At 45.8% G+C, this 114577-nt stretch overlaps 5 protein-coding genes across 10 annotated transcripts; 3 read left to right on the top strand and 2 right to left on the bottom strand.

Annotated features, from left to right (window-relative positions):
• Positions 1-2162: 2162 nt before the first annotated feature.
• On the bottom strand, positions 2163-50621 carry creb5b (cAMP responsive element binding protein 5b). 4 transcript variants are annotated; one of them, XM_076970730.1, is made up of 12 exons: positions 50490-50621; positions 44821-44898; positions 44078-44171; positions 42178-42299; positions 39999-40156; positions 27583-27709; positions 26242-26352; positions 11224-11538; positions 9570-9797; positions 7264-7372; positions 6273-6355; positions 5914-6050 (listed from the first exon to the last, which is right to left on the bottom strand). In XM_076970730.1, exons 2-11 carry the CDS (start codon positions 44872-44874, stop codon positions 6318-6320), a joined length of 1356 nt encoding a protein of 451 aa, XP_076826845.1. In that variant the 5' UTR covers positions 44875-44898; positions 50490-50621; the 3' UTR covers positions 5914-6050; positions 6273-6317. The 4 variants fall into 4 exon arrangements, with proteins under 4 accessions (XP_076826843.1, XP_076826844.1, XP_076826845.1 ...); XM_076970728.1 differs by lacking the exon at positions 6273-6355 and having other exon boundaries at positions 2163-6050; XM_076970729.1 differs by lacking the exons at positions 6273-6355; positions 50490-50621 and adding an exon at positions 50306-50477 and having other exon boundaries at positions 2163-6050.
• A 5982-nt stretch (positions 50622-56603) lies between these two features.
• jazf1b (JAZF zinc finger 1b) lies at positions 56604-69036 on the top strand. Of its 2 annotated transcripts, none has more exons than XM_076970726.1 (5): positions 56604-56865; positions 64018-64090; positions 65287-65483; positions 65987-66156; positions 66662-69036. In XM_076970726.1, exons 1-5 carry the CDS (start codon positions 56751-56753, stop codon positions 66836-66838), a joined length of 732 nt encoding a protein of 243 aa, XP_076826841.1. In that variant the 5' UTR covers positions 56604-56750; the 3' UTR covers positions 66839-69036. The 2 variants fall into 2 exon arrangements, with proteins under 2 accessions (XP_076826841.1, XP_076826842.1); XM_076970727.1 differs by lacking the exon at positions 56604-56865 and adding an exon at positions 62860-63253.
• Positions 69037-69256: 220 nt separating this feature from the next.
• tax1bp1b (Tax1 (human T-cell leukemia virus type I) binding protein 1b) lies at positions 69257-90402 on the bottom strand. 2 transcript variants are annotated; one of them, XM_076970723.1, is made up of 18 exons: positions 90313-90402; positions 87393-87583; positions 81084-81186; positions 80471-80661; positions 80103-80261; positions 78318-78466; positions 77995-78085; positions 76832-77017; positions 76331-76582; positions 76090-76245; positions 75610-75679; positions 75160-75278; positions 74943-75068; positions 72734-72820; positions 71758-71959; positions 71496-71647; positions 70835-70911; positions 69257-70485 (listed from the first exon to the last, which is right to left on the bottom strand). In XM_076970723.1, exons 2-18 carry the CDS (start codon positions 87567-87569, stop codon positions 70284-70286), a joined length of 2499 nt encoding a protein of 832 aa, XP_076826838.1. In that variant the 5' UTR covers positions 87570-87583; positions 90313-90402; the 3' UTR covers positions 69257-70283. The 2 variants fall into 2 exon arrangements, with proteins under 2 accessions (XP_076826838.1, XP_076826839.1); XM_076970724.1 differs by having other exon boundaries at positions 71758-71932.
• A 1798-nt stretch (positions 90403-92200) lies between these two features.
• On the top strand, positions 92201-98360 carry hibadhb (3-hydroxyisobutyrate dehydrogenase b). Its single transcript, XM_076970725.1, has 8 exons — positions 92201-92349; positions 92856-93013; positions 93114-93223; positions 93481-93602; positions 96692-96825; positions 96935-97011; positions 97220-97376; positions 97567-98360. Exons 1-8 carry the CDS (start codon positions 92280-92282, stop codon positions 97723-97725), a joined length of 987 nt encoding a protein of 328 aa, XP_076826840.1. The 5' UTR covers positions 92201-92279; the 3' UTR covers positions 97726-98360.
• Positions 98361-108396: 10036 nt separating this feature from the next.
• On the top strand, positions 108397-110821 carry hoxa13b (homeobox A13b). Its single transcript, XM_076971216.1, has 2 exons — positions 108397-109096; positions 109707-110821. Exons 1-2 carry the CDS (start codon positions 108454-108456, stop codon positions 109946-109948), a joined length of 885 nt encoding a protein of 294 aa, XP_076827331.1. The 5' UTR covers positions 108397-108453; the 3' UTR covers positions 109949-110821.
• Positions 110822-114577: the final 3756 nt, after the last annotated feature.

Raw genomic sequence — 114577 nt, 5'->3', positions numbered from 1 at the left:
CATACATTAGTGAAACTATCAAGGCTGCCAGAAAGCAGGTGCTCTTAGGTTCTCATATAGCTGTCCGCTTGATCTCTTTGGTTTCCTTATAGCTGTCTGTCTGATCTCTGAATCTCTTTATAGCTCTCAGTTTGATCTCTTTGATTCTCTTTATTGCTGTCTGTCTGATCTCTTCCTGCAAGGATCAGAGCGAAAGGTTTGAGTTTCTGTAATTGGTCTTCTGTACCATTATCCCTAACACGCTAATGCAACAGATGTTTTCTGTACAGTTTTCCAGTGCCAGCACAGACACTTGTCAAAATATGAATCCTCCTGCTGTAATGGGTGTGGTCCTGGAACCAGGTGGCTCTGTGGATGGTGCGAGAGTTGATAAAATTAATATTCCCGTTTAACGGGAATACCTTAAAGCTTATCCACACCGCCACTGGGAATATTGGATATGTTCCCCACACTCGCGAAGAACCGTGGATGTCCTCAGGGTTCCCGTTATATCAATTCATGATAAGCTCCCTACCATTTACTGAATTACTTTCTATGACAATGATTTACAGTGCCTGCTCTTACATATATCCAATCAACATTCCCAATCATCACATCCCGCTCATCAACTGATTGACAAGTTTCAAACAGTTGTGTTCCAGCAGCATAACCACAAAAATACATTGTTCATCTTTAATTAGTATAAGATGTGAGAAGAAGGGTTCAAGTCTATGTGAAGAAGAAATTAGCCTACTTGGTATTACCAGTCCAACTGACATCCCTTACCTGCTGAAAGTAGGAACATTCCCTGTGCGTCCTACAGAGGTCAGTGTTGCAAAGTAAAAGATTTCTGATGTATACCAAGTATCCCAGCTTGTTCTCATTGGGGGTCAGTTATGTTTTTAGCAGTTTCTCAATCTCAGCATTAGTTTTTTTTATTTTTATTTTACAGCCCAATAAAACATTTGTATATTTATCTCCTTTAATTAAAAGGATTTTAGGAATGTACAGAACTAGAATGTTTAATCTAAGTCAGGTTAATCATGTTCAGTTCATGAATTTGTCTAAACGTACTTTTAAAGCCTTGGAAAAAAAACATCCATTTGTTTTCCTTTAGGTATGTTTCATATTAAATCTGATGTAGACTGAGTACTGCCATAAAGTTTTCCAAACAAACAAATAAATCAATGTTGGCTGAATGACAGACCAAATGTTTTGAAACAATACACTTTATTGTAATTTTTTCCAATCGGCTTAGACAGAAATATGTTAAGTAACATGAACAAAAATAAAGTTTAAGTGCTTCTTAATTTGTCTTTGCTTAAATTCAAAGGCATCAAAATATCCTCCGTAACTAATCAGATACGATTGTTCTGTAGGAGTGCAAAAGTGTAACTGTGGAGACGGTTTTCTCCAGTATACCTAGTCTTTCCTGACTATGTAATGCTGGCAAAGTTTGAAAGATCTATATTCTGTTTCATGGTAGATTTCCGTCCAATTATTCAGTCCTGACTATCACTGTTTTATTTATTATTCTTGGTCTGTAGTGCAGCTATTTATACATGTATGCATAACATAACCACAAATGTGTTCTTACATCATATATTTCTCCATATAGGTCTAGACAACACTGTGAACTGTTTCCCATTAATATTTATATAGAAACCTTTTCAACACATATATTTATGCACTGAACAGAAATACTGGTGGTGAAATACTATTTAATGTTATTTCAATATTTTTTAATGAAGTTAATGTAGATTTTGTTTGTTTCTGGTCTATTTCTGAATAGAGGAATCAGAGGTTCACAAGTCTGTAATTGTGAGCTGAAATGTAAAGTGACTCAAGGAAATTATTTTGCTAATATTTTTTGACTAAAATATGTAAAATATAGGTCATATTTTATTTTTGAAATTTAAAGTACATAAGACCTATATCGAAGGGTTCAAAGACATCTGGCTAAATGCAGCAGTGTTGTTTTTAAATGTTTTAATCTTCTGAGAAGCACAGGTGCTTCCTCACTCGTATTCCTCACTGAATGAAGTTACTGAATAATTCACAGTGTAGTTATGTAGAGGTGAACAAACACTGCAGCTGCAGTAATTTGTAACGTTTAATGATAAACATTCTGATTCATTTTTTAAGACTCTCCTCCAGGAAAGCTCAGCAGACACACCTTGTTACTGAACAAGTGCTTTATTTCCACACTGTAATACAGCTGCTGTGATCTCACATCTGTACATATGCATACACAAACAAATGAGCACTCACAAACATTCAAGGCATTAATAAACATATATAAAATGTACAAAGTTACGCAAGCATGTTTGAATTCATGATGTGTAATAAAATCATGAAGATTTAAGCACAGAAATGGGCAGACACACATTTGAGGACTGCAAGTGCTATGTGAACATTATTTACAAACATGTACCAAACATTTACTCCTTTCAAAAAGAAAGGTGGTTGCATTACATGAGCAAGATTACAGAAATGAATGAGAATCTATACAATATTTATACTTTTGTTTCAAATGATACTTTGATACTTTTAATAATGTGTACTCAGTCCACCACCTCACAAAAATACACATGTGCACAAGCATCCTTGCACACAGTTATACCTCCATTGACTCAGACTGATAATACAAAAAAAGGAACTTATCCACCTATTTAAAATAGAACCAGCATTCACGCTGTCAAATCAACGAGTTAAGGTTACCATACGTTAATTTCTTCTGAGAGCACGTTCACCAATCATTCCAGTTGAGTGTGTTTTGCTCTCTGCTGAAGTGCCCTTAGAGGACATTAACCTGATCTGCTATCATTTGAAATGAAGAGACAAAGAACATGAAATATTGCAGGACTTTTGACGGTTGTTTTGAGAGGCCCAACCAATGCTGAATATAGCCAACAACAACTACATGGTTCTCCTCAGTGACTCATTTACATCTTTTTTTTCCCCAAAGTGTCCATTCTCTGGTTAAAGCTGCAATATGCAGGGCTTAACATATGTGAAGACTGAGAATTCTGCTCAAACATCACACCTACTTTTAGACTGGAGCATAAGTGGCCAGATTTTCTGGCTAGCTTTGCCATCCAGAAACGACAGTGGAGTTGAAACTCACACTGACATGAAACCCATGTACTGTCATCAGGTTCCCATTTAAATGTAACAGACCATAGTAATGGAAAGAAAAAAACAAACAAACAAAAAAATATATTTTTCTTTTTTTTTTTTTTTAAGCTGTACGTAGCGAGTGCTGGTTTAAGTTACGCTGTTCATTGGTTAGATTAAGGGAGGCTACTGCAGCTGACCAAACGCACATGAGTGAATGAGGTCTTACAACTTAATAGAAAATGTCATTGTTCTATTTCACTATTTCCTACTGCCACTGGCTACCTTCACAGTGTGAAAAACTGGTTACCTACAAAGTTTCTCAGATAGAAAGAGAGACATCTGAGAAGTGTTTAAAGCTATAAGAGTCTATCCCGAGATATGAGGCTGACATTTGAGCAGAAAGCTGCACTTTCCCCTTTAATTCCAGTAGGCTGAGCCTTTATGGGACTCCTTTATTTGGGGTTGGTGGTGGGGTTTACAAAAAGCTCTGGTGACATGGTCTCCAGAGGGCGACAGTGGCTATCTCTCGCTGGTGTGGGAACAGAATCATCGCTGAGTCTTCAATATGGCTATTCCACCCTCCGCATCACTTGCGGAGGTCAAAGTGCATAGACAGCTCCATGGTTTTCTCCTCTCAATGTGGAGGTTGTTCAGCACACTCCTGCTCCAGGCACAGCGCTGTGTGATAGGGAATCAATAGGTTCCATTTAGGAGGGCCGAGAAGTCCTCAACGATCTGTGAAATACACGAAACAGTTCGGAGCTTAGCTGCTGGAAGAAAGGCCCTTTCCTGTAGGGGCAGAGGGGATGGTGGGGACATTTTAGCGTGTCTGTCCGCCTTAAACGCGCACAAATGAGCTTCACTCCAGCTTGGCCATGGGTGCTAGGGAAAACTCGAAGAAGGTCAAGGTGCTCTCATCACAGGCCTCCGCGGTCTGAAGCAATAAGCAAATGTCCATTAACACCCAAAAGAATCCCTGACAAAACCTCGATATAACCAAGCAGTTACTCTAAACCTTTACAAAAAAAGCCAAGAATGTCACAAAAGCTTCATCACTACAACCTGATTTGAAAATAAATGCAATAATGTATTTAAGGTTTAACAATGACTGACATTCTTCTGCATAACAAGTAAGACACAGAATAGTTCAGGCACATTGTGAGATTTGGAAAGCATAGTTTAGATCAGTACCTATTCAGAAATAGTCCAATGCTACATTCCCTTAGTTGCAGACAACCGAACTAAACTACTACATCATAAGTCAAAGTTAAAGGGAGACAGCTAATCAATGCGAGCTCATTACGGGTTAAGCCCTACTCAGACACTTAAAGACACAGTGACCAGCTTCAGGTCTGTGACTATGCAATCCTGAGGTAAAGAGGTCCTTTGCACAAACATCCCAAATAAAGACACTAAGGGCAAAAAAAAATATTTCACATTGGAATGTCTTTACAGGAAGAACAAGCTGCTAGCAATATGAAGATCTCTAGCGCAGCAGCATTTTTCCAGGACTTCCCACAGACCCCTACAGAACATGCTATAGACTCAAACGCTCTATAGACGTCTGCGGAGGTTTGGCTTGTTCCATGTCAGGCAGAGCTGCTCATACGATTTCCTGCACTATTGACCTGGATCCTAATCTTGACGTCAACTTCACCATCTCTTGGGTCATATACACTGTACGATCTTTTTCTCAAAAGGAGACCCCAAGAGTTCAGATGAAATTTGAAAATGAAAATGACATTTGGCTTTCAGAAACATTTGCAGCCATTCTCCAGTTGCTACTATGTACACGGGCCACGCTAGATACTGGTGCAGTACCACGAATGGGCAGCTCAGAGACAAATTTTTTTTTCTGGCCATACTTATAGCTGTAAACAGACTTCCTAGTCTTTAACAATATGCTTCAACCAGAATGATGACCAAATGGCTCTAGATGAATAATGTCTTGGTGACATTAGTCCAAGTTTCAGCATTTGGGTGTAGCAGTTTATGAGATTCACCCACTCTGCACATGACCAGAAACCTGACGCATGTTCAACAAAGTTCAAAACATTCCAACACTACTTCATATTACTGACTAATCACATCAGAGGAACCCTGACTTTCAGTACCATTGAGCCATGCTGGTTTTACATGTTACTTGTCATAGCTGAAAAAGAGCCAAACAACAGCTTAGCAGGAAACATAGGAAGATCAGGGTGAGATGAGGAATTACGTGTGGGAAATGTAAAGATGATTACACCGTTGAACATACGTCAGAGAGAAGTATATTGCTTCCAATTAGCATCATTCATACATAATGAATGAAAAATTAAACAACCGACTAGACTGAACATCGGAAGAGGAACAGAAGCATTGTGACCGATCTGTCGTAGAAAAGAAATCAAAGAGTTAACCTTGTTCCGCCATTACAGTCCAGAGCAAAGAAGCGCACATCGTAGCTCCAATCTGACTGTGTTGCATAAATGGGAAGGCAGTAGTATCTGACAAAGAGCCAGTCAATCAGTAAAACAAAGACGCAGGAGCTTCGGAGCCCTCTCTTTCTTCGTGAAACCGTGGCAACCCTTCGACTCTGTACCTAACGAGCGAAACATGCAGTGCCGCCCAGACGTGCGCCGGATCGATGCGAAAAAGGCCTTTCAGCTCGTTCCCAACGACGCCAAACAAACACTAACAAACACTAAACGCAATGTGGAATTTGCATGGGCGAAATGCGTGTGTGCGAGAGGGCTGTCGCAGGGGTGCAGAGCGGCGCGTCTGTCCTCGGAGCTTGGGGCGCTGCTGTCGGAGTGTTTGGGGGCTCGTCCGGGATGAGGCGAGTGTCTAGTGGATGGGGTTGATGTCTGCGTGGTGATTGGGAGCCGTGCTGGACGTGGTGATGGTGTTGTGCTGGATGACTTGCTGCTGGGTCACAGGGGTGGGGCTTCCTGCCGGACTGCTCTCCGGACCTGAGGAGCAGGAGGGTAGATCGGTTGATGCTGGTTCAGAACCACGGGTTCAAGCCCAAACATCTAAGCTCCCCAAAATAAGCATAAACTTAAATATTTTAACCTAGAAAAGAAATTAAGATGGACTAATGTGGACTAATGTGAAGCAATTCATTTAACACATATATGTGTGTCATGTGCATTACCAGGCAACCAACCCGGTAAAGTGACCTGTACTAGCACCTGTTGTGATGCCCCTTCTGCCCCTCCTGTCATCTCTTCCTTCTCTCAACTCAATGCTTCATTGGCCTCACAAGCATTGCATGCTACACTTAAAGAATGAAAATGTTTTCAGGTTATTGCACTTACAGAATGTACCTGTAAAACAGGTGTGCTTAATATGGGCACTAATCGTAGGTGTAAGGCAGGAGGTGATTCTAATAGTGGCTGGTAAACACATTTCGATTAACATTCAAATCATTAGTAACACTAGATAATAATCAATATGCCAAGAACTTTGCATTCTGAATACTTCCTGTCATTAACTCTAAACTGCCTTGTCATGTGTGAGCATTTCCCTGTTAATGTATTCTTGAATCTCAGTTTGCACCAGTCTACTTAAATGTACCAAAACTGTTTAAAAAACAAAACAAAGCATTTAAAATCTCCTAATGATAGGAGACACATCTCTAATACAGGAAATGGGAAATCAGATGCACATGACTTGTGGAACGCAAACATATAAGGATGGGTCTCGGTTTGAGGGAGATTTATCTCAAAGCCAAAGGCCAAACGTCACATCTGAGCAAAATCCTTTTGCCGTGCATGGGCCTTAAAAACAACCATAATTTCTTATTGTGTACAGGACTATCTGATTCCGGTAGCTGCAGCACAGAAAGCAGCCATAATGGAGTCTTTCAGTGATTGGGAAAATGAACGGGTTTGTCCTCTTAGAATGAGACCAGGGAGGAGCTGTCTGCATACATCTTGAAATGCCACAAGTATCCATATCAGTAGGTGTGGCCCTGCGGTGTGTGTGTATCTGTATCAAACATAGACTCAAATATAAACATCAGCCTTTATGCAGTGTCACCTCAGGCAGTGTGTCTGTGTGTATGTGTGTGTGTGTGTGTGTGTGTGTGTGTGTGTGTGTGTGTGTGTGTGTGTGTGTGTGTGTGTGTGTGTGTGTGTGTGTGTGAGAGAGAGAGAGAGAGAGAGAGAGAGCAGTACTCACTGAGGTAACCTTGCGACTCTTTTTGCATGGCCGTGATGGGACAGTCTTTGTGTGTGAGCAGGAGCTGTTTCAGCTGGGTGACCTCATTCTTCAACATGCTCACCTCATTCTGACAACAACAAGAACATCAAAGGCCACTTCAAGCACCCTTCAGAAAATTAGAAGGCAGCAAAGGGACAACAGTTTGCTGGCGTGTTAAATACAACCTTGTTACAGCACACTGCAAAAAGCTGATGATCTGTACACGGGTTGTTTACTGATACAGAGCTAAAAGGGCTTTATATCTCCAGACATTAGTGCCTATCAACATGCCCATTGCTTACAAGTTTAGCCAAAAAATTATATTACTCATTGTTGATTGCCTACTGTGGTTATAGAGTCTGGAATAACTATGTTTTAAAGTATTGTGCTTATTGCAGTACAGGGTGTCATAATGGTTCTGTCGATTCCATTACATTTACTCATGATGATTATAAAAGTTTTAGTTAGTACAGGCTAGGGAACAGACACCCTTCATAAAAGATGGCTGAGAGCAGTAGCGAACCGTGACCATAAAACCTGGGCCCGCTACCCACCCGAAATATTTTTGTTTTTCCTCTCCTAATAAACTGCAATAAAGAATAAAGAAAAAACCAAAAACCGAGATGACAGTAGCCTATAGCTTTAGAAGCGCAATAAACAATAACATTCGTACTAGATAACTTGTTAAGCAAAATAAGTTTCCAAACAAAATAAGGTTCACAGCTCCGTGGTTCTCGGAAGCGGAATATGTAAATATGTAAATGAGGACGTCAAAGGGATGAATCGAAACTAGATAGCGGCGGTAGGCTAACAGCTAGCGTTGCCACAGCGGGCGGAAATTATCATACAGTTAAGCCCGCCCACTAAGACGGCAGATTATGATTGGTCGATTTTACTGTCATTTGAAACTGGCATTGCGCTGAATTATAACTGCCAGGCCCTCTGTAAACGAACAGCGGGCATCACAGTCCTGATAGGGGGAGACACAGGCTCACTTAACCCCTCACCTTCCAACACAGATTGAATAGACACGGGTGAATAATTTATTTGCTTATATTTCTGTAATTGTTTAGATGTCGATTGTAAAACTGTAAGTAGATAAAATTAAATTGGATAATTATATATATATAATGTTTTAAGAATATTTTAGGCCCTCTGAGAGGGCGTAGAGGGCCCTGACAGTTCCCCACTGGCTGAGAGTCTCCTTTACAAAATCATAATAAGCATGCAAAATATGCATGTGGAGGCTGTGCAGTTAAAAACACACCCAGTAAACTCTAACAGCGATCATCTCGGGGTACTCATACTCCCTCCTACTATGAGTGGAGTGTTGTGGGGCACTCATACTCCCTCCTACTATGAGTGGAGTGTTGTGGGGCACTCATACTCCCTCATACTATGAGTGGAGTGTTGTGGGGCACTCATACTCCCTCCTACTATGAGTGGAGTGTTGTGGGGCACTCATACTCCCTCCTACTATGAGTGGAGTGTTGTGGGGCACTCGTACTCCCTCCTACTATGAGTGGGGTGTTGTTCACCAGAATCTAAGGTTCAAAGGACCTTATTCCAAGATCCTTTCACAGTTTCATGAATATTCCTTGGGATTAGGATTAGAACTGGAACCCTCTACAAATGTATGTAAATGTCAACAAATGTTTGCATTTACATACATTTATGCTGGCCAATGGCAGTGCAATTATCTACTAACTGTAACCTCTGTACAGTGTGGACTCCCATGGTGTTGTGTTTTACTGCCTTGCAACTCCACTCCAGCGCCTGGCCCTGGTTTCCCAGCAGGCCGGCGCCCTTTCCCCTCCCAGAGCCAGTTCTGTCTGAGCTCCATCTGCTACCTGTCTGCAGTGGCCTCAGCTGCCATCTCAGGAGAGTTTACAGGCTGTTGTAGCCTCTCCGCACTAAGACCTTGTGGAATATGAGAGCTTACGCCAAGTGGACCCTACACGACTTCACATGTGAAACTCGGGTTTCAAAACTTCAAATCGTATCAGAGGAATTGTTTGACTTTAGTTTGAATGGTTCAAAGAGTTCGTTGTGAGTTTTATTGCACTCTTTACCTCCAGCTCAATTTGTGGAAAAGACAGCGCTTACTGCTCCAATGGCTCCAGCCCATTCTTACTCCAAAGTTTCCTTTTATTTCTTTATTTCTTGTTTCTGCACACTGGAGTGAAGGAGGGATGGAGGGATGGGTCTTCCCGTCCGGCGGAGTGTGGGGCGTTGGGGGCGTGCGGAGGCGGGGCCGGGGGCGGGGCCGGGGGCGGGGCTCGTACCTGCAGCTGCATGTTGGTCTGCGTGAGCTCCTCGGCCTTCTTCTCCAGAGACATCACCCACACTTTCCTCTTCTGGCGGCAGCGGGTGGCAGCCGCGCGGTTCCGCTCCAGGAACTTGCGCCGCCGCTCGTCCGGGTCCTCGTCCACCACCCGCCTGCGGCGCCCCCCGCTGGTTGGCGGCGACTGGAGCGTCTGCGTGGGTTGCATCTGCTGGGCGGCCGGGGACAACTGGGATCAAAACAACGACAAACAAAATGGCGCTCAGTGGGCGTAGCTGCGTAAGGTCCTCAAGTCTGCCTTTGGCCGTCACCACGGCCCCGCCTCCTCTCGACCAGACGTCCTGGCCGCTGGCCAATCACCTGTCTAAAATCTCCACCTCAGGCCCGAAGCTCCGTGCTCCGTAGCCTCACGCTCATACCTCTCCAGCCTGTCTGGGAGGCTGCAGTAAAACAACACATGCTCTGTCCACGTGCCCCTGCAGCCCCATGATGGACGTGACTGTGTGTGAGAAACACCCCACCCTTCTAAAAGAGGTGTCGGGGCCCAGTTTTCCAACGCCCAGTCCCGCTCAGACTGGTGCTCGCAGACGTCCGGCAAAGCGGGCCTGCTACAAGCACCGTTCTGCCCACAAAAAAGCCCTTTGACGCGGACCTGGCAACGGCGGGTGCTTGCGGTCCTCAGATCGTCGCAGGCTGCGCTAGGGTGGTGGAAAACGCAGGGCCTCCGATGGGTGGTGTGGATACAGGGCCTCTTGTTTGGTTTAATAATTCACTGGAGGCAGAATTTCTGAATCACAAAGGCACATACTGACTAGAAAAATTCCACTGAGAGATCACTGCTGAGGTCAAGACCTGAAATTCTTTCTCTTTTTTTTACTATTAGACTTGGAAATACCAGAAATTCTGCATATCGGGGTACGGAAGTGGAACCCGGATGTTATTTTTCAGAATTGACACTATGTTCTAGTTTGCACATATCCAAAATCATGTCACTGCAGGCTTTTTGTTTTTAAAAAGAAATGTTTCCATGGTCTCCACCTAGTACTTGCTAATATAACCATGCATAAATGTGCAGCAGCAATAACCAAAGGTTTCAAAACCAAACCTCACCATGTACAAAACCTCACCAAACAAAACCTCGCCAAACAAAACCTCACCAAACAAAACCTCGCCAAACAAAACCTCATCAAACAAACCTCACCAAAACAAAATCTGACCACGTACAAAACTGTTAGCAGCTTTTGGCTGCCACTTCTCAGCGGCTTGTCATTGGATTAAAAAAAAGTGTTTTACTTGTAAAGCAATCTTGGGTTCCTCAGAGGCGCTAAATAAATATAAATATAATATAAATATAAATTCATTTATTCATTCATTCATGTTATCTTAGGGTATGACAGCTTTGATACAGCATGATCTAACGTAGCTCAGCTTTGTTTTATGAAATAGACCTTCTTCTCAGATCTCACTCTTCTTTCTCCAACTCGCAGTTCAAAACGCAGTTCAGTTCAGTGCAGCTCAAATCACGCCAGCTCAAATCAAATCACCTGACACTCAAACAGACAGTAACCAAACCCAGACCCCATTCCACCCAAGCTCATTCACCCCCTACCCACGTGAACCGACACAAACCCTCCCCTCCCCCCACTCCTGGTTACCTGGGAGGCAGCGGAATGTATAGGTGGGTGGGGTGACGTCTGGTGCCCGTGTGCAGGGTGAAGGTGGCCCGGGTGAGTGTTGGGGTGTCCGTGGCTCTGCGGGTGGTGGTGGGCGGTCTGGGAGTGGCTGTGGTGGTGGGCGTGGTGCGGGTAACCGTGGGGCGGCCCCTGCATGTGCTGGTGAGGGTGCGAGTGCAGGTGGTGGTGGCCGCCCTGCTCTTGCCGTGATGACATCATCTCCATCATGTGACCCATTGTGTTCATGTTTCCATTGGCGATGGGGCCCGGATGGTGAGCCAGTGCAGCTTTCAGTCTCTTTGGAGAAGAAGGAGAGAAAAGAGAGGTGTAACAATGGCTGGGGAGACACAGCAAGCGAGGGGTTAACACGATGGTTTTATTGTCTATCTTAGACAAGGACAAACAAACAAGCTCACGATGCAGCAAATAACATCTCTAACGGCCCTTGGAATGAGCAGGGTGGGCGTGGTCACTCTCTCAGGTGTAAGACGATGCGCACCTGTGGGCTTTAGTGAGAGTGCCTGATGGGAACAGGTGAAAGGAGATGTTGGAAATCAAAAGGCTCCAATGTAAAGCACTAAGAGGGTGCACCTGAGCTGCCGCACATAAAGTCATACTCATAAACTCAAACTCATCCTCATACGCAAAACCGGGAAGCCAAATAAAGCAATTTGGATGGCCCACTCGCTAATATTTACTCTCTGCGCTGTACTAATATATGCGCTCTTCGCTGCTGTTTACACCGCTCCTTACATGCGCGTAAACACACTCTTCCACCGTCTGTCGCCACACAGTGGGAGCCACGTCCCAGCAGGGCCCCGTCCCAACTGTCCCCCGTCCCAGCGGGGCCCCGTCCCAACTGTCCCCCATCCCGCAGGGCCCCGTCCCGCAGCGCTGTCCCGCCGCCTGTCCCTCGCACCCCCGTCCATCTCCTCCCCACCGCCGCGGACGTGTGGTCCACTTAAAGGGTTCGACCGGGCAGCCGGCCCTCGAGACGCTCACTCAAAGTGCCTGTGTTCAGGGCATGTTTACCCGCTGCCGCACTCTGGCCCGAGCTGTTTTTCTGGGCAGGCCCGTAAGACGGCTGAGGACTATTAGCAAGGAGCCCAGCCTCCCGCTGCCAAGACGCGGACGCTGGTGTGATCGGCCTGACAGCAAACAGAGGCAAAGGGAAGGAAAATAAAGAGCATCTATGTCTGCACACACTGCCCTGGTCTTTTAGGTTTGCGCTGGAAAAGTGGAAGTATTTTTAGAGTGTGTTGAGTCTACAGGCTGTGTGGTGTTTTCATTTAGGCTGCACAGGTAGAGCCATTTTCATAGGAAACTGATCTGAGGCGCGCTGAATTATAAAAACCCAACAGAGAAATAGGAATCTTAAGGAAAGAGGAAACAAACAAATATATCAAGTCTTTTATTTATAGTCATAGGTGCCAATAAAAGGTCCCTCAGAAAACCCCTCCCACTTCCATCAACGATGGCACTTCTTAAAAGGACCGCCAAAGAGAAAAAGACAACACAATTTCTTCATTTTTTAAGACACCGGCTTACGTCACACACCCCTCTTAGTAATCTCGTAGTATTCCTCCGCTGCCTACCTGTTCCGCCTTTCTCTCTCTCTGCCATTCTCCCTCCTTTTCTCTCTCTCTCTCCCTCCCACTCTCTTGCTGTCACTCCAGCTGCTGTCGGTCAGAGCCTGTGTCCATAACTGGGTGTCTGCAACAGGCAGCACACTGAGTCCTCCGGCCAAGAGCCACGTCCAGCTGGCCCACATCAGAACACAGCATCATTCGTCTGTCCATCCTCCCTTCCTCCCTTCCTCTCTGTGCTCCTCTCCTCCCTCTCACTCTCCAACTCCTCGATCACTCCCAATCTCTCACTCTCACTGGCCTCACCACTGCCTGCTCCGAGGAGGGGTGGATGTCAGGCAGAACCCTTTTTGAAAATGGCCGCCGTGCTCACGAAGGGTGGAATTTCATCTCCAGGGGTTGCAGCTCACTTTGGACAGGATACAAAAACACAACAGCACCGAATCAAAGTTTATACTGACCTGTAGGCTTTCAGACAGACCATGGTTGCTATTTACCAAAACAAACCCAAATCGAAACCCAAATGAATGATTCGTAGGGCTACTGATTACTGGCAAATGTTTCTCAGCCAGCCCAGGAAAGGCACCCTGCCCCTCTAGAGCTGTTTCCATTCCCACGCTTCTTAGAGCTGCCATCCACCATCTCCGCCTCCACGTGTTCCTCTCTAAGCTGCACCACCCACGCTTTTACCCTTGGCACCCACCCTTACTGATGCTTCACCACCAAACTCCACCAGCACTGCTGCAAGCCAAACATAGCATTCGCCATCGCCCCTCCCAACGCAAACTACACACTACACCCAGGACTCACAATTGTGAAAGAGCCCACAACAGCCTCTACCAGAGCACTTATAACCCACTTGAGGCAAAACACCTCACACCTTACCGTTCCCACTAACTAAACATTGCTAACCACACGGTCCACCATCTCTTGCCTCATCCCTTAAAAGTTCCAGATGGCCCATTCTCACCACTTCCCTTCACTAGCGACACCACTCGCAACAACCGTCAGTAAGTGGTGGCGGCACGACTCTCTCTGGCTTACTACCGCTGGCTTACCATGTGGTAACAGAGGTGACTGTACAAAAAACTGCAGACACCAGGCAACTGTACAACTTCTCGGCTGTGAAATGTAAGAACAGAAGTCTCCTTAGCCAGCCTTATAGTGAAGCCAATGTCTTTGATGAGGGTTCGGCCATCTTTCACTCTGTCTGTGTTGGTTTGTTTGGTCACCAAAGAGACCACCTTGAGATTTTTAAGGAATGCTGACTGATGATTCTTTGTTTACCATGTCCCTGATTTTGTAAGTTTGTTTACATCTCAAATATCCCAAGGATACTTGTTCTCTGCCGTACTAGAATTCCGAGCTGTGATAAACAGAACACATATTTGCACTTTTCTTAAGATGATTTTCTTGGACTAGGCCTGGAGCAAAGCAAATGGAATATTTCCTCCCACCACAAACTGCCCAAATGTAGTGAACAACCGCTAACCCACCAATTACGTCGCGTCTCGGCTGTTCGGTCGTTCATCCGAACAGTCGTGTCCGCCGTACAGCACAAGATGTCCCGCCACAGATCTTATTAAATGAATAGTCTTATTCTGGATGGAACCACAAGTCTGCCATTTAGCCTTGAAGAGAGTGGAAGCAATGTTGTGAACTGCACTACGGTTCAAAGCCTTGCACATATGGTCAAGTGGTCTATGGACACCATGACTGGAGCTAAGAGGCAGGACAGTTGAGGATGTCGGGGGGGGGGATCATTTCAAATCTTATTTTATGTGTTTGTAGGTGGGACCCAATACGATGGCAGAACCGAGCTGGAGTGTGTCAGAATCAGCAAAGCAAGGGACCATCGTTCATCCATCCACAAGCCAGACATATTGGGGTCACAGGGCATAAAAACACCTCTGACTGATTGGACCACCCGTCAATCAGCAGCGGCCTTGTAGCGATTGCACCGACGCAGCTGCGAGCCCGTCACTCCCTCCCCCATCCGCCATGCAGGCTTCCTGCAGTTCCCACGGGGTGGAATGCCACTGTGTGGGGCCCTGATGGGGCGACTAACATCCGGCTAGCACGGGCTAGAGCGCCGGTTACTCTCGGCTTGGCTCGAAGCCAGTTCATGAAGACGGGAGGGAGGCAGAGAGGAAGAGAGGGAAAGCGTCTCTTTTTTTTTTCCTCCATGGAAGAACTATCCATCCATCATTGGCAGGGAACCGAGAGTGCGGGTGCTATCAGCGCGCTAATGCAATCACCAATCACTCCAGCTTCGAGCCAGCCCCCCCAGGGGCTTGTCCGGGGGCAGGGGCGGTGTGAGTGTCTACCGCTCCATAGAGGGAGCCGGTCGGTGTGCAACAGCACACATTACACAAACACACACCTCTCCACTGCTTCACACTACAATACACACACACGTTCCTCTCCACAACACTTGTACAGAGCCCAAAACCCGACACAAAGACACACATCACGTATACACAAACGAGACGACTGCACCTTGAACTGCTCCTCAACCCAAAAGCCTCAGCAAAGTCGTGGGAACACAAAAACACAAGACCTGCTTACCAAAGTCGACGCTCAGGCAAGCTGCACCGTCAGGCTGCCGCGCATTTTACGAGTCGTTCCGGCAAATCAGAACCTCGCCAGACAACTTCTAATATACCCTGCAGGCACTACGCACGTCCAAAGCCCGCGTGACGTGAACCGAGAGCCCAGCTCAGCCCGCGCTGATGAGGTGTAAACAGACATTAAGGCAGCAGGAGCTGACTGGGCCGCACCTGCAGACCTGAAGCAGCAGCCGCATGAGCCGCTAATGACAGTTCGGCCTCGCCGTGTCACATAAGAGCCGCGGCTAAACACTCATTATCCCGCTGCAGACGGGGGCCACGCGGTGGTGCGGGACCTCGGTCTGCTCACGCGCTGGCCGCTCTGACGTCCTGCAGAGGTGTCCGGCCCTGGCCGTTGTTCCCAGAGAAAGGGAAGGTGGGAAACCCCTAATCCCATAATTCCATGGGCTGTGATTTCATATGTCACGCAATGACATAGATGGACTACTAGTGATTACAAAATCCAGGGCTGGATTTTAGACGTGAGGTCTAGAATTACAGACGTCTGTCGTTCAGGAACATGTAGTGAAATGTGACCCAGACGAATGATTGTCAGCCAAAGAAGTTGATACTGAATGTCAGAGACTCCGGGAATTAGAAGAGCAGACAAAGACATATAATTATTTTAATCATTTCAGATATGTTTTAAAATTATATAAACATACGTCCAACTGGTATGGATGCATCAGGCACCTTATGAGGCAAAAAGTAAACAAATCCTGCCATAAATACCTTCCTGCTCCATATTCCTGCAACATTCTCTCACTGCTCGGTGTACATATATCATTCACGTATGTCTTGGATGACCTGAGGCAAAACTAGTGTCTGCTTTCAACCATTTCAACCCTCACCTTTAACCCCTTGCCTCTGACCTTTCTCTCCGCCTAGGTCATCTCCCTCCCACAGCCGCAGCACAGGTGCGCGAGGGACCTTTAAACGCTCGCTGCGAGAGTGACCGCGGACCTGCGCCTCTGAAGTGATGTTGGAGTGTGCCTAGGGACACGACCTGCCAACAGGTTCAGGTTACGCTGGATGAAGGGATGACTTCATATCAGTAGAGGAGTGTAGAGAGAGAGAGAGAGAGAGAGAGAGAGAGAGAGAGAGAGAGAAAGAGAGAGAGAGAGAAAGAGAGAGAGACCCGCCCACTGCTGGGGGAATATATCAGACCAAATGAGGTCAGAGGGAAAGGGAGCCCCTGGGTAGAAGTGGAGCCGGGTACACTGTGTGTGTGTGTGTGAGTGGACATGTGTGTGTGTGTGTGTGTGTGTGTGTTTGTGTGTGTACGTGCGTGTGTGTGTACGCACGTATGTGTGTATGCGTGCGCGTGTGTGTATGTGTGTGTATGCGTGCGTGTGTTTATGTGTGTGTATGCGTGCTTGTGTGTGTGTGTATGTATGTGTATGCACGCACATGTGTGTGTATGTGTGTGTGTTTGTGTGTATGTGTGTGTGCGTGTGTGTGTATGTGTGTCTATGTGTATGCATGCGTGTGTGTATATATATGTGTATGTATGTGTATGCATGCGTGTGTGTGTATGTGTGTCTGTGCATGTGTGTGTGTGTATGTGTATATGCATGCACTTGTGTGTATGTGTGCACGTGTGTGTGTGTGTATATGCGCGCGCTTGTGTGTATGTGTGTGTGTGTATGTGTGTGTATGCGCGCTTATGTGTATGTGTGTGCACGTGTGTGTGTGTGTGTATGTGTGTGTGCACGCGTGTGTATGTGCATGCGTGTGTGTGTGTGTGTGCACGTGTGTGTGTATATGTGTGTGTGTGTGTTTGTGTGTGTGTGCACGTGTGTGTGTATATATGTGTGTGTGTGTGTTTGTGTGCTCGTATGTGTGTGTGGATGGTGGGTGGGTAAGAGGCGTTGGGAGACTCGCTGCCCCTCCAGCTCCTCTCTGAACCTCCACCCTTCCCCGTTCATGGTCTCTCCTCTCTGAACCTCCACCCTTCCCCTGGTATCTCTCCTCTCTGAACCTCCACCCTTCCCCTGGTATCTCTCCTCTCTGAACCTCCACCCTTCCCCTGGTGTCTCTCCTCTCTGAACCTCCACCCTTCCCCTGGTATCTCTCCTCTCTGAACCTCCACCCTTCCCCTGGTATCTCTCCTCTCTGAACCTCCACCCTTCCCCTGGTATCTCTCCTCTCTGAACCTCCACCCTTCCCCTGGTATCTCTCCTCTCTGAACCTCCACCCTTCCCCTGGTATCTCTCCTCTCTGAACCTCCACCCTTCCCCTGGTGTCTCTCCTCTCTGAACCTCCACCCTTCCCCTGGTGTCTCTCCTCTCTGATCCTCCACCCTTCCCCTGGTATCTCTCCTCTCTGAACCTCCACCCTTCCCCTGGTATCTCTCCTCTCTGATCCTCCACCCTTCCCCTGGTATCTCTCCTCTCTGAACCTCCACCCTTCCCCTGGTATCTCTCCTCTCTGAACCTCCACCCTTCCCCTGGTGTCTCTCCTCTCTGATCCTCCACCCTTCCCCTGGTATCTCTCCTCTCTGAACCTCCACCCTTCCCCTGGTGTCTCTCCTCTCTGAACCTCCACCCTTCCCTGTTCATGGTGTCTCTCCCTCTCTGAACCTCCACCCTTCCCCTGGTATCTCTCCCTCTGCGCTGCTCTCTCCTCTTCTATCATTGCTCCGCTCTGTCAGCTGCCCTTTACTGTTTCTGTGTTTGGTTTTTCCCCTCTCTCTTTCACTCTGGTCCTTCACCGTTTACTCACTGGGCTCTTTGGTGTTCTTATATGTAAACAGGATCTTTACATCATAAGAAGTACGTTTTCTGAATTTGGATTAAACAAATATCACAGTGGATGGGAAGGTGTTCAAATATTTACTCCTGTTATAAAATATATGGAGTAATATTACAAATATTAAATGAGCAATTCAAAGAAATTCTGGCTATGTTCTGTAAAGTCTTTCTGATTGTGCACTGCATGAGGCAAACTAGTGCTCATCAAACTATGGCTCGCTTGACTTAGGATAAGGAGAAGAATGTCCCTTAGCCACAAAAGGTTAAGAGGAACCATACATCTGGGCGCAAAACCAAGCACAAAAGCTCGAGAAAGCTCCTTGATATATATTCCGAACTAAAGGAGTTATGAGAACTGACCGCGTTTAAAACTCTGCAGGAGTTAGCTCAGCGCTAGTGAATATATGAATAGGGCTATTAGGCCGCTATCTGACTGAGACCTAAAGTATTTGATGCATGCCACATGTATATTTGAAGTGCTTTCCCATCGCAGCGAGGGGAAGGTTACGGAGGCATGCGGCATACGGCGATGTTTGAGTCACGCGGCCTCGTAACTGTTCCAGGCCCTGGAGGAGCGGACCGGGCTTTTGCACACACTCCTTCTCATTGCATCAGTCCCAGTTCCAACTTTCCTGGCGTGGTTCCTCACTCTCCGTGAGCTGCGGAGTACGAGACGCCCATCTTATTCCCTACTGGTCCTAAACGTCCGTGCGAGACACAGAGGCTCTTTCTCGGTCTCCACGTTTTCGGTGTGTGCCCACACCCCCATTAGCTCATTTAATGAGCTCCCCCCCCCCCCACCTCCCTCCACCACCACCTCCACCACCTCCACCACCCCACCACCCCTTTAGCCAATGCAAGATGGGGACCACTTAACTCATTTCTCCCTGAAAGCTCTCGTGGATGGAGAGACCCGGAAATCTGGTAGCAGCCGCAACTGCCTTTTTTCTGACCGTGAATGCTGTGTCCAATTCGATTTGCTGAGCAGCTAGAAAACAGGTGTGAAAGCGGCCATGTGCCTATAAGAACAGCCAGAGGTTACATTAATCACAGCTCTCAGGGTAAACATACTAAGATGCGGGATCCAGTCCAGCCTGATATAAATAAATTGTTTTCACTGGAGTACGAGAAATGGCCTTAGATCAGCACTCTTACCCTGAGAGGTTTGATTAACACAAGCTCGGGCTGACAGTGGATATACTGACCGAGCGAATGGGCACCTCCCTAAATACCACCGCATACATTTCTGTGACTGTGAGAAAGCTGCAAAGCAAACCAATCAAGACAGACCAAAGCGTAATACAACCATGAACACCGACTGATGTCAAAAGTCAAATTAGAAAGCAGACTGCAAGTCCACTCAACAAATCAAACTTTAATCAAGACCACATTGATCTTCTGCTCTTAGTTATACAGCCATGCCTGGATTTAGCAAGCGCTCTCTCTCTGTGACTATAGTAGCTCAGTGGATGGCACTTTCCAAGGAAGCAGCGCAAAACCATATTTCCTCAAAAGACGAAAGTGATGAAAACAGCCGGCCAGAGCCGGGGGGTGGCATGGCTGGTTGTGTGGGAGCTGTAATGTAGGCCTAATCAGGCTCAGTTAACAAAAGCACAACCGTGCAGCAATCCGGAGCCAAGCAGGTCTGCGCGGCTGTAATCAGGGCCGCTCTCACTACAGACACCAACATCCATCACTGTACGCTGCGAGAATGCACGTGCATGACACTGGAGAAGTTCGGGCCCTCGTTGTCCATCCGTATTAGTTACAAGTTAGGCCTTAAAAGAAACCTCTCGGTTGACTGCAGTGCGGATCGTGTAACTGTAAAAACAAGGCTGATTGTGCCTATGGTTGCCAGCTTTGCTGTGACAGCATAATTGGGAGATGTCGGACTTCAAAGCGAAGCAAAAGTCCAATCAGTGGTTATGTTTGTGACTGCGAAGGTCACATTTGGTACTGATCTGTGAACAGTTCGGTTCGAGTATGGTTTGATCTCTAGGTAAAGAATCGGAGCAAAGAATATTATCTTAGACCAATGGACAGCTTGCTTAAGCTCAACACATATTTTGCAGGTAAACCGACTGCAGCACCGCAGAGTGAGATTAGGTGATGAGTTAAATGAGTGAGATTAGGTGACGAGTTAAATCAGATGTACCATGCAGGCAAACATAAGAATGGTCCCATGCACAGGGTCTCCAGGACTGCAGGCTGATCTGATTCAAAAGGACGATTACAAATTAGCAAAACGCAATAGGAACCTCTCCCTGTGGGAACACGACAAAGTACAATAAACATTCATCAGGACAGCAACTGAACCAGTTTCTTAGACTCTAATACCAGCTAGTGGGTCTACCCACCCCCCAACAGACCCCACCTCCCCTCCACTGTTTCCCCCACAGATCCAACACTGCCCCCTACACAATCCCCACCTCACAATGCCTTGCAGGCTATACCTAAGGCAGGTACCCTAGTGGATGCCTCCACTGAGGCTCTGTGCGGCGTGTGGGAATGTGCCCGGTGCCGCACTAAGACAAACACAGGGCAGACGGCTCGGCCCCGCACCGCTCAGTACACAAACCTGTGGCCCTGCCTGAGGGTCCTGTGCTGTCAGCACAAGAAAAAAACCTCAAAAACTGGAAAATGGAGACTGAACACATACGGTTAACGTGACAGAGGACATACACATAACACTATAGAGACTGAACACAAACAGTTAACATGACAGAGGATATCCACACATTCAAAAAAAAGTGAAAAATCTGAAGTCCTTTTCCAGGTTTTAAGGTTCTTTCTGGACAGCATAACCTTTCTGGACAGAACCTTTAAACAAATTCAGTTGTTTTACTGTCAGTAAATAGTGTTATGTGTATGTCCTCTGTCATGTTAATTAACCGTATGTGTTTAGTCTCTATAGTGTTATGTGTCTCTAGTGTAATGTGTCTCTATAGTGTTATGTGTCTCTATAGTGTGATGTGTCTATATAGTGTTATGTGTCTCTATAGTGTTATGTGTATATATAATGTTATGTGTCTCTATAATGTTATGTGTCTCTATAGTGTGATGTGTCTATATAGTGTTATGTGTCTCTATAGTGTTATGTGTCTCTATTGTGTTATGTGTCTATATAATGTTATGTGTCTCTATAGTGTTATGTCTCTCTATAGTGTTATGTGTATGCTGCATGTTTCAGCTGCGCTACGGCTCATTCTCATATGACATCATCCTCTGACAATGCCTCCATTCATACAGATGTTGATTCCAAAACCTGGACGCCCCCACCCTCACCACCCTCCCTTAGGCCACACCTCCCTTAAGCCAAGCCTGCCTTAGGCCACACCTCCTACCCTGCCGCAGGTGCTCCAGGTGAAAGCACAGCTTCACATCTGGGAAGCCATGCGTTAGGAATCGGGCTCTTTGGACAGCAGCAGAACTGAACTCAAACGTACGAAAACACAGTTCTTCATCTGACACAGCAGATTACATCAGAACCCTGAATTCACGACTGCTCACTTACTATCCACTGTTTTTTGTACTATCCACAAAAAAAGCAACTAACACAGATATCTCGCGCGTTTCCAGGAACGCCCACGTGCTCGCGTCCGCGTCGGAACAGGTCTCGGGGGGCCAGCCCCCATCTTCCACGCATGAATGAGGGTGTGATTAGGTACGCTCAAAGCCCCAACTCTCTCATAAAGCCCTTACACCACTTTGATGGCAGTGTCCCTCGGTGAAATGTTTCTTTAAGAGCGCCACCCCCCACCCCCCACCCCAAGTAAAAAGGAGTACATTTACAGCATGCCAAGAATGATGTCAGCTAGCGCGCCATGTGCCAGCTATGCAGCCAGTGGAAGAATGGTGCACCAGCACATATGCATTGTTTACTGCATAAAAAAGCTCACCGCCTTAGACTGATGCCTAGTGACAAATTTATTGTCCCTAGTAACAACATAAACAATGCATAATTACCCCCCCATACACATACACACACACACACACACACACCGATAACAAACAACACATTTTCTCTGTGCTGTTGTTGAAATAACTGTCGAGACTGGCGTTCCAGCAAGCCCTTGTACATCTCTTTGCCTCGGGGTTTGAGAAACATCATGGAAAAATATCTGGTGCTCTTCGAAATTCATGATGCTGGATCAAGGAGCAGCTCAGCTACGTTCTTGGCACGCTGAGACGCTAGTGTAATCGCTAAAAGCTTCATGTTTGAACTGTGCTGATGGTATATCACCGTGGTGTTCAAATCAGAACCTCATATCCAAATCTGGTCCAGGATTTTGTAATCCCTGGTAGTTGATTAAATGATTCATGTAACTGGTTGGCCACTCTGTCATCACGCCTGGACTCCTGGATAAAAGTAAGGAGGAAAGCCTGCAGCACCTGGATTTGAATACCTCTGGTGGATCAGATAGATTATATGCTTTAAACGCCTTTTAAACTTTCACCTGCACAAGCCAGAAATACACGAATGACAGCAGTTATCCAGAACCAGTCAAGAGAGCCATGGCTGAGCTGATTGGCTGATCGAAGCAACCGCGGACGTTACAAGCGGAGCCTGTCGGAGCAGAGACGGTTTTGAACGGAGAAGCTGAGAAACTTGATCCGCCCGAGGCCTGGCGGGACATGGCTGGCTCACGTAGAGCTTTCTTTCTTCCCACTGGAAGGAGCGTGTTCGGGGCTTCCTTCTCCACGGAGTCATGAGGGCTCTCCACGCTCCGAACGTCCAGAGAGAGAGAGAGAGAGAACTCCCTGATCCATGAGGCATCTGGCACCGGCACTGGACACACACGGCAGTTGGACTACCGATAAAATCTTGTGTGCGTGTGTGTGTGTGTGTGTGTGTGTGTGTGTGTGTGTGTGTGTGCACGTCGCACTTTTTCTACAAGCACCAAAGCTCTACAAAGCAGAGATGCAGAGGATTGTTAGCTGGCCGTGTGCATGATGTCATGCTTGGAGCTGGGTAGAGTGTCTCCTACAGCACTTCCTCTCTGGACCGAGATGCCTTAAATACAAAACAATCTCCCCCACACACGTGCCTGCACACGTCCACCCATACAAACACACACCGTGCATGCAAAGGCACCTGTGAACACCGCAACATCTCAGTCACTGTTAGTATCAATTATATGGCTGACGTAACATTCTTGGTATAGCGGCTGTATGTTAACTTTTGTATGTGTTTGAGTGTATGTGTATATTTGTATAAGTGTGTGCATGGCCACACATGCACTTGTGAGCAGTGTGTGGAGGGCATGTGTGCGTGTGTGTGTGTGAGAGAGGGTGTGTGGCGTGTGTGAGATGCTCTGATATCTAGCCCATGGGGACAGCAGAAGCTCATGCAGTATTTAGGCCCGAGATCTTCAGTCCACCGCAAAATCAATTTGGCCTCATCAACCCTAGAGCAGAGCTCACTGTACAGCTCTACAACCAGCAAACACACGCACACACGTGCAAACACACACACACACACACACACACACACGCTCCCTCTATTTTTCACTCACTTTTCTCACTCTCTTCCATATTTATCTGTTCTTCCATTGATATACATTTTCTCCCTTTGAGAAATTCTATTCTTTTCCCCTCTCTATCACTCCGTTTCTCTCTCCCTCTCTCCCTCTCTCAATGTTCTGTCCCCCTCTCTCAGCGTCTCCCTCCATCCATATGTCCCCGGTGGCCCTGTCCGGGGTGTGGGGTTACAGTGGGGGAGATATTTCCCATTTGGAGTAAGTCAACATCTCTGTATAATGAGATTAAAGTGGGATCAGGGCTCGGTGCTGAGCTGGGCCGGGATACACGGGGCACACATGGCTCTGATCAGCACCAGGGTCATCCGATCGCACCCGCCACCATCATCCAACCCGGATGGGCGCGGAAACCGTGCTCATTAGAGAAGAAATGGATTTAAACGCAGGTCGAGAGAGCACCGGTGCCTGCTCCCCTATCCGCACTCTGAGAGCGGGGAAAAAAAGAGAGAGAGCCTATTGTGAATCGAAGTTCATGAACTCAGTGAAACCGCAAGTCAAGACAAAGCAGCCAAGTGCGATAACTAGAAGTTATTCTAGTCACACTTTAAAAGGCGCAAATGCACAAATTGTAAGTTCTGCGCAAAATCTCAGAAAAGCAGCCAGCTGCCGACGCTCCCAGCAGATGAGACGGGACAGGCCTGGGCGCAGATTAGCCCCGCTGCGACGGGGTAACACTGCCACTCAGTTTTAGAGTAAGATTAAGCTTAATCTCTGTCTGGAAGTCCGACTCTACACCATGCATATTGCGCGCATAGTTCACAACTAATCCACCATTAATGAATAGGTAGATTACCAATAGGACAAGTAAACAGACTGATAGCAGGCAATAAAACCAGCAACTGACTTTCCTGGATATTCCAGAAGGATCTGGTGGAGCATCCAGCGTTTAACCAGCATGGAAACGGTGCGGAGCCTTGAAGGTGGGGGGCGCGTCCCGCACGGCTCTCCTGCCTGTGTGTGCTGGGGGAAGAGAAGGACACTTCTAATTGAATTACAGTCGGAGGGGGAGCACTCAGGGGCCGGGCCTGGACCTCGGCCAAGGGAGATAAGACAGCGCATTAGACTAATATTATGTTCTCCCTGCCTGTTACCATGGGGACAAGTGAAGGGTTTAAAAAAATACAGAAGGTGATCAATCTTGAGAGAGAGAGAGAAAGAGAGAGAGAGCCGTACATTTCCTCGAACCCTAATACCTGCCCACACACACCCACGCACGCACACACACACACACGCACGCACACACACGCACACCGACAGCTCTAGTGACAGCTCTAGTTTGTTTTCTGTTCATATTGCTTTCCTCTATTTATTTTACACTATCTGTTATTTTCCAACCCCCAAATAGAACTTCTTTTTTTAATTATCTCTTTTCTCCACTGGATTTAATAATCCAGAATTTTTATAGGATTATTAAATAGGCTTAAAGTCCCCAGATTATAATCTAATCACCAAATCTGCCAAGTACAAAACAAAACGAACAAAAATTCTCTGATGGATGCAACAAGGGCAGTAAAAATGCTGAAATTTAAAGATTAATAAAGATACGGAGAGTAAAGCTGCTGGTTTTGTTCAAGAGAGAATAAGGCCCTGTGTAAAACTCCCTATAAATGCTGTCAGTTTAAATAGGCTGCACAAAGGTCCTAGAACACTCACAGTATCTTTAAGTGCACACTGAGCAGGTTAAGGAAACCCACTGTTTCTCATTGTGCAACTTGTACTAGTTCAATACACACGAATAAACGTCAAAGCTGAGAACTCCAGATTTATGTGGAAAAAGCCGTCTTGCATGTAAAAATGGCTGCATTGTTTAGAGAATTAACGTCCCTCTTCATTATGATGATAATGAATGGGACCTTTATATCTGTGGTTTTCCCTGTTATTGTGCCGTTAAAACCTCAGCTGCCTCGCTAGCTGCCTCGGAGGATAAAATACGGACGTGTGCTTACGTGAGCTGACGTGAGCTGACGGTACAGGCGCACGTGCTCAGCCTTTGCAATCGCCAGTAGACCATCAATATGTGTGAACCTGGTGAACACCACCTGAAGCTGATCCAGCACTTATACAGCACCGTAACGCTACGCTGTGCTTCAAAACAGCATCGCCACGCAGCCATTAGAGCCTTTTGAATGGAAGCTTTCTTAACGTTCAAAAATAATCCTGTAAGCTCTAAACAAACATATAGACGGAAACAAAATGATACTTTCCTCTCTGCTCTCCCTGACGGCTGTGCTGGAGATAAGATCAGAGCCAGTTGAACGAGTGCTAGCATGTTTCAGAATGCCGCGGGGGAGGGCCTCCGCTGGGGGGGGGGCTGGGGGGGGGGGGGGCTCCGCATGGCGGCCCATGCCAGACTACTTGGCTTGGCTGGATGCAATGCAACAGTGTTTGCAAGTGCATGCGGTCCCCCCGATACGGAGACCCAAGGACGACCCCAGTGAACCTCGGAAAGCTCAACGTGGTGTGTGTGTGTGTGTGTGTGTGTGTGCACCAATGCGTGTGTTGAGCGACTGACCAGCTTTGCCTCCGAGTGCATGGGCGGGACATGGGGGGAGGAGCACGAGCCGCTGTGGGCGGAGCCTTGCATGCCCATTATGTTGGACCCCATGGACATTTGTCTCTCCATCTGTGAGGGAAGAAACAAACAGCAAAGCAGACAAACATGAGCAGAGGTCCCAGCTGAGACGGGCTGTGACCCGTAACGCCTGCATGTGCTGACCTCCCGTCCGGCCGAGCCCGAAGAGTCCTAGTAGCACACGCTGCTGTCTGATGAACGGAGCTGCCACTAACAGCTTCTGCAGGACGGGTTTGAAAACAACGTGCCTGATGCCTGTATGTGTCCACCTGCATGTGCATGTGAGCCTGTTTGTGTGTGTGCGTGTGTGTGTGTGTGTGTGTGTGTGTGTGTGTGTGCATGTGTGTGTGTGTGTGTGTGTGTGTGTGTGTGTGTGTGTGTGTGTGTGTGTGTGTGTGTGTGTGTGTTGTGTTCCTGATTTCACACCATGCATCTCTGAGTGTAGATCAGTGGTCAAAGGGAAACTAACACAGGAAGCGTAACAGCTGAAAATAACACCTGGTGTTCTGTGTGAATATTTTAGAGGAGTTCAGAGTATTTGCATGCTAGTGTGTGGTTTATGTGTAAACGTTGATATGTGTGTGTGTGTGTGTGTGTGTGTGTGTGTGTGTGTGTGTGTGTGTGTGTGTGTGTGTGTGTGTGTGTCTGATAGGGTTTAAGCCCTAAACCTTTTTCACCCTCTAGTCCCTCCAGTCTAACTCCAGAGAACACACCTATCTTACAGGTGCCACTTCAACGTGTACAATTACGGACCCGTTTGCTGGCGTGGCCAGTCACTCACCGTCTAGCCCTTTCACCACTGCTCAGTGTCTGACCACAGGGCCACAGGGCCACAGGGCCACTGCTGGCTGCATATTGTTTATCACTGCAGGCTCGATAGTGGTGTCCACCGTCCAAAAATATCCAGCCAGCAGGAGGCCTGTGGTACAAGGTGGATTTAAGTGGTGGTGAGGGGGGAGTGGAGAGGCGGGCGGCCGCTGTGTGGAACACACGTCGATTAAAGAGCGCCCAAAATCGGGACAAAATCCACATATCGAGAGCAGAAGTGAGAAGGGTCTGTGTCTATCTGAAGTTAGCTGCCACCGTTAGCAAAAATGCTAACTGTGCTCTGAGGGAACAGAAAGAGTGAAGCGGAATGGAAAGACTGAAGAGTCCCGACTGTTTAGTCTGTCCCGCTAACGTGTCCCGCTAACATGTCCCACTAACATCCCAGCACTGTTCTTTTGACGTGTCGGATTTTGTTGTTTGTCTGTCTGTGTGTGTGTGCATGCGCGTACTAACAGGCATCAATACGGCGGAAGATCCCTGCATGGTGGGGTCAGGCAGCGCTCCGGGCATGGAGGCCGTGAGAGGCTGGCGCGGTCTGTTCCTCAAGTGCAGCAGTGACGACAGAGAACCAGGGACTGGCCTGAGACACACACACACACACACACACACACACACACACACACAAATAGATGTTTGTGACATGACACTACGAAATACATGCTCCTACATCTTTTTCATTAAGGACACTTCTGTTAACGTAAAGGGCCTTCGGATGTATTTTTACGGTAACCGCAGTTCCTTTTTTCTGTGGTTTTCATTTTTAAGAAGTCACAGGCTCATGTCAGAGGTCACCATCTCGCCGGGACCGCAGGCCGGCACTGCAGCTTCTGCCACTTTCACTTCCAGGTCATCGTCCTGGACCCTGCGTTCCTTATGTCTAAGGTCACGACCTTGTCGAACTCACCCGCCACTCGCTGAACTTCCAAGTGTGATGGAGGTTGGGCCCGTTTAGGGGCTTTAACAAGGTTCTATATTTAACAACATTTTAATTCGACATTTTTGAATTCTATCAAAAATATTCATGATCTCATCCCACATGTCTGCCTCATCTTGACAAGGGCGTTTCAACATGCGTGAGACCTTTTCAGAAAGTTCCCTCATTTCCTTACTGACTGGGCTTTCTGAAGCCTCTCACTCAGATACATTCTGGCTCAGTTCGTGCACACACACATGCAAATAATACAGTGAACACATTTATTGGAAGGATGAATGTAACCCGAGCCCCTCACCCCTGACCTCGTCGACCCGTGAGAAACATTCTGGTTGTTTTATTAGTCAAAACAAGCACTTTACCTTATGGTATCTACAAAAGTCCTCAGAAACGTTTTAGTATCTTGCTGTCTATGAGGGGATGTGTGTTCCCTCGTGTGTGCAGTCCAACACACATGCAGTCAGCAAAAATAAAGAAAAAAAGAAAACAGTTGACATACTGAACTAACAGGCAGTTTTCAATAGTACGAAATAATTTAAACGGCAGTGGGTACCTCAACGCAATATGCTGATGAGACACATTTCAGCTTGCTAAGGCCCAGCCGTCCTGTTTTAACTGTGATCCCACAGACATGTGGAGCATTATACTGTGACCCCTGGAATGTGAGCATCTATCTTCCACCCCACATGCTCTCTCACTCTCTCTCTCTTCCCCCTTTCTCTCTCTATCCCCCCCCCCCCCCCCCCCCACACACACACACACACACACACACACACACACACTCTCTTTGCCTGACTGGCAGACCATTTCACTTACTTGCCCACATCAATAAGTCTCTCAGAGCCAGGGTCCACACAGCCTGTACTTTAGAGTCAATCTCATCAAATCCTTCTGGCACATATTGCCCCATTTAATCTGTACTATACAGCGGAGGCACTCGGATGATGTCATTTAAACAACTGCCATCGATTATTTGGCTGGTAAGACCCTAGCTTACGCAGCTGTCCTGCTACAGGCGAAGACAATTACGCTTCGTTGGACAGCAGGCTGGGTGGACGCTTCATTTTAGCATGCTCGCTAATTCCATAACAAGGACGTGTTTACCAAGCTGCAATAATCAGCGTGAACACTGCCAGGTGCCGATCCAGTCAGCGCAGGGAGGACGGGCAGCTGCACAGGTGAAGGAGACGGGGACCTTCACCTGAACAAATACATGTATTTATTCAGACCAAATAGCAGCAATTGCACTGCTATGTGTGTGCACACACATGTGCAAATGTCTGCATGCACGCACACACACATACATACATGTGCACGCACACGCGCGCACACACACGCACACACACACATACACACACACACACACGTGCGCCCAGTCATTAGAATTCTGACATATTGTCATTAGGGTCCAACGCGCCAATCCATCACAGTTACACTAGGGCCCCTTCACAAACATGTGTGACACGCTAACTACATGAGTGTAACACACCCTCACACACCCTCCGTCTTGGATACATGCGCACAGAATCAGACCTTTCGGCCGGACCTCAGCAGCGCTGTGCCTTATCAAATAAACTCTGGGTTCTAGCACTCCAGCGGACGGCTGGACACACAGGACACGCAGGACACGCAGGACAGCCCGGGCTGCTCCCACCGCCCCTGGGATCCTGTAATGAAGCATGTGGTATTTAGCAGCGCGGCTGAGCGGTGTTAGCGGCGGTGTGGCACAGAGAGGTACAAAACAAGAGCTCGGCTCCATCCTGGACCTCCGCCCAGACGAGAGGGGGGCTGAAGAAACACGGCTGCTCGTTAGCCCTTGGGTGGAGCAAAAGGGAGAAAAAGAGAGAGTGAAGGGGGTGGGGGTGGGAGTAGAGGGAAAGGGAGAGAGAGAGGGAGAGAAAGAGAGAGTGGGAGAAAAAGAGAAAGAGAGGGAGGGAGATAGCAGGAGAGACAGGGAGAGAGGGACACAGAGAGAAATGGAGGGAGATAGCGGGAGAGAGAGGGAGAGAGAAAGAGGGAGAGAGGGACAGAGGGAGAGAGAGAGAGGGAGAGAGAGCATTCTGGACGGGCCGGCCTCCCCATGCACACAGGCGCCCAGGGCAGGAAGGGCTCCTAATTGCGGCTGGGCCCAGCCGTGGGGAAAGAAAGCAGCTTTTGAAGCTGTCCAGGCTCGGCTGTCAGCAACACTCACCTGCTCCAGAGACGCAGAGGGACTGGAGACAGAAACCATTTAAAACCCCAAGAAGTCGCCGTCCTCTCCTTGAAAGTTTTACAAATAGGGGCCCATGCATTTGTGTGTGTGTGTGTGTGTGTGTGTGTGTGTGTGTGTGTGTGTGTGTGTGTGTGTGTGTGTGTGTGTGTGTATGGTATGTATAAAATGACAGTGTGCGAGTGGGTGATAATCAGAGTCCTAGTGGCTGCACAGAAACAAATACACACTTACACACACCCACACACACACACACACACACACACACACACACACACACACACACACACACACACCCTGCAGCCCTGACCCCCCCTGCCTCTCAGATTACACACACATCTTCCTGACTTTAACATGACTTCACCCCTCCTTCTCTCTTTATCTTTCTTTTTATTGTTTCTTCACATTCTTTTTTCCTGCTCTACCCATCATCCCTCTCTCCCAGTCCCTCTCTCTCTCTCTCTCTCTCTCTCTCTCTCTCTGATCTGACGAACACAATAGACACACACAGACCTTCCTCAGTGACGCACACCTACTCATCTACCGGCATAACTGTGTGGTCTCCAGGTGAGCGATATGTGAGCTCGGCACATCATGATTTGTGCAGGACATATCAGCAAGGTGGACAGAGGGCAATCTCCTATCTAGTGACCCTTACGAGGCACCGTAGTGCTGCAGGCTCTGCTGGTGGGGGCACAGAGGCTTGTGAAGCTATCTGTGAGTGTGAACTAAATGGCGCACAGGCAGCCAGATCTCAAGGCTCAAACTCAGTCACTTCAACGTTAGTATCCTGGCTGCAGGCCACAGAGAGAGAGAGAGAGAGAGAGAGAGAGAGAGAGAGAGAGAGAGAGAGAGAGAGAGAGGCACAGTCAGCCCACTGACTCATATCCTTCCCTTCTTCCCTCCTTCCAGCAATGATGTAATGGCCCTGGCGTCTTGCCCTGCCCCCCCCCCTGCCTGCCCCCCCCCCACCCTTCTCTTTCTCCTGTCCAAGTTCCTCCCTCTCATTCTCTACTGTGTTCTCTGTGCTCTCTCACTTTACCTGTCTGTCTCATTTCTCTCTCTGTCTCTGTCATTGTTTAACTGGTCCTCCTCTCTCTCTCTCTCTCTCTCTCTCTCTCTCTCTCTCTCTCTCTCTCTCTCTCTCTCTCTCTCTCTCTCTCTCTCTCTCTCTCTCTCTTTCTTTGGTTCAAGCCCTTCCCTCTGTCTGTCTCTCACATTGTGCTGGTGAAGTCAGTGCTAACTTGAGAAACTTCGCTCTCTCTCTGTCTATGTCTCTCTGTCTGTCTGTCTGTCTGTCTGTGTCTCTCTCTCTGTCTTTCATTCTCTCCCTGTCTCCCCCGTCTCTCTCTCATTCTCCCTCTCTCCCTCTCTCTCTCTCTCTCTCTCTCTCTCTGTGAATGTAGTGAATGTAACCACAACAGCCTCGGGCTGCTTCCAGCCACTGGGAGATGGTGGTGCGGTCCCCACGACAACGGGCCTAAACAGCGGGAGAAACAGAGAGAGTCCAAACAGCTTGCAGCTGCCTGGCGCTCCGAGTAAACACGGAGCAGGACCCACTCCTGATTTACCACTTTAATCAAGGAGAGAGAGATGGAGGGAGGGAGAGAGGGAGGGGGTGAGCGGGAACGAAGAAATAAAAATGAAAAGGAAAAGGAAAAGAAACTAAAAGAGGAGAAGGAGAGGGAGATTGCGATAGAAGGTGAGAGGCAGGAACGCTATGCTACAATAGTGAATGCCAGAAGTCCTGGGACTGTTAGGACTGTGGCCCGGGGCTGTGAAGGCAGTGGGGAAGAGGATCATAAGAAGCCAGTTCAATAAATCAAGACTTAATGGCTCGTGAGAGAGTCTGAATCTTATTAGAGGAGCTAACAATTATGGTGTTGGGGAGGAGGGGCGAGGTCTTGGCTTGTGTTTGTCGCTGGAGGACTTCAGCGAGCAGCACACATGTGGCGGATTTGCGGTGATGGACCGAGGGCAAACAGCCGTGCCTGCTCCAGCTGACTGTGATCTACAAAGGCGGTAGAGGGCGTCGCACGGCGGCACCCCTGAAGGCCGGGGAGTGTCACGCGGCCCCCCCGCAGGCTACGGCGGGACCCGCGCTCACGCTCTGATCCGTCAAACGCCACAGCCGTACGAGGGGGGGAAAGGCAGAGAGAGAGAGGAGGATCTGGTACGGATCCAACAGCCTCCTGGTCCTCACGTGACTGAAACCGGTCCCACACGGGCCCGTCAATCAAACCTCCCACCTGTATATCACGTAGACAGCTTCGCTCATCGTGCCGGCCTGGTCCTGCCCACCAGCTGCTGAGGGGGACGAGGGGGGGGGGGGGGGACGAAGGACGACACGGAATCCACCGTGATGTCACGACCAGCCCGCCGCCATTGGCTGGAACAGAGGGCCAGATGGCCCGCGAAGCCCGGGGTTGTAGGGCTGATGGAAACAGGCAGCGTGCGCTGCAGGTGGCCAAAACCTGTTCTTCCATTCCATCGGAGTGAGATTGGCAAACAAGGACACATTCCTCTGTCTGGGGTTGCCAATACCTCACCTAACCCTCGCAGCCTAAATATCACCCTCGGTGTTTTTGAATCAGGAGTTGCGTAAGAGCACGGCACCTTGCCCGCCCCACGCACTCTGCCATCCAGAGCGGAGGTTTGTGTGTGTGTGTGTGTGTGTGTGTGTGTGTGTGTTTGGGGTGGAGGCGTGTTCCTTACACCTCTCTCCCACTCTTTTCTGTATTCGTCTACTTTTCATCACACCCTCATCCCTTTTAATCTTCCTTTTCACCTTCCTCTTTTCCCCAACCTGGCTGCAATTCACTCCAGTCCAACCTTAATCCCTCTCTTCCTCTTCCTCTTCCTCCTTTTCCCTCTCTCTGTCTCTCCCCCTGTCTTCCTCACTCCCCCTCATGGCGGGCGGGCGGCCCCGGGGCTGTGGATGACACAGTGGTGTAGGAATGAGAGGAGCAGGGCCTGGGCGTTCCTCTGCACACGCACTATTAAAGCTCGCACTGTACACAATGAGCTCACCCTAATTCAGCTCAGATGTACATCCTGCCCGCCTGCCATCTCTCCCACTCTGCCTTTTTCTTTCACCATCTATCTATCTATCTATCTATCTATCTATCTATCTATCTATCTAGCTTCTTATGCATCAGTGTATCTATGCACAGTGCATCTGTATATCACATTTCTATTCTTTTCTGTCCCTCTCTGTGTCTTCCTGTGTGTGTCTCTCTCTGTCTCTTTCTCTGTCTCTCACTCCCCCTCTCTGTCCATTTCCTCTTTACCCATTCAGAAGCAGCTCAGGATGTATTCTGCATTGTGGAGGTGTGAAAACATGCAAGCATGCAAACTAGAGCTATGTGAAGAATCTCTCTCTCTTTATCACACACACACACACACACACACACACACACACACACACACACACACACACGATTGTGCAGTTTTGATGATTGAGTGATAAAGTTGTACATGCTCTGTCATATTTATTTTATTTTCACATTTCCTTTGTGCTCTACAACTCCCTTACATGTTATAATTCAGAAAATAAGATAAACCAGTTTTACAGTCGTGCTAGTAGTTACCACACTGCTTTCATGAAGGACCTGTGGAATGTTTTGCATATGGAAAAATAACTTCTGAACACCTGCATGGGTCCACACACATACAAACACACAGACACAAACACACAAACACACCCCCCCCCCCCCCCCCACACACACACACACACACACACACACACACACACACACACACACACACACACCCCAGCAGATACAAAAGCCGCATGCGCATCACCTACAGTGTCATTACAGTGCACTAGTGTCATTACAGTGTCATTACAGTGTACTACAGTGTCATTACAGTGTCATTACAGCGTATTACAGTGTCACTACAGTGTCACCAGCCCTCCTCAGTTCAGGTGTGCAGCTTCTTGCAAGACACTGGAGGAATTCTGAATGTGTGCCAAAGAAAACATTTCAGGCATTTCATGCAGGCTTCACCTGCCACACCTCACACGTTATGTACACGGGGCGACAGCATCTGGTGCGGCATCACTACATCTGAAACCAAACGGCACGCTACTAAACGCATGCTACATGTAGCCAGTTCAAAGCTAGCACCGCTGCACGTGATTGGCCAAGAGGTGCGCGACACGGTCCAGTCACAGGTCGGGTTACTGCCATCACATGTGCTAACCATTTTTGCATGCGGTAACTAGTGTAATAAATCTTAAACAAAGGGGATGAGTGACACGTCAGAGGCCCAAAGCTGACTGGTGCATTTATCAAACGCTCACTCTATCACAAGCAATTCGCCAGCCCCTTCCAAAACAGCTGCAGTGAGCACATGGTGCCTGGTCGTGCCCTTACCCACTGGCCCCTCTCCTACCCCAGCAGCGAGAGAGAGCCATGGAGGAGCCTTGTACAGTGCTTTATCTCACGCGCTTGACTGGCTATGTCTAATACGTTTAGCACTGACATAACTCAGAAACAGATGTTTGTAATTCAACATGTAGAGAGCTGTTCGAATCGTTTGGATACCCCCCCCCCCCCTCCACACACACACACACACACACACACACACACACCTTCCCCTCCCTCAGCGCGGACCCCTAACCCCACGGCGGCTGTGGCGTCTGGATCCATCACGCCGTCCCCTTTGCTTGTGGCAGGGGGCGGGGCAGGGCAGGGCAGGGCGGGGCAGGGGGCGGGGCAGGGGGCAGGTGGGGCGGGGTCCTTGGGTTTGCAGCTCTGGGCCTCCTGCTTGGTGAAGGCCAGTCTTAATTGGTTCCAAGCCTCAAGAGCGCGTATGAAGGACTCGGTCTTGAGCGGAGCACCTTTATCAGGAGCAGCGAGTCATGGATCTATGGTCCTGTTCCCTGCGAGGAAGAGGGAGGAGGAACCCGCCTCAACCTGTCTGAACAGTTGCAAAACAGATCAGTAAATGGAACAGGGATGACTGTGTCGAACTCTAACCTCCGGCTTTCTCGACGCGAGGCACTGCACACAAGGGAAATAACAACAGACAGACCAACGTTCTCCATCCGTGCCGTTGAAACTTCTGTCTCGTTCACATCGACTTGGAAGAGTGCAGCGCCCCTGCTGAACTCTCACCCATGACCTTTCCCCTTTCAGCCCTTTCTGAATGTGAGCATCTCTGAAGACCTTTCAGCTGTAGCACAGCGAACTCCAGCTGGAGTGCCTGTACACCTGCACAGGGAGTCAATGTGAGTGGCCCCTGGAGTCAGTGTGAGTGGGCCCCTGGCTCGGCCACAGGAGGAGGAGGAAGAGTAGGAGGAGTAGGATGAGGAAGAGGAGGAAGAGGAGGAGTGGAAAAGTAAGAGGAGGAAGATGAGGAAGAGGAGGAGGAGGGGGAAGAGGAAGAGGAGGAGGAGGAAGAGGAGACCTCTGATCCTCTACCGCATCCAGCAGAGCAGCTCCATCTCAGGCCACAGGAAGCAGTGCTGGAGGGGGGTTCCCTGCAGGGCTTTTTTGTGCTGAAGTTGATTTTCTACATTTCCATAACCGACCCCCACCCCCCTCCGACACACACACACACACACACACACACACACACACACACACACACACACACACACACACACACACACACACAACACACCCAGATACTTCCAGCCACTTCCTCACAGAAGAGGATCTGGAAACCTGCCATTACCAGTAGAACGGGCACAAGCATGCACACCCTATTTAACGAGTCCTAGGGACCACTTGCGGACCACAGGCTGCGACCTCGCTGGATACGTTGCAGCAGGGATGGGAAAGAGGCACGTCTCTTCCTGTTCAGGCCTGACCAATCCGCCCTTTGAGCGCTGTAAACCACAGCCTATTCCTCCACCTTGCTACGCCTCCCGCACCAACCCCACCCAACCACACCCCCCGCCACCTCCAAACACTCAGCGGAGGGTTCGAGGAAGTGCGCAACGTTTCTCCGACACGCAGCAACCAGCAGGCCCGATAGACTCCCGTCATAAACCTGTCAGAGTGGTTAGAGCTTCATCAGACACATCAGACCGCCTGTTTACAGCGGCAGTCACTTCATGATATCTGAGCGTTCCCTGTCATGGGGAGGAGGGGGGGGGGGGGACGACACAAGATGCATCACTAGAACATTCACTGTTTTCCAGTCGCACATTCTGTTTCTACATACCACTCACAGCTAAACTACATTACGTGAGACTACAGCAATACGTTACACCAGTATTTCGTGATAACACCAAGCCAGCGAGGAAGGAGATATACGTCGTGCATTAAAGCCGCGTTCACAAATGATATTCTCATCGCTGATATGACTCTCTGTGGCTCAATGTCTGTTCATCTCTCTCTCTCTCTTTCTCTCTGTGCTTTTCTCTGGGTGAAATTCCATCTCTCCTAATGAACAAAAGCCACTGTCAGACCGTCAGTCAAGCTGACTGACAGGCCTCCCATCCAATATTCACAAGCTGTCCCGACGGGCGCCCGCCCCCGCCCCGTCTCCGGGGCTGACACAGAGAACACATTGTCTCCGCTGACCTCACGCGCACGGCCCGGCACACCGCTGCACGCCGGAGGGACAATCGCTGGCCGAAACGCCCAGCCGAGGCCCACACCACGCGTCTCCGTGCGAAGTGTGTCTGAGAGCAATTGTCAGCGAGCCCTAAGTGTGGAGGAGGAGGGCCCATATAACACACACGGACGGGCCGCGCACTTCTGGGGACCGCGCTAATAAACACGGCAAATCGACGCCAGTGCCCGCCACTGATGCTAGTCGTATTCCGTCTGGCAGAGGCATTGTGGGTAAGCGCTCCAGTGGGAGATCCAGACGATCGGGACCACTGGGGGCTGCCCAAACCAGGCACGATGGGCTAGGACCGGCATCGGCTTCCTCCTGCTGCACAAGAGCGTGCGAGCGTGCACACTCAGGTGATGATTAAGTTGCAGACAGGGTGTATTCTGACGCAGGAAGCAAGAGTGAGGGAGAGAGAGACATTAGGGGGGGGGGGGGGGGCAAGAGTGAGGGAGAGAGAGAGACATGGGGGGGGGGGCAAGAGTGAGGGAGAGAGAGACATTGGGGGGGGCAAGAGTGAGGGAGAGAGAGACATTAGGGGGGGGCAAGAGTGAGGGAGAGAGAGACATTAGGGGGGGGGGAGCAAGAGTGAGGGAGAGAGAGACATTAGGGGGGGGAGCAAGAGTGAGGGAGAGAGAGACATTAGGGGGGGGCAAGAGTGAGGGAGAGAGAGAGACATTGGGGGGGGCAAGAGTGAGGGAGAGAGAGACATTGGGGGGGGAGCAAGAGTGAGGGAGAGAGAGACATTAGGGGGGGGCAAGAGTGAGGGAGAGAGAGACATTAGGGGGGGGGGGCAAGAGTGAGGGAGAGAGAGACATTGGGGGGGGGCAAGAGTGAGGGAGAGAGAGACATTGGGGGGGGGGCAAGAGTGAGGGAGAGAGAGACATTAGGGGGGGGGAGCAAGAGTGAGGGAGAGAGAGAGACATTGGGGGGGGGCAAGAGTGAGGGAGAGAGAGACATTGGGGGGGGGCAAGAGTGAGGGAGAGAGAGAGACATTGGGGGGGGGGGGGCAAGAGTGAGGGAGAGAGAGACATTGGGGGGGGGCAAGAGTGAGGGAGAGAGAGACATTGGGGGGGGAGCAAGAGTGAGGGAGAGAGAGACATTAGGGGGGGGGCAAGAGTGAGGGAGAGAGAGACATTGGGGGGGGGCAAGAGTGAGGGAGAGAGAGACATTGGGGGGGGAGCAAGAGTGAGGGAGAGAGAGACATTAGGGGGGGGGGGGCAAGAGTGAGGGAGAGAGAGACATTGGGGGGGGGGGGGGGGGGGAGTGTTTGCGCAAGAAGGGCGTCTGCCCCAAAATGTCCATATCCCCACCAGAGCTGCGCTATTGATGTCATCAGTGTGGGACACACCCAGGCAGGCTACATGACACAGGCCCTTCAAGAGCCACAAGTACACACACACACACACACACACATATATGCACACAGAGACATGTGGTCATGCACAGAGCACAGCTGGAGACTCTGACACAGAACAGGACTCACAGAAATCTACCAAATCTCTGAAATCTCAAGACTCCCTTTAATAAGAAAGCTTAACACATCAGCTGCAGTAAGTCTAAAAAGTGCCAAAGTTGTAGTGAGAAAAATATGATATTTTTCAAGTTGCATAAGCTCACAAAATATTCAGCATTGTTTGACTCTTTGAAAATTGCAACTGTGTTTGTTACCTTTGGTCAGTCTAATTATTTAAATGGTCAAGACCATTTTTCAGTGAGTCCTGTGATTTCTCAGTCAGCCAGCTGACATGGCTATATTCAAGTCTGGGTATGTGTGTATGTTTTTGTGTGTGTGTGTGTGTGTGTGTGTGTGTGTGTGTGTGTGTGTGTGTGTGTGTGTGTGTGTGTGTGTGTGTGTGTGTGTGCATGTGTGTGTGTGTGTGTATGTGTGCGCATGTGTGAATGTGTGTATGTGTGCGCGCGCGCATTTTGAATGCATTTTGAACTCCCAGCACATCTTCACAGTGAGATAATCCCATCCCCAGGGAGATATGCCAACATTCAGTTCTGTGTGACAATGGCACACTAACACAACACACACACATACACACACGCACACACACACACACACACACACACACACACACACACACACACACACACACACACACACTCAACATAATACAGCACTCTGATTACCTCACACACCACACAAAACAATGTAGAAAAGTCAGGCTCCCCAGCCCACAGACACACACACACACACACACACACACACACACACACACACACCATCCCAACACCATCATGCAGTCCTGAAGCAACCAGGCAGTGAAGTATGGACCCAACAGACCCAACAACAGATCCACAGCTCCACCAGGACAACCAGCCAACGGACAAACACAGTCCTGTCTTCACCGAAGGGTACAGAAGAAACACTTTCAATCTTACTAGCAATCAACGTGGAAAAGTCTGAACATGGCCCCTAAGCTAACACTAGACTAATGTATACACCAAAATGGTGGTCAACGTAAAGAAAAAGAAAAGAAAGCAAAAACAGTAGAGAAGGATGCCAGCTGCACAGCGTTGTGTATAGAATTCTCCTCAGCGTTACCTTCTGTGTCATCTCAAACTCACGGCTTTTATATTGTGAGTCAGGAGGTTGTTTTTTAACAAAGTAAAAGTAATGGCAGGTTAATCCCCCGAGGGCGCTCATGTCGTCGATGACATGAAACACGGCTCCCTGCGTATTGTTTAAAATGTGTCGATGATTTTGCGTGTGTAAACATTTTAAGTTTACATTAAAGCTTACATTTTAGTTTACATTAAAGTTTACATTTTAGTTGATGTAATTAGCTTGCGCTTCTGTAGATGCTTTAGCTCAACATTTTGGATTGCTGTCAAAGTTTTAAAGTTATTGACCTAATTTTGCAAAAAATCACATGGGAAATCAGAAGGCTGAAAAAACAACTAAATACAACTGCGGCGGTTCTAAATCTGTGGCCCAATCCCAACTGAACCTGAGGCACGGGACCAGGCACGAGACCACAGCTGATGGATCAGAATTCAATGCAGGTTTTCAGCCAACACAGAAGGACGCTGAGAGAGTGGAGCAAACGCAGAACTCTCTCGCCCCCGCGGCCCGCGGCTCCCGACGGGGGCCGGCCGGCCGGCCGGCCGGCCGCGACTCTCCCCGGGCCCCCTGCCCCCACTCACCCGATCTGTCTGTTGGTGGAGGGCGCCTGGGTGATGACGGAACTGGACTGTGGCGAGGGCAAGGCCTGCTGGATCACGATGCTGCTCTCGTGGTTGGCCATGCGGGGGTGGGGCTGCTGGTGCTGGGTGTGGACTGCCTGCCCGTGAAGTGCAATATTCTGAGAACAGAGACGAGACGTGCGTCAGTCCGCCGATGACTCCTGCCGTCCGGCGGTAGAGCGGCCGGACGTTGTGACAGACGTACACCCATGTACCGTACGGGTTTGAAGCAAGTGTGAGGTGTAAAACTGACTCAGTGTGTGAATATGGTATAGAATGTGAGAAAACAACACAGCTGCTGGAAACTGAACAGAAAAATGTAATTTCTACGTCTCTCGTGAAGCGTTAGAGATCAAGTCATAGATAAATAAAGTGTCTGTGTGTGGTTGATCAAAGAAAGATGAACTGAAATACTATATCTTCAAAGACTCACAATTGTTACCAAGTACTTGGCACGTTTTCAAACCACCTTCTAAAAAACTTCAAACACTTAAAGTAACACAGATTTTGACACACCAAAACCAATACCACTTCTACCATTCAAAATGCACTTTTTTTTAAGTCATATTATTAAAATTGTTCCTGTTTCCAGTGGTAACAGCGCTGAGATTTTGCAAACGTTTTAGCAAACATTAAAGGAATGTCCCCTTCAAACCTATGAGTCTAATTGTGGAATCCAGCCAATATAAATAAAAATGTTTAAAAAATTAACATTTAAATGTGGGGCTACAATGTTTTGTTGATGTTTTTGTCTCTGAAACATGGGTAGATATAAGATAAGAGAAGTGAGAACTGTGATGAGGAAGTTAGCAGACTTGCGGTCCACTCAGGGACACTCCGGTATGAGGTTCGCTGGTGAAGGTCTGCTCTACACACCTCGGCTCTGAAGCCTAGAGGCCAAAACAACCAAGAAAACTGGGGAATCGTTTCCAAAATTGGTCCTAATTAGGGACTAAACTTCCCTGTCAGTAGACAGTGGGGGGGTGATGACTGAACATGTACATCGTGTAGCTCATCCACTGTAATGTACTGTATTACCACATGTTCTGTAATGTATGATAGTTGCCTAGACATCCAGAAAACCCATCACTTCCTTTTCCAATTAATTTACACTAAAAATATCCAGGAAATATATGAATGCTGATTCAGACAAGTTCCGTGTTCTGCTTCTAGACCACTCACCAACGTGCGTCCGCCTCGGGCTGGAGGACAGGCTCGGTCCGGATTCCACACGAACACACAGCCTAGTCTTCAAAAGTTTCATTCTTCTCAAAGGTTTAAGACGACAGGCTGAATTCCTAGCCCAGGGCCATGTCTGAGTTGCCCCTCTTCACCTGGCCGCCAGAAGCCATAGCTCTTACCTTATAACTTTACTTCTTCACTGAGCTAAGCAAAAACCTGTGCCAACCTGCTAACTCCAGACCGTGGCCGGTCCACTCTCAACTGCACAAGTGAACTGCTCACAATACCCAGGAATCAGCCAGCGTTCTCCATGTTTGTCTCACTAACACAGCTCAGTTCAAAACGTTCACAGCCATGCCGTAGTTATTGGCCACCCTAGGTTGTGCTGTGTGAGTGTGAGTACCCATAACCCTCAGTTCTGTGGAGGCACAGGCCCACATCACAGTCCTGAGAGATTATTGTGCAGACATCACAATTACATTATTCTCCGTGAGACACAGACAGTTATGAAGCATGTCTGAAACATGGCTGAATTATGAAACATGTTGTGGTTTAAATGCCACACTAAATCTGATTAAGAGGAGAAACTCTCTGCTGTAGCCTATTCTTGACATAGACTTTATTGATCCAGTTGGCTGGTTAGCTGGCACTACATCTGCCAGTGTGTGTGTGTGTGTGTGTGTGTGTGTGTGTGTGTGTGTGTGTGTGTGTGTGTGTGTGTGTGTGTGTGTGTGTGTGTGTGTGTGTGTGTACGTGGAAGTGTGCATGGGTGTAGGTGGGTGTGTGCTCTTAAGTGAGGTTTTGGTTTTCAGTACAACATCCATCAACAAGTTCAAGAATATGACCACTAGCTCACGTCTATATTCATGTACGTGTGTGAGAAACTGTTCACACCTTTTGTAGTGCAGTTCCTGTAGTGTGTGAGTGCTGTCTGTGCGGACGGGCCCTGCCTTCCCACCTGTTTGCTGTCCTCCTGTTCTTGAGCCTTGCAGAACTCCTGCTCGATGGAGCAGTCCAGCTCGCTGAACAAACCCACCTCCTCACAGTTCTTCAAGAACCGCGTTGGTGTGGGCGTCTGATCTGCACACACAGAACAAAGTACGAGCTGAAGGTTTAGCGGACCTTGAAACGAGACTTATTAGAGCATCTGCTAGATTGTATTTCAATCCCCTAAAAATGTTTGGTTCTTCAGAACATAAAGCCCATAAGTCATTTTGAGCGTACATAAAGCAGATTGTACATGCTGCAGTATACGGAAGCATTTGTTTTGTATACAAGTGTAGCGTGTTTGTTTAATTCCACCAAGCTTTACTATAATGTGCTGAATATTCTCTGTATTGTGGTGGGAATGATACAATTTACAATGCAAGGTTTTTTGTTTTTTTTTACAGCAGTTGATGTTAAGCGCTCGGTCAACAGTGTTCATAGAATCAAACCCATTATCAAACTCTGCGAGCACTTAACGCGCGGTTAAGTCTAGACTGTAATTTTCATTGTGGGTTAGATAAAGTATATGATAATACGCTGTGTGGTTTTAATTGTGGCTAGACATTGCCATCTATGACATGCCCAGTGAGGTGCATGCTTAACCTTAGATTATTTAGATTATTTATCTTGGATTATTTATTTATCTGAGCTGAGTTGGGGGGGTGGGGGGGTGGAGGAGAACAGAACTACACAGACTAAAGGAGCAAATCTAACCCAGCGAGAAAAGACGTTAGAGAGTGAACAGATGAGACAGCAGAGGGTCGTGCGAAAGGGAGAGAGTGAGCGAGAGAAGTCAGGAGAAGGAGTGAGCGAGTGAGCAAGGGGGTTAAGAGGGCAGATGGATGGACTGAATGTAAAAGAATGCGCGCCTTAAAGGAAACCCAACGCCGTAGCGCCGCTCAGGCTCGAAACCCAATCCGCCTCCCTGACAAGGGTAAATAATGAAGAGGAGGAATCACAGCACTGCTGGGGAGGAAGAGGGGAGGAAGAGTGCCCAGCCGGGGTCCACAACACCTCGCCATCTCCTCCACTTACATACGCGCCTCTCAACCATGTACGTGTAATGCCTCTTAAAGGGGCAATTAGAACAGCCCAGCGTTTTATATATCGACTGGCACATCAAAGCAATACAGAGATTTTGTTTTGTTTTGTTTTTTTTTGTGAGGTCGCATGGCAAACGTTTTAGTTTATGTAGTTTTAAACCTTCCCGAATGTTATCTAAGGTAAGCGCCGAGAGGCGTTTGTCACAGGTGCCTGCACTTTTATACTCAAAATAGTGTGAATGGCTGCACTCGGCTGTGGAATCTGTCTCTAAACCCGCACTCTGGGTTTTGCCCTGTTTTCATCACGGCGATTGTGGTCATGGGGTTTGTTTGGTTTCATCTTGAGGCGGCCAGCCCTCTAATTGCCACGGGGCCGTGGATGCACAAGTGATAGGGGGGATTAGAGGACTGAGCTAGGGGGCAGTGCAAATATTATTTTAAGCACATAGTTCCGCGTTTAAGACTTCATCCAGCACATAATGGGCAGACTAATGCACTATAATCAAAGACAGACGTCAAGTGAAGTCTCAGATGGTCCGCAGAGCTCATTGGTCTTTCTGTGTGTGTGTGTCTGGGGGCACACGCGCTTGTGTGTGTGTGTGTATGTGCGTGCGTTTGTGCGTGCATGCATGCATGTGTGTGTGTGTGTGTGTGTGTTCGTGCAAGCATGCAAGCGTTTGTATGTATGTGCATGTGTGCGTACACAATAGTGTGTGTATTCATACATTTGTGTGTGTGTGTGTGTGTGTGTGTGTGTGTGTGTGTGTGTGTGTGTGTGTGTGTGTGTGTGTGTGTGTGTATGTCCATGTGTGCTTGTGCCCCTCTCACCTGATAGCATGTTGTCATTTTTGATAGAGGGGAATTTGAGGGTCATCTCATGTTTGTGGCGGTGAATCATTAGATGGTCTTCTGTGGGAAAACGCTGCCGGGTGCAGAAACAGGCGGCCCAAAACAATTGTGGTTTAGAGTCGTGATTAAAAACAGACAGTAGCACTTGTTTCCGTTTCTAGTTTAGCAGAAGTCACCAGAAAAGCTCGAAACGGTATGGATTCTTGTGAAGGTTTATTCATGATGGTACTCATGATTCATAGAGCATGCAGTAAGCATGTACAAATAGTACTGTGCAAATATATCTTACTGTGCAAGTGTTTTTACGAGAATGTACAAAGATGAGGTGCGTCCTGTTAACCGCATCAGATGACGCTCGTCTTTTAATCTCACAATCTCATTAGATCAAAAATAATTTATTCCTCACTACAATTCTTAAATTGGATTTTACAAATAATGGGACATTTTAACAGGCCTAACATAAAAATGAGTACACATAAAACTCATCAGAAAAACACTTTAAATAACATGTGCTACTTCGGGCTACGTTTTAGCAACATGAACCATGTAGTGAACCAGACATCTACAGAAACACGGTGGCTTCACATCAGAAGACCGGAGGGTTAACAGTTTTCTTAGCAGGGTAGCGTTTCACTGTTTTCTGTGCAACAGCGGTTCTCTTTGAGTCACGATGTCTCGGGTTACAGGTGCGATCCTCCCCGTTATTGTTACTGCGGACTCACCTGGGAGCAGCCGGGGGCGCTGCACACGAACGGCCTTTCCTGCTCGGAGTTCATCACTGTCACCGGCTCCTCATAAACCTTCACACAAAGAAGCAAAGAAATCAACGTCCCAGCCGCCTACGGGACACCGTGGCAGATGTAGCCGTTCGCATTGTGTGACGGCCGTATTGTGTGCCCGTGGTATTCCGGGCGACCCGCGGGCACCTCGCTGGAGTCTCGGTGGGGGTTTAGTTGCGACTTTCGTGAGTTGTCGCAGTCGTGTTCGTGTGGGAGGACAGTTAGGAGGAGGAGGGATGCTCGAGAGCCTATTTTTCTGGCCTGAGGTGTCACACAGCCCGCCACACAGGTGTAAATTATCCGCTACTCGGTACAGTTATCAACAAGGACCGGAAAACAACAAAACTACCGTTCCCCGGTCACAGTCTCGACTCTTCATCACGGCTCTCTTCTCGGTATCCGGCCAATCATGTCTTTAGCTCCGATGATGAGGTAATCTTCTAAACTGACTGCTAATAACAGTAAATGTCAGAGTCTCTATTCATTAGGGTGATAATGAGTGTGACAGCATCAAATAGACAGGAATGTCATTTATAAACAGAGGCATGGCGAGGAACTATGTCTCAAAACACTGGCAAAACTTTCAGCAATTTTTAGTGTTCATCTTACAAGTAGTCTATATATTTCTCTCCATCAGTGATGAAGAATCCCCCCCCCCTCTCTCTCTCTCTCTCTCCCCAGCAAGATCCCAATTGTTCAGTGCCACCATGCTGCTAAATACCATTGGTGACAGCCCGACAATGGAATGGTATGTCAGCTATTCTGTTTCCCACATGCGGTGTGTAGCTTCAGCCATTCCAACGCCACGCTGATGGTCGCTAGTTTTGCAGGCGGTTCTGTTACGGACTCGCCTTCCACCATCCCCGGTTGTCTCCACGGGGATCAGGCCCCAGGGACCAGGCCTCTGGGCTGTGGAATATCCAGGTCAGCATGTGCCTCGGGGGGCTCAGGAGGTTACTTCTATTTCCAGAGATGAGGCTATAGGGGAGCTCGCCGTGCAAGTGGGCCCTCTTAGCGCCTGGGTTATCTTATGCAACTCAGTGACTGTACGTCTATGATTAGACCCTGAGCTGAAGTTCACACTTGGCTAGATCGACCCGAGGTAGTCCAAACCCACATGCACTGATGACTCTGCACGGTGCAGTGATGCCTTGGCCCTGTCCGCCTCTAACGAAAGCCGTGCTTTCAAAAACGAACGGAACCGAACTTGGACTTTATGATGCTGTTCTACACGCTCCATGTTAGTACGAGTGGCCTACAACAGCCTAATAAGAAACAGTGAATAAGGCAGGCCAGCCTGACCAGACTCCTCCATACCCACCAGTGAAGTCCGACTAATGGCCATGGACCACAGTATGTACTGACACGCTGGGTAGACACGCAGAAACACTTCTCCTTCAAAGTACATGTAAAATAAATATGTTAGGGGCTCTGGGAGATGAAAAAGGAGGCACATAGAGCTCTCTTCAGACGTCTTCAGGTGAAGCCTCTCTGGGGACACAGGGGTTATACTGCCTGAACGCCTTCATACACAGTTTGCATGGGAATTTTTTTCCCTGATCGGTCTAGCCAACTGTTTCCTCTCATGCAGTCAAAACATTCAAATTTGGCGTTATGTTAACCAGAGCAGTTTCCCTACTGACAAGCCTTTGGGCATAACCCCACCAGCCAGGCCCCAGCGCATGGCCCTCTGGGATATATAGTCTGGTCTGGACAGGGTGCCTCTGTCAGAGAACTAGAGTGATGAGAACCAACAATAAGAATCTCTCTCTCTCTCTCTCTCTGTCTCTCTCTCTCTCTCTCTCTCTCTCACACACACACACATATACACACACAAACACTTTCTCCATCTCTCTGTCTCTCACTCCCTCTCCATCTCTCTCATACACACTCTCTTTCCATTTCACTCCCCAATGCCTTTCTCACACTCTCTATGTCTCCCTCACTCTCTCTGTTTCTCACTCTCTCTCTCTGTCTCAGTCTGTGTGTGTGTCTCAGTTTCTGTGTGTGTCTCAGTCTCTGTGTGTGTCTCACTCTCTTTGTGTATCTCACTCTCTGTGTCTCACTCTGTGTGTGTGTGTCTCTCTCTTTCTGTCCACTCTTCCTTTGAAATGGCCTCTCTGACGGTTTAATAGTGTACTAAGCATTTGCTCTTACACCTGTACATACAGCATCAGCCAGCGCGGCTCTTTCTCTCTGTGTAATCCTACTAAGCTCTTCACCAATACAAGCCAAGACTCAGTGTGTTTGCAGCTGCACGCCCATTAAGACCAGTCTGGCACCAATCAGCCTGCTTGGATTCCCTGGGTAATTTAGATCCTGACAATTTGATAAATTGTCCGATAAATTAATCACCGGCCTTATGCTAAAATCTGGCTAAATCACACCTAAAACCCAAGCGGGTCTACTGTGAGTGGCTGTGTTCAAAGGTATAAGGCCACTTACACGCAAGTGTTTGGGTGTTGTGGCAAGTTTGTATCTGTTCCCGCAGCCGGCCACTAGATTCAGGATCATCAGAGGTGACGTAAAGGAGCCTGTGCTGGGTTATTCTGGTGCAAAGGTGTCATGGCTGGCCTAATTCAAACAGCAGATCTCATAGTGCAACCTGATCAGAGCCCTCCGGTCCATGCCGGCATCTCACACTGTGCACATGTTCTAACGCAAGTGGCCACCAGCCCAGCTCTGTACTATACACACCTCAAAAAGCCTGTCATCACCACAGGATCAGGTACGATTCCCCCACCACCACCACTACCACCACCACCCTGCCTCCCCACCCACATCTTTTAGATACTCTTTAGAGTTTCGCACAGACGACATTGGCCTGTCATACTGAAGGTGACTTGCCTGTGTCATGCAGAGCAAAGGGACCACACTGACTTACCGGCGATATGTTTGCACTTAGCAGAGGAAATATGGTTAGATTTCACAGTAAGTGAGACCTGATGTGGGAGCAGCGAAGGATTCAGGAGTCAGAGCACAATTTCACAGGGACCTCTCTTCCCCAGAGTTCGGGAAAAGAACTCCCTCTCTCTCTCCCAAAGTTCAGGAGAGGACCTCACGCTCTCTCCCAAGGTTCAGTTACGAGAGGAACTCTCTCTCTCTCTCTCTCTTCCAAGTTTCAGAAGAGGACCTCTCTTTGCTTATGTTTAGGAGAGGTACTCTTTCTCTCTCTTTCTCCCTCTCTCTAAAAGGTTCAGGAGAGAATTCAAACAGTATGGCAATGGAGAAGGCAAGCGAAGGTTATGACAAGCACAAACTTGCACTGCGATTAAATCCATCCCCAGCACGCACACACGCACGCACACACATATAAGCACACAAACACATACACGCACTCACTAACACACTACCTTTGACAGCACAAGTTCAAGGTTGGATCAGCACAAGCCCTGAAGCAGGGAATAAAGCCCACACTGACAACGCTCTGAATGTCATGAACCCCTCCTAACGATGGGACCGAAGGGCCCGCTGAGGTCGCTCCAGTCACAGCCAATCACATGTCCTTAAACGTAAACTGGAGCAAGATAACTCACAATCGCTCATACCTAGGGCTAACATATGCTATGAATAACAATAATAATGACCATTTACTCTGTGTGATTGCTTACTATCTCCACAAATGTTTACTATGTTGCTTACTATCTCCACAAAAGTAACACAACTAACTTTGCGACTCAGTGCCACAAATATCAGCAAGATTATTTTGAGCATGACTACGTAATCAAAAAGATTTGCTCAGAAATGATATCATAAACCAGTGGTATTTGGATCTTTAATATCTTACCTTAAAAAGTCTTCAAGAAAAAAAAATATTGTAACATATATTGTAACTTGAGGAAACATTTTGACTTTATTTATGATATAATGATCACTTCTTTATTTATTTACGATATAATGATCACTTCTTTCATCCCTCCTCCCCTCCAAATATGTATACATGCACACACACATATTGTAAGATATATATATATATATATATATATATGAGATATGATTATATATATATGAGATATGATTATATATTACAGTTTATTCCACTTAATAACTAGGTATGTCTATATTTCATAATGCTTTTAATTTAAATGTAAATTTTATAGAGCATTTAATTATTGATCAACTTATTTTCAATTCTTCTATTTGCAAGACTATTAGCTTGGAAGAATGCCAAGAGAATACTACTCTAGTGAACTAAACATTTGTGCTATGAATTAAAGGCAATACAATTCAGCATTAGTCAATTAACCAAAATGTCATTACTTTTACTCTATAGAACACATTTTATAGAACTCTTACAACTCAGTACTTTTAGTCTATATAACTAACTTACAGTACTGAATTTTCCTTATAACAACGTACTTCTAAAAATTGAGCTTAATTTTAAACCGAGAGAAGTCACTGTTCAGTTACAAGTTATTATTTCAAACATGGTTTAACGTAATACAATGACGTTTTATTATAGCAGGTTTATAAAATGCTACTATTATTATTATTAGTAGTAGTAGTAGTAGTAGTAGTAGTAGTAGTAGTAGTAGTATTGCTGTTGTTATTATTGGTGTTAGTTGCACTGTTATTGTTATTTTTGTACACTAGGAGTAATGGTCATTATCATCCATGTTAATTAGGCACTTAATTTATTCCTACTGCTGAGACTAAATATCACCATTCATGTGCTGTGACCGTAGGTTAATACAAACCTCCAGCTCGTAAGGTTTTTAAAAACACGATTATGCTTCGTCAGCACAAGCCCTGAATCCTTCAATAACTCGGCGGTTAATCAAATACTCCGACTGCCTGCAGAATGACGTAATGCTTAGATGCGTGGTGTTTTTACTGAAGGAAAAGAAACTACAAACATGATCCCCACTGAAATCTATTACGTCGACTGGCATTCTTTGGGACAGTAAACCGTTTCCCTACGTATTAAAGTTATACAAAGCGTTAAAGGAGTCAGGCGGGTAATCTGTCAGTGCCCTTGCGACCGGGACGGGACAACACAAAAGCTCGTGTTAGGATATTGGGGCAAAAGTTAGCCGAGAATGAACCAGGCTGCGCACGTCCCGCTGAATAAAACTGTCTACCGGTTGCACGTTGCTTCACGGGACAATGCACAACACTTGTCACGCAGGAGACTGGTGCTATAGCCATGCACGAACCGCCAAAGACAAACCTCAGTGGCACCTCAGTGACAGCTTTATGTGAGCAACAACGCGGCACTCTGCGTGAACTTCTCCACTAAACACACATCATGGTCCTCAGAAGTACAGTCTAAATGGGTAGTAAAACACAGAGCACACATCCTTACTGTACTGAGGACTCGCTGCCCCGATTCTAAAGAGAAGAAACCGTGCAACTAACTTCTAGAAATAAAACACGAGGAAAAATACTGAGATATACACGTTAGAAGATCAGTAAAACCACAACTCACGTCGCGCAAATTCCGTGGGAGAACTTAAAAATCTGTTGCCGTGAATCACAAAGCAAGTTGTCACTTCTTCAGACTCGGGAGAATAGGCATTGTAGTGGTACGAAGTCAGTTTACAACCTGCAAGTGCACGCTTTTTGCAACACAACACGACCGTACCGAGTTTAGTGCCGTCCAAACAACTTACCGCAGAAGTCTAGAGAAGATGCAACACTCTTTCTGAAGGAACCACGTTGGACTGAGAAAAGATTACAATACGATCTATTTAGAGAAGCATTACATCACCCTTTGGTGACGTCACGTGGGATTCCTGAACTTCTAAATCATTGCGGTCCGTAGAGGCGGGGCGAGCGAGACGAAGGCAGATCCGGTGACTGGACGTACAAGACGGCTGGGCGTAACGTGGGTGTGGCTGTCGAGACGGCAACACTAACAGCTGTCTGGTTTCAAGTTGTTATTGCTTATTGCAGGACAGCAACGAACAGAACCGATTTTGGTTGTAAGAGATGAGCCTGTCTAAGAACAGGTCAGTCTTAGAGTTTTATATGTAGTACTTAGTCTAATCCCCTAATGTTTATGTCAAGTTATTGAACAAACTGTTGAAACATTGAAAAATATAAATGACAGTAAAAAAATTAATTCAATTGCACGCAACACACACACGCACACAAACACATACAGACACATACACACACACACACACACACACACACACACACACACACACACACACCCACCCACACACACACACACGCACACAAACACATACAGACACATACAGACACATACACACACACACACACACACACACACACACACACACACACACACACACACACACACACACACACACACGGTTATACACTTGGGACACTTTTTGGTTTCATCTGTGGTTTGCAAGCCAGTGGGACTAATTGCACCAGGCTCACTAGTGTGTCAGTGTTCTTACTAAATAATGAACGTACCAGGGTAAATAAATAATTGCCAGGATTATGTCTGCCTGTAAGTGTTGGATTTACAAGATGGTGTTTCAGAATCAAAGCTCTATCTTGAGATAATTGCCAAGTAGATGTAATACAATGCACGTAATATTGTAGCACCACTCAGAACTTATTTCTGAAGAAGACTTTAATTTTTGACTTCCATAAGCTTATTCTGTTTAGATACATACATATGCTTGGTAGTAAATTTGCTCTGTTGTCCAAAACATCATCTTTTTCACAAAACCTTTCACAAAAAAAAACTACAATTTTACTAACATTTTTTTTTACTACACCACATCTTTACTACCATAAGCAATAGTTCCTACCTGCAATATACATCACATCATTATACCAGGACTGGTTCATCTGTTACATGTAAATGTTGAAGACATACACATATAACTGCATATAAGAGAGGGTAGATTTCACATTCATTTAGATACTAATGGAGTAATATGGCAAGTGTTGACACTGATAAAAGAAAAACATTCACTTATTCATATTTCACAATGATATAAATAACCCTAGCGTACAGAGGTAATGTAATATCACGGTGAAGTTTTGATACTGATCTTGAAGGTCATTGCAAAAGCGATACTGTTGTAACTTGATGATGTTAAAAAAAAACCTAACAGTCTGTAGCACTTATCACGTGTGTGTGTGTGTGTGTCCATGCACAAGGTTAAAGAATGGATTTGATTGGCAATATTATTACGACTGAGTAATATGCCACAATTTAACATCGTAACCATACATCAGTGGTGCCAGTAAAACTGCTTGAGAGCTATTAATCCCATGTACAGTTGCTTTACTTGAGAAAGATGTACCCATGTGTGGGGGGGGGGTGATGGGCACAGGCTCATCCAGGCCATTACACTGACCCAGCAGCCACTTACAGGTGAGGATGAGAGAGAGGCCCACCCAGGAGGCAGGAGACGGAGTCGTGCCCCTTCGCACCGCTGCGTCTCTGCCAGTGGCAGCCCGGTGATTTCTGAGGCTAGCGGCTGGCTGGGGGAGTCTGGGATGGTGGCGGCGATTAATGACCGTCTGGCCCGCGGAGATGGGGCTGTTTACAGCGAGCCGGCCGCACTAAGAGCCCTGTCGCGGGAACAATAACACCGCTCCGTCCGCCGCCATAACTCAGCCTCTTCCCTGGCCTCTGTCTTTTAACCCACGGCTTAATCAAAGCTTTATGACAGTCTTTTGTGCCTTTATGGACTATATATTTCCCCAACAGATCCAAACACCGTCCCGCGGGAGAGCTGCGGCGTAAGTGGAGTAAGTGCACGTCCAGTGGTGGGTCACTGACCCGGCGCTTTAGAGAACGCTCCCTAATGTACAGGGGAGGGTAACGTGGGCCTGGGCAGCTCATGGCCAAGAACAGAGACTCCAGTTGAAAAGACACAGACAAATATGTCAGTGTCAGACGGGCCTACCTGGGTGATCTTCTGACTGATCCGTGGGCCACGATCTCGTTCGTCAGGCTCAGCCACCCTGCCGAGGTGTGTTAGCACGAGGTGTTTGCAAGTTGCAATAATGAACCAAAAGGCTAGTGCAAATGAAGTGTACGCTGGGTTTAAGGTGTGTAATACCTGAACGTTTCCAGCTCGAGCGTGAGGGCAGGTAGAGCTGCTGATAGCCTCGCTGTCTGTTTGATCTTGTTAATGGAATGTTCCCCTCTCTCTGCTTATTTCCATGTCTTCAAATGCCTGCAGGGATGGAAACGTTGAAGTGCTACACTTTATGCAATATTGCCTGCACTTTTGCCAAAAGCAAATCATATGGGCTGGTTAACCCGGCTAGGAAAGTTTAGAGAAAATCGAGGTTCACTTCAATGTGCAGCATACAGCGTTTTCCAGGTAGTGCATACATCAGTTCTGGTTTTCCATAAATAAAACGCTATAAGAAACATCACAAAAATCCTGAAATTAAGCAAAACCTATTCACATCTTGTCACATGGGTTTAAGGGTAGCCATCTGCTATATGTGAACAAGTTCAAACTTCATTAAAAGCCAATTCTTTGGCAAAACATCCAAAGTAAATAGTTTGTCCAAAGTAAACATGACCTTGAAATATAGTATATGTGTGTATGATTCTAAATAGAAACGTGAAGATATATAAGAACATTATATAAGACAACATATAAGAACATTAACTCCATACCTAAAGGTTCACATCCCACCAAGTTGTTACTCCAATGAAAAATTGTGAGGCGTGGAACAATTATTACACACATGGGCTTAAAATGACCCAAAAAAAAGAGAGTGACAGCATTTTTGGGCAAACACGTCTGAGCTATGAGTCTTTGCTGTGGTGGGGGACGTGGGGCGCTGCCAGACTAGGAGATGTGGGGAGCGTAACGGCCGTGCGCGCCACCATTATGATGTCATTTAAGTCCTTAATGGGGTCTGAGGGTTTTTGCGTTTGGCCACTTCGAAGTATCAGGTTCTACCAGCGGACCTCTCTAACATGTCCAGGATTTAAAGCCCATGTCTTTGTGCGATCACTCAGCTCAGCACAGCCCCCAGGGCAGCCGTGGGGCAGATTAGTGCCGATACACTAAAGAGAGTCCAGAGACAAACGAGAACGGTCATTACTCAGGGATTTTATTAGCCTCCCTCTTCTTCCTCACCTCACTAACGTTTACCCTGTAGTGAGTTGTGTAGCATGAAGAAGGTGAAATACGTAGCACTGGCTATTGGAAAGCATAGAAGGAATCACCTAAAAATTGAAATGTTTGGATTATTTATTTATTTCTTTTACAAATGAGCAGGTAAATAAGAAAACTTGCAGTCTGCCACAACACAGTCTGTGCAAAATTAATGTTATTTATGAACACATCCATTCACTATGAATACAGTCAATATAAATTGCACATTTATAATATTCAATATTTTACTTTAAAGGTCTTCAAAACTAAGTCTTAACCGGTGATTCATGTACATTTCATCCTCTAGCCTACATGGACAATGGCATAATTTGTTTGAAAAAAGCTTTTGCATTTGGTCTGCCTTGTGTATTTTTGGGAAAAAACAATTTTGCAATTATTTGCATTTGCATTTTTTGGAAGATTTGATTGGATGGGAGGGTGGTGGGTGGTGACACATTCTTTTCTCGTGTAAATGTGACTGTTGAAAAGCTCTTCTGGGAAAACAGCATTACATGTGTGTAACTACATCTTTTTACTCCCAGTGAATCATAAATGTGCTTGTGAAAGCAGGAGCACATTGAGCACTAAAAGAATCTAATTGGCTCTGTTACAAATTAGACCTTCATTATCAGCATTGTCCATCCCAATCAATTAACCAATTTTACATCTAGAAATACTGCCTAGGCGCCCTTGTAAAACCCTTTACCAAATTAACGGTACTGAAACGGACTCGCGGACCTACAAAGAGGCTTCCCACGGACACACACACTCGGAGACTCGCATAGTAAATGTCTCAGGCTATTACCTCATGTTAATTGCGAAAGCACGAATGAACTAAAGGAGCACATCTGACTAGAGTCGATGCAGCTTTTTTGGATTACCAAGGTGAGGCAAGACACAGCGGAGGGATGGATCTGTAGGCCCGGAGAGCGCGGGCCCAGCCGGAGGAGGCAGCCCCAGAGGCGTGGAGGAAAGCCAGGAGCGAGCGGGTGAGGTAATGCTTTCACAGGCATGTCCCACTGCGTGCTCCAAAGCTGCTGGAAAAAATGGGTCGGCGGAGGGAGGGGCCGCGCGGGGTGGCTGGGCGTACGCCACACCGCACCGTGCTCGGGCCTGCTGAATTAGGCCCGGCCCATCAAGGTCCCTGTTGCGCTCGACACCAGCACTGACAAGCTCCACCAACAAACCTGAACAGGAAACCGTGGAAAAACAGAGGAGTGTATGTGTGGAGGTTGTAGCGGTTGGGGGTTGTATGGATGTGAAAAGACAGTGAGGTTTTCTAGACATGAGCTTTCAACTGGGGAGAAAAATCCTGAAGTTATCCGACACCGTGGCTCCTCTGTCAGATAAGGTCTATTTTTGAGGCTGTAGTAGAATTTCTGAGTCACTACCAAAGCTATGCTTGTCAAATGAGGACAGAGCCTACATAAGATAGCTAAGACAAGCTGTGTCATTCAAACCAACTCTGACATCAACTCTGATGTCCAAAGACTTCATACGCATGACACTTTGGAAATCTCCAAACTTTAAATTGATTCACTTGGGCTAACTAATTACAGATTAGACTCTGTATCAGAGTCTTTGTCTGGCTTAAATGTTTGGTGAATATTAAATTTTAAATATATATTCTTAGGAATTAAACTTTGCAGACAAATATTGATTTTCTTAGGTACGAGTTGGTGTCAGGGCCGGAGTGGGCCCCTTTTTCAGCCCGGGAGTTTCATGCCCAAATCCGGCCCAAATCTTATTTTTCCCTTCCAATCGGCCCAAACTAGAGATTGACATGAGCCGGCCCATCGGGAATCCTCCCGAATCTCCCGATTAGCCACTCCGGCTCTGGTTGGTGTCATGAAATGTCATTGTTTGGTAACCCTCTGCTGCCTATCTAAAATCACGACTGGACTTCAGTCCCTGTGAATTGGAACATCTGTAATCTACAGACTTATAGATGTTGGTACTGCTAGGCCACGTGTTGAAACTCCAGAAACGTACTTACTGATGGACACGTTTTATACTGAAATTTGAAGAGCTATATGTGAGGGATTTAAATGAGCTACAGACTTTGGAAATACCTGCTTATTTAATGGGCGATTTACAGTGTTGTTTTATATCACATGCTGCCTCCATGTGGCTACCATGTAGAGCTGCACCATGTATCCTTTTGCATTTGAAGTTAGATTTGAGACGGCCGAATGGTAGAATAAACCCACTTGTAATCCTACGTTTGCTCCATGGACCTACCTTGATCATATCAATGCCACATACTGAGAAAATAGTATGTGGCATAAGACATTGTTCGTGACCCTCATACGTTAGCACAAGCTAAAACGTGCACAATCCATGCAAGACACAAAATGCAAATGTGACCTAATGCACAATCTCAAATCCGAGTGTTTTTGTAATGCCAATCTGAGTAAACTGAGTCTAATTAGTAATCAGTCTGAGTCTAATTAGTAATTAGTAATAATGTACTGGCACTCTTTCACTACTAAGCTACAGCACCTGGTAAAAAAGAATACAATTAAAGTGCAAGAAATGACTGTGGTCAGTGACTGACACCGAGAGCCAGAATTCTTTGATTGGTCTTTTAATCCTGCACATTATCACTATTCAGGTAACGTGACGTCAGCTGCCCTTGATGCCGGGTCCTCCCTCCCTCCCTCTCTCTCTCTCTCTCTCTCTCTCTATCCCTCCCTCTCTCCCCGCTGCTCTCCTCCAGCCGCCGCTCTGCCGCCGCTGTCTGGCCGCCGGTGCGTACGTGCCGTCCCCCTTTCCGCTCTCCTCCAGCGCTCGATGTAGCGCAGCGCAGCGACCATGACGGGCATCGCCGCCGCCTCCTTCTTCTCCAACACCTGCCGCTTCGGAGGCTGCGGGCTCCACTTCGAGTCCCTGGCCGAGCTGATCGTGCACATCGAGGACAGCCACATCGGTGAGTGGCGGAGGGGGGGGAGACGCGGTCCTGTACGGCGGCCGAAGCGCGGCGGTGGCGGCGGCGGCTCCACTTCCTGCGTCCCCGCGGCGCTGTTGCTAGGTGTGGCGTCGAAGGCGCGGATGTTCTCGGTTTTTTAGTCCCATTTCTCGGCCTTCGTACGACGTGCGCGGTTAACGACGAGTAAAACTAACGTCACTTGACCGAATTCGATCCGCCGGGACGGTCCGGACGGGTCTGACGTGCACGCACATTCGTCTGGGTCCTCCGGGTTTATTTTTTTGCGCGGTTTGTTATTGCTACGCTAGGCCCGCGTTGGCGCACCGCGGCCGCCCGCGCTGACCGGAGACTGAGGCGCTTCAGCCGGCGCGGATTAGGCTGGTCGGGCCGGCGGGTTGGCCACGTTCACCGGTCACCGGGACACTGTAAAACGTCGGTGAACGGAGGGGCGGCTACCCGCTAGCGGAGCGGCGGTCCGGCTAGCTACGTGTCCCGTTAGCTAACGTTTATAGCGGGGCGTACACGCTAGCTGGAAGTTAACGGGTCCCGTCAGGTATAAACTCGTGACACGCTCGTTATTTCACACCGGGTCGAACTGAACGTATCGGAACTCGGTCCACAGGACCCACACGGTGGTGCCGTGGTCGCTACATCGTGTTTTATACCGGTTAACCCGACCGGGTCGCTTCGAGCAGGCCGTGGTGCTGCTCCAACTCGCTCAGGCGCGTTAGGTCCAACAAGTGAAACATAATTTCTGCGCATCTAATGCGAATATTGCGCATTTTTAGTGCGAACGTTTCAGGAAAACTGAACGTTTTCTCTGACGAACTGAATTCACTGCGATATCACATCACATTTGATCTGTTTGCATCGCATCAAAATGACCAGGCCTTTCTGCTGGGTGTTTTTCCTACATCTCCTCCCAGTTCCCTGCGCACATTGTCTGATTGTTTTATGGGTCATGTTCCAGTAAGATCTGCTAACTGGAGTTCTCGGTGGCACTTAAGCCTTTGACGGGGCTCGTAAGGACACGACTCTCCCCTGGAGATATGTAAACACTGAATCATATTGTTGCTCTCTGTGGGTGAGGTCGCATTGGGGTCATCCTGCAAGCAACTTCCGTTTTAAAGTACAAACAAACAAAATACAAATCAGACACCCAGAGTCAATGTTGGGTCTTGACAATACAGCTGGAGTTCTTAACACACTTATATTGGGGTGTGTGTGTGTGTGTGTGTGAGAGAGAGAGAGAGTGTTGCATAATCCTTAAAGTTGTACAGTAAGTCCTCCATGTGCATCCAGTCCAACAATATGAAATCACTTCACAATTATACAACTAAATGGCCTCCAGTGGTATGAAACTGATTCCTAACCATGTCTCACCACTTTTCCAAATAGTGACAGGTCTTCACCAGATATAACACTTCAGTATTTCATTAACATTAACTGATTCCATGCTGTCTTGATTTGATGGGTGAGCCGAGAGGTCTGATTCCCTAATCTCGGCAGTGGTAATGAGACACCGCAACAGCCCATGTCCCGGAGAGTTTGGCTGCTGGCTGAGCGTGAAAGACTTTGTAATGAGAAACCCACCTGTGGGGAGGGGACTAACTCCTTTGTGTCTGACTGGCATGTCCCTCAGCCAATCAGTGATCCTAGTGAGAGCCAGGCAGCTAGAGAGCTTCAGCTTGAAATTCTTGAGGTGTTTACTTGTGCTCCCTTTGCTCGGGCCCAGTGCAGATACTCACTGGTACTGGCTGCTGGGCTTATGAGTGAAAACACGAATTTCCTCTCTCACCTTTCACGGCTGCCAACCTGATCCTGGGTTATATGCATTGTGAAATGCTGATATATTTCATAATTTACAGATGAATTCAGGATTTTCCAGCACTTCCCAGAAGATGCTTCAGGAAGCTCTTCTCTTGCCTGCTGCTGCTTCAGTTTAATGTGCTCTTCTGACAATCTTGTTCTTGGCCACACATAGCGAGACCATGAGTCACGTGTTGATGGAGTGCTTTTAACGAGATGTCTGCCATCTGCAGCCGTGCCTCAAATTGAAGGCTTGTGCCGCGGTGTCATGGAGGAGTGATGGTGCGAGTTGGTACTCACTGCAGCGGGCCAGCACCCTGCCTGCCGGGCATTAGTGCCAGCCTTAGACTGCCACGCTGTCTGATGCTGTTAGGAAATCGATCTCGCAGTTGCACGTCCGCCTGAGAGCTGCCCGAGACTCTATCTTCAGCATTAGCGTTAGTCTGAGGGGCGAGAATCACAGCGCGGCTGCACTCCCGCTTTTGGCCAGTAGGGGGAGATCCACACTTGGGTTTATGCCTCCCTCGTCCAACCTTTCAAAGTGTAAACAAATGTTTCCATTGGGGGGGATGAATTGGCTTGGTTTATGATCTGTTTGTCATAATTCAGTGGCTGTGGTGCTCTGGAGAAACAGATGTTTTCACTGTTGCGAGGTGGTGAGAAGAGACCTGGGAACAAACGCCTGTCTCCTCTTACAAGAACATCGCTGTGGTGGTTTGGGATGCGCTACAGGAGAGATGACTGATGTCCCACATGACTCCGCCCACCCCGGTCTTCTGCTGTCAGCTGTTGGGCTAAATGTGTTCAGCTCACAGCTTCACTTTATGCTCTGATTGCATTGTCTAAGTGTCTTTTGTCTGTACAAATCCAATATGACAGTGCTGTGTGATAGAAGCTGCATAGGTCTCTCTCTCTCTCTCTCCAACACTCCCCTTTTCTACTTTTTTTTTTTTTTGCCTATTAGCTGCTTTCTCGCATATGATGTGTCTTGTATGGATCTGAGGTGTGAGCTGAAGGAGCAGTCGGTCTTATTGGCCAGTAACGAGGTAATTAGAGGGCCCAGGAGTGTGGAGGGAGAACCTCACTCCTTCCTTCTGTGTCGCTCCCCCTGAAGTGAGAACTCTGGCACAGGCTGCGTAGCACCGGGGAAGCCTAATTACAGAGCGCGTTGGCAGATTCTGCACTCTCTTCCTCCTCATCTGGGGGCCCGCTGCTCAAACACATTCTCATGCTTTAATTAGTGCCAGGCTAAACAAGGCCTGCATTCTAGCCGTGAGCGTTCTTCAGCTCTGGTGCTGTGGGGGTGCCTGTCCAGCAGGGGGCGCCGTCAGGCCTTTGAAGGAGCTCGTCGTGTTCTTGCCTCCAGTGGGCCACGAGCGGTTCTTTACTGCGCAAATGAGCTCCTGAAGGTTTCAACTGAAGTAGTTATTGTGACAGTTTAGTTTTTTGAGCTAAAACGGATTGGTTCCTGTAAAGAAACCGAAGTGTGACGTAAACAAATAGAAAGCTGTAGATGAGCAGACGTGCTCCCGTTTTGACTCACTTTCTCAGTATGAATCATGCTTGGGGGGGGGGGGGGGGGGGGCGTGACCAGGGGACAAAGACTGACGGCCTCGGCTCCCGCAGGCCCCCGTGAGGTGACTGTGGATGACTTCATGAGATGAGCTCTCCTCTAAGGTGTTTCCGGTTATAAGTGTTATGACACGGAGATTTTTAAACATTTGGAACACTTAAAGATCCAGTCAGGAGCTGATGAAGCAACAGGTCGACCTCCTAACAGAGAATATTCTAGTTCTGTATTTATTTTTTTTTCCTGATGTAGGAACCCTTGGAGTAATCGAAAGTTGTAATGGGCCATACAATGATTTTGGACTACAGAAACAATTGTCCCCGGGTCCTCTTTTTCTTTATTTTCATGATCAGATCTGGATTGGTTCCTCAGGGGCCCTCAGATTCACATCCTGGTAATGCAAAAGCATTGTAGCAGTAACATCAAACATATTGTACCAGTAAAGCCACAGTGGCTTTTGGTGAATTCTGCTTCTAGGCGGTTCAGTGTGATAACGGTTAGGCGTCTGCAGTCGTCTGCTTTTGCTGTCAGTACCGTCACACTCCAGGAGGGGTGCGGTATGAGTCGGAGTTCCGTCTGTTGTGAGTGATGACCTGGTTAGTATAATCAGGGTGGTGTACAGCTTCGTGACTCTAGGACTGAAGGCGGACACCTTGTCATTAAATAAAGTGGCACTGTAGTTAATCCCTCGACGAAAAAAAGAACTTGCTTTGGGAGTCTTGAACACCATCACAGCAACAAAAACCTAATTTAGAGCTGCTCGGACGTGGTTTGTGAAGGAACCTTTGTTCACGGTTAACATATGCAAGCCCGCCCTTCATGCCTCGAGATCAGAGTCCTCGAGGTTCGGTCCGGGATCGCCGCTGCCGGTCAGCGTTGTGCCACTCTGGCTCCGCTTGAGGCTAACGATGGCGTCCCTCGTCAAAAACCACATCGTCCTCCCGAACAATTGCGTCTTTCTGGGCCTCTCTGCACCCGGCGCTCATTTAGGGCACCTGGAATGCATCCCCTCCACCAAACCCCCCCTCCGCAAAATCGCGGCGGAAATAATAAATTTGAGGAGCAGTTAGTGGAGCTCCCATAGCTGCACCTGGTGAAGCTAATTACCTTCAGCCTCTGTCCCTCAGCCAGCGCCGGTCTTCTCCGGTAGGGGTAAGGGGGTGCGTGTGCAGGCCTCGCCCAGCCCTGGTGCGCCCCAGCTAATGACAGGAGGGCCTCAGCGTCACCTCGGCCGGGTCGTGGTGGGCGGTTCCGTCCGGTTTAGGTGGTAGCGATTGGCCGAAACGGGAGGAGCGTGCGCGTGTTGATTTGATGTGGTGTGACGTGTGCTGAAGAAGCTTTGAGGGACAAATGTGCTGGTGTTGCTCGGCGCGGTGGGGGACGGGAAGCTTCCGCACGGGCCGCACCCTCAGCACAAGCGCTTGTTCTCACGTGCGGGGCCCCGCTGTAAACGTGACCCCCTTCCGAGGGCCACACGGAGGCATCCTGTTGAGCACTGGGAGAGGAGGAGGAGGAGGGGGGGGGGGGGTCCTCATGTCTGGCCAGCAGAGAAAGACATCGGTGGGAGAGACGGAGAAGGAGAGTGATGCAATTGGTTCAAGGTTTATAGTGACACTATTATGACCATGCAAATGAGTGGCAGCTGTACAGGACCTGAGTGGAGACTTGGGTCTGCCTCTCCAACGTCCTCCTCCTCTCTGTCCTTTCCCCTCATTACACACACACACCTACATGAGTGGTGTGAACAGAGGCTCTGCTTTGACGTGCAGAGTTGTGTGCACGTATATATCTGTGAAGAAGAAAGAGAAGAGACCACCGTGGTGGACCACCTGTCTGCGTGCTGGACGCCTTCCCTCCCGGCCTGGGATCTGGCAGGCTGCATCTCCACGCTCCTGATTGGCAGCTAGCTCAGGAGGGGGCGGGGTGGAGGTTGCCCTGCAGGGCCTCCGGATACTAGTGTGTGATTTACGGAGTGTGTGGGGGGATTGATCCATGGCTAATTGTGTGTGTGTGTGTGTGTGTGTGTGTGTGTGTGTGTGTGTGTGTGTGTAAAGCCCTACTCATTTCTTCTAGTTAGAGGTTAGAAGAACTAGGGATTTTCCCATCTATACCTGGGGTCTTTTTTACTCACACAAACAACCTTATTCACACACGCTCTTAATCCCTCTGGACGTGAACAGAAGAGCAGGGCTGATCTTAACGCCTGTGTGTCTGTGGAGCTGCAGAGGGCCTGATGTCTCGTGGAGTTGTGTAGTCAGGACTAATGAAACACTTATAGGAGTGCAGCGTGACGCTGGAGCCTCACAACAGCAACCGGCACTGCCTTGCCTACGCAGACAGACGGGCATGGAGGCAGACAGGTTGTAAGACATGCACACAAGGTAGACACACAGTTATATAGACAGATGTGTACAGCTACACAAACTTACAGTTTGGTAGGTGTGAGGAGTCCTCTGTTGTTCGGCTGCGTTTCCCAGGCAACTACCAGGTGGCAGCGTCTGCATGCCTGCATAATTATGAGGTGCAGGAGTGTGATGCCACGCTGGCCGGAACTGTGCTGCAGATACACACACGCATGGGGGGGGGGGGGGGGGGGGGGGGCAAATATGGTTTAGTTTAAACAGGGCAGAAAGAAATGTGTTTACTCGTAGGAGCAACATGGAGAGGCACTGTGTGTGTGTGTGTGTGTGTGTGTGTGTGTGTGTGTGTGTGTGTGTGTGTTGGGGGTTGGTTGGGCAGAGGCAAAGTCTTATTAGATGAAGTCCTTTTTTACTGCATTAGTGTTGTTGACTGGAGAATACCCTGAGAGGTGGCCATCTGAAAGCCATTACCCTGACGGGACAGTGCGAACGTGGGCAAAGCCAAGCACGGGGGCCATGAGGATCTGATGCAGAAGCCTTCACAGCCTCTGGAAAAAGTCTCTCCAAACGGCCGGACTGGCCAGTCCTTGCTGCGCTCGGGCCCTTGTGACGCTCCACAGCGTTTCGGGGTCAGAGCAGAACCCCATGGGTGAATGATTTTAACTTCCTTCACACTAGGGGGCAGCAGTCCTGCATGACGTGGCCCAGAACAATTTATTCCACCTTGTAATGTTAGTAATGCCACATTTTCACCAAGGTTTCCTCTGTTGTGTTTCTGTGGAAGGTGTGGGGAGGTGGGGCTGACTGCATCCCAACATTCTCAGGCATGCGTTGGTCATGCCAAAGCAATGGGCTGGATTTGGGAAATGGTGAAACCAGTCAACTTCTGGAAGCCGAGGGTGTTCATGTAGACCAGCGCGGCAGTGTAGCAGACCAGATGTCTGGAGCGCACAGCAGAAAGGCCGTCTGATGTGGTCCAACATTGACCAAAATGACTTTTTTCTTTCATAATTAAGTCAAAATTAAACAAAATGGTGGAAAAACTAGCCTTTTCCACATTTAGTTAAGGCATCTGACTGATTCTGCTGTTAATTTTCATTTAATGACAGAAGCTTTATTAATGGAGTTAACTGCCATCTGGGAGTGATTGGGGGGTGGGTGAGTGGTGGGAATCCACTGTAGTTTTGGAGAACCTCTGGGTGAGAAATGAGTAATATGTTTGCTTTATGTTCACTTCGGGGATGGTAGACGCTCAAAATGGCTTCCTCCATGGAAAAAGTCATTACTAGATAATTATCTCTTCACACTCGCACACAAAGTTTGCACATTTTACACCACCCTCACTCGCTTCTGTTTCTCTTTTTCAATCTTTTTCATTCTTGCCTCCCCCCCCCCCCCCCTTTCTCCTTTCAGACACAGACCCTCGTGTGCTGGAGAAACAAGAGTTGCAGCAGCCAACATATGTCGCCCTCAGTTACATCAACAGGTGAAAATACCACAGAGTGACACATCACAGTACATGGTCACACAGACCCGTGTGAGGCGTCCTTTAGTGATGAAGTCCAGTTGTCTGAGAACTATAATGGCGTGAGCAGCGTGGTGATATGGGGGTTTCTTGGTTTGGGGTCAAACATGGAATAGTGTTAACGTATGCCAGTCTGGTGGCTGCATACTGTACACTGTTATTCAGTAGTAGGTTTTTGAACTTTTGAAGTACAGACCAATGTGTATTGTGATATATTACAATTGCGATGTGTCTTGTATTAAAATACAGTGAAGTGTTCGATTTTATGAAAACACCATTTTGTATCATAACGGCATATTCTCACATGTGCATTTTCTGCAAGACTGATGGAAAAGCCTGAATGGCTTCCTCATGAAGTTGGTTCAGAGACCACCAAGAGCACAGAGCTGCCATCACAGTGAGGGGATGTTACTTGTATAACGATGTGTTTAATAAAATCACCTGTCCATGTTTTGATACCTTTGCCGTTTTGTAGAATATTTTGTAATGTTATATTTTTTTCTGTAAAAACCAATGTTTGATATCATTTGAATGTTATGATTCCTCAAAATGCATTCTTGCAGCACGTAATTAAAAAAAATTGTGCTGTAGTACTTTACACTTTGTATATCGGTATTGCAAAGGCCGAGATCATGATGGCAAATTACAAATATATTGTACAGCCCTGTCCCGACTGCAGTACTGGTCAGTACATGGTAGTTTTACCTCTCCTCCCGAATGTCTCCAGTCACTTTATGACTTTGTTTGGGGTCAGTGCTCATGTGTGCTTGGTGATGGAGCTTCCCTCCACCACTATGGTGGAGTGCCCCGTATGATGGTTCTGTGCATGTCGAGAGGTTTAGTCTGGGTCATCTGGGCTGCGTAGGAAACAAGCCCTGGTTTGCTCTCTAGCTGCTGGTGAGAGAATTACGCTGTCTCGGCTTCGTGTGGTTTCCTGTAACTGTAATCCGTTAATCCCACGCCCGTTTTAACAGTGTCTGTGCAAACATTTTACTTTTATGAACATTTTATTTATTAAAGCATTCACAGTTCTGCGAAATGCCTCTGGTTGAACTGGAGGAGCTTGGTGTGGGAGAGATCGCAGCCTTCATCTCCTTCACCTCAAGTTCACGACGACGCGCTCTTGATTGCTTCGTCTCCGCCCCATGTCTGCGTAGGTTCATGACGGACGCGGCTAGAAGAGAGCACGAGTCTCTGAAGAAGAAGGTGCAGCCGAAGTTGTCTCTCTCGCTGACCGGCAGCCTGTCGCGGAACAGCCTGTCCACGCCCCCGCGGCACAGCAGCGGCAACCTGACTCCGCCCGTGACTCCGCCCATCACACCCTCGTCTTCGTTCAGAAGCAGTACCCCCACAGGTGACGCAGCAGCACACACCTGGGCGTTATGGCCATACCCCTCTCCGATACGTTTCCTCCTATGTAGATCAAATTTAACTCCATTGGGAATTTGGGGCTTATTTAATATTGAAGTGGCCTGTGAGGTAATTAAACAGTGAGTTATGCTTACTCTTCATTCACTGAAACCACGGCTGTGTGTTTCCCATGGCCGGTCCTAATTGTGCCATGTCATCTCTTCCACCCATTAGATGTTTTCAGGACATTTTATTGGTGTGGGTTTGAATTGCCGCCCAAGTAGTGGCGTAGTTAGCATCATGCTATTACAGTTCATTACACTGCAGCCCTTCACGGGACCTTCCGGTACTTTCCCGTAAAAATACAATTGCGGTGTTTCGGTGGCTTTGACAAAGGGACAATAAAGGTCTGTGGGGAAAGATCACAGCGGAATTCAAAACCCTTTCTTCTGCGTATCGTGGAGGCCCATGGGAAACGTAGTTCTTCGTCTGCGTGCGCGCATGCAGGTAGCGAGTACGACGAGGAGGAAGCGGACTACGAGGAGTCTGACAGCGACGAGTCCTGGACCACCGAAAGTGCCATTAGCTCAGAGTCCATCCTCAGCTCCATGTGCATGAACGGAGGCGACGAGAAGCCCTTCGCCTGCCCCGTGCCCGGCTGCAAAAAGAGATACAAGGTAAGGGGCCAAACGAGGCAGGCCTCTCTCTCTCTCCTCGCTGGGGGTGTGGAAGCAGTGGCGGAAAGGCAGCGACCTTTGGCCTTTCAGACGACAGCAACCTAAAAAAAACAACGAAAAACATGAGAAGCAGCTGCTTATAATTTGGGTTGGGGTGGATCGATCCAAACCTGCTTTTGTCTCCATATTGGTGACTGTGTTGGACCCAGTGTGTCCTCCTGTCTGGTAGGAAGGTATGGCGTGCATAGAGAAGAATGTGGCTGTCGGTTAAAGGTTTGTAGAGCGGCCTACAAATTAGCTCGCAATCTGTTCTTTGACATCACATTTAGCAAACCAGAAGAACTTGACAAACGGCGTAGTGTGAGATTTAGCTTTGTACTACACGTGGGAGACTGCAAGTTCCGGTAGTCCTGTATATCATCGTACCAAAGAACAAACCTGTCATCTGCTGTTGTACAGAATGTGGGGAATCTGCGTGACGCCGTGTGGACGAATTGTTTTGCAGAATGTGAACGGTATCAAGTACCACGCCAAGAACGGCCACCGCACGCAGATCCGCGTGCGCAAGCCCTTCAAGTGCCGCTGTGGGAAGAGCTACAAGAGTTCACAGGGCCTTCGCCACCACACCATCAACTTCCACCCGCCCGTCTCCGCCGACGTCATCCGCAAGATGCAGCAGTAGAGTGGGCCAGAGTGCCAACCAAATCACTCTCTCACACACACACACACACACGTTCTCGTACTGGCGTGTGCCGTCGGCAGACGCTCTTGCTGCCTCGAATAATCCCACCCTCCCCTCTTTTGCTCTCATTCTTCCTCGAGGAAGGCTGCCTGCCTCGCCTCCTGCCTCACTATAAGGGTGCTCTTCCCCCCTCGCTCTTCGTCTGTCTCCCCATCATTCCACACCTCCATTAGGAGGCTCTTTATCCCCTGTTCATTCCGTCTCTTCACAAAGAGGCTTTTAATCCTTTTTTTTTTATTCCAACCATATTAAAGGAGCTCCCGCGCTCCCGTTACACTACAGTTGCATGCTTTTTTTTTTCCATTATTTGTATCCTATTATCTCTTTTCTGCCTATTTGAGATGATGTAGCTTGGAGTTTGCAGTTTTGTACTTTTGCACATTCAGTCGTTCTTTTATTTTCTGTCTTGTATTACTGTTGATATAAGGTGCTTGTTGTGAACTAAGACATTGTGGCAGGATCTGTCGGACGCTGCCGTCACCACGGGGTGTGGGGGGGGCTGGGCCGTGTGTACTGCAGCAGCATGTTGAGATGAACTGAAGCCAGAACATCTCGAATCCGGCCAACCTGGCCACGACCCTGGCTTCTGGCGTAGTCCAAAGTTCTGAGATCCTCAAAAAGAAAGTCTGAATGTTAATGGTTCAACTACCCAAAACGTATATAAGCAACATTCTTAGTTATAGATTGTAAATAACTATATGCAGAGACTTTCTTAATCAAGTATTTAATCTATGCTTTATTCCCGAGATGTTTTTTTCTTTTTCAATTCAAAAGCTATACTAAGCCAGAGACACAATTCAGATTCATTTAAACGTTTTAGCCCATTTTTGGACCGATCCCATTTTTGCACCTAAAATAACAATCTCAGGTGACAAATTGCCAGCATTTCAGAACTGTAATCCTGCCCTGATCTTATATAGATATTTTTTTTTTAACACAGAGGTTACACCGGTCCCGGGTCACAGCTATGGCTGGTGCGTTCTAGAACCTCTGGAGCATTCTAGAACACCGTAGCTGTTCATCGCCTGGTGAAGTACCTGAAGCACTTTGTAGTGACTAGTTGCCAACCTAGTTAGATGGTTTCGTTGCCAATATGTCAGTGGCTACGAGGTCCTACTCGTGAGTCACTGATTTTAAATTCTAAGGAATCGAACACACCGCCCTGGCGGTAACTCTACTGCACCCTCTCTGCTTTTTGTTTCCAAATAAAGGAATTCATTTTCTTTATACACACACACACACACACAAAACCTCCAAAGTGTGGGGTTAGCGAGACCGGTTGCCTTGAAAGATGCTAAACGACAGCATTCCAGTACAGTATACGCGTGTTGCCAGGCAGTGGTATAACTAGCTCAGTTAGTGTTTATCCCTCGACCCTGGCTGAACTCTGGCGTTACCGAGGTGGACCAACGACGGTTCTTCCAGAGCTCCACAGTAAAACTGTTCCCAAAGCAGGTGCCTATTGCAGTGTTTGATGGCTGCTATGCTTTCGTCAGCGTGTTGCTTTCGCTTCTGCTGCAGAGTTCAGTCGAGTGGGACAGGTGTGGCACGTGAGAGTCTGGCGGTGGAACTTCACGCCTCTTCCTGCGCCAGGGAGACCAGCTGCATGCTCCCGTACAAATACATTTACCCGAACGCTGATCAGGGATCAGTAACGGCTTTTCAGAGTAAAGAATTAGGTTCTAGAGACAGCTGTGATGCGTGAAAGCCACTGATCTTTCTGAGAAATTGTGGGAAATTTTGCATTTAAGTTGCTGGTTCCTAGGCCTGCCAATCATTCATCATGACATCATCACTGCATGGACATCGGTGTTGCAATGGAACTGCATTATCTGTTTAGATGAACATTGTGACAGTATTAAACTGCCAGTCTGAAGGGAAGTATTTGACATGTTGTGCATAGTTTATGTATTATGTCTCTGTGAAAGTGCATTAAATTATATTTTCATATGTTTCTGGGGAAAAAAATGTTCCCACATGTAATGAAGTTAACACCAAGGGTTTTGAAACTGGTGACTTTCTTCAACAAAAGTTTAAAAAAAACAAAACAAAAAAAAAAACCGACAAAAAAAGCTGCTTCATAATTGTAAACCTGGTTACAGTTTAAATATTAAATGGCCTCTGATGTGTTTGGAGAACTCTGTGCATTTGTTTTGTCTGATTGTCTGAGACAGTTTAAAGATAATATTTAAACTTTGTGATCTTTGCATGCCAGATGTTTGTGAACTTGGTCTTCCAAGTATTAGACTAGACTAATACTATTAGACTAGAGCTTAGAACAGAAATAGAGCAAAAAATAACAGTAAAACTTACTGACAGTTGTGTAAAGAAGAAATTCACAGTTTGCTTCACATTAGCTATTCCTCCAAACAAAATCTTTATTGGTGTAGATCAGATATAGAAGACAAACATACAAGGAAAAGGTACCTAGAGGACCATATATCATTAACTTAAACCAAAGAAAACAGGCGATAGGTTGGTTGACTGATACAGATCAAGTCTGACACCGGGATGTATTCAGTATTGTAATGCTTCAGACAGGTGTCATTAACATAGCAAAGGTTATCCAATGCACTTGTATTTAAAATGATAATCATAACACTGCCCTGTCAGTGTTTTTGGCCTAAAGCCCTCCTGAACGTAGCCCTGGGCTAAATCACAAACCTTTGAGGTGAGACTTCCTCACGTCTTTACAGTCAGAGACTAGGCTTAATCTGTGGCAAGGAAACCACACCAGGTGATCAGTCAGTGCACAGTAACAGAGGAAAAGCATGCAACTAAGGTATAATAACTGATTTAAATAGAGAAACTAAAACAACCCTCTCAAATAGTTAAAGCCTGTTTTAGTACTTCTTCAGTGATCTTAAAAGGTTATTTTAAAATAGATTATTTTATGATATAATCAGCTAATTCGTTCATACCGTATAAACTACCATTTCTGCCCTGACAGTACAGAACTGTGAGATCGGCACGGGAGAAGGTAGACAATACCTGACATATTCCATAAAGCCTGAACACTACTTCAAACGTTAAAACAATGTTTCCCCAATGTTAAGGTGACTCGGCCCTCTAGGTTATGAGTTTGGGGAAGTGACGGGCCGAGTCAGTGCAGCCCTGACTACAGAATCAAATCTCACTACTAATAAATAGCAACCCTCACCTCATTCATTCTGCTTCATCTCTTCATCATTGCTTATGGGTGACGCAGGTCTAAATGTAGCTCTTAGCAAAACAGAATGAAAAGGTGCTAAAAAAGTGACTACCTAGAAGAGGATGATCCCTGCATAACGTGTGGTTAAGAGTTAACGGCAGCAGTTATGAGGCGATGCGACTGCGTGTAAAACGGGACGGGGGTGGTGTTTCTTCCCTCTCTGGGCCGCCGCGGCTACTCAAAGTTGAGCGCGTTGCCATCGAAGTGGGTGAGCACGTGCTTCTCGAAGAGCTGCTGGTCGCAGTCGAGGGGGAACTGCTCGCTGCACATGGGGCACACCTTCCAGTGGCTCTCCACGTGCTCCTCGAACTTGGACTGGTCGTAGTGCGGCGGGAAGATGACCTCGCACAGCGGACACCGCTTCTGCAGCTCCGCGCTGCGGGGAAGAAGGGGGCGGGGCCAGAGGAGGAGGAGTCATGTGATGAGAACAAAGCAGGAAGGCAGAGGGGAGCAGTGGGGGGGAGAGAAGACGGTGTGTGTGTGTATGTGTGTGTGTGTGTGTGTGTGTGTTGCGAGCCGTTTTGATGATGCCGGAGCAGCAGGCGAGCGACAGCAGTAAAACAGCATGTGTGTGTGAGGCGATGTGGGTGGCCTGTCTAGCAAATCCAGCCACAAAAGACGTCTCCCGCAGAGGTCCGCAGAAGGAGAGATAAGGCCACTTCCCCAAGCGCAGTCGGCGAGGGAGCGGGGCTTTTTATCTGGGGTCACGGCACGGGAACGCTTACCTGGAGTCGAAGCAGAAGGGCGTGTCGTTTAGGAAGTGGGTGGGTGGGTCGTTGACTGTGGGCTGGTCATTGGCTTGCTGTGGAGAGAACACACACAAACCTCATTACTCAGCACATGGACCAACACACCTGTTCTTTATAATCACGGCCTTCAGTTGCAACCTCCACGTGATCAGTGAATCAGTTGGCCGCTAATAATGGCTGGTTAGTTCAACAAAGAGGGCGCTACACAGAGCACAACACTACACAGAAGAGGTGTTAGGCAGAACAAAACTGTCAACAGACTAAAAAGGTTCAGCCTAACGGTGTCAGAAAGCCCTAACCACACTTCCCTAGTAATCATGGCAATTGCCTAAATGAAGCCATGACGTGGATGAATAGGTGGCCATGGGGCACTGGTGCTCATATTGCTCAGGCAGGGTTAGTGTTACAGGGAGGATCGTGTTGCGTTACGGGGAGGACCGCAATGCGTTACGGGGAGGACCGCCATGCGTTACGGGGAGGACCGCCATGCGTTACGGGGAGGGCCGCCATGCGTTACGGGGAGGGCCGCCATGCGTTACGGGGAGGGCCGCCATGCGTTACGGGGAGGGCCGCCATGCGTTACGGGGAGGACCGCCATGCGTTACGGGGAGGACCGTCATGTGGTGTGGGCACTCACGGCGCTCGCCTGCTCCTCTGGCTCCTCCAGGCCGTCGGGGCGGCTGAGGTTGCGTGCGGGCTGGCTGCACACCACGTTGCTGTCCCAGGACGGAGGTCCGGCCGGGGGCAGTCTGGGCAACTGCTCGTCGGAGAACTCCCCATCTGCACTGTCTAAACCGAGACACCCGTGCACATGAGAGGCTGCGATGCCTTCCACACCAGGGCTCAACACATGCACGTTTTGGTAGCAGGTAGTGAAGTATGAGGGAAAGCACACCGACCCCTGGTTTCAGACAAGTAGGGGTTGCCAAACATCAGCTCAGCGGGACGCTGGCCCACCAGGAGAGGAGAGGGAGCATCCTGTGAATACGGCAGCGGGTACTGCAGGAAAACCGGCTGGACGTCCAGGCTGCCCTCGTCATCCTCTTCCTCCCGACTAGTGCTTCGCTGCAACTCCTGATACCAGACATGTTTATTCAACGTCTTAGAATTGCCACATAAGTAAAAGTAAAAAAAAAAAAAAAAAAAAAAAACACCAAATTAATCGCTACGCTTTTTAACACATCGTTTAAATTCAAACGCTTCGAATTTAAGCGTCAGTTAAAGTTTTACTGCGTTTCAGTACGGCCGGCAGGCAAAGCGCTCGAAAGGGAGCAAACCCAAAGCGAAGTTGAAGACTTCAGATCGTTTTTTTGTTCTTTTTTTTTTTAATTGACGGTCGTTCAGATTTCCATCAGTTTCCCCCACTCTCTCCATCTTTAGCTCCAGACAATACATCACTCACCACAGCATTTTAGCTGCAGCACCCTGGACGCACTAGCCACCCTCACACACAAACAGTTTAATTAGCCCCTTAATTAAAACCTCCTCGGTTTGTTCAAAGGGACACAGGCCTCTGCCTTTTATTGAAGTTTTCAGCAGGCGCCAATTTCATTTACAGTCTCAACCTCAAATTGGGTGATTTTGCTCGCCGAAGCGCCAGGCTCTGTGCTCGAGCTGCCTCTCAGCAGTCAGACTTCAGGCTCCCTCCACCCACCTCCACCAATCCCCCCCCCCCCCTCGTGCCGCTGTGCATCCTCCACTGTGGTCCGGAGTCAGTGAACGGAAAATACGGCTTCGCTGGCACCGTTGCCCCAATTAGAGAGATACGTTAAACCCAAACCAGACCCTGGGAGGGAGGCTCGCCATGGCCGCACTGTTCCACGGGCATTTTTAGATTGGCACAAGTCTATAAAAGTGAGAACGGAGAGCGCGCACCTCCTCCAGCTTCTCCTTGTCTTTGGACAAGGCGGCGAGGTTGTCCTTCAGTTCCTTCAGCTCCCGGCCTTTGGCTGCCACCTGGCTCTGTGTGAGGAAGAGGAGGAAGGGCGGCCCGATGTTAGCGAAGAGGCGATCGAAGCGCCGTTAAGACTCGGTTCGTTTAGAAGGTGGAAATATCAGGAGGGAGACAGTGAACATTAGTTTTCTAAGGGACTGAGGGTGTATCTGCTGGATTTTGGCATTTGTGAGTAAAACAAACTTGGCACGAATGGTCACTTCAACCTAACTGACCCACGCCACCGTCCCCCAGACGGGGCGTCCGTCCTCACGATGGCCAGTGGAGAGCGCCCTGGGCCAGCAGACGCTATGGGCCGCCCTGCCTCCAGGATCTCGCCCCGTCTTGCTCCGGCCATCTCGGTCTCTCGTGTAAACAGCAGTAAAAAACTGTCTCCTGCTCGGCGCGCTCATAAACCCGTCTGTGCAGTGGGGATAGTGATGCGACACCACTCCGTGGAGGAAGCGCTTGGAGTCAGAGCAGCTGTAAACAGCTGGCAGGGAGGCCGGGCAGAGGCGAGCGGTGCAGCGGAATCGTCGAGCCGACCCGACCCGAGCTCGGCTCCGGACAGCCCTTCTGACTGACCGTCACTTGCTGCAGACGTGAAACTAAATGAATATTTCAGTAAACTGAAACGTGAAGGCATTTACATAATGATGTCTTAGGTGGTCTAAGAAAAAATGACCTAGTGTTTATCTTTGCAGAATTATAAAAGTGCTTTGCATCAACATCATCTGAACTGCACGAATTACAGACGCATCTCGCTTATTAACCCATGAGGTCCTGTTTAAACGTGCAGCACGTCTGGCTGCATAGTATGTTCTAACAGAGTCACACCAGGGGAATAGTATATTCTAACAGAGTCACACCAGGGAAATAGTATATTCTAACAGAGTCACACTAGGGGAATAGTATATTCTAACAGAGTCACACCAGGGGAATAGTATATTCTAACAGAGTCACACCAGGGGAATAGTATATTCTAACAGAGTCACACCAGGGGAATAGTATATTCTAACAGAGTCACACCAGGGGAATAGTATATTCTAACAGAGTCACACCAGGGGAATAGTATATTCTAACAGAGTCACACCAGGGGAATAGTATATTCTAACAGAGTCACACTAGGGGAATAGTATATTCTAACAGAGTCACACCAGGGGAATAGTATATTCTAACAGAGTCACACCAGGGGAATAGTATATTCTAACAGAGTCACACCAGGGGAATAGTATATTCTAACAGAGTCACACCAGGGGAATAGTATATTCTAACAGTCACACCAGGGGAATAGTATATTCTAACAGAGTCACACTAGGGGAATAGTATATTCTAACAGAGTCACACTAGGGGAATAGTATATTCTAACAGAGTCACACCAGGGGAATAGTATATTCTAACAGAGTCACACCAGGGGAATAGTATATTCTAACAGAGTCACACTAGGGGAATAGTATATTCTAACAGAGTCACACCAGGGGAATAGTATATTCTAACAGTCACACCAGGGGAATAGTATATTCTAACAGAGTCACACTAGGGGAATAGTATATTCTAACAGAGTCACACTAGGGGAATAGTATATTCTAACAGAGTCACACTAGGGGAATAGTATATTCTAACAGAGTCACACTAGGGGAATAGTATATTCTAACAGAGTCACACTAGGGGAATAGTATATTCTAACAGAGTCACACTAGAGGAATAGTATATTCTAACAGAGTCACTCTAGGGGAATAGTATAATCTAACAGAGTCACTCTAGGGGAATAGTATATTCCAAGAGTCACACTAGGTTACTGGAATAAACGATGCTCATCTGAATTCACCCTGCTGTGTTCCTTGGCCTGCAAAGTTATGCTGTTATGTACACGCTCTAGAACACGTCTAAAGCACTGTAAACTTTACACTGTGGAAGGTCTATATGTAAACACTGTAAAAACGTCATTCAAGCTGAACCTCTGTGAAACAAGCCATGCTGAAGGCACAAGGCTCTCAGTAAAGACTATTTTCAAATGTTAAAAGGACTCCATAAAAGACAAAAACCCAAAACTTATTGATTACAACAGAAGGGAAAAGTCATTTCAGTGTGTCTAAGGATTTCGTTCCCCCAGTGGGCAGATGAGACGATAGACCAGTAGGGGGCGCTGACCTTGTAGCGATCCTCCTCGGTGGCCAGTTGCAGCTTCAGGTTCTCGTTGGCCTTCACCTGCTCCTTCCACTTCAGCTCCAGCTTGGCCAGCTCGTCCATCAGCATGCCGCTGCGCTCCTTCTCCTCCTGCGGGTGAAGGGGGGGGTGAACGCGGGCGAGGAGACTCGACAGAAGACCGCCGGAGCCGACCCAAACCCAAATGAGACCGACGACTCACACTCAACATCTGCTTGCACTTCCTGTACTTCTCGCTCTTCTCCGACACCTCCTTGCCGAAGCCCTTCAGCTTGCCTTGGATGATGGCGTCCAGGACGTTGTCGGATGAGCCGGGACTTCCTGTCACACACACACACACACACACACACACACACACACACACACACACACACACACACACACACACACACACACACACACACACACACACACACACGCACACACACACGCACACGCACACGAGGAGCTCTGGTTAACTGCAGCATCCGGGCCTCATCCTCCTCCTCCTGAGGAAGGCTGCCCATCGCCCGCTTACCCAAGAGCAGGAATCAGATGTTGATTACACAGAGGTGCAGATAAACACACGACCCGAGGCCACGACGGGGTGCGAGCCAAGCTGTAATGGCCGTGCTGTGATCGAGTGACGTGTTTAGAGCAAATGAGTGTTTACCTGGCACAGACGCCTCTGGGCTGGCAGACAGAGGACCAGCTGCTGTCTCTAAACCTGGACTTCTCTTCACCTGAGAGAATACAGTTAAAGAAAGGCTGTCCTGTTAGCACTTCATTAGCTGCTGGAAGTGTGAGCTGGTGTATTATCTCAGCCTGATGATCATTAAATGGGACTGGAGGGTCCTTCATAAATGTTTTAAGGGGAAATGTAAACATTGGGCCAGTTTATCAAGCTTAGGCTTAGGCTTGTGCCAAACTGCCGTGCCAATGAAAAACCACAATTAGAAGTCTAGTTTTAGGCTCGATTTGGGTCTGGGATTCGTTGTGTATAATGTTCCTAACCTTTATTTGAGTTTCGAGCAGGCCTTGCTGCTGGGTTGAACTGTGACCCTGATTTTACATACTCAGCTCTAATACTCAAACACTGAATCTTCACGTGCACTGAAGTCTTGATTAGCTGCGTTGGCTGGCATTAGCTCACCCCTTGCTGCTCAGAGAGCTTGACCACCTGCTTCTGCAACCTCTGGCACTCCTTATACTTCTCCTTGTAATGTTCTGCAGCCATCTGTAGTCTGAGCTTCAGGTCCTCCACCTCTCTCTGCAGCTCGGCCACGGCCGACCCCTCCAGCTCCCGACACTGCAGAGAGACACAGGCGCCGTCAGTAGTACGCGGCCCTCGAGCCGGGTCGGAGCGACGGTGGCGGCCGGGGGCCCTCGCTCACCGCCTCCTGCTTGGCGGAGCTCCTCAGGTCCTCCAGCTGTTTCTGCAGGCGGCCGCATTCGTCGCGCGCCTCCGCCTGGCCCTGCCTGAGGGCGTCGGCCTCCAGGCGGGCGCGGTAGAGGTCGGCGATGCCGCGGTCCCGAGCGCTGGAGGAGTCGCGCAGCTCGGCCGACAGCATGGCGGCCTGCTGCTGGGTGGCCTGGAGCTGCTCCTCCTTCTGACGCAGCTGCTCGCGGAGGGCTTTGCTCTCCCCCTGCGAACGGGCGCGAGCGCGCAGACGACGAGAGCGTTAGCGCGAAACAAGCACACCGAGCGAAACGGCCCCACATCTGGGAGCACTACCTCGGCCCCGTAACTACAACAAAACACCGTGTTTTCTACCCCAACAAACTAATTAGTGCAACAGGCACTCGGACTCCGCCTCCTCACCCCTCCCCCACTACAACAGCTTTACGGGAGGAAGGCTCGAGCTCGGCTGAAGCGACGGGGGGGGGGGATTTACCGAGGGCGAGCTGTTGGCCAGTAACTGGCGGTGCTGCTTGTCTTTCTCCGCCAGGCAGGCTTTGGTGCGGTTGAGCTCCTCCTTCAGCTGGGCGATGGTGTTCTCTTTGTTCACGTCCACCGATCTCAACATCTGGAGCTCTGCGCTCAGCTTGGTGTTCTCCAGCTCCCGGTTCTTCAGGTGAATCTGGGGCACACGCGCACATGCGTGAATGTACTCGCGCACACAGGCCAATTGTTAGAAGACTTCCACTAAGGTCTCAATACGACTCCAAGTCTCCACTGTGCTGGAGTACGAACGCAAGACCTCAGTAATTATCAACAGGCAGCATTCATGCTTTGCCGGGAAGCGTACCTCCAAACTCTTAATTATATAACAGCAATAGGACACTGGCTGGAATGGGGCTAACCAACACCACCAGGGGTAACAGCCATGAGGTGTGGGGGGCAGCCTGTGTTTCTGCAGGTACAGCTCCATGTCGTGTCTAGATCCTGGTGCCCACCACTCAAAAAAAGGCAGTGCTTCCTGTGTGAACAGAGGCTGGCCTGTTCGAATACAGCTCGAAGCTAATTAAGGTCTGCACCGAGAATATCAGGGTTGGATTTATTATGTCTGGTCAAAATAAGCCACCTTTGTTCATCCCCCCCTCCCCAAACACCCGACAAAAGAAATCAGGGCGAACAGTGAATACAGTAAATAAAATGCAGACACTGGTCTGACATACCTGTCAAGTCTCCCGTTTTGGTCGGGAAACTACCATATTTTACCCCCGTTCCCCATCGTCCTCCCGAATTAATATTTTCCCGTAAATTTCCCGTATTAATAATATTTTTTTAAAAGCATTCAAGTGCCTCTCCAAAATGAATTATGTCGCTAGCCTCGCGAGAATGGCAACCTGCAGTAGCTCCTGAGTGTCAGTTCTCGTGAGGTTAGTGCTGACAACGGGTACAACAAACCCAAAAAACAAATCAGAGATGGATGAATGTAGCTAAAGAGAAGGCGTTCCTACCAAAAACTTGAAGACTTCGTGTAAAATATAAGGGTGGTGGGAAAGCTAGCAGCAACCAGTGGAAATTTTCCCTTATTTTTAAATCCAAAACTTGACAGGTATGGTCTGACTGGAAGCTCGACACTTCCCATGTTAACCTCAAGGGCGGCGCTACCTTGTAGAGCTCCTTCTCGTCCTTCTCGTTCTTCAGCTGAGACTCCAGTGCCTCCTTCTCCACAGTGAGTTTCTTCACACGATCTTTCAGGCTAAGAGCCAGAGTGCAGATAATTAGAGCAATTACACCCGAAATTCCTAACCATACATGCTCACACCAGCAAACGAAAACTCCTAGCAATTTGGGTTTAGCTTCTCTCCAGCTTGCAGAAGGTAAAACCAGAGCCCTGAGGTTGTGGCTTTCTCCGGCAGGAGGAATGCAGAGGTTCGTGCACAGCAGAGGATGGTGCCCCATAGCGAGTGGAAAGGCCAACGCGGACGCACCAGTCCAGCTCCGTCTCCTTCTGCAGGCCCTTCTGCGTGACCCCGATCAGGTCCTCCTCCAGCTGCAACAGCCGCGCCGTGCTCTCCTCCAGCCTGCTCTTCACCTCCTCCCTCTCCTCCTGCAGGCTCTGGGCAGACTGCTGCAGCTCCTGGTATACAGGCACACGCAGGTTATTACAGCACGGAAGGACTATTGTTACTACACCACATTAGGAGTAGTATTATTATACCACGGCAGTACTATTGTTACTACACCACATTAGGAGTAGTACTATTATACCACAGTAGTATTATTGTTATTACGCCATGTTAGGAGTAGTGTTATTACACCACGGTAGTACTATTGTTACTACACTACATTAGGAGTAGTATTATTACACCACGGTAGTACTATTGTTACTACACCACATTAGGAGTTGTAATATTATTCCATGGTAGTACTATTGTTACTACGCCATATTAGGAGTAGTATTATTACACCACAGAAGTACTATTTTTACTACACCACATTAGGAGTAGTATTATTATACCACGGCAGTACTATTGTTACTACACTACATTAGGAGTAGTATTACACCACGGTAGTACTACTGTTACTACGCCACATTAGGAGTAGTATTATTACACCATAGTAGAACTATTGTTATTACACCATGTTAGGAGCAGCACTATTATGCCATGTTAGCAGTAGTATTATATACCATGGTAGTACTGTACTATTGTTATTACACATTAGGCATAGTATTACACCATAGTAGTACTATTGTTATTACACCACGTAATAACAGGATTAGCACTGTTATAACGCCACTTTAGTAGTAGTACTGTTATTACGCCATGTTAGGAGTAGTATTATTACACCACGGTAGTACTACTGTCATTATGCCTCGAAGGAGTATTATTACACCATAGTAGTACTATTGTTATTATGCCACTTTAGGAGTAGTACTGTTATTATGCCATGTAAGGAGTAGTATTATCACTTTGTTATTATTAATGTACAGATTCAATATTTTTTGACAGACTTAATGTTAGACCCTACAGTAACTAGCAGACATCAAGCAAACAGATCAAAGTGGCATCAAAAGGTAGACAAGGGATTTTGAAAATACTTGTCATCCACTAGATCACTTTTTAAACACTGAGATTAAGGTGAGAGGTCTTTTTAAATATCACGCTCAACCAATTGTAATTGTGCAAACCTGCCACAAGCTCTAGCTGACTGGGCATAAATATACCGGCCAGATCTCTTTCGGATGCATTACCACCGAGGTCCCCAGTACAGTATGATTTTTCACTAGTAACATTTTTTGGAATTATTCTAGCAGCACATAAAACGACACATAAATGTGTGGTCATAAAATTAGCAGCCACAAAAGAGTGGGCAGAGCAGTCGTCCTAACGGAGCGTCCCACTGGAGCTCATATATATCCCTCTCTTCTGGGAGAGCCACCCAATGGCTGCGATGCTAATGCAAGTCATGTCATTCATGAATTATGTTTTTTAATGACGTGGAGACCCTACAGATTGTGGAAAGGCTCACACCAGGGGGTGCTGACATACTGCACCAGATTTGCACTCAACACTCAACCATGAACTCCACAAGAGTGAAAAATATAAAGAATAATTGGTGCAAATGGGCCAGTACACTTCTTGATGTGATCAGATTTAGCATGGTGCAGTGCTATGAAAAGGGCCCTCCTCCTCTGCATTACTTATTCCATGACTCTTTGCAGATGTTCGTACAGTGTTAGGCGTCCACCATCTTTGGGCCTGCTGGCTCACCTGCACCTCCCTCCGGAGCTGGGCGCCATTCTCCTGCTCCTGCTCACACGCCTGCTGCAGTCTGTCCCTCTCCTCCAGCAGCTCGCCCTTCTCCTTCTGCAGGAGCTCCATGTTCTTCAGCAGTTCCTCCTTCTCCACCCGCACCTCCTCCATCTTTTGCTGACAGAGAACAGACGGTGGACAAACGCGAGACCGGTGAGCGCGTGCGGCCAGCTGAGTAACGTCTCCTCGGGCTAGAGGAACACCGTGTTTCTCTCCAGCTGCAGCCCAGGGAGCGGGAACGCTAGTGCGACCCAGAGCAGGACAGCCGAGCGGGTTTCGTACTGATAACACCGACAGCTCCGGAGGTGGAGGAGAGGGCTACTCACCTCCAGGTAGCTGGCCTTAGTGGTGACGACTAGGATGTCTGATCCACCTTCATCTTCCACAGTGAGCAGTTCCTCCTCAGTGGGACTGTTGGCCCGGAACTGAAAGGGAGTGCTGGCTCCTCGGATCTCCCCTTTATGAGTGACATAACAGAACTGGTAGAACTCCCCATCATCGTTTGGGACGTAGTAACCTGGACAAATACAAGCCATCAAGAAGTTACATGAAGAGTTCAGAGGATGACTTCACCAAAGGCCAATAGACAACCCCCCACAGACACCATTACTCTGTCCCTAGAGAAGGAAATTAATTCACAGCTGTGTTTAATGAGTATTAAACACTTAGCATCCTAAATTCAACCACTCAACCAGCATATGGTTTATAACGCACATGTACTAACAAACTAAGCTACCTCAATTTTAAACATACCAGTGATTGTGCCTTTTATAATTCTAGTACATGACCAACGTAAACCACTAGTAAAACTGACCCATCAACACTCCAATAATGAGACCCAGTTTTTCATCTGTCATTTAGATGTTAGAATCTGGTGGCCTCAACACCACAGTGCTGCATTTATCCAACTTACAGAAAAGCATGGAAGACTATTGCTACCTTGAAAGACCACTGATCTGTTGACCGCAGTGCCTTGTGAGTAGTTCTCTGGTAGAGGAGACCACAAGAAGGTGTAGTAGTCACGAGCTGTGCTCCAGCCAACCTGTAAAAGACAAAAAAAGGTTAATATGCTAATCATATGCTAATTGGGAACAGACAAGTACTCCTTGATATATGTCTCGCAATACTGGCCTGTGCAGTACTGCATGTCATGCCTTGATGCCTCGAGAGACTTCCCAATCACTGAAATACCTTATGACTATCGACTCTTGCCCTCCACTACCAGAAAGTCCAAGTGGTTCAAGTGTCTATGCCGGCCACAACACACACACACACACACACAAACACACAAACACACTCGCGAGAATTCCACGTGCGCGTGTTCCACGAGAGCCATGGCCTCGTGAACATGTTCGGTCGAGGAGGCGCGGCTACAACTCAGCCTGAACAGGAAGAGGAAAATAGGTGAAAATTTTACACATACTTCAAAATGGAAACCGAAATGTAATTATATGGATTTTATGTGTTGTTAACTGATGGCTGATGAGGGGGTGTACAGAGAATACATCCATAACTTCAGCCCTTTGCCATAAAGCTGTCAAACAAAATCAGCCTCACGTCTGACTGGCTGCGTTTTCAAACACACACGCGTGCGCGCACACACGCACGTACGCACAAAACAGGCCCGCTCCCCGCCGGTACCGTCCACATAGGAAACCTATAGCATCGGGGAGGTAACACATCTACACACGCGCGCACAGACTACGCGGTCGCCGCCGAACGGCCACGTTTAAGGGGCGGCCCTCGCCGCGCTGCACATCAGAACGTCGTTAATGCCGCTGGAATCCCCAGACCGTACCAAAGTGGAGTAGCCCTAGGTGCTGCAGCCATAAAGAGCAGGAAGCCATTAAAAGCAGTGTCATTACCGAGCGCAGGACACAGCACATTCATTAGGCCTGCTCGGGGTTACGGGGGCCCAAGCCCCGGCCTCCGCATGCCAGTCCCGCAGGCCCAGGGAGCTCCTCTCAGCCAGGGGGCAGAGCGGAGGCCGGGCAGGCGGGAACGGAGGGGACGCCACACGGAGGGGGACGGCGTTTCGGGACGGGACGCGTGGACTGGATTACAGGGACAAAGATGCGTCTAAACAGTGCGCAGACTCTCCATGGCTCAACACTACGGACCTGGGTTTTATTGGTATGCATCAAAAATGAATGATTTATCTGCTCTCTCTTGTTTAAAGAAGCACAGACGTCTGGCGGTTCATAAACATGCTAATTAGCCTGTGAACAGATGCATATCAGATATATGTACAGATCCTGCAGCAAGAACCATCTCGTTCGTCCCGTCTTACATGTTGGACTCGTCTCCTGCTTTAGACACGATGTCTAAAAACACATATAACGTGTAAATAAACTCTTGGCATACATATATCCTAGCCTCTGTCATGCGTTAAGCATCAGGTATACATACATACATACATACATACATGTTTAATGACCTGGTTTTCTGAAAAATTTGCTATCTATATATATATATCCGTTATTTTGCAAGCGCTCTAGGGTAACAACATTAGGGAACTAAATATATGCAAAAGAAAACCCCAGAAAGAAGCCATTGTTGCTTTGATTCTTGAGGTAAACTTTATTTACCAGCCAACCGCGGTAAAAGGAAAATGGAAAAAAGTATTGTGTGGGTAATCACATAGGAAGAGCAGAAGTGAAGTTCTCTCACAGAGAACCTCAGACTTGAGTCTACCTGCATCAGTGGGAACATATATCAGGCCACACCGACGACCGCTGCTCCCTCTCTGACAGGATAATTATAAAGTGCTGCACACCTTCTCCACCCTGATGGCGTGTCCCAACACTCCAAATATGACATTCAGAAATTTTCAAATTAGGCCTTTTGCGAGCAGTCCAATTTCAAAAAGCTACAGGCTGCGTTGTGCAAGACCATAAACCGATGGTTTATTTACTCAGAGCGAGAGGGAAGGAGTGAAGAGCCCCGTTTGACATGTGGTGATATCGAGAAAGATATCGAGAAAGACTTTGATCACAATCAGCTCTGATGACAACAGCAAAATCCTTAAATGGAACAATGGCTTCAATGATTTGGGTGGAATATAGGGAGAAGATGGGCAGGTTTCCAGAAAATACTTCCTCTTCAGGAAACAATTATCAGCACAAGACCAGCCATACAAAACACAGGCAGAACAGCAGTGTTCCCACTGAAGCCCAGATAGTGTCAACTCCTCCCCTGAACACCAGGTGGCATTAACATCCTACCGGCAACCCCCAGCCACAACACCGCTCCGGGCTAGTGACTCACGTAGCAGGTATCCATCATGCCACTGTCGAGAGTTTGGCACGACACCCGCTCGTCTGTCAGTGGAGTCGTGGTGGTGTGAAGGATTTATGGACTGTGCGGTCTTCTTCCCCTGCTCCTGCGTCAGGAGACCTGCGCTTACTGCAGAACAACACAAAAACATATCTCCCTCCAGGGTACTGTCATGTACTGTGTGCCATGAAACAAGAGCCTGGTGAACAGGCTTCAATCTCCAGTCAGGATTCCTCACAGAGACCAATAAGCTCAAACAAGCCAGAGGGGCTGCGGCTGATCGATTATTCTGCAGGAACTCTGTGCGCCGAGTCACCCCGCCCTGGGCTTCTTCATGAACCACCCCCGCTTGTGAAGAACCAGTGACAGTTGCTTTCAGGTCATTTTATGAATCAGAACACCAGGCTGGATCTCACACCGTTTTTTCCCCGTGTGCTAATCCAAAGTCCCCTAATAAACGCTGCCCACGACCCAGCACGGTTGCGGAGAACCAGAAGCCCTCCACTGCTCATTGTAAAAGCGTTTCATCAACTCCAGCACACAGAAACACACACTCACAAGCTCTAAACAGCCTCCTTGATCTCATTAGACCAGCCCAGACACAGAATCGTGACCGTCACCATTCTTCCTTCCAGCTCCACAACCACCTCAGCCATTTCCCTCCCCCAGCATATCTAGCAGCAGTCGTCTCAGTATTAAAAATGCAGGGTTTTCATTTGTTCTCACATGGCAGCAGCTGTGTGGAAACTCCGGCAGACAGAACAAGCCAAAACTCTAAACTCACCCTGCCAGCGCTCATAATTCATCTCTGCACGCTCCCACAGCCAAGGTACAATAACTCACGCACATCACAACACTTAAAATGTTCACATACATGTCAAGGTGATATGTTGCAGTGCCAGTATCAAGCCACCATGTACGATAGATTAATCAAAAGCACCAAAGTGTAACCCTGGTACCGGCTGGCTCTGGTACCGGCTGGCTCTGGTACCGGCTGGCTCTGGTACCGGCTGGCTCTGGTACCGGCTGGCTCTGGTGCTTCCAACTCCAAAATCTAACCGATTTCTTCCACGAAACATAAAACACACATCATACAAAAACATGTCACATCAAAGTATTCTAAAAGACCGCAATATAAGAACGCTATTCCCAATTTAATTAGCCTTTTAATTATCTTTTTTGTGCAGTGGCCCACAGTACAGCAATTAACTTCACAAAACGATTTTGATGTACTACAACCAATTTCTGCACACATACACTTACCTGTAGGCAGTATACAAGCCATAAATGTGAACCCCACAGGGTGCTTTACGTATCAATAATAAAGCCCAGATGCAGTTTGCAGTGGTGTGAGTCACATCATCCAGGTGTGCTGGAAAAATGGTGGTCTGGTCTGATGAACAGCACCACAGAGATCAAGGGTGTGGCACAAACATAAGGCAATGCCCCCATCATGCACGGTCTTGACTGCCTGGGCCCGTCGGAAGATATAATGTGGGGTGAATGGTAGGGCTGCCACAAACGATTATTTTTATAGTCGACTAATCAACGACTAATTTTTATGATTAGTCGACTAATCAGATCAAATGTTAATTGAATATAAAACATACAGCTTATCGCACTAGAATGCAGCTGCTATTATATAACCATCATTAGATTTCAGCTATATGTTAACTAAAACTAAAAACAATTAATATCATAGTTCATTAAACCTTTAATGAAATATGCAGCTTGTTGCAACAAACTGATTAAAATAAGGATAAGGCAGTGGCTTATACAACACAAATATAAATACATTAATAAAGAAATTCTTTTCTTTCTTTCATTCGTCTCTGGCATCAAACTTAACTACATTTAAATCAAATTAGGTAGGTACCTGAAACTAAGGAATTATTCACAAAAATAAAGTTTTGGTCTCACTGACGTTACAGAAAACACATGAATGCGTGCTAAGGATAATGAAACAAATCGCCATCGCTAATGTTAACTTTTATAGCTACCACGATGAGCAAGTACTAAGTTAACGCTCGTTTTACGCTCATTTTAGCAGCTAACTAAATTTGAGACATTGTCACAATCAGTCACAACCTTTTCAGGAGCTTGTACATCGCGGTTGTGCTGCCGTAGAATCTGCCTTGCAGATATTGCATTGCACGCGTTTCTCTTTCATTTTCTTAGTGATCCCACACTTTTGAGATCCGTAGCCGGGTAGACATGATACCAGAACCTGTCTGTATAACGTCCTGGGATGTCGTCCACTGCCTACCAAGGTTTCCACTACTGCGCATGTGCGTCAAGGACAGAAAGGCAGATGCAGCAGTGGAGCAGTTTGGAGAGAAAAAAGTAAAAAAAAAATGACGTATCGACTAATCGACTATTAAATTAGTCGTCGACTATTTTAATAGTCGACATAATCGTGACTAGTCCACTAATCGTGGCAGCCCTAGTGAATGGGTGAACGTAGTTCCTCTAGGTGCGTTAATATCTGATCAAAGCCTTAATGCCCAGGCACACCATAACCTTGCAGGAGAACAGGTTCAGTCACCGAGGGCCACCATGAGCAAGCATGGGGATGGATACCTTCAGAATGATGACGCTTTGATTAATAATACAAGACTCGTCCTGCGATTGTTCGAGGTACATGTGGGCAAAAAAGTCGTTGATGACCCAGCAACCACAACCTACTGATATCAATCCCTCTGATCACCTTTGGTGTGAACACAAGATCTGTGGAAAACATCGACCTTGTGCATTTGCATGAAGCAATGATGTCTGCTTGGTCAGCTTTAACAGCAGGACCTTTGTTAAGTCACTGGCTGTTGTCTGCCTACCACTGCCTGTTATATAGTCAGGATATATAGTCAGTGTCTGTCATCGAGGCCAAAGGTGGTCTGGTCCTCAACGAAACAGAGGTTTCTATTTTCTGGTCTATGAGTCTCTAAATAAGTGAAACTTGTAACTTTGTAATCTAAACCAGCAACGGCATATCCCCATTTAATCGACAATATATTGAACAAGAGGTCAGTCAGAGATATCCTAAAATGTGTCTCGACATTAACATTTATTTAAATTTCTTGTTCTAAAACTATTGCATGTGCACATTTCACTGAATTCAAAAGTGGCTCAAGACACTTGGTTTAAGGCATATTTCTATCTTTTATGTTTCAAGCCTTTTTATGCTGATTATCTAATTAGAAATTCTGGAAACAACGGCATTCAATAAAAAAAACTTGTAATATTGCTAAAAAGCAGGATTATAAAATAATCTCACTTTGTCAGTATATCCCTACTTGATCAAAGAATGCTTATCTGAATGTAGAGCATAACAGTTCTAAACCATTTAACATAACATTAAGATCAAAGGGCTGCCTCTAAATTATCTCCAGCATTGGACCATCAACACAACCTTCAGAATGTTTTGAACACATTGCCACATGCTTAGAGGAGTCTCTGTGTTATAAAACGTTTTTTCAAGTGTCAGAGGCCTATTTGCACCTCTATGATTACTGTGCTCTTGAAAAAGTGTGGTCTACATGAGCCGACACAAAAGAACCGGATCTGGACAGCCAAACTTTAATTCCATGGTTCTTAGAAGACTGTAGCTTTTATGGAGACATTTTCTTTGACTAAACCCAAATGACAGATATCAGAAAATGCATCAAGAGTGACTGTGGAAACTAATGTCCATGAAAAACTCGGTCGGCTCAAATAACCACGACAAACTAGATTTTCGCTTGAGTGAACACTTTCTGGTTTTAAACATTTGGAGTTTATGTTCATTTTCCCATCAGCAAATTGATGATGTGTTTGAAACTGGTGAGATGAAATAACTTGTACAATTTTTAAATCGATTGTTGACTGCAGTGTGAAGCAAAGTTAATGCAGGCTAAAGTTAATTATTATGGTTAATTATCGTTGTTATCAGCATGTAGATCACATGCACAGAAAGACTTTTTAAAAACAAAAATTCACCTTGAATATTCCGACCCAATCCTTGGGGTGAGGCTTGATGAACTGTGTGAGTGTGTAGTGGCACTCCAGAGCAGCGTGGGGGAGATAGCTCTTCCCCACATTCTGGAAGATGACATGAGCAAAGTTTGATGTTTCCATGGCGTTGCTTGCTAATATCCCTTCTTGGAATAAGGCCATCTGTCAGTCAGCAGCTGAGGTAGAAACAGGAGAAATGAAAGAGCAGACAGGAATCTGACTCTAACGTCTAGTATTTCCCCTAACTAGACTACACAAAATGCATTGATTGCAGATCAGATTAATTTAATGCATTTTTACATGTATGGCACCTTTTACAACAGATGATGTCACCAAACAGCTTTACGGAAGGTCATATAATCACATTTAAAGCTTGTTATCATGCCCGGAAGAAGGCATGAAAACAACTATTTCGAGACACCACATTCAAAACAGTAGTCTTGTGGCATACAGTAGGCTTCTGGCATATAAATTATGAAAGTATGACTAAGCCCCATCACATAATATCCCTGACATTTCTGATTGTCTATATCTGCATACTCATTAATGTAAAACAGTTGTTCGATTTCATTCTCTTACATTGCCTATGTGAAGACAGACTGCCATTACATAATTTGCTGAAAGAATTTTTAGCCTCTTGATCTAATGAAATCTGTTGCATAAGCAGAAATCCGGAACCACGGACAAGTGAGACAGAAATCTTATCTTCAACAATGAGTATTACTGTCAATCTACACTATGCAGAGTATTGTTATGTGTCAAAAAACAAATAGAAAATTGGACTGTCAAAAATTAAATGACATTTTAAACCATTTTTAAAAGAAAAAAAGTTGCTGTTTAATAACCACTTTATGATTGCTCAATCATTTAACATACAGACAAATAAGAACATTTCTAATCATCACAGCACTTGAAGTCTAAAGAAAAGTATGAATGTTAAGTGTCTGTGGACAGCATGTTGGGATCATCCTATCATGAAGCAGGAAATTCCCATTGGTTACTACCCTCAGACACATTAATATGATTCAAAGGCGAAACCATAAAGTTACATACATGTGCAAGTAAATTCCTAAATTATGGCATGAGGTCACATGTGTATATACACACACATGTACATACATACACACTCCAAGGCGCCATATAACTATTATTATTGTTTTCTTGTCAACTCAAAATGACACTGACTCACAACCGGTGAGAACCTTCTTCCACTTTTAAATAAAGGTTCAGTTATCTTATAGATTACACAGGCTATCAGCAACCACGGCTTGAGCACCCTGCGACTTAGACAAGCTGACTAACATGAACATGGCCAATCTGTCTAGATAACGTTTAACTGCTGCTATAACTGGTCTAAACAGCCTACATTTTTAGCAAAATGTGCCTACTGTCGGTTCTCGATTTCAACCGTAATTATTTAAAATGAGAGACTGATATCTTTACAGCTAAATAGGCTATCTAAGGATTAAGCACAAAGTTGGTCGCTATCGAATAACATCAACCAACTAACTTACTTGCTACCTATTTAAACAGCAATGAATATTAGTTATTAAAGTAACACGTTATTAAAGTTCTCCTACACATGCTAACTAGCCAACCGTCTCAATTGGAAGATGTCCTTCTGTTTGTGCTTAAAACAGGCCGATCTAATTAAGATAACTAGCTGGCTAGTTATGGGACATTATACCTCAAATGTTAGCTGGCTAGTTTTGGGACAACATTATATCTCAAATGTTAGCTGGCTAGTTATGGGACAACATTATACCTCAAATGTTAGCTGGCTAGTTATGGGACAAAATTATACCTCAAATGTTAGCTGGCTAGTTATGGGACAACATTATATCTCAAATATTAGCTGGCTAGTTATGGGACCAGATTATACCTCAAATGTTAGCTGGCTAGTTATGTGACATTATACCTCAAATGCTAGCTGGCTAGTTATGGGACCAGGTTATACCTCAAATGTTAGCTGGCTAGTTATGGGACAACATTATATCTCAAATGTTAGCTGGGTAATTATGGGACAACATTATATCTCAAATGTTAGCTGGCTAGTTATGGGACAACATTATACCTCAAATATTAGCTGGCTAGTTATGGAACAACATTATACCTCAAATGTTAGCTGGCTAGTTTTGGGACATTATATCTCAAATGTTAGCTGGCTAGTTATGGGACAACATTATATCTCAAATGTTAGCTGGCTAGTTATGGGACAACATTATATCTCAAATGTTAGCTGGCTAGTTATGGGACAACATTATATCTCAAATGTTAGCTGGCTAATTATGGGACAACATTATATCTCAAATGTTAGCTGGCTAGTTATGGGACAACATTATATCTCAAATGTTAGCTGGCTAGTTATGGGACCAGGTTATACCTCAAATGTTAGCTGGCTAGTTATGGGACAACATTATACCTCAAATGTTAGCTGGCTAGTTTTGGAACAACATTATATCTCAAATGTTAGCTGGCTAATTATGGGACAACATTATACCTCAAATGTTAGCTGGCTAGTTATGGGACAACATTATACCTCAAATATTAGCTGGCTAGTTATGGAACAACATTATACCTCAAATGTTAGCTGGCTAGTTTTGGGACATTACATCTCAAATGTTAGCTGGCTAGTTATGGGACAACATTATATCTCAAATGTTAGCTGGCTAGTTATGGGACAACATTATATCTCAAATGTTAGCTGGCTAGTTATGGGACAACATTATATCTCAAATGTTAGCTGGCTGGCTAGCGATCTATTATTTATGTTCGTTGCTTGCTAGCATTTCAGCCTACTCGAAGTGAAACAACTTACCTGATATATATTTGACATTAGATAATTATTTTGCTATTCAAAGAATTAACATCGTATCAGGAGTAAAACGAATAAAGGTCGACGTACCTCATTGTTCAACAACAACGAAAATAATCCTCGATAATGTTATTGACGCACTTTCCAGACTCAGTACATTCCCCGCTTGGCTTCCTGGAACTCAACAACAACATGATGTCACTTCCGCACGCGTTGGAACGCTGATCTTTCACTCGACGTACATTCAGAAAAACCCACTCAAAACTTATGTTTTAGTATAAAATCGAGGCTCCGATTTCAAACGTTTACAATGTTATGAGATGTTTACAGAACAGCTCTTCTATATGCAAACTGTTTTCATTTTTTCCTCTTTGTATATATTCATAAGTAACAAACACACATACACACACTACAATTTTACTCTCTCTCTTTCTCAATTTGTGCATCTCAATAAATTACAATATCATCAAAACGTTTATTTATTTCAGAAATTCAATACAAAAAGTGAAGCGCATATATTATATAGATCCATGACAAACAGAGTAGTCTATTTCAAGTGTTTATTTCTGTTAATGTTGATGATTATGGCTTACAGCCAATCAAAACCCCAAATCGTTATCTCAGAAAATTAGATTATATAAGACCAACTGAAAAAAATGAAGATTTTTTTTTTTTTTCAGAAATGTTGCCCTTCTGAAAAATATGTACAGTAAATGCACTCAATACTTGGTTGGGCTCCTTTTGCACAAATCAAAAGCATGGAATGGAAGCTCAGGTAGCTCTCATCTTCCTCTTGACAATACCCATAGATTCTCTATGGGGTTTAGGTCAGGTGAGTTTGCAGGCCAATCAAGCACAGTGATACTGTAGTTATTAAACCAGGTATTGTTACTTTTGGCAGTGTAGACAGGTGCCAAGTCCTGCTGAAAAATTACATTTCCATCTCTAGAAAGCTCGTCGGCAGAGGGATGAAGTGCTCTACAATTTCTTGGTAGACGGCTGCGCTGACTTTTGGCCCCACTAGCAGGTGTAGGTACAAGGTGCTTTTTTCAGATGAAAGTAAAATTTGAATTTCATTTGGAAATCAAGGTCCCAGAGTCTGTAGGACAAGTACAAGCTTCCAGCAGTGCCACAGGCTGATCACCTTCATGCCACGCCTCATTGATGCAGTAATCCGTGCAAAAAGAGCCCTGACCAAGTACTGAGTACATTTACTGTACATACTTTTCAGTAGGGTTCTGAGATTTCTGATATAATGATTTTGGGTTTTCATTGGCTGTACGCCATAATCATCAATATTAACAGAAATACACACTTGAAAGAGACTACTCTGTTTGTCATGAATCTGTATAATATATGCGTTTCACTTTTTGTATTGAATTACTGAAATAAATGAACTTTTTGATGATATTCAAATTTATTGAGATGCAGCTGTATATTTTTTCGTGGCAATCGTGTATGGGTATCTGCTCACTCACTGTTGGAAAGACATCTCAGTTTAACTAATTAGGATGACAAGAAAGTCAGTGAAGCTGTTTAGAAACGCAATTAGGATTATATGGCATATGATCTATGTTCTTATAGCAGATGGATTTATTGACTACTTTCAGCTGTGTACAGACATAGACTTTGAAAGAAAGAGTAACTGCAACAACATTCCCATCTAGCAATTTTGTAACATCTGAGATGATAATCGAGACTTGATAATCAGCTGTATCATCTTTATACGTTTCTTGAATCAGATTCAGTAACCAAAACAGAGAGTGATTTACAGATAATCTAGAACATTTCGACAATAAGAACCTTTTACAACCTGACATAACCAAGGAGTTGAAGAATATCAAATTGTGTCAACATCTTTGTAAAGTATTGACAATAGCCGTCATCGTTTTATTGTGTTTAGCCAATCAGACTACGACTTACAGTGATAGCCCGCCTGTGCTTGATTTTCATTGGAGAACGGATTGAGCAAAACCACCAGTGTATGGGCAGAAGTGCTGTCATTCACTTCCCACCCAATGCTGGTTCTGTAACTCGGAGGTCAGCAGCGAAGCAGCATGGCCGCGCTGTTAAGGAGGTCGCGGAGTCTGTTGAGAAAGTGGCACAACCATGTCGTCTGGTCGCAGGGTATGCTCCGTCGTATTTATGTAAACCCGCAGTGTTCTCTGCTCTTTACTATTCGCTCTGTGTACTCACACAATATCTAAAACTCTCCACAATTAATTATGGTTGTTTTCAAGTGCAGTTTATAGCCAGTTGTAACCATACAAATACGCTAAATCCTGCTAGTTAACGTTACGTTAGCGTGTTAGCCTGCTCGCTATTAAGGACGCTAATATAACAAATGTGTCATTGTCAGGTCCTGATAAATGTAGCCGCATGCTACATGCTATAGCCAGATCTTGTATTTGTCAGAAATATGAGCAAACAACATTATAAGCAATCTTAATAAACGTATGTTCAGAGTTGTATGGTGAAGCATGGTGTCGGAGTATGCAAAATGTAGAATATGTCTGCTTATTTTTATCTACTGGAAACCTTGAATAAATAATACTTTAGCTTGTTCACCTTGAGATTAGGAGAAGGACACCGCTGCTGCCCCAAGTTCACTTTTTTTCACTGATTAAAAACAGGTTCCAGGTTTATGGCCTCCAAAACCCAAGTGGGGTTCATTGGCCTGGGAAATATGGGAAATCCAATGGCCAAGAATCTCATCAAACACGGTTATCCTGTGATCGCCTCGGATGTTTTTCCTGAGTCTTGCAAAGAGCTACAGGAACTGGGTGCTCAGGTGGGACAAATCACATGTAGTACCAAAAGCAGGAGTGACTCGTGACTGCGTGTGAATACTGGTGCACGGCCTCACCCTGCCACCCTGCACACCCTTTTAGATCTTGGACACCCCGGCAGACGTGGCTGAGAAGGCAGACCGCATCATCACCATGTTGCCTTCCAGCCCTAATGTCATTGACGTGTACATGGGCCCTAACGGCATTCTGAAGTAGGCTTCTTTCCCCTCGTTCTTATTACTTTGTCTTGATACTGTTCATACTCATTTGTTGGCCTAACGCAAAGCTCACCAAATAGCCAAGCTCGTTAAATTTAAGTCAAAATCTGTCTGAAATGACTGTGTGGAAGGAGTTGAGGTAAATGAGAAAATGTCTTGAACTGGAACAGTACTAGGAGTGTTGGTGTGTTGCCGGTCATTCACATCTGTAGGTGCTCACACATGTTCACGTCTTTGCTGTTCCTGAACAGGAAGGTGAAGAAAGGCTCCCTCCTCATTGATTCTAGCACCATCGATCCTGCCGTTTCCAAGGAGACGGCCTTGGCTGCTGAAAAAATGGGCGCTGTGTTTATGGATGCCCCGGTGTCGGGAGGTAAAGACCCACGTCGCGCCGGCATTGGCTTTCTAACCAAAACCAGACAGGACTGTTTGTTAGGTGGTAACGTTTATTGCTTTCACACATGCGCAAACTGCACTGATTCACTTGGGCACCCTTTGCTTAAACTTACACTCCGTATGGGAAAAGAATGATTTGACTCTGAGTCATCTGTTACCGTCAGTAGTATCATAGTATGAGCAAAAAAAAAAAAAAACCCAAAAACTGTGTTCTGATTGGGAGGAAAGCACAGTGGGGTCCTTTTTCTCCTCTGACACTGTGCAGTCAGGCATCTACATAGATGACCATGAATAATCAGGCATTTAACGTTCAAGCTTCAAGGACCGTGAGGCCTCCAAGCCGTCACTCAAAAAGAGGGGGACGGGCTTCATTCAGATTATTGCACTGCAGTTGTTAATGTTGTTTGCTTAAAGAAAACGTTTCCTTTTCTGTTTCAGTGTGTTAATAAGCTCGAATGCGGTCAGGCATTAGAGTTCTTGCAGGCTGTGTAAAGGTGGATTTTTGTCATTGACCTTGCGTAGCTTGCCCGAGCTCCTTTACAGATCACGGTGTGTGAAGACATTGCTCTTGCTCTGTTCTCTCCGTGCTCCTCCCTCCATGGTGACTGATGTGCAGTGGTCCAGAGGTTTTCCTCGTCTTCTTCCTGTCCGTTTGGTTTAGCGAGCCCTCTGCGTTGACCGCTTGAGTTATGATTCACACCACCACACGGCATCTGGGAACTGATCCTATGACCCACACATGGAGATTCAAGTTCTCACAACACACCTTTGCTTGTATCCTGGCCTCTCTCTCTCTCTTTTTTTTTGGCGGATTTCCTCTCTTTCTATAGATGATTCACCGATGGAGGCACATGATGTTGGCTGAGCACTTGAACCATAGTTTCTAAACAAAGTATCTGTCAGTCTTCTGTTCTTCTGCCAGGTTCTTGTGAGCGGTGTGTAGTTGACATACAGCAGCGAAGTGAGGAGAAGCAGAATGCCACTGAAGCTGTACAGGGATGCGGTCTCAGATATCAGCGCAACTTCACTGTCCTTCAGAACAGCAGACTTTAAACCATTACCTTTCATGTGCAATGTAATGTTTCACCCCCTGCGTTTACTGCTCATGGAGAGACAGAGACCCATAAAGAGAGGGAGGCCCGGTCTGTCTCCACTGCGCCCATGTTTGTTTTATGTATGAGTGTGTGTGTGTGTGTGTGTGTGTGTGTGTGTGGGGAGAGGGGGGTGGTGGTGAGAAGCAGGGAAGAGAGCGGCTCATGGCATTTCCCACACACAGACTGACTCCTGGAGTCTGAGCGCGCGCACACACACACACACACACACACATACAGTAAATACACACATCCATCATACACACTTTCTGTTTGCTCTCTACCTCTCCAGTATGACCCACTTCCTTTGAGCTCCTCAGCCCTCTTTTACGATCCAGTCGCAACAGATTAATGGAGATTTATGCCTTCGCTTCCCTCTTCCACCGCGCTAGGATTAAGACTGTCCAGCTCCTAATGCTAAACCAGACTGGGGGTGGGTCAGAGCTACAGGGCACTGCTGTGATCCCCGAACACTGCCGGCACTCTCCCGCTCTCCGTTAGCTCTTAATCTGGAGCACCGCCTTCGACGTCTACCAGGCCCGCTTACTGGAGAACTTCAGCTCCACATTGGGACGGGATGGGTCTGTGAGCTCAATCGGAGCAGTAAATCATGTCCGTGTCCGGCCCCTTCTTTCTCGCCAGGGTCAGTGTGGCCGCAGGTCCCGTCCACCCACAGCAGCAGCGGCTCGAAGGTCCGCAGCGAAGGGGTTCTGTGCGCGCAAGGCAAAAAGTAAACGAAAAGGATGTACGGTGTGGTGCAGCAGAATCCGTGGCATAAGTAATGCGCGTAGACAGTTTATTTTAATGCGATCGTATTTGTGACTCCTGATTATGAGAGGAGGGCTTTGTGTTCAGCCTGTCCCCGTTATGTCAACGTGAAAACACAACAGTCCTTTAATATACGCTTGGCAGAGGTGTAACGGATACCTCATGTTCTGAGGGAGCTGGGTGTATTCTACTCAGTCAGCACCTGCTGGGAGCGTAATGGCCTATGTTCCCTTTTAATCAGGAACTTGTTGCCTCCGGCTTTTTGGCCACGCAAAAAGCAACGTGCTACCAGTTTTCTTTCTTTAAATTGTTACCTCTCCCGACTAGCCTGCGTCAGCACGGTTTGACGCTAGCGCTGCCGAAATGGCTCCTGGCGTTGCGACGCGCTCGTAAGAATTCCACAGAGCCGCCCGCCCCGTGTCCTCGCTTCCTCCGCCAGGCGCCGCTCTCGGTCCCGCCCGCGCCCCGCCAGCGGGCCGGCCACCAGAAGGCAAGCCACAACAGAACAGGGCCTGACGTCACTGCCGTGCGCGTGGGAATGAGAGCGGGACGGCACGGCGGCAGTTCCAGAACTTTCCTCCGCTCGTGTAATTAAGGGCCGGCCCTGCAGCCGAGGCCCAGGGGCACCACAGCGGCACTTGGCGTCTCCATTTTGGACATTTCATGGTTGTTGGGTTCTTGGGTTCTTCTTTTTTTTTTCTTTTTGGTTTGGTTTTGTTTAATTGTTGCTGCGTAGCTCAACTTTAAGTTAATTGGACATGCAGTCACATCTAAAGAACTGAATTGTAGGTATCAGAGCTGTACAAAAAAAACCCCATATTTTTGTGTGTATGTTTTACGTGTAAACATGCATCATGATCTTACCAACAGTTGCCTTCTGCTGACACTTGATTTTAGGTCAACTTTGTCACTAACTAGAGCAGAGAATCCTCTCTCTCATTTCCTGAAGCTAAATTTAGTTGAAATCGCACACTGGTCACTCACAGCTTGAGTAATATAATCTACATAATGCTTGTAATGATTATGCATTTTAACGTCCATATTCCTGTTAATCAGGTTTCTGTGGGCCACAGTAGTGCACAGATGTATTTTCCTAATTCAGGGTCGGGGATTATTACATGGCAAAAACGAAGGTTTGGCACTCTGGCCTTCCCGAAGGCACGAGGGTCACTTCTGTAAGGTGTCACCATTTGCCTTTATTGTGCAGGAGTGGGTGCTGCCACTTCTGGGAAGCTGACCTTCATGGTGGGCGGCGTAGAGGAGGAGTTCACGGCAGCCAAGGAGCTGTTGAGCTGCATGGGGGCCAACGTGGTGTACTGCGGTCAGGTTGGCACAGGGCAGGTAGGCCTCTGGTACCGTGCGCAGCAGACAGAACGTGTGTTGGGCTGCCTCTGTCAGGAACGAGCAGTTCTCTCTGTGGACTCCCGTGTTTCTTGCAACCACTTCATAGGCTGCAAAGATCTGCAACAACATGCTGTTGGCAATAGGAATGATCGGGACAGCTGAAACCATGAACTTGGGCATCAGGTAGAGTTTCACTCGGAATATTATTGACCGATGAATAATGTTTGATAATCAAACTGGAATATTGTTCCCAGTATAATATAATATTGTTAATATTGGGAATACTTTATTTTTGTAGATGTGATTGTATAACCAGATGTGTTTATTAACTCGGGTTTCTTGTGCAGTTCAGTTTAATGACCGTAACCTCTGTTCTGATCTTCTCTGGCAGACTGGGGCTTGACCCCAAGCTGCTGGCAAAGATCCTCAACATGAGTTCTGGTCGCTGCTGGTCCAGTGATACCTATAATCCAGTCCCGGGGGTGATGGAAGGCGTGCCTTCAGCCAACAACTACCAGGGAGGGTTTGGAACTACATTAATGGCCAAGGTTGGAGAACCTCCCCCCCTTTTAATTTATCCTTGGGTCTAATTTTGGCTGACACCCTCTCGCATTTTCATTTATTATTTACTTGCATAATAAGTATTTTGGATTACTCGGTACACTTAAATGTTGTGTCAAACCGATGAGTGCTTCGAGGTGAGTTTGTTTACAGTATCTTTGACCACATTCCCTACAGGACCTGGGCCTTGCGCAGTATACGGCGACAAACACAAAGACTCCTGTGCCACTGGGCTCACTGGCCCATCAGATATACCGTATGATGTCCGCCCGCGGCTATGCAAGCAAAGACTTCTCCTCCGTCTTCCAGTTCCTGCGTGAGGAGGAGGGCCAGTAGGGGGCATCAGTTCTCATCCTGCACATAGCCTCGTCCCACAAAGACTGGCTCGTCACAGCTCGACGAGAATGACGCTCACGGCATGTTTTTGCGGCATTGTCGCGCGTGTTCTCGAAGATCCGTTTTATCAGTGAGGGAGGAGAGCAGGAAGAGAGAATGTTTAAAGCGAAAATTAAGTTTTCAACTTGATGTTCGTGTTGGAGTTTTTTTTTTTTGTCTGACCTGTGTAAAAAAAACACTCCCAACATTAGACACTACACACTCAGTCCGAGTCAGTGGTTTTGTTTTTGTTTTTCAGATTTTCAGATGTTCTGTAGACTAACATACAATTGAGCTTGGTCAGTGTGGACTGTTCGGAACTGTTGTCATGGTTTTTGCTGAAGGAACTGACTGAAATGAGGAGTCAAATGAGGAAGTGACATGTTTAGACCTAACTAAATATAAACACCGCACTGTCCAGCTTAGCCACTGCACACCTTTACCTGTGAAAACATCACTGTTTCTTATTTTCATTTTCATTTGTTCTTAGTTTTGTTTTTTCCTCATTATTCATCTTGGAGTCTGGCAAGTATCTACATACTATATCAGTGTACCTCTGAACCATTTGAAATTAAAACAGAAAACCTGTTACAGAACTGAGAGGCCAAAGTGCTTTTCATTATATGTGGCACTCTGGTTCCTCAACATGTACAATCTAATGGACTTGAATGATCCTTTTATGTTTTTACAGTTTATATTTTCAGGAAATGTGAAACAAGATTCCTGCTGCTGGAACACCTTGATCCAGCCAATTTTTCCTGATTGATCGGTCATTCTGAAGACATAACAACAGGTCACAGCTCGGTTTAATTCCCCTGACCTTATATTTGAAGCAGGGCCTCCAGCCCTAAAATGTGAAGGCTAATAAATGTTGAGTAATGTCATATGTCCAAGTCAAGTGTTGCTGTATTGGAACTGAAATATCTAAACGGCCAAGGTCTTCAGTGAAAATAAAATTGATACAGCAATGAAAGACTGAGCCTGGTGGTGTACGCCAGCGCCGGCTGACCACGCCCTGGTTGGAGGTTGCATGTTTTCTCCACAGGGGAGTTGGTATTCAGTGGCATCGCCTCCCACCGAGGGGCACCATCCCTGTTTCCCGATACCACTAATGCCCGAGTTAAAATGTCACATGATGCGTGATGTAACCGTGTTTATACTGGGTTTGTACTTTCGCGTGTTGCGTCTGCAACAGCTGCGGTCACCCACTTGCAGGAGAAGCGACTACCACGGCCCACACGTCTTTCACGCTACTACAGAATTTTTATTGACGTCGATGTTCTTTCAGTCGTACCACGGTTAAGCCTAGCTGACCCCCCCCCCCAAATGTTGGTAGTTTTGCGCCTTCTTTTCAGCTTAAAAGATTTGAAAGGTTTTTGCTAGCTTCTGATAAAAAGCTTGTGAAACAAATGATCAGAAGTCTGCCTTCAGATGAACTTCCACTGTTGCCAGAGTTGTAAAATGAATGAAGACCTCAGCCAGTGTAGCCGGGCCAAGAGCACACACCCTGACACACTTCATCTAGGACAGAGGCACGGCCCACTCTAGAATCTACCCAATTATTAGCAACAGGTAAATGTTTACGAGGATCATAATATTCTTGCACCAGTTCAACAGTAAAACACCGAAACTCACTGAGATCACACTGCAACACACTTTATTTCCACAGGAGGAAAAAGGTGGGGGATGAGCTTTATGGCACAGGTGGTGAAAGGGGAATCATCATTTACCTTTACAGAAACGTAAGATTTTATGACCACACGAGGGAAGGACCTATTCATTTCTAACCAAAGCTCTGTGACTTTAAATCATTCACAGTAAGGGGTATGAAGTCAGCCAGTATATAAGTGCCCCCAGTCAGGAGCCTGTATTGTCTATGACAATATGCCAACGGGAGTGTTTTATAGGGTCACCTGTTGGGTGCATGTTCAGTATCAAAATAGGCTCCACTAGTGCTGTGGACATAGGCCGCTCTGGCCTGCCTTCAGCCCCCAGACAGATACATGGAGGTTCGATGTGGATCATGAGGGTATTTCAAGACTACTTATAGTTGTAGCAGTGTGGACAAACTCAATCACCCACGCAATTTCCTTTAATGATGGATTTTGATATTATGGATTATGTTCTTTCAAAAAACTTGGCCATCACACTTTAGGTTGTTACAGATTATTAGTAACGTAACATCTTTAAAATAGATATATTTAAAAACGATCCAGTTAGTCAAGGTTGAACAATGAAGTCATGAGAAACTTCACAACCGAGAGGTTTGTATAATTAATGATGACAAAGCTCTGGAGGAGGTGTTTGTGCCAAAGGCCAAAAGCTGTGTGCAGTTACATCTGCGGCTGCTGGGTAAGAGTTTGGAAAGAATCTCAGGACAGTTACAAAAAATGAAGTTCTTTCAGTTATTAATGAGTCACAGAAAAAACTGACAAAAACTACATAAGAATAATGCTTGTTATGAAAAATTACATTGAAAGCTAAATTGGATGGTTCCTATGCAGTTTTTTTTATTTATTTGCATTTCAGTATATTTCTATCTTATGCAAGAATGTTTTCTGAGAAGCAAGAAGCTTTACTTTTACATCAAATCTACTTTTACATCAAACCAATAAGCGTGAGGCTCAAAACGCTCAGCTGAAGTCTCACGTGACCTTCTTTGATCACTTTAAGACCAGTATTTCCAGCATTTGAAACTCAGTGCCGGAATAATCATAATAATTATATTTCCACTGGGGTTTAAAGTCACTGAATGAAAAAGACAATCCATCAAGTGGTACGGTCCTTGAAGCTTGAATTACGATGATCGAACACATTGGCCACTAAAAATGAATGTGTAGGCATGACAGCATCCTGTCAGATTCATTTTCTGGTGTATATTTGACACGCTTTCTGCTCCTTTATGTGTGGTGTCAGTAATTACACTGGTTTGGAAGTGTTCCATAGCACAAGTGCACTGTCAGTGTAGATTCACAGTCTGAATGACGAACCTGACAGGCTTAACAGGAACTCCCGCCCTCCTGTCTACACCTTCACACGCCTTCCACGTCTCTCGACTCCTCACACACGCCTAGTTCGGCTTTATATAATGCCACATGCTACATACATTATTGCTGTTACTGCCAAACGTATAAATAAAAGAATGAAACGTTAGATTGAGCGTGAGCAGTGCTGACATGAAGCATCGTCGTTTGGCTCTGGGTGTCTGGTGAACATGTCTTCCCTGCAGTGTGGTGGTGGAGTTGGGGGAAGACTGGACGTGAGAGGAGGACGTGCGTTTCTAGTTGCGAATTCTTTCCTTTATTGTTTTCAAATTGTTTCATCCTTATTTTAAAAATAAATTATTTTATGGCGCAAATTATTTTAGGGCAGTTTTCTGGAAATCACTGCAATTATAAACCATCAGCAGTTGGGAATCACACAATAAGCAAGATAATAAAAATATGTCTTTAAGGTGTTTTCTAAAAAAAAATGTGTACAGGGACTGATTGCATAACAGACGTACAAAGCATGTTCCAAAATGTAGGTGTGTACACCACAAATGTCACTCTTTGGTTTTAAGTTAGTTCTAGGGAAAACTAACGTCTCATTTGCTGATTTAAGAGTGTCCATACTGTTACATGTGGATAATTAGTATGAAATATACCTCGGGGCTTCCACATGAAGTGTTTGATAGGTAGGCAGCAAAAATCTTAAACAAAATCTAAGACTCACTTGTAAACATTGAAAAGAAGCAGGCACTGAGTAATATGTCCCTTATTTAGTTCTACGGAGAAGACAGACTGCTGCATCTTGAAGTTGAAGGTGAGAAATGTCTCTCTAACACTGGTAAACAGCACATTACAATTATCCAGTCAGAACAGTATCATGAAAAAGTAGGCCATTTCTTACTGTAGCAATATTTCTAACTTGGAAGAAACACGACTGAACATGTTTCTTAACAAGAAGCGAAGGATTCACACAGGAGTCAAAGAAAACACCCAATTTTCTAGAAACAGGTTTAATACTTGACTCCAAAGAAGCAAGGACTAGCTATACATTCCTAGAAATGTCTTCAAAACAATGACACCAGTTTTTGCCTTATTTATAAAAAGTTGTTAGATTGACCAGTCTACCGAAATTATGCTCTATAGATAAATGCAACTAGCATCAGCACAGAAATGAAAAGAAATATTAAAATGCTGAATTATGTGACCCCAGGGAATCTAGATGCATGTTGGAACAAATGAACTTGATAATGAGACAGAAAGGGCACCAAATGTTAAACTTGGCCATGACTGTGAAGGCTAATACTCCAGCAGACACCATCTTGTTGAAAAACTCTTTGAGATTAGCCAGTGAAATTCATGCTTGAAAATAAACTGGGATATGTTTATATACACCATCCAAGCCTTACAATCTTTTGCTTCGTGAACTCTTTGGTTGCTCTTGGGTCATTGCCTTGTCAGCCCCTCACCCAATGTGTGTGACTCTACGAACCGTGAAACGTTTCTGCATGCTTCCAAAACCCCATATTTATTTTTATGCCACATTTGACCTTCCCATTACATTGGTGGAAATTAATCTTATTTTCCTGTTCAGTGTTCTCCTAAATGTTGTCCTTCATAATTTGTCCCAACATTTAAGGTTATAGTTTGAGCATCTTGCTTCCATTGCCAAACAAGCTCCCAGAACTTGGATCAAACCCTGATGTCCATTCAGCATCACCTCTGCTCGCCGCCATCGAGCACATCTTAGTGACCAGGCTAAGGGTAATACCAGATAAACAAATAAATGAGGGAACGTTTACATTTATCATCGGTCTCTGCTGCTAACAGAACAGAAGTTTATACTTGTATTATATCAGTCAATGACAAATTAACAGTCAATTTTGATTTCTTTTCTTCACAGTACTGTCCACATCCACAGTATCTTTCCTCGCTTTGTTGTCACAGCGCCGATAGTAAAGAACTGCTGGCTAACGCTAATTTAGCAGCTATGACTAAACATACCATCTGCCCTGTGCTGGGTAATCTGCACCTGAAATTTTAAACATGGTCCTGCTGACCCAATCAGGAAACGTCTTTACAGGGAGGTGGTACACCCTGACCGTCAGTTATTTTATATGCACAAGGGTATAGGCCAAGAATTAAGTCTGCATGTTTTTGGTGGGAGGGGCTTTGAAGGGGGATTTAAAGGAGGAGGTAGACCCCTTCACTATCTAATGTGAAGTTAGTAAGAAGTTCAAATAAATCACAGCAGTTTTAAGACTTTGTCTTTATTGTTGTTGTTTTAGTTTGACGTCGTTGATCCAAATGATTGATTTTGCAGTTGGGTTGATTTTTCTGTGCAGGTATCATTTCCTTCCAAAACGCATCTATCAAGTCTCCAACTTTTCCACACACTGAAGACAGAAGTGTGATTATGTCCACGGACAGTAACTGCGTGCACACTGAACGATCGGTCCGCAACGTAATCAGTCGTTACAAAAGTGCTTTTATTCGATTTGATATCACCCACAATAAATACGATAATAGTGAATTGAACTAATCAATTTATGGTCTTTTCACTTTTAATTTAAAATGAACATTTTAAATGTTTAATTTAACTCATTAATTTTAAACGATTCCAATAATTATAGTGAATACTGTGTTTATTAGCATGTGTTTATACTAATTAGTGTATCTAGGCAATCTAGTCTCCACTAAATCAATTACAACACACCTTGAACTCACACACACACACACTCTCTCTCTCTCTCTCTCACTCACTCAGGAAAAGGAAGAGGAATCGAAGTGGCGGTATGTTTAAGATCTGAACTACACAGTGTCTATAACGCTAGATGTCACATGATCACAAGACAAAGCTATAAAAAGTCCATTAAGCAAGGAGACCCAAGTGTTGCGTTATCTAGCTGACAGGTCTTACAAACAGAGCACCGTGGCGTGGTTAGCCTACACGTGGTCGGAGACATACTACATTTTTCTGCAGAAGTTAGCTTGATTCTGTAGGCTCTCTGTTTAGGCGTAGGATTAAGATTATATCTAAGTATGGTTTGCAGGCTCAGAATTCTTCATTTGAAGTAGAAGCAAACATTTATCTGCATAACAGACTACGGTAATGTATGCTAGTAATGTAGAGACATTTCTCTATTATATCCTTTACGTCGGAATTGCTATAAAGCAGGAAGTCATGCAACTTATGCATTTGCTTTTGACGTTTAAAGGTTATAAAGACAATTTACTTAGCCTGCACACCATAAGCCAAAATACCTATAGGCTATTCATAAAAGGGGGAAAAGTAGACAAATCGATTAATTAATTATAATGTAAATTTTTATTCTAAATGCTGATTAGGTTTGTTGGGTTAAACTGGACTGGAATAAACCTAATATGTTGCGTCATTGAAACATTTTAGTGCTCTTCGTGGCCTACTCAGAGTGTAAAGTGGACTTTTAAAAAAGGGATTCATGTGTTTTTGGGCTAATGTCTTGCCATTGTCTCATATTGCACTATCGGGTCACTATTTGAAGACGTCCACCCAGTGTACTCCAGAGGTAGAAAAAGACGATTTATATCAGAATGTCTATCAAACAATTCGGTTCCAGTTGTATGAGCTGGCACAGGACTGCGTGTGTATCCTTCTCACACACATCACTCATTCTAGCCTGCATAAAGTCGTTACATTAGGACTGACTGACAACCTAGTCTGTTATAAGATATATATGTAGATTTCTAAGTGGAAAACGTAATGAGATGCGACACCTAGCTTTTAACAGTTAATGCTCATGCATGGTAATAGTGCGTCTGGGGAAAGTGCAGCAGTCAGAAAGACAAGATAATGTTTTATTTTAATAGTGATAGGTTTTTATATAATTTCAAAATGCAAAGCGAAAGCTTAAGAATTCTTCATTCGTTTACTGTACATACACGAACACAACCACGCACAAATCCTTTCTAACACTAACACTCATGTTCAGGGGTTTATTGATAAATACCCATCAATTCAAGTTTTCATCGAACACTTAGGAAATTATTTAAAATAGTGAATTTTAAAAATAGTTGATATTATAACGTTATAAAATGTAGCCTATGAGGTGTAATGTAATGTACATTTTTCATTTTAAAGACAGGATTTAATGTGCAGTAGATTCGATTGAAATAAAAAAATAGGTACTAAACTATACGTCTAACATTTACCAATTAGAACATGGAACTAATATTTGTGTATGTAACAACATAAAACATGTTTAAAAACACACCAAGCGATGTACATCAGATTGAACGGCAGTACGGCTTATTTTAAAATATCAAAATTCCTGGAAATTTTCTAAGTTTGCAATTTCGTGTTAACTTGGCCACGTCACACTATTAAAAAAATTATAAACTTTGATCATCAATTATTGTTTTTTATAGTTAATTTAGAATTAAGTAAAAGTTTATAAAGTTGATTACTTACAGGAAGTTTTTATCAAAACAAATACAGAAGGTTTTTAAAGGAGAACGCATATAAGTTCATGAAAAATTATTGATTATCGTCTGAAGACTATCCGTTCTTGTTTCAGATATCCATTATATTATTCACAAAAATAGTCACTTGCAACGAAGCCTCTAAAACCACATCTTTCAGTAGATTAATTCAGTATAGGACTTCAAATACGTTTGCACTGGTACGCATACTAATCGCGTGACAACATGAGTGCCAACAGCATCTTTGCTATTGTAGAAATACTGAAGACAATGTCGAAAACACTGTCATGTCATTTGCAACTTATTGATGAATTCTGAATAAGTTTTTTTTCATTTGTGTATTACTTTGTGAATTATATCTTTGTTGTTTTAGACCATGTTCCCAAATATAAAATTTCATACAGAGGGAAATCTGTAAGACAATGCTATAAGTTTGAAATAAAACCTATGTGGAATACATTTCTTCATATGTTAACTGGATGTTAATTGCAAGCACTGCCAGTCTAATAGCTAGCTACATTTAAGTTTGACTGACTGCACAGGCCCCGGCGAAACCGCAGTGTAAATACTTTAAAGTATGCAAATACTTCGCATGTTCGTGTTGTGTTTATATAGGCCTATCCATTTAATGCATCATATCAAGGAATAGTCTGGTGTGATGTATATTTTCCCGGTATTTTGATTAATCATCATTATATAGTCTACCATCTTGACATTTTAAACGTAAGGACAAAACGCGCGTCCATCTGTCCTACCTTCAACATTGTGGCGGAATTCATCCTGTAGACGTTTATCTATCTGCATGATAGATTTTTGCTTTGCTGTACAATAAGTCCTAAACTAATCCAGTTATGTTTAATTGCGATTCACGCGCCTTTCTTGATTTCATTATAGTGTCCTGCAGAGACTGTCGTTCTATCCTAACTGGTCCATAAAATTGACTGCCATAAATGGTTATGATAAATAGTAGAATAGTATAGTAACCGATACCGCAACTATTTTACTACCACTGGAATACTATTAGTGTATTGGTTTGGCTCCCATTGCCCACCCCTATAGACCCACCACAGCCTTGAAACAACCAGCCAGAAGCCAAAGGGAAATAATTGGCCTGTTGAACTGCATCTGAAGCTAAACAGTCGATCAGAATTTCATGCAATTATTAATCGCAATCTAAATCTGTTGACGAGCACTAACAAAAACATCAGACATTGGGTGTTTTTGATCTAGAAAAACTCCTTATGCGCCTTCTGTTATATTCCACGACACTGGCAGACAAATATATCTGCCGTTACCTTAAGGGAACTTAGAAACTGAGCAGATATATAGCGTGTTGTTCCACGTGAGATATTTCCTGTTCTGTGCTGGCCTGGAGAGTAAGACGAAGCTTTGCCAAAAACAGGAACCCCTCGGCGTATTCCAAAAACGTGCGAAGTTCGCTTGTTATAGTTAATCTCTCTCTTTACCTTTTCACGTGGCACTGGAACAATTAGAGCAGCAGTGAAATTCAGAGAGACGTGTCTTATTTTTACTGCACTGGCGCACATGGAATCTCAGAGAAAGTAATGAATCTGAACTTTAATATGAATAATAATATGGGTAATTAAAAATATTAGCATGGTTATTGTTGTCATCTGTTATAGTAGACTATTAGTAGTAGTAGCTATTGCGGCTCATTGATAGTTTGTTAAAGATAGACCTGAAATCGACGTTCTTACTATTTTAACAGTTAAATAAAACGTTGATTTGACTCTTCACGCCAGAAACTATTTGCATCTTCTTATTGCAATTATTGCCTCGTTACGCCTGTTTAAAGACATCATTTTACAAATATTACAAAGTAGCATTGATGAAAGTGCTCGTGGCTTTTATTTGCAGATTTGTTTGAAGTAGTATTTGGTAGTCTAACAGAGAAAGGAGAACAGTTTATTTTAACACTTTTGATAACATACAGGAGTCTTTTTAACAGTGTTTTCGAAATTCTGAAGAAAATTAGCATGAATCGGACTGAATTAAAAATAATAACAATCATTGTCATTTTTGTAGCCTACATTTTGTTCCAAGCGACTACACATATTAAAATCCCTCTCGTTTCATATCAGAGCAGACTCACCCGTCCTCTTTATCGTGAAGACCACTGTAATTACGTAATTTCGAGACCTCGCCAATTACGGAAGGTAGTCCCATTAACGTCTCATGACGCTAAACATCAAACATCTTCTAGTGAATTAAAACTAACAATGAAATACCTCAACGTCCACTTTCTGGACAACGCAGAAAGAGATGCGTGGTCGTTTCCTGCCAGACGGTGCCAACGGTTGGCTAGACTGCAACTTTCAACTTGACCTTGGCCTCCAGTCGTGCCTAACTCATATGTAAACAAACCCTGGCAAATTCTGGCATCTGTCGCCGGATACTAAAAAGACTATTATGCTGGTCAGTTCACAATGTGTGATGTGTTGTATTTCAAGGTATCTTGAGCTTCATGGTCTTCTTTAATCCATGGTGGGTGGATATCATTTTGTACCTGCGAACAGCTATTTTGCTTGTAACATCACTGTTAAAATAATTCGAGAGATGTTTGTGCTATTTACATATTTGTTGGGATATCTCCTTTCTTTTAAAATAAACAATTGTCTCAACTTCTAAACCTAGTGGAATAAGAGAAGCGAGCTGACAGTAGGCTACTGTAAATAGTAGTGTATCAGAATATATACTGTAAGATTAAATAGCATGCACAAAAGGCAAAGACAGTTTCGAAAATATTCTAAAGATTAATGTCAATGGGGACAACTATGAAGAAGCTATCGGAATCCTCCGACATATCGCACACCATCCTGAGGTGGTTTTAATTTATCTCACTATGTATTTCCACAAAACACCCTCACAGACAAAAATACAACGACTACTCGAGGAATCCGATTAATTAGCTCTTTCTCCTTCTGACTCTCCAGTTTAAAATTGCAGTAGAAGATCGCACGGTTCTTCAAACAACTTTATGAAACCATACCGCTCAATCGCCTCTTTGTCGCGTTTCAGCGCTTTAAATTCGTGCTTCGTGTTGTGCGTTATCCGCCGTGCGTACGGTTGTCGTCCACTTTGCATATCACGTGCCTCGCCTCGACCAATCATCGCTCGCCCTGGGTGCACACGGGCGCTTGGGTATCGCTTACTCTCGCAGGTCCAGTTCCCAGTCGTGGGGGTTTCTAACAGAGTTGGGAGGTTCGATGCTGGGCGTGCTATGACAGCGTCTCTACTCCTTCATTCACGCTGGATTGACCCGGTGATGTTTCTCTATGACAACGGCTCGGATGATATGAACAAGAACATGGACGGATTCGTGGGAGCTAATTTTTCTGCGAACCAATGCAGGAATCTCATGGCCCACCCGACTTCCCTGGCTCCGAGTTCGACCTACACGTCGAGCGAGGTGCCAGGGTCCGGCATGGGCGAACCTGTCAAACAGTGCAGCCCGTGTTCGGCCGCGCAGAGCTCGCCCGGTGCCTCTCTGCCCTATGGATACTTCAGCAGCAGCTACTACCCCTGCAGAATGTCACACCACGGGAGCGTGAAGTCCTGCGCGCAGCCCTCGCCGTACGGGGAGAAATACATGGACACGTCCGGTTCTGGAGAGGAGTTCTCGTCGCGAGCCAAGGAGTTCGCCTTCTACCAAGGCTACTCACACGGCCCGTACCAGCCCGTCCCCGGGTATCTGGACGTGCCGGTCGTGCCTGCGCTGAGCACACCAGCAGAACCAAGACACGAGTCTATTTTACCCGTGGAAACTTACCAACCTTGGGCCATCACAAACGGGTGGAACAGTCCCGTGTACTGCCCAAAAGACCAAACACAGTCCAGCCATCTCTGGAAGTCGTCCCTACAAGGTAGGCTATTGTATATCACGTTTGTTTTATTTACACTATGATTTTATATATATATATATATATATATATATATATATATATATATATATATATATATATATATATATATATATATATATATTTGTGTGTGTGTGTGTAGTGTATAGATATAGATATATGTGTGTGTGTAGTGTATAAATATAGATGTGTGTGTGTGTGAGAGAGAGAGAGATAGTGTGTATACATTATATACACTATATATATATATATATATATATATATATATATATATATATATACACACACACACACACACACACACACACACACACACACACACACATATATATATATATATATATATATATATATATATATATATATATATATATATATATATATATATATGTATGTATGTATACACGCACGTAAATAGGTCGTATTTACATTATTATTTGCAGCACACATTAAAGATTAACCTACTGTTTTAGTAATACCCAGTAAACGTAAGTTATTTGCTCATAATTTAGATGTTTGAGCATAGGCCTGCTGTTTTCGTTTAGCCATTTAACGAATGTATGTCGGTGAGGACTTATATGAACGAATTACTCTGCTCTTCGTTTGGACTCAGACAGTGTACCGGGAAGTGATGGAACATCTATTCGTCGTGGACGGAAGAAGCGAGTCCCATATACCAAGGTCCAGTTGAAGGAACTAGAACGAGAATATGCCGCCAATAAATTCATCACTAAGGACAAACGGAGAAGGATATCTGCTCACACAAATCTGACCGAGCGACAAGTCACCATCTGGTTTCAAAACAGGCGGGTGAAAGAGAAGAAAGTGGTCAACAAATTCAAGAGTATCAGTTAGAGGGTAAACGTATTTAGCACGGACACAGTAAAGAGATGTATATGGACTCACATCGTTATTTATTGTAACCTACATTATCAACAATTCCGCTTGGAGTGACTGCGGAGTTCTGTAGCCCATCATACAAGGACGTGTTTAGTTACATTACTACGTACACGCGTGGCGTGATACTGGGCGAATAAACCCAAATATTTGGATGCTTCTCCGCCAGTATCTTTAATTTCTTTCTTACATATTTTCTTTATTTCTTTCTTTCCTTCTTTCTTTCTTTCACTTGGTTTGTCTTGCTTTGTTTTTTTTTTGTTATATTTTTTGCCCACTATAACGTATATAAACCCCAAACCGTTTCGCACTGAAACGCGAGACATTTTGGCTAATGTGATTGCGAAGGAAGCAAACGAGTCATTTTTACCTGTTTCAAGTCGAGGGTGAATCCTCATTACATTAACAGACTATGTAAATATATTCATCACCTCTTAGAAATAACTATATGGTATCTTAAACGTTTTAAGGTAGAAATATCCATATTCACACTTTGTACATTTTTGTACACTTTGTAGCCTACAGTTTTGTACACTGCTACGGGTGTAGCCGAGGCTACATTTGTTACCGCAAACAATTAATAACAGTAATAATAGTAATTCCATGGGAGTTTTTTTTTGTTTGCTTGTTTGTTTTGTGATACAAATCCATTTTGGGTTTCTCCACCGAAAGAAACATTCTCATCACTAAACCTGGGTTGTATTTTCCTAGTGTTTTGTTGACATAGGCCCATAGGCCTACTCGGGGTTCACTGAATCAAATAAGAATCTGCATAGAGGAAACCAGACAAAAGACTAAATAAATAAAACTGGCTTTTATCCGAATAATATGCTTAATGTGTACTATGTCGTTTCTTTTCATACATTGAAGAAACAATGTGTATGCGACTTGGTTCAGCCTAGACCGAAGAAAACTCCTCCTTCAATAAACGCCACAAAGTCGCCATCTAGCGGTGAACCTTAGTCGATGCAGTTATAGCCTGTAATTCTTTTAATATTTCATCTTTGGTCCAAAATGTCCAAATGTAGCCTAACCGGAAATGAAAGCAAATACATATACGCAAAGAACACGATCATCTTGATACATTCACAGATATATTAGCCTATAATAGAAAGAGTACAGCCTAAAATATTTAATTCGACGTGATACTTAATGCAAATCGATAGGACTTTTGAATGCATGTAAACATTATAACCCCGTTTTATTTGGTGATAGATAGTTGGTCGACTTTTTAATAGCGATGAAAATATTTGGTCGCATAGTTAAAAAAAATATATATAAATCATATGTTTATGCAAGGATTGCGTGTCAATAAGGAAAACAAGAAATCGAGCTATTGGTGATAAGATTGAATCTTAAGTTTAATAGCCTGCCAAATTAATAATAATAATTGTGGTATTATTATTAGTATTATTACAAAGCGCATTCGCGTTAATGTTTCCCGCAAAACAACAAGACAGAAGCAACGTCATTTTTTTTCCATAATTTTCCATTAAGGTTCACAGCGTTTACCAGTGCCTGAAATTTACATCGAGAAGAAAAAGTCGGATTTTAGACACCCGAAATTTTAACTATGTAATTTATCATTCAACTGTCTCAACTTAAAGTAAAGCTGGCTTTTTGTCTCATTTGATCTACAAAACCTCTATGGATCATGTTAAAAAATTATTTTCTACAAACGTTTTCAGAAAAAAAAGGGAATTTATAGATGTATATAAAGGTAAATATTTATGCACTTAGAATTTGTTATACATATGCTCACATATGGCATCTTCCGTTGATTGAGCCGCAACGGATTATTTCGACCGCTTTTATTTCGAATTTGATTAGCATCTTATTTAATTAGAAAATACATCCTCGTAATTCCATGTGCTGCGCCTTCTCTGAGATCTTATATTTTCAATGTCCTGACCCAGAAACGGAGAAGCATATGTGGATGGAGGTCATACATTTTTTTAAGCATCAAATACCTCCAAAATGTGTTGTTGTTCATGTTACAATAATGTATAAATATCATACAACTTTATCTACATCATAGAAATATCAGAGGCATCCGGATACGGAGTTGTCAAACAAAAAGGCGCCTTCGTTCCGGAAAACTTAATTATCAGAAAACAACACTGGGTTTTAGAGCAGCTTTGTGATTAAGATACAAACCTTGGTGAAGATGAAGTTCATAGAAAATATCCCAGATATTCGACAAATATATGGTATAATTCTGCTCAGATGATTGATGAATAGTTCGACAAATGACGATAAAGACTTAAAAAGATAGCGACATTTACTTATTTATTGATTTATGTATGTATGTATGTATGTATGTATGTTTGTATGTATGCATCAATATGTTTTCTTTCCGTTCCTCTTTTTTCCAGACATACAATTCCCCCAAAAGTTCATAATCATCCTAATTTGCCAAGTGCCTCGTTTGTCAAATAGGCTTACTGTTTCAAGATTTGCAACTGTGAATTAAAGTGCTTAGTTTAGATTGGAACAAACTACAGGTTGTATGATAGGCCATCAAGTGAAATATCCTCCATTTGTTAAGTGACACTGATTACCGGCTCTTTTGAAAGAATATACATATATATATATATTACAATTTAATTATATCCTATCCTATCACATCATATCCTTTATTTTATCGTACAGAGCACGGGGTCTAATTGAAACCACACCAGTCTTCTACCCTCACTGGCCCCTGAAATGTGTCCTCATCCATGAAAAGTGGGTTCCAGCAGATCTCAGAATGAAGTACCCGGATAGAAAGGAAATATGGTATTTGCTGCCACCCAAAGGCGAAATTAGAAACGACATTATATTTTTGTAAAACGCGTCGCTTGCACATAGAATTGTTCCATTGTTGCACACTTAATAAGAAAGTCCTTATGTAATCTAAGAATGCTTCGTTGGTACTTTTTTCTGTTAAAAAGGAGAAGGCGACTTTATATTAAGCAGTCACACAATTTGCACGAAGACTTGGTCTATTCCAGTATTATGAGAATATATTATTGTTACATAATACACATCGTTTATAGCAATGACATCACGGTATGGCAATTGTAGAGGGCTAACTAAATGAGCGAGTTTCCTAGATCTGCACCGGCGCATTTAGGCGTCTACCACATACTGAACACCATCGGGCACTAAGACTGTAACATATACAACCTCCTATAACCAGTGAAAAGACCTATTGTGCTAAGTTCAATTGACTGTAAATTACTTGCAAATTTTCCTCTATAATATCACTCCTACTAAAATGGTATGGAAAACTGGGATTGTATTAGTCAATAAACACAAGTAGTGCATTTCAAAACGTTTTTTATCAACACTTATATCTGATCTGTTGCCCATTTATCCAATTTTCTCCCTAATTTTTTTCAAGTTCATGGAATTATTTAGTAGCTACTTTATATAGTATACATTTATATAGCTGTATCCTCTGACATCCATATTTCTTTATACACTTTATTAACTAATTAATGTATATAATAAAGAAACACTATACAATACACCTAAGAAGTACAATAGGGAAGTATTGTCTTTATAATTATAGTCCTACTTTTGTGTTGTTTAGTAAGTGTCTTTCGACTTTCTGTGCCGTCTTGTCCGTATAGATGCATCCATAGATAAGACCAGTGTTCGTCTCAGAATGCTTTTAGCTGGAGGTCCTTTAGTGGCGGTTGATGTAATTCGTTGTTGCTAATTAGAAATTTAGGAGAGCTAAGTCCGCATATCAACACGTAATTTTTACACAATTAATGAACACAACAAAGACAGAAAACAGAAAACAATAAGAAAATGTTATGCCTTCCAATCACCAGGTTCAGACAAACGACACGACAGGAAGTCATCACATGCACTGGCGTCTCACAGAGTCTACCGTAGATACCTTCCAACTTCTCTAAATAAATAGTGCGGCTTCCAGAATCTTACAAGGTATTTGGAGACGTTAGGTGTAATTATTGGTGTGTTTGTAAGAACGTGATTGAAATCCTTGGAAACAGATATCTATAGTTGACACAATGTGTAGTCTCAACATGTATACGCAGCAATCATTACCGACGGCACTTTCAACGTGTTCTGATAATTAAATTTGGTTTGCTCGTTTGAGGAAACACGTGATGTGCAGTGTTTGCTCATATCTTGCTACGTCTAAAGAGATTTTTAAAGAAAGCTACTTTTAGTTGCTATTTATCATTTTTAGATAAAATATTATTTATATTTGTAAAATTATAAATATAAAATCGGCCAATAGATCTTTGTATGCACATCTATTTAGGAGAATGAATACAAGATACGGGGCAGACTTGAAATATGGGGCAGACTTGAAGTTGAACAGTGATGGTTTCTTTTAATATTTGTGTCTGCACAGGCAGATTAACTGATGTGGTTGTGGTCAGTGCAAGGACAAACAAGAACAAACCAACAAAAGAAAAGGAAAAGAAAAAGAAAAAGAAAGAAAGAAAGAACAATTTATTGGGTTACCAAGTCTTTTACTCTAACGTTATATTCCCCATTAGGCTGTCTGCCAACGTGGCGCGCGAGCAAGTGCAAGTCAACGCTGGTGTCTGTGTTCGGTCTGTG

This window comes from Brachyhypopomus gauderio, chromosome 13 (genome assembly GCF_052324685.1).
Source record: "Brachyhypopomus gauderio isolate BG-103 chromosome 13, BGAUD_0.2, whole genome shotgun sequence".
Lineage (NCBI taxonomy): Eukaryota > Metazoa > Chordata > Actinopteri > Gymnotiformes > Hypopomidae > Brachyhypopomus > Brachyhypopomus gauderio.
The sequence above is the reverse complement of the archived record's forward strand: the minus strand, read 5'-3'. Positions and strand labels throughout refer to the sequence as shown.

What these genes read in the sequence shown, in the direction of transcription:
- creb5b (XM_076970728.1), bottom strand. Translation starts at nt 44,874, where the DNA reads ATGAACTCCGAGCAGGAAAGGCCGTTCGTGTGCAGCGCCCCCGGCTGC. An exon ending in TCCACCAACAGACAGATCGG is followed by an intron (nt 27,710 to 39,998) that starts GTGAGTGGGGGC and finishes TGTGTGTCTCAG; the next exon opens with GCCAGTCCCTGGTTCTCTGT. An exon ending in TGCACTCGGAGGCAAAGCTG is followed by an intron (nt 11,539 to 26,241) that starts GTCAGTCGCTCA and finishes TCTTCTCCAAAG; the next exon opens with AGACTGAAAGCTGCACTGGC.
- hoxa13b (XM_076971216.1), top strand. Translation starts at nt 108,454, where the DNA reads ATGACAGCGTCTCTACTCCTTCATTCACGCTGGATTGACCCGGTGATG. An exon ending in CTGGAAGTCGTCCCTACAAG is followed by an intron (nt 109,097 to 109,706) that starts GTAGGCTATTGT and finishes GTTTGGACTCAG; the next exon opens with ACAGTGTACCGGGAAGTGAT.
- hibadhb (XM_076970725.1), top strand. Translation starts at nt 92,280, where the DNA reads ATGGCCGCGCTGTTAAGGAGGTCGCGGAGTCTGTTGAGAAAGTGGCAC. An exon ending in GGATGCCCCGGTGTCGGGAG is followed by an intron (nt 93,603 to 96,691) that starts GTAAAGACCCAC and finishes TTTATTGTGCAG; the next exon opens with GAGTGGGTGCTGCCACTTCT. An exon ending in GTCAGGTTGGCACAGGGCAG is followed by an intron (nt 96,826 to 96,934) that starts GTAGGCCTCTGG and finishes ACCACTTCATAG; the next exon opens with GCTGCAAAGATCTGCAACAA.
- jazf1b (XM_076970726.1), top strand. Translation starts at nt 56,751, where the DNA reads ATGACGGGCATCGCCGCCGCCTCCTTCTTCTCCAACACCTGCCGCTTC. An exon ending in CAGAAGCAGTACCCCCACAG is followed by an intron (nt 65,484 to 65,986) that starts GTGACGCAGCAG and finishes GCGCGCATGCAG; the next exon opens with GTAGCGAGTACGACGAGGAG. An exon ending in GCTGCAAAAAGAGATACAAG is followed by an intron (nt 66,157 to 66,661) that starts GTAAGGGGCCAA and finishes ATTGTTTTGCAG; the next exon opens with AATGTGAACGGTATCAAGTA.
- tax1bp1b (XM_076970723.1), bottom strand. Translation starts at nt 87,569, where the DNA reads ATGGCCTTATTCCAAGAAGGGATATTAGCAAGCAACGCCATGGAAACA. An exon ending in CTAAGGCCAGCTACCTGGAG is followed by an intron (nt 80,262 to 80,470) that starts GTGAGTAGCCCT and finishes GTTCTCTGTCAG; the next exon opens with CAAAAGATGGAGGAGGTGCG. An exon ending in CCGAGGAGGATCGCTACAAG is followed by an intron (nt 72,821 to 74,942) that starts GTCAGCGCCCCC and finishes TTCCTCACACAG; the next exon opens with AGCCAGGTGGCAGCCAAAGG.